The sequence below is a fragment of the Poeciliopsis prolifica genome, unplaced genomic scaffold, assembly GCF_027474105.1.
Source record: "Poeciliopsis prolifica strain line A6 unplaced genomic scaffold, Auburn_PproV2 SCAFFOLD005, whole genome shotgun sequence".
Taxonomy (NCBI): domain Eukaryota; kingdom Metazoa; phylum Chordata; class Actinopteri; order Cyprinodontiformes; family Poeciliidae; genus Poeciliopsis; species Poeciliopsis prolifica.
The window spans coordinates 13,493,853-13,637,068 of NW_026562380.1; the positions used below are offsets into that span (position 1 = coordinate 13,493,853).

Here is a 143,216-nt window from a genome sequence, read left to right on the forward strand (position 1 = left end):
ACATCATTTTGGATCAAGGATCACATTTATCACTTAGCAAATAATTAATTCATCAAATACTTAGCAGGCTCCAACACCTCTAGAGGAACTGACAACGCGAGGTAGAAAACGTTCTCGTTTTTTCAACCCTTTCCTGGGACTGAGACTATCCCAGCTTGTTTGACAGCAAGTTGCTTTTCAGTCTGGGTTAAAGTGTTCCTCCTGCTCTTCATCTGATGCACTTTTTGAAGTGAAGCGGCTTTTCTTATTTCGTTTTGTTATTTTTGTCTCTGCCGTTGTGTTCACATTCACAGTGGCAAAACTGAAAGCACTTTCATTCGATAAATGATCTCTTTTCTGGGCTGGTCAGCTGCATCAAAAATAAAACTACAGGTGGTATAAAATATAAAAAGATTCACATTCTATTTGATTTTTTTTTTCTAATTAAATGGAAAAAAAGAGAAACAAGTCAGAAACCAGATCTGAAGTCTTTGTTTAATTGCCCTGAAGAGAATTCAACCTGAATCGAAGGACATTTTTCCCCCTCAGGTGTTTAGACAGGTATGAGGATGTAAAGCGTACAGATAAATGGAAGCTTGTGTTAAAATCACATGCAGGGAAAAGATCCAAAGAGTAGTATGTGGGCATGAACAAGACTGCAAATCATTCAAATGAAATTACTCATCCTTATCACAGGCAACAAATAAATAATAATTTATCGTTTAGTTGAATGCCCCCTCATAAATTATACCCAATTTTTTTTTGCATCCTTCAACGAGCTTCTCCTGTAATTGGATTTAGATGTTAGGCCACTCTTCGTGACAGATAGCATCTAATCTGTCACGAAAAGATTTGATGCCAGATTGTTGGCATAGCCGACGATTTCTGCAACATTTCAGGCCAGGACATATGGCAGGTCGTTCAGTAAGGTTAATAAAAGCACCTTTGATGAGAAGACAAGCGCTTCTGTCCACACCGGAGCCAGTTTAATGTCAACATTAACTGTCAGAGTGCCAACCAAGTAAAAAGTTCCTGCTGTTATATCAACACCTTCAGGGATGACTGACATGTGTCGCCACCCATTTGGGCAAACCAAATTCTTTTTGGGTAAAGGGTTAAACGAAACAAAGACTGAGTAATTTAGAGACAATGACTGGATGACAGCTTGGAGGAACACAAGCGGCACTTTCAAGTCTAAGAACACGTAACTTACTCCGCAGCACGGTGGTGGTGGTATCATGCTGCAACAGTCAGTTGCACTGCTGCACTGTGCAAACAGGATGAAACGATGAAGAAAAGTTGACCTGAAATCAGCCGCTCGAGGATTGAAACTCAGGCATGGCTATAGGCCGTCCAAACTCACAAACTAAGACTTCTATTAGATTTGTTAGGCAAACACTGAGCTTCTAGAATGACCCCTGCCTCAAAACCCTTAAGCTTTTCCTTAAAAACGGGGTCTTTGTTGGGATTCAGGCACTTTGAATGAGCTATACCTTTCTTTCTAAGAAGAGTGGTCCGATATCCAGGTCGATATATACCAGTTTTTCACAGCACATAGTTTTGCTGCTGCACCATCTTACTACCAAATATACACATAGGTATGTGTATATTTAGAATATGCACATATATAAAATTGACCTTGTACAAGGGGGAGAAAATCCACCCAATTCTAGTCTCTGAACATCACTGTGGTATTTTTAGAATCGTACGCACCACCAGCACAAATCCATACACTGTAGGTGAGTGTTTTTCAACCCTGGTTCCTCAAGGCACGCTGCCCCGCATGTTTTAGGTAGTTCCCCCTGCTTCGGCACACATGATTTCAATTGATGGCTGATTAGCAGGCTTTTGCTGAATTGCGATCATCTGAATGGGGTGTGTTGAGGCAGGGAAACATCTGAAACACACAGGTCAGGTCATGCAGGCCTTGACGACCAGGCCTGGGAAACGCTGCTGTAGACCAAGCAGAAAGCATGTGTGTTCATTTTTTTTTTTTTTATTGCTCTATTTGCGTAAACTTAGATGCAAAACCTGGGTCTGTCATAAATATGACGTTTTCCTCACGTGAGAGAACGTTTAAATTGATTTAAGTGGAAAAATGATGTTGATTTGAGTTGCGAGACGCAATTGGACTCAAAATAGACACAAACATTGGAGATGACATTCTGCCTTCTGGGGATGAAATTGTAGTGCAGGATACTCAGAACTCAGTTACTGCAAAGTCTCTGTCATTTCATCACCTCCTTGCATTAATGGTCGGCATAATGAGCTTACATGCTGTGCTGCGTCTTCTCCGAACGTGTTGCCGTGCTTTATGACCTCGGAGCTCTTCTTTGGCTTCCATTCGTGTTTTGTGAAATGTTTCTACTGTACGGCTTCAGGCCTGAGGCCATGTGATTGCTGCTGGTTGTTCTTTTCCATGTTGGACCCTCTCCAAATGAGACATGACTGTTCAGTTATTTTCCAAACGTTCGGTGATAAACTTTAACATTTTACACACTAACCGGGAGCTGTAAAGTCTGATCTATGGCTCTAGAGTTTCTCTTCGGTGTTGTTTGCTCCCTGTGAAGTCGGTGGGATGTCCACGTCTTGAAAGCTGGAGGAAGTGTCTTTTTTATTGGTGGTGGTTTTTTTTTTTTTTTTAATTCAATGAGAAACTCCAGTTTATGTGAATTATCTTAATTTCAATTCATTTTCTGTTTTCATGCTGAACAAGGAGTCAGGATTTAAATATTTCCCCTCTTGCACTCTGTTCACGCAGAGGCTGATCTTTGGCAGCGTCCTTCAGAAAGTCTGAGCTGTCTGTCACAGAAATTAAATTTCCATTGATAACCGCTGAGCCGTGTCTGAAGCAGCTGCCTGTCTGGCTTTCTACGATAGACTGTGGAAAAAGCATGAGGGCTCACATTAGGAGAGACGCAGAAAAACTGCAATCACGACTTGTTTCATAACTCCTTATTCCTGCGGCGTCGGGTACACCAGTGAAGATTAGGAGAGAAAAACGGTGCACATCAACTGTGAAGATGAAATAACTACAAGAATATGTTTAAATTTGTTTTAAGGGTATAAAAAAACCCTGAAACATAAACAGAACTGAAAGGGCGGTAACCAGGCTTACAGTTGCCAACAAAGACATGATTGCTAAACTAGCAGTAAATCTATATGAAGCTCATAACTCTGGTGATTTTTTTTTTTTTTTGAAAAACCTTCTTAACACAATAAACAGTTAGTAATGCTGAATCATACATTTCTGAAGCATACTTCTCTCCACCGAGATGAAGTGGAAAGAAAATCGAGAAAGCATATGTTATGAACTTCAGTAAATTCCAACGAAATTGCAATGTAAGGTAAGCCGGCCCATGGCATATGCAATCTAAGCATCTTTTCAGCAACTTCAAAGGTCCAGGATGTACACAAAACCTCCCAGCTTCAAATTCACAAGTACATTTATCATTCCAACTAAAAAAAATGTCCAACTTCCAAACTTTTCAAAGAACTGACATTTCTTTTAAATTTTCAAAAATGTGTTTTGATTCCTTGAAAGAATCAAATTGCATTGGATTGTGCAGTGAAGACAAAATCCCATACCACGGTGTAGTTAAAGTAATTGTTCAGTCGAGCTTTTACAACTTAAAAGTTGCATTAGGTCTCCCATTGGTGGCCAGAGGTTGTGGTCTTATAGCTCCAAAATCACGTTCTCTTCTCTTCTGACTGCAAACAACGCATTTATGACATTCCATAACTGTAGCTGACTACAGCTATGGAACAAGCAAGTTTCCAGTTATGCAAAAGTATGACTAAGTAAACAATGACCACATGCTCCATCACCTCTGTCCTCTGAAACCATGAAGAATGTGAGAAAACAAGACGCAGACCTTCAGTGTTTGGGCAGGGAGTAGTTCACTACAGTCCAGCTGGTTACAGTGGACAAACTGCTGTGATTAGAGAGGCTGTAGAAACTGGAGATATGTTTTATTTGGGGTTTTTTTTTGTTTGTGTGTGTGTTTTTTTTTCTTTCCAATGAATCAGGATCAGAACCCGCAAGGATGAGTACTTTCATACCTGTGCAACAGGCATCAAAGGTTACACAGGTTCAAAGATGTCTGACTGATGTCAAAGAAACTCCGGTGGTTCTTCTGACCTGTTTTACATGCGGTGGGGAGTATCTATGACCTACGGTGACTTACTGTCAGGACTTAGGATTTGTATCTAAATAAATGAATTATTACCAGAATGTTCACTTTTAACATCCTTTACCAGGAAATTTGCTGATTCACACGCTGCTTTATGGTGCTTCGTACTTATCATTTCAACATTAGTCACTGAGTGTGTGGCTGTAACTCCCTAACAACTGATGGTATGTTTCTGTGTAGGCTTCAAACAACACCAAATAAAAAAACAAAAATGTGAGAAATATGTGAAGTTGTAACCAATTTGTGTAACTTACAAACAGATAGGTTGAGAAATTTAGATTTCAAATGGTGTCGTCACAATTAGTCTTCTTGCTAAGTTCAAAAAGGATGATAATAAGCACAGACAACCATATTGTCAAGAAAAATGAACAGACTGTTTAATACAAAATTAAATAAAAAATATTATTGTAAAGAAAAAAAAATTACAGTGTCCACCCTCACATCAGGTAGTGTGTTTCCTTCTAGTCCAGATTTCTTATTGTTCAGTTCCTTTCTTTAGTTCAGTATTTGATATTAAAGTCAGTCAGTCAAGTCTTTGTCAAATTCAATGGCCATGTGTTCCTTTGCATCCAACATCTGATCTTAATCCAGCAGTCCCAGGTCTTGGGTTGAAACCTGGAGCTCAGCACATCCAGTCCAGGTGAGCAGCTGGACTGGATGTCCAACGTGGTTCTAAAATAAACAAGCGGAGAAAATCACAGTAGAAATGGATTGAACTGCCAGGATCAGGCTACTTATCTTCTCCGTCACTGGAATTCAGCGGTCTCTGAAAACCCAAAATTAAAATAGAAACAGATTAGTTTCTATTTTAAGTTATCAAAGCTTCTTCTTTTGGACTTTGACCAACATTTCACTCATTTTGTCTGGAATCTGACCAGAACAGCGTGTTGTTCAATGTGTGCCTGAATAAGTATAGAAACCATTTGAACGGGTGAGGCCCAAAACAGAGACGTAAGAATCACGTCATCATGTAGCCAATCGGCAGGTGTGCGATATATATATATATATATATATAGATAGATAGATAGATAGATATATATATATATATATATATATATATATATATATATATATATATATATATATATATATAGCCTATGTCTTGCAGCGAACCCTTCATCTTTGCTGTTATCTTTCGCTGTGAGCTCTCATGTCAGCTGCTGCGGTATCTCTCCCATCTCCGACAACAACATGTTTCTGTTCCGAGAAAAATCGGGAAGAAGAAGAAGAAGAGTTGATCTTGGACGGAGCCGCGCGTGATGTGAGCGCGCGCCGGTGTCTGTCCGCTCCCTGGCCGCGGTCACTCGTTCTGCCGGGTCCTCCGGGTGGGTGGTCCGCTCCGAGAGAGGTGCGCTGGAAACTTTATACCAGCATGCACACTCACAAACACACTCACGAGAAGGAGCGGGAGGAGGGAGGGATGGGTGGGTGGGGGGGACGGAGGGGCGCTGGGAATCACACCAACGCAGCACAGCAGAGGGTGGAGCAGGCAGAAGCCTTCTTCCAGATGTGCGACATTAATTTTAGCTGATCCACAAACATGAACCGGTAGCTCCCACTCACTCGTCACCACCGAGCGCGCATGTGTGTGTGATTGTGTGTGTAATCACACACACAATTCACAATTCTGCTTCTTTTTTTAAAACATCAAAACCTCAAATGAATACCTGCAAGTTTTTCTTTCGTTTTTTTTTTTTTTTATGAATGAATTTGAGGATGAGGATTTGAGCAGGTTATGAGAACAGCTTCCTCTCTGACCTTTACGGAGTTACGCCCGTGGACTTTTCATGCAATACTTTCCACCAGGAAAGTACTGAGGAGGGGTATGGAGAGGAGGGGCGACGGGGGGTGAATGGAAAGACAAGGGCAAAGCAGGGGGAGAAAAATGAAATCAAATAATAAGAAGAAGAAGAGCGGAGGAGGAGATGGAGAGAAGATGTAGGAGGACGGAAGTGGTTTTGATTGGGTCCCTCCAGAGATTCTTTTGTTTGGATTGTTCCGCGTTTCACTTCGTTCCCTCTCTCTCTCCATCTTCCTCCCTCCTCGCAGACATCTGAGGTAGATTACAACAGAGACCCCGGGTCACATTTAGGACTTAAACCAGGAACATATGGCGCCGAGAGCGCGTTTTGAAACGTCCAGTTCAGTGCGGTGGGATTCCCCCCAGTCAGGTCCCCAAGTGGTGCTGGTCAGATTTATTTTCTTGTCCATTGTCTCTTGCTGGGATATCAAAGAACTATTGTTTGTTCATCAGCAAGAGTACAGCAGGTTACTTACAGGTCCTGGATAAGGGGGCCCTGCCTCTCCCCCCCCCCCACACACACACATATCCTTTATTTGTTCTGATATATAACTGGGGCCTCATCCTGATCAGTGCTTCCACACTCGAATAAAAACTCGCGTTTTAAGAGTGCGTGTGGTTTTTGTACGGCTTGTTTTATTCAAGCCTCGACAAGACCCGTTTTAATGCCCGCCGGGCACCTCGCTTTCTGGCTGCACAGCACGGCCCGGCTTTAATCCGAACCTCATGGAGAAAGCAGCCCACCGTGCGTAAAGCTCACGTCCACATGGCGGCAAATTGAGAGGATGCGGGGACGCGACGGCGTGGCAATGACTTCAGCCGGGACAACAACATCTGTAAAAGTGTCATTTGACTTTATTAGCATCGGTTTCACTCAGTTGAAGAGAGAGAAGAAAAAAAAGAAAAAAGAAATCAACTTTTGTCTTTGGAACGTTGGAAGAAATCAAACAAGCAAAAAAAAGCTATATATATATATATATATATATATATATATATATATATATATATATATATATATATATATATATATATATATATATAGATATATATAAACACACACACATAATAATAATAATGGCATCAAAATAGTTTGGACGAGAGAACAAAAATTGAGGAGTAAGGCTCAAATATTTTTGGATGCAGGGCATTTTCCTCTTTTTCTGCCCTATTGTTAACACATTAAAAAAATGGAACAAAAATGTATTTACAGTTCATTTATTTACATTAAGGCATTTTTTGCTGGGGGTAAAAACAAACAAACAAAAAAACAACACAGTGAATTTGTTATATCCCAGCTTCTACACAATTAAATAAATAGAGAGATTTCCCTTGTTAGATTACAGTGCTATATTATCTTAAAGCTACCTGCAGTGAATGAACAAGTACAGTTATAAAGGCCGAATCACACAATCAAACTCACACCTGGGTGTATATTAGAGGACAGATTCTCTTCTTAAGCTCATGTTCTGTAAATACAGTAATCCATCAAGACCATACATCTATAAACAAAAGCTACCACATTTTTATTTCATTAAAAAAGGTCCCGTTTTGTTTTTATTAGTTAGTAAAAAAAAAAAAAAGTAAAGAAAGAAGGTACAGTAGGTCTTAATGGATCACGGAGTTATGGTTAACAAGACTGTCGACTGCTGGAGTGGAACAAAAACAGAGATTCACCGAGAAATCAACTCTGAAGGCCGATTTTCTGCTTGATCGTCAGGTCAGAAACTCAAAAATATTCTCCCCCTCAGTGAACGCACAGCATGTAGGCAAAAAACAGGCTGCACTGACAGCAGCACCTTTCAGTGTGGCGACAGCAACTGTGAACAGCAACATCGAGCTGCGAGAGAGAGAGAGACTTTCTGGGCTTCGACCTCAGTCTGCCGTGCTTCGGTTCTGGTTTTGAGATGCCGGGAAAAGCAGCAGTGTTGGTGGAGCAAAGTTTTACAAAACAGATGGATAAACTCTGACCGGTGCATCGCTGAGCAAAACTGCTGTCAGGGTAATAATGGCGGCAAGAGGAAGACATTTATCTAAATGGATCTATGTGTAAAATATTCAAGTTCTTTAGCTTCAAAAATGTAGCAAATCTGTCCTCTAACAGAGCATGTGTCCAAATTTGAAGGCCTGATGGAGCCCTGTTGCTAGTTATCTGCCTACAGATTAAAAAAAAAAAAAAAGGCTAAAACCTCCTTGGAGAAAGAGACAGACTGTCACTTTAGTACCATCTTTAGTGTTCAGAGCTGAGCTGTTATATTACAATGGAGATGATCAGCTTTAGGATATTAAAGTTTCTCGTTTCCCTCTCCCTGTACTGAGTTCAGAGAATTTATTATTATTTTTTGACAGAACAGGAACCAAAAACAGCACCATGTGTGTTTAAAAGAACCGCCCACACTAATCACTCTGGCAGAACAGGAACACATTAACCACAGAAGGAGGCACTTCATAGGGTGTTGATGACGAAGATTAGACTTTGGTTAAAACGCAAAAATGAAAAATAAAAAGTTGGATGGCACAATCTGCACAGAAACAACATTTCTGAAGATGCTTAATTCAAACTTGTGCATAAATACAGCTGCTTCTGTTTTAACAGAGTCAGGTCTGCTTACATTTCTCCGGCTGGACATCCATCAAAAGCCTGTCCTAAATAATTGATCGCCTAATGGCTGCTCTTTACAATCCACCCATGTCCCCATGTTACTCAGCCATCTGCACATTTCCTCTCTATAAAATGAAAAACAATTCAGTCTTGCCATCTCTACCTTCCTCTCATGTTTTTTTTTCTTCTTCTTCTATGCTTCATCTTCTTTGTCTCAGGAGAATAAATGCTTTCAATTTTTAATATCCGGACAGCGGTGACTGGCGTGGCATGTCCAGTTGTGATAATGAACGTTTTGTTGTTGCATGAGATGCACGATAAGTTCTAGTGCAAACCGAAGGATTTGGTTAAAAAAGAATTAAATAAAATAAAACCTGGATATTCCAGCTATTTAAACAAACATACCAATGAGTAAACAAAAGTTTTTCTTGAATTAAGAAGTTCTACATTACAACAAAGACAGACAATGGGTTTTATTTTTTTCTTTCCAGTCACACAAAGTCCAAATGGACCGGAAAACGTGAAGGAGCTACCATTTTCTTTACGCTATGGAGCTTTTTTTTTTTTTTTTTTTTTTTTTTTTTGTTATTGTTCTTGTCCAAAGACATTTTTTATCATACCTTGTGACGGTACTAAACCAAAGATTTTCTTGGCCACCGTTTTCTTCCTTAGCTATCAAACAATTGTATTGATCGATGGCAGCACCGGGGTGGCGTGGGGTGGGGTATGGGGGGGCTGGGATGCCAGCAAAGCTGCTTGGCATCGCGCAGCCGCTTAACACTGTAGCTGTCGGACACGAGCCGAGTGCTTTGCGTGAGATTTCGGGACGAGGGCTCGCACGGCACGACCGTGGCACGCGTGCAAAACGTGGCTAGTTCTGGTGCCTCTTCATGTGCAGTGCGAGGTGGTCGGACCTGGAGAAGGAGCGGGAGCAGACGGTGCACTGGAAGGGCTTGGCTCCCGTGTGTTTCCGGTAGTGGCGCGTGAGCTCGTCGGAACGAGCGAAGCGCCAGTCGCAGCTGTCCCACGTGCACCTGTACGGCTTCTCACCTGCAACGAAGGAGAAGGGGGGAGTCTTGGTGAGTTCATACGACAGCAGGGTGGAGCTGAACGCCTTTACATTTTCACAAACTGTCCGAGTGACGGGACGCACATACTAATGACGGCGATACACTTTCTGTGAAAACAAGTTAAATCCTTCGAGTGATTCACAGTCTGGTGCAGAAACTGGGAAAACAGGCTTCGCTGAAAATTCCAGTTGTCTGACAGGATATACAGTCATAACACTGTCACTCAGAGGCATTTATCAAGCACTCCAACACCAGCACTGTGCAAGTTTCCCACAGATAGGCTACTCCTCTGTATTGTCTACCACTACTTCTGGCATGTCTTTGATGGGTTCAGGCTGTTTGTCACTTCTTCATTCCACGCCTCTGGCTGCAGGCGCTTTGCAGAAACCTTATGCGGCCTCAACTTTTACCCAACCGCTTGCTTCAGTCTCATTGGTCCAAACATCTTTAAGGGTTTGTTCGCCTAGCTTACAAGAAATGCACATGCTCCTTTGTAAACATTTGCACATTTGTTATTGTTTTTGTTAATCTTGACTCAGAAAGTATAAAATGACATCAATTCTAAAAATGTGCTGCAAGTTCCTTGACAGTACCTCTGAATCCATTGGGAAATAGAAAGAATTACCAGATTGACCCAATTTATGCACCACAGCATTGTTTCCTAACCAAAGATTTCAAAATAACTCAGATTTTTTTAAAAAACAAAAACGCATTGCTCGATTATTTTGTAGAGCAAATGTCTAGTTTGGAAAATTCGCTGATTGCCATCTCTGGCCAACTGATTGGTGCATTCCTAATTATTTTTTGATGAAACCAATGTTATTTAACATTTAACAACACAACTCTCTGTTTTGCCTCATGCTAACATTCTAGCATAGAAAGAAAGTGGAAAAGAATTGACCAGAAGAGTCAGGTATGACAAAGGAAACAAATATAGTGTACAGATGTCATTGATATTTCTGTAGCCAGACCAACTGAAATGCTGAAAGTGAAGCACAGAGATGGGAGTGCCATGATAAGGACCTGCATGACGGCAGATGATATTCATAGATGGTGTACTAAATGCCTGTGCACGCCGTAAAAACGTAGCCCTAAACACCTGAACTGTGTAAATCTAAAACCAAACTATAATTTTTTTTTTTTTTTTTTTTACAAAAGATTTCCATACAAATATCAGTTTCACCAAGCATGTCGCTGGGTGTGAGTTCAGTATATAGAAGAAGAAAAAAAACAAGAATGCAAATGGCTGATAGAAATGAAAAGTTTTTGTGGAAAGATTTGCATCTCTTCAGAAGTCTGCACAGCATTCTAACCTTTAGGTTAAAGGTGTGTGTACGTGTGTGTGGGTGTGAGTACGTGTGTGTGTGTGTGTGTGTGTGTGGAGGCGGGCTTAAGAAGGTTTAAATCTCATCAATATAAACTTTCCTTCCTCAACTGTTAAGTGTTTTCGGGTTGCATCAAACTCTCCGAACAAGCACAACAGGCTGCGAAGTGTTGCTCAAACCACAGCAATTAAGCTGCAACATGATGAATCACGACGCCGGCACAGTAAAGAAACGCACCATCGACGCGCACCTGAACACGGACAACGCAAGCAAGAGAGTCGATGAAAGAACAAGCTGGACACACTTTCACACACAAATACAGACCGACACACTCACAATCAGGGTAATGGATGTTGATGGAGATTAGAGTGGGAACTCCCACCGGGACCCAAACGCATTAGGAATCATCTCATACAGATTACTGACAGGTGCGTGAGGAAGTGTGTGTGTGTGTGTGTGTGTGTGTGTGTGTGTGTGTGTGTGTGTGTGTGTGTGTGTGTGTGTGTGTGTGTGTGTGTGTGTGTGTGTGTGTGTGTGCACTGAAGCATCTGAATCAGAGATGTAGAATGAGTAATAGACAAAGATAGAAATAAAGTGTTGGGGGAAGGGGATTTCACAAAGGGTTGAAGGTGGAAGGCATCCAAAACAAAAAACAAACAAAAAAACTAGACAGAAGGATGATTGGTTGAATTAAAGGAACAGAAAGAGGGAAAAAAAAGGCTGTGGAGAACAGGGAGGATATATAGCTGGAGCTGTACAACCGTTTACGTGTTGTTCTCTCATCTTGTGGCCTGTAATAACTGAAATAACCACAATCAGCCTGCAGCATGAATGATCTAATTGTCGTGTCATGTTCCTAATACTGAAATGCACTTCATGCACGCACACACACACACACACACAGCCGTTTTGCACAAATCATCCGGATTAATGAGTGGAACTGTTTCTGGGTGAAACAGAGAAAGAGAGAGAGAGAAAGAGAGAGAGAGAGAGAGAGAGAAGGAAAGAGACAGAAAGAGAGAGAGAGATTTTTGTGTGTACTTCCAGATGAGTGAGGAATGCCCAGATATCAACAGAAGCTTTGTTTTGTCAGCTGGAGCGAGGTGGGGCCCAACACCTAAGCACTTGTTTGTTGACTCTTCTCGTCCAGGAAAACCAAACGGTTTGAAACTAAACGTGCAAGGAGGAAATGGCTTGAGGAAAACACAGAGTCGGAAGGGGGATCAGAGATAATGGGAAAGTGCATGCGACGAGGATTATTTGAGGAGGGAAATTTAAAACAGGAAGGGCTAAATAGTTTTTTGCATTTGGGCGACAAAAGTTTGTGCGTAGTAAAAACTACTCTTGATCCACTGCATTTACTCTCACTAACAAATATGAACTGATACAAATAAACAAAACAAAAAAATCAAAGCCGGGTAAGAAGGTATGGATTTCCATTGAACAATTTCACAAAAAATAACAAAAAAGGCAAAACAATAATTAGATAAAACAATCCTGATAATTCTGCTCTGTTCATTTGGGCCAATGACATCAGAGGCACAAAAATTTAATAGATCTGTGTCATTCCATCTCTCATCGGTTTTGGTCTGGATAACTGTGAAGGCCGTGTGACACGCACAATGACAGATCACCAATCCCGATCAAACCAAAAATAACTAAATGACCTTCTGCTAGTAGATTTTTTTTTGCTTTTTTTTACTGGATTCATCTGATCCCAATTTTTTTTTACAATAGGACATAAATAAAAGCAAATTACTTAAATTCATTGGCAACGGGCAACTAAACATCCACCAAGTGATGGCAGAAATCTTAAGCTGTCTTCAGATTTCTAACTGGTGTTAATGTGTTTTTACTCCTGTTGCAAATCTTCCACCTGACTGGTTTACATGCAGAACCCCCACAAAGTAATAAACCTATTATACACTACTTGTAATCCATACTCTGGAAAATCCAGTATAGTCAGCATAAAATATACATTTTTGATCTCATATTGCTTTATTTTGTCATTTAATTTCTAAAAATAAATGGTTAAGATGCTAATCTAGAAGCATAAATATCAAATAAATGACTGACACAGAAGTATGAAAATCATTGATTTATAACCACCACCGACTTGGGTTGAAATAGACATTTTAATGAGACAAATCAAAAATAAAAAGTCCACCTAATTATAATTTCAAGCAAAATCTCCTTATTTTAAATAAAATTCGGAACGCAATCTTTTTAAAAATTTTAGTTTGGACATTTAAACATTTTTAGAATGTAAAAGTAGTTGTTTTCTCACATCCCTTGTGGACAGAAATGCTGTTGATGGTATTTGCTGTTCTGCAGGTGCATGAATGATGGATGGGTTTAACTAAGACTGAGTAGATAAATCTGTCTGTTGATAGTTTTTGGCAGAAAAATACTTCATACCGACCAGACCTTGTTTGCTTTTTTGTTTTAAAAATAAGGTGGCTCTATATGATCGCCGAAGATCTTTTAAACCAAAATCTGTCCATTCCAGTCAGCAGGAAACTGAAACAAATCACTTTAGTGTGTTTTATTGTTGCCAGATTTCCTGAAGTGCTCTCATATATGGCTTAAATGTTTTCCCCGCAGCCACACAAAGTGCAATGAATGGGATATTGACAACACTGGCATGAAACATTTTCAAAACAAATCTGTTTGTTTTACACCTTTGCGTGATGTCATCAGAGGCAGGCACGTTTTTATCTTGAATAAAATAACGATTTACAACAAAATACCTCTATAGGTATTTTTTGCTTTACAAATAGTTTGACAAGTAGCTTTAATAGCAGCAATAAAAGCAACACCGGCCTTGAGAAGGTGCATTTTATCTGATCTGGTGACGTGAATCTGAGAAAGATGGTACCACACGCCCAGCCCCCCAATCACATACTGCCAGAGTCATCCGCCCTGTCCCCTGGCAGAAGTGTGGCACTTCCACCTGTTTTGATGGAATAGTATATTGTGGGGGGGGGGTGAGGATGTGGAATGAGGATATGCTTACAAACACATGACGAGAAGACGGGGGTCTGCCTAGCAACACGGTGCCAGCGCAGACACTTGAAACCCGAGCGCAGCGGCCCGAAAAGCGCATCGATCAGAGGAGCGCCTTACCCGTGTGAGTCCTGAGGTGGGCTTTCAGATGGGACGACTTGGTGTAGACCTTCTTGCAGCCTGGAGCACAGAGATGGAGATAAACAAAAGCAGACAGCTTAGACCAAATAATCTGCTTGTGTCAGATATGCATTTACCCAATAAACCGAGCTGCGGTATGCAAGAAATTTGAACTAATGAAGACCAGAAGCTGTGTGGAATGAAGCACAGTAAATGCTGTGGAAATCCTCAACAGAGTATCATGGCTCTTTGTTCAAACTCAGTCTATGTGGGGATGTAGCTCGTCCCAATAAGCAAAATAATCAGTGAAAAATAATATTTAGAAACGTCCTGCCCTGCTGTGTTTGCACTGTACAAGAGTACGACTAACAGATACTTATGTGAGAGGTGGATTCGTGGAAATGATGGATGCGTGTCATCTCACTTTTAAAGAAACGTGTACGAACAAGCTACACAGAAATCCTCCATCCTCCCCCCCCTCTTCCCCTCTCTCCTTTACCTGCTGCCACAGGCTAGTTAACATTTCATGTTCTACAAGTTGCTGCACATCGTACAGCCTGAATGTGTGTGGCTGTTTGTCAGGCAGTTTAAGAAAATACTTTAACCTGAGCAAGCTATCTCAAGCACGCATGCAAATGTGTGAGTGCGTGTGTAGGGGAAAAAAAAGATCAAATGGCTGCAGGAAAACATCTGTGTAATTAAAACAACCACATAAGCGCAGGTTCATGCCACAATCATTCCAGCGATGATTTAGGCTCAACAGTCAGGGTTTCTGGGCTGTGTGGTGACACAATCGTTTAGGTTGCGATAATAAATGCAAAGTGGTTTTCTGAGCTTATGGTCAGAGAAAATGCACTGACAGCTGATTTACATGTCAGCGAAGCTGCTGCAGTTGTAAGCAGAGTGCAAGGAAGGCATGGTGAGCCCAGAGGTCTGGGACAGAAGTTTCAAAAACAACGTGTAATTTCAAAAAAATGCAGGGGAGTCTTAAAACGAATCTGGTTGTCATGATGTTGACCTTTCCGACTGGCCAGTCGTCAGCCCGGCCTGACCACAGCACCGGGAAAATACAATACAGCCGGGAAACAATCAGCGCGCGTGCACGCACACACGCGCGCACTCACACACAATGTGGAGGGCGTGCTGCTCTCCTGACCTGACCTGGGTAATCACAGTGGTGGATCCGGCGTTTCTCCAAGTCCGGGTTGTTCCTCCGGTTGTATCGGACGGTCCCGGAGTTCTGCGTCGTGGTCTGGGCTGCAGGGCCCTGGGGGAGGCCCGGAGACGGGCCTTGGACTGGAGTGGGCAGGGCGAAGGCGGCGGGTCCGGGCCCGGGTCCGAGCCCCGGCGTGGTCCCTGCCAACTTGGAAGCGATGGTGGCGGCGTACGAAGGAGGAGGGGACAGGGTGTGGAGCAGCTCCTTCTGCCTGTCGGGGCTGCCCGGCTCGGAGCTGGGCGGGGAGGGAGGCAGGTAGGGCACCTGCTGCTGCAGGTAATGGGAGTGCACCTGAGCATTACGATGCGCGTAGACCCTGCGGTAGTCCGCCTTGGTGCCCTGCTCTTGCTGGGAAGAAGCCGAAGCTACTGGTAAATCATGGAAAGGTGCATGGACACTGGAATTGTGCTGCATCTGCTGCTGTTGGGTCTCCATGCCATCCATGTGGTGATGATCCAAGCCGGCGTTCAGGAGCTGGAAGAGCGAGCCGCTGCCGTCGTGGTGGATGCCCTGCTGCTCGAACTGCGACGGCATTTCCTGTTTGATGAACACCTCTCCCCCCGACTGGGTGAAAACGCTCGTGAAGTCCGGTAACCCTGTTAGCGACATGTTTATGGCTGAGGTTTCCAAGGCCGCGTTGCCGGGCTCGTGCCCGGAAGTGCCGCAGCCGCTCGCGGGCGTACCGTGCGGGCAGTGGGGCTGCAGGTGCGGGCCGAAGCACGACGAGGCAGCTTCCGTTTTAATTTGGGCCAGGCCGGTGCGGCCCTGGGCCTGAGGGGGCCGCACCTGCTCACACGAGCCCATCCTCAGGTAGGCCACGTCGGGGAGGTAAAGGTTCATGTTGAGGGTGTAGGGAGCCCCGGCGTGGTCTCCGCTAAAGAACTGCTCCGCCGCCGACGTGTTGTCTGTGTGCGACTTCTGCTGGCCGTCAGCCTGGGGCGGAAAGGCGGGAGGGGAGAGATACCTGTCCATCTCACACTTCACCTGTTGGAGGAAACAAACCAAGCGCTTAGAAACAAATTCGAGCGCAAAGCTTCCACTCAACTATTCTGAGACAGAAGTTTGGGAGGAACAGTCACTGCTGAAGCATTTATCAAGTAGCCATCAATTTGCAGCCGCAACATTCCCTCGCTGCCTGCAAAGCTGACTCAAACACCTAGTTGTTTCCAGCAGTGAAGGATACAAGCATGTTTTGACTTTTGGTTCGTCGCGGCTGTCCATTCACAGGTCAGTCTAGTTCAGGTGAAAAGCGCCACCTGGATTCCGTGAAAGTTACTTAAACCTGACAGCAGAGGATGAAACAAGAGGGAACGAGGGGGAGGAAGGAAGGGAACCACCCATGTCTCCCTGTCCGCTGCAGCGGCAGCAGCGGTAGCAGCAGCAGCAGCCTGGGGATGGGCTGCTATTTGAGGCTCCACAACCTACCAGCTGTTCCACACACTTCTCTCCTCTGCTGCACAAGTTTCCTCCTAACTGGGGACAGAGCCGGCCGGGACATTTCTGTCCGAGTCAGTTGTCGTCACTGTGGTATGATGGTGTGAGTGGACACCAAAGGGAGACCAACAGCTGGTGACCAACTGGCTGCCTGGCATAGACAAACACGCGCTGAAGGCGACTTCAGGCGGAGCTGCCGGGTCGCTTACCGCGGCCCGACGCGGAGTAAAAATAATAAAGTGATGACTACAATCAAGACACCGGAGCCCGGCTCCATTTCCAGGCCAGGAGCGGAGAAACAAAATCTGGGTTCGCTGTTCCCCATCTGCCACGCCCATTCAAAGAAACCCATAACATGTGAAGTTGCTCTCGATTCCCTTACCTGCGTGTAGTCATTGTGCCCTGCCTTGTCCGCTTCCGAGATTTTACAGTCCAGGCCGAACAGCGCCGAGTCCTCCAGAGAGAAGGCGGCGGGCAGCGTCGCTTTCTGCAGCGGGTAGAACGGGTCCTCCTGCGCGCCGCTCATAGTCAGTGCTGCGGCCATGAAGCTCCGACGCAGGCAGCCCGGATGATCGCTCGTCCTGTTCTGCAGAGGAGGAGGAGGATGCTGCCGCCGCCGCTACAGCGCAGTGGGGAAGGAGCGCAGCCGGACGAGTCGCAGAGCGTGTGGCGGAGTAATTAATGTGTGCCTGTCGGCAACATCTCCTTCCACTTGTTCCATCCCTCCGGCCCGCAGACAGTTTTCTATCTCTGCGTAGGGCGGAGCGGCCCAGTGTAAATACGGAGCCTGCGCCGCCCATGGAAGCCTTGATTATTCATTCACCGGCCACCGCCCTTCGCTCCATCTAAATAAGCTCACAGAGGCGTCCTGGAACGTGCTGGGCCGGCCGGCCAGCCGGAACTGTGGAGAACATTTCATTTTTTTTCGCGACAGCAGAAAATACGCTCCACGTCTCTCAATTTTGTTTGCACACCCTGAACTGATCATCATTTTTAATTGTGAACGCTTTTTAAAAAAAAATGTACATTTCTCTTTCATCCTGCTTTAACAAGCTTGATATTATTTAAAAGTAGATATGTTTCAATTCCACTAACAGAAAGAAACTAATGCTCACACTAAAACTGATTGATACAATTCATACATGTTGTCCCCAGACACTAAGTCACAGCCAGTGGAAACCCAAGATTCACATGGAAGTTAACCCTAACCCTGAGTCCAAGACGTTATCTTACATAAGACCAATAGAAAATTATTATTTTTGAAAACATAAAGTTATGTCCGGCATAATCGTTGAAAACTGCTGACTTGACAGTTGTGAACTAAGCAGTAAAATGTATTTATTAAAGAAGCTGGTCATTCATAAAGTGATGCATTTGAACATATTTGTGGAAAGTTGAGTGGAAGCAAAAAAACTGCACAAGAAACACGGAAAACTGCATCCCAGGGAAAGATTATAAAGGAAAGCCAATTCAAGATTTTTCCATTTAAGATTATTTCCTGTTTCTCAAATGTAAGTAAATACTGACAGTTAAGAGTAGACCTATGTCTTTGACGTACCTTAACAGGTATTTGCATCCAGGAAATATACCACTGGGCCAACAGACAACAAATGTATACATTTACATTTGTTCAATGTGATTATGAATTGCTATACATAAATACACTATATATTTGGTTTGGTTTATAAGATATAAATAATCTGTAGAACATGTCTCAGCAATAAGGTAAATCAAAGTGTTACATGCTTACAATAAAAAAACCAAAACCTTACATTGCAATGGTATAACGAATGAATGTAAAGAGCAGATGGGACGGACTAATGACGATATTTTACTTAAAATAACGGAAACAGATGTTTTAGCCTTGATTTAAAAGAACTCGGGGTTGCAGCATTTTTGCAGTTTTCTGGTAGTTTTTCCAGACAGCCTTTGAGATACTTAATTTTTCCTTAGTAAAAATGTCAACATCAATTTTTTGGGTGGAAAAAGACCCTTCTTTGCCTTACAAAAGTAATCATTCCCTTAGTTCGTATGGTCGCACTAGATTTTATTTAAAGGTAACAAACTACAGGGGCTAGATACAAAAAAGGACACACACACACACACAAATCCTTTTACATAAAATTCCAATGAAATACATTGATGTTTGAGATAATAATGTGACAAAAAAGTGCCTAGGACAAGTGTGCTTTTACTAGGATTTTGCTTTGTTCATTGAGTCAGAAGCCATTATTCAGTCCGGTTCTTGCACAGCTTCTGATGACAAAACTCAAATGTGCTTACACAACCAAACCAGTGATTTCTTGACATCATAAAGTCATCATTAATCTGCTCAATCTCTACAGTCAAAAGAAAAACACTAAAGGTCACTTAGGAAACACCATGAGTCATGTCAACCAGGAACTGGAAGCTATATTTGCACCATTTTGTACTTAATATTTTGAAGTGTTAACAGAAAACAGTTGAAAATGTCGCAGCCCGGCTTTCACAGCAGCCGTGTGACTGAGTTTAATATGACACCAATCAGAACATGGTCTGAAATGATAAAGGCATGCCTAGTATGTCTATATTTAAAGCCAAAGGAGTTTCAGCTAGTGCAAATCAAAGGCTAAGGTTTCTGCAGTGTTGTTTGTCTGTAGCAACCAGCAAGTGTCGCCAGAAAAAGATGAGGAATGAACAGTGACAAACCAAATGCTGCCAACATAAAAGGAATTCTGGTGCAATTGGTGAGTAACAGTACAAAAAAAAAAAATAAAAAAAAAACTCCAACACAGATAGAAATTGGTTCTAGCTTTGTATTTGAAAAGTTGTTAAAAAGTAACACAATTTACAAGAAAAAACAGATTTAGAGTCCTGAAATGTAATTGTTTAAATCCTGAGTGAGTGGCGTTGTGTGAATTCTTATTTGTGTTTCTGCTTTGGCCTTTGGTACCAATCAGGAGCTTCTTTTTTGGTCTGCAAACAAAACAGAGAGAAGAAATGTATAAAAACTTCATTGATTTTCTTACGAGACACCTACCGATGAACCAATTAAGACTTTTCATGGCTGACACTAACGTCTGTTTTTCTTTGAGGTCTGACATGGCCGTTCCAATTTTTTTCTAAAGTCTACAGATGAAATAAAAGTACTATAGGTTCTCTGATAGCAAAAAGTTGTTTTGAATCTGAAAGAAATTGAAGGAATTACAAGGTAATTCCTATTTATTGATTAAGAAGTGTAAACATCCTCGTTAAAGTACGACCTTCTCTCGAGTGTCACACACATAATGCGGTGCGTATCCCTGTACAATTTAGAAGTGAAAACCACAGCTAAGAACTTACAGAAATAACAGGGAGAAGACTGGAGGAGCTGCAGGGATTCCTAATGAAATGAGTCTTCAGTTTTGTTCTACATGCGTCAACAATCTCCTGCATTCTCCAAATGTCTTGACTAGCAAGTAGGTTTAAAATAATGAATTATATCCTGGGATTATGAATTAAAAACATCTAAGATTTGCTAATATCTCCTAAAGCCTTGTGGGACAATGTGACGAAACCAAACTTAAAACCTAACCACAACAACAAACTTAGAACAAATGGTATGTCTTTCTTTCACCACAAGGGAACATGGCGGTGCTGGTTTTCCTCCGATGAAACTGGGGTTTCGTCGTCAAAGTAGGTGAAAATGTAAATAGCTAACACTGGTCATTTCTTTGCCCCAGACCTTCAGGCTTTGGACATTGTCAAATGTAGTTCTGGAATCTGGCTCAGATTCCAGAACTACATTTGACAATGTACATGGTCCGAGAAGATTAAATGGTGATTTAGCAGAATCATTTTAAGGGTGTGCACACTTACACAACTGGTTTATTTCATCTTCCAGCTTGGCTTGTTCTTGTAACAGATCGTTTGAGAACTAGTTTTCACTCCTAAACTTTAACTGGTTTTCATTAAACTCCTAAAAGTGCTTCAAAGTGCATGCTGTTGATTGACATGTTTATACAGCAAAGTTGTTAGATTTTATGCAATTATTGAATAGGGGAGAAAAAAGAATTTTACTCTTTAACCTACCGATCATCGCTCAGTCTATATTCGGACTACTAGTGGTTTGGCATCACTTCTGGGACTTGTTCCAGAGCTCTTCTCTACTCAGATGGACTTCGCTAAAGAGCTTAAATGAAATTAACCACAACCGGTCTTGGCTAGGATTTTCTTGAAAAAGAGATGTTTAATCTGAAAGGGATTTTTCTTGTGAAATAAAAAAGGTTAAGAGTAATAATAATAAAAAGAACAGGAAAGCAATTAATTATTTAATGTCAGACTCGAGTGTTCTTTTGTCTCAGCTTTTGTCCCAGCTGGTTAAATTGGTGTGACTCATTAAAGGGTGTGACCAACGCTTACAAAAACAGTAGGTTTGGGCTTGTCTGACGATTCCTCATCGTTGGTCCCGCCGACACGTTTGGACTTCTGCTGTGCTGTTCCAGAGGGCTTCGTACCGCTGATACCGGTTCCAAACAGGTCTGGGTGCACTGTCCCCCGCATGCTGATCAGGGCCTGCTTCATTATTGCCAACTCCTGGAGAGTTGAATCCGAAAAAATGATGAAAAAATAATAATCTGTGTAGATGTAGGCACTTGATCACTAAACAGAAAAGTATGAAGCTGCACAGGGGGAAACGCTCTTTTATATTATAAATTAATCTTCTCCTTTGTCATATTTACTTAAAAATCAGTAGTGAAGAATCTGGACTGTAAAACAGTCCAGCGAGCTTTGAGGGTCTGCAGAGGTGCTACCAGCAGGACCGAGGGGGGGATAATTTCACGGTTCTATTTCTCACATCTGAGGACATGAGCCTCGGCATGTCACATACATGCATAAACGCACACACACACACACACGGACACGCGCGCACAGACATGCACACACATCATGGTGGCATCCCAAACAGCCGAGCTGAGGAACAGCTGTCTATGACGGTGCACATACTTTGTAAAGCAAACGGCTGGATTGGAGACACACTCCGATGTGTACACATACACACACAGTCTGACAGGAAGGACTGCGACACACAGTGTGATAAACAGAAGAAATGAGTCAAGCTTATCAATTAGCTGATTAAATGAAACTTGATAATATCTAACTACTTGGTCAATTATTAATATCTTTTTCACACAAATTTTTGTTCAAATGTGAGACATTCTTTCTGTTTGAAACAAAAAAAAAGTTTAGTGAAGTCAATTCTCCACAGTTTGGTTAAATGTTTGATATATTTATAGAAAATAATTTTTTTTTTATTGTTTTAGATATAAGGCCAAAGGTCTGGTCAAGTTTGTTTCAACCAGACAAGAATCTAAAACATACAAGTTGGTTTTGAAAAAGATAAAAATAAGCTAACTTGAAAGATCTACAATAACCTTTGAGAAACACTACTTAAAATTTCAGAATTGTGCTTGAAAGTTGTGTACTGGTATAAAAATGACCCAGTGTGTGAATGAACTATGTCAATTCTGTTAATGAGAACAAATAACAGGATTATAACAGAAAGATCGTTAATCAAGAAGAGCATGTGGCAGACGTGTTTCAAGAAATTTAACTTTATATTGGTGGAGGCGTAAAACTTGTAACAAAAAATTATAATAAAAAAAATTGTAAAACATAGTCATCTAATACAATTAACCTGCCATTGCAGGCATACATGCAGTTACTAAATATGTCCATGAAAAGAATACTGTTTAATTACGTTGGTGGATCAATGCCCATTTCAAAAAGGGACAAGAGGAAACGTGTGCAAGATCAATCTATCTAAAAATTCCTATTCTTATAACTTGTATGTGATTATCTCCCATTTAGCTGACGACCCAGTAAATTTCTCCTGCAGTGTTGAACGTTTTCCTCAAGTAAAACAAGAAACAGTAAATTATGGAGTAGAAATGTCTCACCACGATTAACCAATGTATTGTGTATATCAGACCAAAGAATGTGATTTAAATGCTATAAAAGAGTTACTGTGCTGGCTATAATTTGATTGAATGAAGCAATTATGAACAAATTTACTGCATAACAGATATAAATCAGGGCAGTCAGGAGTACAGAACGACAGCACTGCTTCCTTCCTCTAATGCAGGAACTCACTCATTCATTTACTCCTGTTACACATTTATTCTGAGGATTAAAGGACATTTTTGTTTTTTATGTGTTCATGTATGCTCACAAGATGTTTGTCCTTGAAATTGACATCTCAAGCGGAGGGGTGTTGGATATGTAACAAATATGAATCTGTTTGTGTATATAACCACAATTCTTTACTGTTCCTATCAAACTTTTGGTGTATTTCCCACAAAACAAACTGGGAATGAAACAAACAAACAAAAAAAAACATTTTCTGTGGATGCACTGTGTTAGCAAAGCAGGCTTTGGCCTTGAATAGCATAAATTTCCACATATGGTAAGGGTGAGTTTTGTGACTATCCAACTGAAAACACAAATAAAAATGTTTTTAACTCCTCTTTCAAAACTCATTCAAAATATTATTATGTTCATTACCTCTCTGTTGTTGAGAAGTCGCTCCAGGTCGGCTGCCATGTCATTCTTCACTTGCTGCAAAGCATTTCGCTCTTTCCTCAAAGAACTGCGGGCGGAGAACATTAACAAATCAGATCACATAGAAAATGATTTCTGTAATAGCACACAGTTTTCTGAAGCACCTCTTGTAAAATAGTCATATTTGCAGCAGATATTTGCATTTTGATTCAACTACATTTCAGTTGTTTACAGTGTCAGCAAGGATTAGGCTCAACATACTCATAAAAAAAACATATTTTCTTGCTCTGTTTTAGCCTTAAGGGAAAACAAAACCAAGAACATAAACCGAGTATTAAAGACAGGTGTTTGTTTGTTTCATCACCAGCTAATTATCAGAGTAAGTCACGAATTTTGAAAAAAATTACAACCAACATTACTGCGCTGTTAGCATTTTTCCATCTAGGTCTGTAAAACAAGCTGGAACTTGTGGCGGTGCACTAAAAAGCAAATCAATCTTAAAGCAACAGTCTGATCATCGTTCAAAGGAATCTGCAGGAAGAAGAAGAAGAAGAAAAAAAGAAGGATTTAAACTCGTCCTATCAAAGAGACCCAAACATGAAATGACAATCTCCTGAGAGCTCTGTCTCTGTTTGCAACAGATAGTCCTGCACAGCCACAGGGAGACTTCAGCTTCCCTGACAGATGCGAGGAGGATCGAGAAGCTTCACAGCGTTTAAAAAAAACGACTTTTTCTTTTTTTTTTGCCCAAGTCTCCTGCTTGCCCCAGGTGAGCGCTCAGTGGTAGCAATCAGCAAGCGAAAACCTGCAGTCTGTCAGCGTGCATATTTGTCAAGCAGCAAAGAAAAAAAAAACAGTGGGCAACAGCAGGAATATAGGTCAATACCAAGCAGGTGCATGTGTATGAGACGGTAAAACGGGCTCTATCTGATAGAGAGAGACAAACGATCAGAGATGAAGATAAAGTAGAGATGCCCAGGAAACGGGGAGATACGGCAGGTGAAGAACAGCTTACAGAAGGAACGCAGCTTCCACTGAAAGACGCATGCATACGTTCACGTATACGTTCATGCATGTGTCGAAGAAGACGCACCTGACGTCGTCCTCGAGAGAGGAGACGTGCTCCCTCAGTGCGCTGATCGCCGCATCCTTTTCTCTCACCGTCTCGATCAGGAAGCTGTAAGGCTGCTGAGTCTGCTGCAGCAGCTGGTTGGCCGCAGACAGCTGGGGTTGAAAACACAAATGCCAGAGCAGTCATTTTATTTTGTACATTTCTTCGTGAAGGATTTGACTTTGACACTGCATGATAAAATCTTGTCCGCATTTTGTTGCATTGGAATTTTATGCGGTGGTGCAACAAAAGCGGAAGGGAAAGCACTTTTGTTTCTTGGTTGATTTTTGCACAGTATTTAAATTGTTTATTATTCTCAAATAAGATTCAGTTTGACCTAACTGAATAATTTTCCTTGGTAAAGTATCATTCATATTAGCAGGGATGAGGAATCGACAGAAAAGTGCCCTCCCCCGGACGTACCTCGGTTGTATTTTCAACTAAAAGCATCTGCAGTATCTCTAGGTCACTGTAGTTCTTAAAATCAACAAATAAAGTTAGGCTGTTACACATTAAGCCGTTTTTATTGCAAGTCAGTAGTGAATACTGGCTAGGTGGGGAAAGAGAACAATAGTGAGTTAGTCAGGGCATCTGTGTGGGTGGCTAAGAGGGTAACACCCTGGCTCTTTTCAGGTGAAAAGGAAATTTCATTTTTCACTCTTTTCTTTTATACTCGATGAATCATGAGGTATTTCAGACAGGTACAAGTCAATCTCGGCTGACAGCTGAAAGCCGGGCCTATTTAGTCTCCAATCTGGCCGGCCATTCCACTCTGACTTTGCACAAGCTTTCCTCAGATTAACTAAGCAGCGGCAGCGAGTGAAAAAAAAAAAAGAAAAAAGTGAGCACACCGGCAGCTTGTAGCTTCAACCCTCAACGGAAGACTTTGAGACATCGGTGCACGAGTGGCGGCCACGTGACCGCCAAGTCCGACGCGCAAATCCAAGATTGAAGCCGTATTGTTGTTGCACGCACAAGAACGCACACGAGTTGCCAAAGACAACAACGGCTCAGTGATCAGTGCGAAGAGTTTGTCTAGAGAGTGAAGAGCGATGCTGTCATGGTTTTTGACTCCATTTTCCATTCATCGTGTCAACAAGTGTGACAGGTACAGAGACTGGGCTCATACAAACTCTGATGGTGTCTATTGTCAGGTCTTGAACAACTTGTCATTTTCCTGGCTGCGTTTTAGAAGTTGGAAAAGAAAAAAACAAAAAAACAAAAATGGCTTTAAAGACTCTTACTGATAAGTGATGTGGTGAGTGATGATATCTAGTAAAAGTTGTGCATGTAGTAGGATGAATAAAATATGTTTTTGTTTGACTTAACTGTAAGACCAACAGATGATTAAATTTGTTGCTTTTGATGTTATTGCTTTGATACTGGTAAACTTCCCAGAATTCCTTTGAAGTTTCACGTTGTCTCAGGTGTTACTGTATATTTATGTAATGCTGGACTGACGCAATGTTGTTATAATTGCAGCTCAGTGGCTGTAATAACATCTGCTACAGTCTGATGGTCTCCTGTACACCCAGGATATTTTGTGTGACAGTACAACTACAAAAATGGAACTTGTTCACACTGTTCAGATTTTGCAACGTACTTGCACTCTAAAGGCTTTTCGTCGCCTGTATTTGTTTTAAAAGAGCAAAACTCTGTTTTACAGCAACTGTACTCGCACACAGTGTGACGTCACCTCTGTGTTTAATACAAATAATTAATGAGAAATAATAATAATAAAAAAAGGAAGAAAAAAAAAAGTTTCATGTTGTTCCGGTATCTTTTTATACTTTTAGTTTTAATCAGAATCCAGCTCTGATTGGTAAAGAAATGCTAAAAGATGCTACATGTTAGCATTTTATAAGGAAGCAAAGTGAAACTAAACTTCAAGATGCAAATTCTGACTTGTAAGAATCTGGTTTGACTCTTGACTTATTTGTGGTTGCAAATCAATCTGACATTGACAGCTGTGAAGCAACCAGAGTCTGCATTACTGTGGGAGAGTCCTGGTGGTGAGAAAACAAGCATGTTGGCATGCATCTGCTTGATTCTATTTGCCAAAAACATTAATAATACATTAGATTTGTTCCAATGAAGATGTTCCCCAGGCAGACACACACCTGTGGATGCAGTGTGTGTTTCTCTGTGTGAGTGTACCTCCTGAGACATCTGTCCTATCTGGTTCTGGTGTCTGTCCAGGTCCCTCCTCAGTGAGGTGTTCTGCCTCTCGAGCTGCAGCACCCGGCGAGCCAGATGAACGCTGAGTAACAGAGGAACACACACACACACACACACGCACACACACACACACACGCGCACGCACACACACACGCGCACGCACACACACGCACACACACGCACACCCACACACAGCTATAGAGCTTAAAACATTGACAAGATCACACTCGTCTTCATTTACATATTATAGGCTTATAGGCAGTCAAAGTTTCAGGATTTTCAAGAACAGACAGATAACGTGTTGAAATACACTGGAACTCTAACAATTAAGGGAAGTTTAACCTGAAAAGAAGCCAAATGTTCCTCTGAGACAGTGGCTGGGATTGAAAGTGGTGTTTTAAAGGATGCTTCAAGGTTTCAACATCATTGAACAGATTTTCGTTCAACTCCACCAGATTTAAATGAAAACACAGTTGATTGTGGCATTAATAGTGCTACTGCATAGAGGGGAGACACTGACCAGTGACAGAAATTAAGGTGAATATACCGACTCAAGTTTAAAACACTTTTTATGAAATTTTTTTTTCTTATGTTGTGCAAAGAAAACAATGAATGAGACGTGTGGTATCTTGTACTTTACCTTTGCTTCAGTCTTCTTTTGGCCGTTGTGGGAACATTTGCGCCGTATCCGTATGAAAACAGAACTCTCTCTGCCTCCTCCTCATTCTCAACTGGTAAGATGCAAATGCAGTTTATAAATATCTCCAAATACTAGCATAACATTTGTTTCTTCGCTCGGTGCAGGTAAAAGTATATCTTAGTAAACCATGAGTATATATGAGAAATTAGGTTCTTAGCGCACAACGTAGCCTGCCATAAATGTGCAGGCTAGTTAACAGCCACCGTTGACGACGTAAAAAATTGTTTTGCTGCCATCAGCACAGTTACAGCATATACACGAGCTTGATTGACAGCGCTACGACTCTCCTCTTGGCTCTGATTGGTTGTTTTTAAGCGAGAGCCACATTTCTGCACAAATAGAAGCGCTGGGAGGAGGTGGAGAAATTCAAATGTTTCACAGATTATCTGTCACATATTATGCTGTCACAACATCTTGGTCAGATTTAACTACGTAAAAAAACATGTTTCTGTCAAACTTACATAATGTAGCTTTAAATAATATAACATCTCATAGAGTTCCCCGTATTTGCCTTTAAAACCCCCTTTAGCCAACTTTAATTTCCTGAGGGAGTCTTCCCAAGGGATCAATAAAGTACAAGTCTAAGTCTCTAAGTCTATATTTATTTTGATATTTTATCATTGTTCCCCACAAATTGCCACAGTCTCTACTGCAGAACTTAGATTTATGGCTTTGAACGTTCCTGTTCGTTTTGTTTTTTTTTACTTCCTGTCTGAGCAGCGGCAGAGCTTTTAGCTTACTTTCAGCCGCCTGCATGGTGACCTGGTCCAACTCTTGCTCCAGCTTCTCGTACGTCTCCAGTCGGGACGCCTGCTCGGCATTCTGGGCTTGAAGCTCCGCCACCCGCTTCTCAGACGATGTTTGGAGCCTGTAAAACTCCTGAGTCAATAACTGAGAGAAAGAAAGATCAAGAGGAAGAACAAACTTTATTTGCACTATTTTCTGCAACTGAAATTAAAATCAATGTGATGAAGCAAATGAAACATTTACTTGGATAAAGCTCTTCTCATGGTAGATACGAAGCAATTAAAGGGACAGGCACCACGTCAAAACACCAACAACAATCATTTGCTGCATTGGAATTAAATTAAAAATGTGATCTTTTGCTTAAAACGTGAACACCACCTTTAGCATCAGTGTAGCCTGTCTACCTGTAAAACCAGCATGAGTGGCATGTCGGAACAATACAAATTTTATTCTGAAAAATATCCCAACTCCAACAAAGGCTTCATCAAGATAAACTAAAACGCCTGTGGGTGGGAGCAGTCGGATGTTGAAATACAACTGCAAGCTCAGATGCTTTTGAACGGTTCTTCAGAAAGAAAACCGGTGCCCCAGCAGGAAGTTCAGACTTCAAAATGAATACTTTGGAAAAGTTTGGTTATGTAACACAGGTGAGCATTAGACGGTCTTAATTTCTGTCACAATCAATCAATCAAGTTTATTTGTTTAGCACATTTCAGCAACAAGGCAGTTCAAAGTGCTTCACATCACAAAGACACAAAAACACAAAGTCAAAGAAGACACCACACAGTCAAACAATTTGAGAAAACCAGTAAACATTACATTTTTGCAAATGCCATAATTACACATCAAAAGGTTTCATTTACTATGGTTCAAAAGCAAATTTAAATAGGTTGGTTTTTAGTCTGGATTTCTGTTGTTTTCTGGAAGTTTGTTCCAGATATGTGGCGCATAGAAGCTGAATGCAGCTTCTCCATGTTTGGTTCTGCTTCTCGGGTCACAAGTTATTGCAAAAAAAAAAAAAACATAGGGGATCATTTCAAAATGACTCTGTTGCTATTGAATAACAGAAATTTGTGCATGTCTGAAAAGGAGGATTTTGTCCAAAAAATAGAAACTGAGCCGAACATCATCTAGTAATTTGATTTGACTGCTGTGGCCTTAGAGGAGATCACACACGTGTCTGACAAGAAAACTGAGATGTGATGCCAAATCACTCCATTTTTGCTGTTTTTTTTTTGTTTTTGGAGTCTGAGTACCTCAAGCTTCTTCTGCTGTTTCTCACACTCCACCTGGCACTGAGCTAGCGCCTTCGCCGTCTCTTCCTTGAGCAAGTGAGCGCGCTCGGCTTCGAAGGAGTGCAGCTTGGCCTGGTTGGACAGCTCCGCCACCCGGCTGTCAGTGCCCAGCTGGAGCTGACGAAACCTGCAGAATAAGAGCAGTGAGAGAACACATGTGACTACACGCCCCGATAAATAACTGCGAGCACGTGGACGCAACAGAAAAAAGAAAAGAAAAAGAAAAAAGAGATTACGGGCTTTTGTGCGGAGAGATTAAGGCGATCTGTGGAAACAAAACGCTGTAGGTGTTTTACAGGAGCATTTAACACGAAATCCAACCTCGGCTTTAAGCTGCCTGGTCGAGCAGGCATATCGAGTGACTAAAGAAATGAACATCCAGGTCACATGGCATGCTGTCTCGCCTCTCCATGTTTGGAAATTGGCAAAATAAATAAATAAAAAATAGATGGCTTGGTATGCCTTGAGCAATAAACAGTCCATGGGAAGCACTTAAGTGGCATCCACGTTTGGCAGTAAACCATATTACATGAGAGAACCTCACAGGTAAGCCAAGCAGTAAATCATTCCCCAAGACCGCTTTAAGCACATTTTAATCTTGTTTGATCTTTGGTTCTTCTGCCTGCCATCAGCACGGTGTTTGGCTCTTTAACAATTTATTGAAACGAAGAAAAGGAGACAGGATGTGGAGTGTTGTAAAAAGGGAATTGTCTCCTTAGAGATTTCCTTCTTCTTTTTTTTTTTTAAGAAAAACATAACATGAATATGCACAAAAGACAGTTTTACAACAAGAAACTCATCAGTTAAGGATTAAAAAAAAAAACCATCCAGACCAATCTGGAAGTGAACCACCCTTGTTGAGTCATGAACGCTGACCTTAGCTGAAGCATTTTAGGCATGAAGTGCCTTACACATTAGTCTGGGTTCTTTTGTGAACCCTTGATGAGTCATTAATGCTTGTGGAGTAATTCTGATTGGATGGCTACTCCATAATTTCTCCATTGCTGAGGGAAAACGTGTGGCTTTGAGGAAGCGAGAAGCCTGAAAATGACTTTGTGACCCTTTTCGGACTGATGCATGTCAATTCAATTGTTTCCTGCGTGTTCTTGAATTTCCATAAATCATCTTTTGTTTAGTTTTTTTTGGTCAATTAAGAGTCATTGGTCCGGATTAATTTGTGTCTTTCTTGATTCTACAGGTCAGGCAGTCACGAGGCCCCGGGTGTTGGCCAATGAGTTCGATCTCAGGTTAACTCTGGCACAACCGGCCAATTACGTTGAGGAGGCAAACACTTTTCTCAAAGGCGTGGCTGGGTTTGGGTAACTCTTTCACTTAAATAACGAAATAGTTATTAGAAAACTGTTTTTTAATTTTACCTGGCTTATTTCTGTCTGATATTCAAATTTGTTTCACAAACTGACAAAAAAAAGTATGTCATTTATTTATTGTTTTTTTGTTTTAGATGAGTAGACATTTCATGTTCTCGAAAGAATATATTTTCCCCCAGAATTATTATTTCATTCTCTTTAACTGAGAATATGTTGCTTTATTTATTTACACAAAATTGGGTTTTATCTTCGATATCAAATAGCTTAAAACTTTTTATTTTCTCCAGTTGGAAATGCTCCTCAAGCTGCGCTCAAGCACACCGGCACAGGCTCCATCAAGCCGTGGTGGACGGCTGGATAATATTAATAACTTTCGATTACAGCTGACCTGATGAGATTTCATCACCCACGGAGGGCAGGCTTGAGCTGTGCGCTCACACGGACAAGTACACATGGTTGAAATTTTATGCCTTCTTTTATAAATGGCAGCTGCCATCTCTGAGCAAAGAAGCTCCACTTTCCGATGGTAGAAACCACCCCCCACAAAAAAAAAAAAAAAAAAATTTTTAAGACACCATGTTGATTTTCTTTTATTTTTAAGATAAAAAAAAAAAAAAAAAAAAAAAACATAAGTGCATCGATATTGAGACTCAGGAGGATTTGGCAAAAGTAACTTTTAGCTTCCTGTGAAGGGGAAAGTGAAAACTGAACAAATGTTGGTATTTATTCGTTTAAGGGAAAGCAGGCGGTGCGTTAGCCTGTGTAAGGAGGCGCAGCACGAACGTCTGAGCTCGCACTCGGTGTCTGACGCCTTTTCAAGCCGGACCTGCTCATTCTGCGCCCCAAAAATAGTGGCATGCGTCGGGTTAGGGGTTAAGGGCTTGAGGCTAGCATCTGTCACTGCTGGCATGCGATGCGACGCAGTGAAAGAATGTGATCGCGGCAGAGAGGGAGAGCGAAGTTTATGTGTGTTTGAGTGCATGGAAACACCAGCAGCTGGTGGTTAGGATTCGGACAAATGACTGGCATGCAGTAGTAACGCAGGGCAGGGACGCTACCGCTGCTGTTGTTGCTGCTGCTCTGTGTGCCTCCATAGTGCCTTCCAAAAGCATTCACAACGTTTAACCCTTTTCTTTTTTTTCTTTTACATCTTGTCATATTACATTGACAAACACTGAGCTTTTGACTGGGAATTTATGTGACAGACCAACACAGAGCATAACTGTGTTCGATTTTTTCTTTTTACAGATAAAACAAACAAAAAAAAAAAAAACAATGACAACTTTCACTTTTTGGGTTTGAAGTTGTGTCATCGCTTTTATTTTCAGATGATATATTGGCTGGTTGGACTGTTATTTTATTTATGGGTTTCAAACTAAATGGGGTTAAAAACACATCCATGCCACACTTATCAGAATTGAAAGTGATTAATCTTTTTTTGTTTGGTTGGTTTTTGGGGCCATTTGAAATGTATGTCCTGCTACTTTATGACGAGGCCTATGACAATAACAAATTTTGCTGGACCACAAATTGTCCCAGTAATTATTATTGCGATAAGCCAATAAACTAAATTTTAGCTGAACTGAAAAAGCAATAAATGAAACAACAGACAACCAAAAGCATTAAAAAGATGAATCACAATGTTTTTGTAAACAAGATTGCTCTTCACAAATATTAATGATTGAGCTTGTTTTAATTTAGGCTTACTCAAGACAAAATAAAATCCACAGTAAAATGAATCAAAATGCACCAGATAGAATGGAAATCAGGAAGTCACATCTGCTCCCATAAAAAAAAAAAAAAAAAAAAAAAAAATCCAAGTTGAAGATATGTCAGCAAGCACGTTTGTGTGTGAAATCTCAGAATATCTTTTGCAACTCCAAGACTCGAAATTTCCAAGAAGGCCATGACCCACAGCGGGACATTCAGGGTCTAAACTGACACGGAAATTGTTGCCTGTAGCAGCGACAGACACTAATTACTGGGGGAAATAACTAAAGAGCAACATTTACTTGCCTTCTCAAACCCAGCAAGTTTCAAAAGGATCCTGCGGTCAAGCTGGCAGTTAAAATCTCCAGCTTATGAGAGTGAGATTTTTCAGCAGTGAGTCTTCCTGTTTTACCCTCCGACTTTCTTATGACCTCTTGAGTTCTAGTAAAGTTTTCATATGGTTATTTAGAAAGACCCGGAAAACCGCAGCCGCCTACGTAACGCCAGGCAAAATGCTTTCACCAGTGACAGACTGCAGCTGATAAACACAGGGATTGGAGCTGAATATTAACTAATATGATAAAGATATCTGCTCAACTATTTAAGAACACATGTTTTAGTTTGTTTCTTTCTTCTTCTTTTTATTTTTTGTGATAGCCAAACCGCCAATATATCAATGTTTTGATGACTAACAGACACGAGATGGGAAAACATTTTCAGAGATTACGAAGGGAATTCTCAAACTGCAGAAACACATAATCTTACTAATCATTTTTGGTATAGTTTGTAGTGCAAATGCCTCAGTACACTTCAATTAGGATGACACAAAACTAACAAGTAACTTTTCAGCAAGATACAGGAGGTTGTTTTAACTAACACCTCCTTTATATTGATTTTATAAAAGCAGATTATTTCACTTATAACAACATATTTTTCCCATAAGTCAAATGAACCTAGTTATTTTAAAAAATAAGTATTTACTCAAATCAAGCTCCTACATTTTCCTGAAAAGTTATTTGTAAGTTAGTTGTGTCTTATTTCAAATCTACTAGAAACTAAACAAAAGACACTTGGGAAGGTTTTGTATGTTTGCAGAGCCCTACAGGGGCAAATTCTTTACCATCTATGACAGACGTTAAATTAACGTTGCAAAGCTTTTAAAATGTAAAACGCCACAATTGTGTTTGTCTGAAAAAAAGTATTATGCATTTCCACAGAAAGGAAGCACAGAGCCTGGAAAACTGGTTCCAGTTGGGAAGAAAATTCCTACTGAAGCCAGGATCCAGAGCTTCTTGACATCTTTACCAACTGTAAAGATGGTAAAGATCTCGAGCTTATACTTCCCTCCATTATGAAAAATATAACAGATAAATTACATTTAACTTGCCTTATAGTGAAGCAAATGAAACAAAATATTAGTTAAAGTTTCACAGCTATTTTATGTGACTTCCCTGCATTTTACAACAAGGTTACCCAAATTTAAATCTCGTCATAAAGTCATCTTCAAAGCTGCGGCTACTGACATATCTCTTTCATGACAAGAATGTTTGGATTTTAATTGCGTAAACAAAGAACAGTGAGCGAGTTTTATTCTTTCCACGAGGATTAGACAGGAAAGCAAAATGCCGCTCTGTCCCAACTCTAATTCACACAGGAACACAAACAATGACTAATAAATGACAAAACAATTCCTCCATCAAAATAAAAGTGTGGAAAAACAAACCAACGTCAGAATGGTCAGTGTGGACGAATATAATTCAATGGCTGCTGGTGAAATTTCGGATGCATTTAGGGTTTTAAGAGGAAGGCAGAGATCCAGTGGAGAAAGATGAACACACCAGTTATCAGATGAGAACTTAAACTACAGAATTTTTTTCCTCTGCAAGTCTTGTGGGGCCGTTTGGAGAGTTAGCCAAAGCAAACTCCTGAAGCAAGAAAAAAAGCAGAGTTTCGCTAACCTCTCGTTCTTTTTTTTTCTCACAAGCCTAACAGATCATGTGAAAGAGTGTTTTGGATAGAGATGGATAACATAAAACTCATCACCTTATTTTGCTCATTTAAAACTCCAGGAGAGATTTGAAATAACGTTTACATAACCACGAATTTAAACACAAATTGGGGTGTTTGACGCTGAATGGGACTTGCTGAGTTTTAACCGCTGGAGTGATTACAAGCAAGAGTTTACAGGAAGACGAATTAATGTGGAAATATCAGTCGTAGGTTATGGTTTTCTCACCGATCCATCCCTGAAGGGAGACTGCTGTGAAACTGAGACATGTGGTTTTTCAACACACTTCCAGTAAAATGTTTTCCCCTCCGGACAAAAAAAACAACAGCAAAGGATTGTCCAGTTCCCGGATGTTCAGTTCTGTTTGTCCACATTTTATGATTTGTCTATTTGGGGTAAAGTTTGTCCAAAACTCAAGTAATGCCCTCCATTTCTCCACAGAATTGCAATCAATAAGTGAAAGTTAGGCTAAATTATTTCTGACTGTAATACATATATTACAATCATACACCAATGGTTCCTCAATGGAAATAAACACTTTTCATCCTCCAGAGTGAATAAGCATGGATTTAAGATAACTAAACAGAAAACTGTTTCCTGCTAATCAAGCTGACTCTGAGACAGAATACAGAACGACGATAAGGACTCACAAAAACCTGAATGAGCAGCAGAGGTAGATGCCACATTAATTTTTTTTTTTTTTTTAAAGCATGCGCTACGATACAACTTCGCTGTTTTCCGATGCATGTGCCTCATACTTTGAAGAAAAACTGAATTTATGTGTGGCGAGCGCGTGTGACTGATAAAACTCACTGCTCCAGCAGCTGGTCGTATCTCGCCTGAGCCTCCTTCTCGGCGGCGGCGGTTCGGTCTTTCTCCAGCACTGCATTGTCTCTGGCTTCGCGCAAATTCCTGCAAACAGAAACCAACAGACAGGAAGCTCTCACTTACTGGGAAAAGTATGTGCAATTTGCCGTTTCAGCAAACAGTGTTGCAATTAATGAAAGTAAATATGTAGGCATTCAAGAATGAGGAAACACGGCTTGAAAAGTAAAGCTGTCACTCAGTCAGAGGGCCAATTATGCAAATTCTGACAAGCGATTACAATAAAATCAACGAGGAATCAAAATACACATTCTCAAGATGTCGACTGTATTTAAAATGTAGTATTAAATATGTCAGATGTGTTCAAATTGAAACAGACTGGTACCTGTTCTCCCTCTCATACAGTTCTCTGGAGGTTCTCTGCAGGTTCTCGATCTCCTGACTGGTTTTCAGTCTGATGTTCTCCAACTCCTCTCTGAGCTTCTTCTCGTACTCTGACTTATAGTAGTCCCTGTGGTGGACAAAAAAGAACAATGTAAGATTAAAAGCTGTAATTTGTTTGGCCAGACGTTCTCTTCCGGATAACCAGAGTGAGAGGAAAATGTTTAAATGTTTTAAGTAAAGTTTCGCTGTTTAGCAGCAGAAATAAAGTGGAACATGAGCTTTCTGTGACTGATGTGAATCTGACCTGGATGCTACATATTTTTCATATGTGTTCTCCCTGGCTTTCTTCGCATCTTCCAGTTGTACCTGCAGAATAAAAACAGGAAGTAGGAGCATGTCATGTGACCACCTCCCGCTCCCAAATGCTTTGTGTAAAGGACGAAGCGTCTCGGACCTGCAGTCTGTCTATGCGATCTTCTTGGTGTGCACAGCGGATGCTGAGCTCCATGTTTTGCCTGTTTAGGTACTCCTTGTCCTTCTGCAGGAGATTCGCTGACTGTTGCAATGTCGCCACCTGGTGGACGACGAGGTTAAAGGAGAAGGAGTCAATGAGTAGACCAAACGTTCAGTTGTCATGTTAGTTTGGGGATTCTAACGGTGCATTTGAACTTTTCTTTTCATTTTTAGGGTTCATTGATCATTTGACAATCTTATTGAGTTTCAAAAATAAAAAAAAAATTAATTCATCAACAATTCAAATATTTTACATCTAAGGTTTCCATACGCAGTTTCAATCCTTTCTTCCTCACTGCCTGAAATCAAATTTGATCAAACATATTTTAGCTCAATTAGGATTTTTTAATTTCTTTCAAATACTTTAGCAGAGATGTTGTCACACTTTCTTCAAACTCAAACATGTACACACACGTACTAAATAGCGAATGACATTTAAACCATATAAATTGGGTGTATGCGAAGCACCTCGTTGCTCAGCGTGTCCCGTTCTCTGGTCAGTGCAGCGTGAGACAAGTCCACCGTCTCAAACTTCCTCTTCAACTCCTTCAGCTCCGCTTCAAAGTCATCGCGCTCCCTGTGTCGTTACAACGGAACGCAAAACATGCAGCTTCATGGGCGCCATGCAAATGCAGGTTTTCAACATCGTGCAAAACATTATTGACGGAAAGATATTAGTTGCAGTTGCATTTAGAAAAGCTGCATCTGAAATAAGCTTCCGGATTGATCGAGTTTTTTTTCCTAAGCCATTGCAAATGTAAAGACTTTTGTGAAAGTTTGAATATGAGAAATACTTGCACTTTAAAACCTTCTCCATTATGATAGTTTGAAATAAAAGCGAGTTTGGTATAAAATGGAGCTAATGTGCTAATAAAGATCAAGTTAAGGACAAACAGACGGAACATAAAAGAAAATAGCAAAAATAAAAAATAAAATAAATAAATGACCTGATGGTACACAGCAAAATAAAAAGCCTAATATAAAAAGAACTAATAAGTGCTTCTTAAATGAAAGCACTTAATAAACATTATTCATACTAATTCCAAATAATAAATGTGAAGAAAATAATTCAAGTGGTACTTTTATGGCTTTTTGTACAACACAACTTCTCTTGAAGATATACACATGAAGCAACAAATTTAAAGATATTTATGTTTTGTATTTTCTTGTTTAATGGCTCATAAACTTCGTTCCCCAAAAGTTTAAATCTTTAAACCAGTAAAAAATATTCTTTATGAAATATAAGAAACAATATTAGCAGCATATAGCTTTTTAAGATAGTCTTTTTTTTTGCCAATACTGAACAGCTTAAAACCTCTAATCAAATGTTTTTCAGTATTTTTGCTCTAAGAAATATAAGAAATCTAGGTGCAGAAGAATCATCCCACACACACATCCTCACCGCTTGATGTTTGGGTAGTTCTCTCTGCGATAGTCGCCCTGCTGGATGTTCTGTTTGGTGTCGGCCAGCTCTAAGGTCAGCCTCTGGCTCCTCAGCTCCAGCTCGGCGCGCAGCCGCCGCTCTTCCTCGTAGCTCTGCGGGATATTGTCGAATACGGGCCAAATGTTGCAAATGTTTCAGAGATGCTCATTTCAAATCAGTGCCACAAAATCAAAAAAGTTGGCAAAGATCTGAAGATTTTGAAAGTGGAAAAATAAATTGTTGCAGAATATTGTTCTCTGTACAAGCAACAAAAGAAATATTAAGCAGCAAATGGATGTTTTTATAGAAGCTTTCTGTTTGAATGTAGAGTTTGTTTTTTTTTTAACTAAAATCAATAAATATCATAGAATCGATATAATTATACAGCCCTAAAGTCAATGAGAAGGAAGTTGAACCACATTGTTATCTTCTCGTTGCTATTTGTTACAGCTTGCTACTTTGGCTTCTCCCAGTAATATGTCTATTATATGTGGATAATTTCAAAAGATTGAAAATGAAGAGTGATATCATCTACCTCCATCAAAAGCTTCATCTTGTTTCTGTGTACATCCAGCTCCTCGGCCAAGTAGCTCCTCTGCTCACCGAGCTGAGCCAGTTGAGAGCGGAGAGGAGTCACAGCCTCATAGAAACGCATCTGAATTCATGGGACAAAGGGAAGCGTCGCCATGTTGCACATTTTCAGCCCTTTGAAAAGAGGGGTTCAACTATAAGGGGGAAACGCTCTGCCGTGCTTACAGCTACGTATTCCTGGATGCTGATTTTGTCGTCGGGCACGCCGCGGAGCTCCTGGTAGCGGTCCTGGGGAATGTCCAGATCTCGGAGAGACCGCCGCAGCTCTCCGGCCTTCTCACACAGCTGGCGGTTCGTCTCCTCCAGCTGCTGCTGCCTCAGCAGGATGGTCTCCATCTCCTGCTTACGCAGAGCCTGCTGCTTCCTGGTGAACACGGCGTTTGTTAGCACAGCTAACTCTGGCGTTAAGGCGCTCAACACTTCCTTCCCACAACGTTTTTTTGTTTTTGTTTGTTTGTTTGTTTGATGGTAAAATACCATCAAATAAGAAAAAGTAAAGTTTTACTTATAAATGAGGTTGGGTATGAGAGAGAACAAGAAATAAGACACTGAAGCTTCGATTCTTTTTTTTTTTTCAAATACTTTTTCGTCTCTACCTGATCTTCGTCTCTACCACAAAGTAAATAAATCTGTTGTGGAAAGCCAACAGATTTTGTGTGTGACTTTTTGCTTGGGAAAGAATGTGAGGACTGTGTTTCGTTTCCACTTTAACTGTGTTGGTCCCATCAAATAGCATGTTAGCTTGAAGCTGTAATGTGCTAAAAATTCAATGTATTTCAAATCATTTTGCACTTTTTCAAAGAACCACAAATAATCGTTAGTCTATTTGATCACACACATTTTTTTTAGTTACAAATATGTTCTCTAAAAGAAAAAAGACACAGTATCAGCAAGACAAAGGTGCATCATCTATAACTTCTACTCTTTCTTACTTGTTTTCTTCTTGTGCAAGCTTCAGCTGGCTGTCCAGTTTAAGGGCCAACACTTGTTTTTGATGTATGGCGTCGTTTAGCTTCTCCTCCAGTTCCTCAACCTGCAACATAAATTTGATCGATACACACAGAAGCATTTGAGTCTACCGAAAGATTAATACAGGGAGACAAATGTAAGTGGGTACTTTGCATCCGGTGAGCTAGACCTTTCTAGTCCCTAATGGTGATGTGATGCAAAAAATAAAAACCTTCCAGAAATGTCCTGCAGACATTGAACAAACTGTCGGCAAGCATTTCTGCTGGCTGAAATGACCTCACCTCGCTTTCAGTTCCTACTTTTTCATCAGCAGAAGTGCTCTATAGATGCTCTGTTTGATGGACAATCAATTTTTTTTTATTATTGCATGGTCACAAACAGAAAGGTAATCGAATAGTAATTTAATTTTAAATCAGCCAAACTAACATGGAAGTTTATTTGTACTGTTGTCGGCTAAGCTCTCTTGTATTTCAGGCCTGTTGTAATTGTTTAACATAAATGAAGAGACTGATTGATGAATTGAAATGGGTGCACTTGCAGGAGCCCTTAGAAACTGCTTTAAGTCTTGTGCGATGCCATCAGCAGCATGCGTGTGAGAAAGCCTGGTTTTTTGTAAAAGTAGATGTTTGCAAAAAAGCTGTAAAATAAATGGGCTTTTTGTTCTTCAAGTGGCAAACTGAATCTAAAGCGCTGAGGCACGTCCACCTCAACTCTGATCAGTTTACCTTGGACATGTGGTCAGCCTTCATGTTGTCTATGATGAGGTTCTTCTGAGAAAGTTCTATTTTCAGCAGCTGGAGGGTGTGCAGCAGCTCCTTCCTCTCGATCAGCTGCCGGGTCACCTTCTGGGAGCCGTTGCGTTGCTCGTCGGACGAAGACACATCCTCGGTGGTAGGCACTGTTGTCTCCAGGCTGAGGTCCTCGGACTCCAGGTCCAACGAGCTGGAGACGTTGGCTGCCGTCGGCTTCGGCTGCTGCTTCTTAGGAGGCATAGTTGCTGTTCTTCGTTCCTTAGCTAGTTTGCGTCCGAAATACTAAGACATTAATAGACAACGATCTAAGAGTTTGGTTTCATCGCCATAATTCATTCTTAAACGTTCGTTTGAAGCAAAAATAACCCCAATACTGTATTGTTTTGGATAAGCCTCTTTTGAACTAATCACATATTTATTTCTGTCTGACTATTTGTAGCTGAAACACCCTCAAAAAGTCTAGCAAACTGTTAATAGTTTCAAGGGTCCCGCTCCGTGGCGCTTGCTAACCGCCAGCTGTTGTTTGACTGTTGGCCACAGCGCCCTCTATCGTGAGATAGAGGGCGCCATATTGTGAGTGTCAACTTCACCTTGGAAAGCGAACTTTAAAAGCTCAAAGAATTCCAAATTCCAATTCCAATGAATTTTCAAAGTGAAAGTTACTCTAATTTAGATTAGGTGCTAATCTAATCCTCCTGCGACATCTAATGATGTCGGCAAATCAATTTAAAACAGGACAATACCCTAGTGCTTAAAAATTGACATCTAAATTCCAACATTAATCAGATAGTGAAACTGGTGTAAAATTTAATATTAATTTGAACTGAAGTGTATTTATTTTTTGCTTGTTTGTTGAGGGTTTTTTTTCCCCCTGTCAAATTTAACAAGGGAATTTTCAACATTTTAATCATTTTGTTTTCAAAATGATAAATAGATAGATTAGTGTTTATTGTCCGTGCATTTGTTTATTCACCATTAAATATAATACACTGTGACTTACAGAAGTACAACAACAGACCTCACAGCCATACAGTTTGACCTAAAATCCTTGTAAAAGTGATTGTTTTGTGCGTGTTTCTATAAAATGCCCCCCACAGTATGGCGAAGTATTGTGGCGTAGTACAAACCTCCTAACGCTAGGATGTGCTATCAAATTAATTTCTTCGTCGATCAGCTTATTTTCGGTCTTCCTTCACTTTGTTTTTATCGAGAAATTAAATGAACAACCAAAACTAGTCATGAGATTTACTTTTTATTTTTAGTCTAGCTGATAAAGCTATTACATTTTTAGATAAAAATACGTTGTTCCTAGGTTACTTCAAGACAAAGATAATATATGTAAGCTTGATAGCACCCAAAGCGTTAACCTCATGGCTCCTCTAACCCTTGGACAGTTTTTTTCCGTCCCACGAGTGGCTACACATGGTTAGTTGGATAGCCTGGCAACTTCAGATGCTGGGATAAAATCATCAGAAATTAGACGTGGTGGCCTTATGTCTTCATCATGTTGAAGTCTAAGACCTTCGTTAAGAAGACCCGATCGGGTGGAGTGTTGAAGGTCGTACGTGAGCATTACCTGAGAGATGATATTTGGTGTGGAAGTGAAGTCTGCACTGAGTGCAAACAGGACTCCACGGTGCTGCAGAGAGACGCGTGTATTGAGAGCAGTCTGTGTCCCGACCCTCACTATCTGGTTCCTGACACCAACGTAGTGCTGCATCAGGTAACAGCCCAGGGTAGTTACTTTTCGAGATTTCCAAATGTGGCCACATAAACGTTCCTCTCATTCTATTTTTTTTATGTTTACGTTCCTTTTATTTATTTATTTTTTACTTCAGATTGACGTGTTGGAAGATCCTGTGATTCGCAACGTGGTAATCCTCCAGACTGTTCTTCAGGAGGTTCGTCATCGCAGTGCACCGGTTTATAAACGCCTGAAGGATATCATACACGACCAAGGAAGACACTTCTACACATTCACCAACGAACACCACAGGTACCGGGGAGGGGAAACCACAAGATCATATAAATGCACACTTGTGATATTTAGAAACGCACTGTTTAGATTCCCCCCTAATTATGGGGTTCGATCAGTGCCCCCCAAAAAATGTTTGTGACCTCGGTAAGTCTGTAAAGGTGGTGAACCTATAATATATCTCAATACTTGATTTATAGTTCTTTTATAAATGTCTGCAATATCTTTTCCCGCAGTTGTATCTCCTAAGTGTTAAGTGGATATTTCCTCAAATGTTCACTCTGAGCCAGCTCAGTGGCAGTGCACAGCAACACATAACTCAGAACTCCATCCATACAGCCAGAGAGCCTCTGGTCACTCAGGCACCTAATTGGATATGATTGGTAACTATATGACTGGTGGCTATGGTGTTGCTGAAAATTTTATCTTTACATTCTATAACTTAGTGATGGTCAACCCACGCTTCTTGGCAGTTTTATATTTGGCATGTCTTAGCTTAATGGTCAGAGGGAAACCTGTTCAGACTACATTTCTGAATGTTCTTGACCATGATAACATTGTTTTAAAGCATATTCATTTGCCCTAATCTTTTCAGACTTTTTGTATCAATTTTCCTTATGTTTTACTGAACACTTTCCGAAATCTTGTTCAGTTAGCCCTAAGGAGACAACAGCACTTGCCTGTTTTATGTAAAATGAAAGTACATAACTACTCGCCTAGTTTAAGTACCTTCTTTCAATCTTACATTTTTGCAACTTTTGACTGATTCGTGGAGTTTTCTCAAAACTTTGCAGAGCTGCATTCTCAAATTTTTCCACATTGGTTTTAAAATAATTTCTAGAATGCAATAATTCTCACAGGGAGAATTTAAAGCTCTTGCAGTGACTTGTGTTACTAAATAGCATCCATGCTAAGCTGAGCCTTGTGCTTGAATTCTGTTGACTCTCATGTTGATATTTGGTGTGGTATTTAGATGTCAACCCTCCACTGCAAAGTACTTCGGTAGTTTTTACTACCGACTCCCATGTTCTTGCAGAGAGACATTCATCGAACGTGAACCAGGGGAGAGCGCCAATGACCGTAATGATCGGGCTATCCGAGTGGCCGTCAAATGGTACAGCCAGCATCTGAAAACAGCAGAGTCGGGCTCAGATGGTCTCAAGGTGGTCCTCCTCACCAACGATCAAGGCAACAAGCTAAAGGCTGAAGAGAACGGCTTAGTGGTTTACAAATGTAAATTGTATTCATCTCCCGTCTTCACGACAGTCTCGAAGATGAAGCACGCTTGTTCATGCCACTACAATTTATTTTCTTTTTACATTCTAGTTGATGAATACATTAAGAGTCTGATTGGGAACCCCGAGTTAGTGGAGTGCTTGGCTTTGTCCAACGATGATAAGGTGGGCACAACTGTGTAGCTATACAACAGAAATAAATCTGGTTCCATACTGAAAGCATTCTTTTAATCTTTCCCCTACTTTCCTTCCTGTTCTCCGTCAGAGTGAGATCACCAGCAGTAAAGTGTTGTTTCCGGAGCATCTCCCTTTGTCGAAGGTCCAGGCGGGAATCAAGTCTGGCTCATTTCTCCAGGGAACCTTCAGGGCCAGCAGGGACAACTATCTGGAGGCCACTGTTTTTGTCCAAGGAGAGGGGGAGGACAGCACAGAGGTGGGCATGGACTTGTCTTCGGAAATGTTCTGGAGTGTTGCTAATTTTCTAACAAGACCCCAGATTTAGGATTTTGGAGGAAAGAATTAGTTTATTGGAGTCTAAAGCTGTACTTTAGAGAAAAAAAAGTTATGTTTTGCTCTTTTCCTTGCCTGCAGGTTCTTATCCAGGGTCTTCAGAACCTGAACAGAGCAGTGCACCAGGATATGGTTGCTGTCCAGCTGTTGCCAAAGAATCAGTGGGTGGCGCCGTCGTCAGTCGTACTGCAGGACGACGGTGCAGCGAAGGACGATAACGTCGATGAGGACGAGGAGGAAAAAGTGGTAAATTTCATTTGCTTTTTTTTTTTTTTTTTTACCAAGGATCTTTCCAACATCTGTTTTTTTTCTTCTTTCTTTTTTATTTGGAAAGATGGATTTCCATCACATTGATTATTACAGCATTAGTCATTCAAGGTCACAGATAAGGATGGGAGCAGAAAGTTCAAAACAATAAAAGAACTTAACAAAACATCATATAGAAACAAAAAAAGGCCCGGATGCCATAATTCACAAGTAGTCAAACGAAGTCAGGTCTAATTGGTTTAACATACTCTGTCCGTTTGATCCAGATCTTTATTTTTTATTTTTTTATTTGAAGGGAAATAGACATTTTCTCCGTAACATAAATCTGATAGACAATTTTAATCCTTTCAAAAGCCTATGGTTCTGCTTTTAGCCATTTTCTCATGACAGATCTTTTACCGTCTGTCAATAGCAAAGTCAACAGTCTTTTTGCCTTTCTTGGTCCAACAGTAAACTGCCCAAATACAAAGTTTCACATTTGAATAGAATGATTACAATCTATATTTCAGTATGTTTGTGGATCTCTTCCCAGTAGTCTCTTTAACTGGGAATCCCCCCAAAATATGGAAGTGGTCCCGTGGTCGCCTCCTTTAGACCCACAAAGTCCCCAAAACAAAAAAGTACATAATTTGCGGGAGGAATAGACATCCTGACTCTCTGGGAGCTTAAACTTAAGAAAGGGAACGGCATTCCATCAATGTATGTCTGACTTTGTTTTTGAATATAGTGGGCCATAATTGCTGTCACAGTCTGGGGAGAAGTGAGACTGTGACAGCAAATGTTTGTAAGACTCAACATTCCAATTGTACATGATCTTAATTGAAGATGGGGGCTGTTAAATGTTAATCCTTGAGTTTTGTTTATATCCATTTCGTACTGAGTTTTTTGGAGTGCCTGTGAGGGTTGTGCTATTACCAATAAATCAGATTAATAAACCGCATGTCATAATTACCCCTTTTATATCTGACCTCTGCCTAATCAAGTGACTCATGGGTTCTATAAACAAGACAAAAAGCAGCGGCGAGGCTGCTCTTGTGTGAATGAATTGGTTAAGTTCCCATTGATTTAATTCTAGCCGTTGGTTTATTGGATAGGGCTGCAAATGTTTCGTTTCCTCTCCTCTGCCTTCTCAATTAGCCCTTCCACGTCGTCAATTCCGGTATTCACTTTCACAATCTCCTCTTTCATTGCTTCTAGTTGTTACTTAATTTCTTGGCGAAACCCTCATAATTCTCGCAGAATCACTTCCGAGTCTGTCGTTCATCGACCCCGCGCCTCCTTGTTTGTTAGCTTGAGCCAGTTAGCTGCTAATTGTTACGCTAGATTTTGTGATCGCCGTATATTGTGACCGCAGGGGGCGCTGTTGCAACTTTATACCGTATTTTGCCATACCTCGGCCTAACGCAAAAGGAAAAATAACAAAAAACCGCTGATATGGTGACTATTATGGAAGCATAGACGGTGACAGAATACAATAGCTCTTATCAGATGCCGTCTATATTTGGATAATAGTCACAATAGTAGTGCTAAGATGTTGCTTTATATTCTTTTGTACGGCAAAGTACGGTTAAAACTGCAACAGCGCCTCCTGCGGTCAAATATATGATGGTCACCGAATATGGTATAACACCGAAAGTCCCCAACGACATTATTTTTAACAAATCCTCTTGTTTCTGTCTCTGTCCAGTTGACGGGACCATTAACTGAGACGGCCAGGAGGGCAACAGGAAAAGTGGTGGGAATCATCAAAAGGAACTGGAGGCCATTCTGTGGCATGCTGAATGTCTCCCAAATCAAAGAAGTATGTTTGCCATCTTGCACTTTGAAATGTCTTGCTGCTGACATATGCTATACAAATAAAATTTGATTTGATTTTGATTGAAATATTTCAACGGTTTGGATATAGAGCAAAATATAAATATGTGAAAAAAATGTTAGATTTCCAAATGTTAGTTTGAAAGAGTTTAACATTTAAAAATGTGAACTTTGTATGAAACTTGATTATGCACCCTTCACCCAAAGATGCTTATTTTTTCCTGTCCAACCTTCAAGCGCTTTGTGTCTTACCATTCTTTAATTTGCTTCTCCCCCAGTCCACCCGCCACCTTTTCACCCCAGCAGATCGCCGTATCCCACGCATTCGCATCGAAACACGACAAGCCTCCACTCTTGCAGGACAAAGGATTATGGTGGCCATTGATGGCTGGCCCAAAGACTCTAGATACCCAAATGTAAGTCCCATCATATTAATTTACCACAACCCACAAAGAGCTGTAATTGACCCCTGTTAATTATTTGTGTTTTAGGGTCATTTCGTCCGCAGTCTGGGAGGCGCCGGGGAGAAGGACACCGAGGAGGAAGTCCTGCTTCTGGAGCATGATGTTCCACATCAGGCCTTCTCTCAGGCCGTTCTCAGTTTCCTTCCTAAAATGCCGTGGAGCATCACACCAGAGGTAACATCTCCTGCAGCTGCACACAGTATTGCACATTTATGAATGCGTGTGCAGCGTTAACATGTATTTGTTGTATAGGACATGGCACAGAGGCAGGACCTGAGGCATTTAACAGTGTGCAGTGTGGATCCTCCAGGATGTACAGATATAGATGATGCTCTGCACTGCAGGGAGCTGGAAAACGGGAAGCTTGAGGTGCATTACTGACGGTACTAAGCTATTTGTGTTATTGGTGCGTGTATTTTAATCGGCTTGCAATGCGTTTTGCTGCAGGTAGGAGTTCACATCGCTGATGTCAGTCACTTTATCAGACCTGGGAATGCTCTGGACAAAGAGGCGGCCAACCGAGGGACCACCGTGTACCTGTGTGGCAAAGTGAGACAATCAAAACTCGTATAGCTCCGTTTTAACCTCAGAAAACTGTGCAAGATGGAGTTCAGTGTGTTTTTTAAAAACGGGGAGAAAGAAGCTGAACATGAACATCTTTAGTCCCATGCAAGATTTACGAATAATGCCTAGGATTACGTTATGACACTATTTCTGGTTGAAAGCTGTGAGCAGTTTTTAATGTTGTTCCCCCACAGAGAATAGACATGGTGCCTGAGCTGCTCAGCTCTAACCTTTGCTCTCTACGGTCCAATGTGGAGAGGTGAGAATGAAACACACACACACGCGTAGAGCAACCTCCAAAGTTGCCTCAACACAACATTGTTGTTGTCATTCACCCATCAATGCCAATAAGACAGCATTTTGTCTCAGTTGGTGAAATCAGATTGAATTCCTCCCCAGTCAAAGTGAAAAGACGGAGGAAAATTCTTTGAAATTATTTCAAATTCTGGTTTCTTGTTTTTCCATCTATGCGCAGGTTTGCTTTTTCATGTATTTGGGAGATGAACCACAAAGCAGAAATTTTGAAGACTCGGTTTACAAAAAGCGTAATTCACTCCAAGGTAAAAATACTGACTAGAAAATGCATAGTTTAAGTATAGTTTTTATGGTTTGTGTGTCTAATTTCAAAGATTAGTGCAATTATTCAGTTATCCTTTTTGCTGCTGGATGTTTCTCAGGCGTCTCTCACTTACGCCGAGGCCCAGTTGAGGATAGATGATGCCAACAAGAACGACGACATCACTAAAAGCTTGAGGAGCCTCAACAAACTCGCAAAGATTCTGAAAAGGAAGAGGATAGAAAATGGGTAAGAAAATGATAATTAGTTAACAGAAAACCAATTTACAGATTGCTGAATGATTTGAGTGCTTCGATAAGATATGGTAGAAATACTATGACTTTAAATGACTGAGTTCAAGTCGATTTCTATCCTCAGGGCCCTGACGCTGTCTTCCTTAGAGGTTCGGTTCCATGTGGACAGCGAAACTCATGACCCAATTGATTTGCAGACTAAGGAACTCATGTAAGTGACTTTCAAAATTCAGCCGAAGCCCTTACAGATGTTCGTTTTCTGTTTCTATCAGTATTCTTATCACTACTACTCGTCTTTCAGGGAGACAAACTCCATGGTGGAGGAGTTCATGTTGCTCGCCAATATTTCAGTTGCTCAGAAGATTTATGATGAATTTCCAGAGAGCGCTCTCCTGAGGAAGCATCCAGCTCCCCCTCCGTCCAACTACGACATCCTGATCAAAGCCGCAAAGTCCAAGGTCGGTTGAATCCACTCATCATTAAATACCCAAATTGATTCGAGCATCAATTCTGCTAATGAGCGGACATAAAATAATCTTTTTGTTTCCATGTTTAATCAGAATGTGAGGATCCACACAGATTCGGCTAAAGCGCTGGCCGATTCCCTGGATGTGGCCAAAGTGGACGGCTTCCAGTATTTTAACACGCTCCTGCGTATTTTAGCCACTCGCTGCATGATGCAAGCCGTTTATTTTTGTTCTGGCATGGACAGCGACTTCCACCATTACGGCCTTGCTTCGCCCATCTACACTCACTTCACCTCCCCGATCAGGAGGTACAAAAATTTCGACACACTTTGCAGAAATACTTTATAACAAGCCCTGTACAGCTGACTTTGATTTATTTGTTTGACCTCTCTGCAGGTACGCTGACATCATTGTGCACCGCCTGCTGGCAGTGGCCATCGGAGCAGACAGCACCTACCCCGACTTGATGGACAAACACAAACAGTCGGCCCTCTGCAACAACCTCAACTACAGACACAAAATGTCTCAGTACGCACAGAGAGCGTCTGTCGCCTTCCACACTCAGGTATTCCACACTGTTGTTTTCTGCAGACATTCGTAACAGAAAACATTCGTCTGGTGTGTGCTGTGGTGGCACAGGGGTTAGCACGCCCCATGTTTGGAGGCTTCAGTCCTCGACGCGGACGTCGCGGGTTCGACTCCCCGTCCCGGTGACCTTTGCCGGATGTCTTCCCCCTTCTCCTCGCCCTCTTTCCTGTCTGCCTACTGTCAAAAATACGAGCCACTAGCGCCGCAAAAACTCTTTGAAGAAAAAAATGTTAAAAAAAAAAAACATTAGTCTTCACTTGATACTTGGAAAGTTGTATTTGAATTTGATCAAAGCATCCTTTCCCTTCCCTCCCAGTTGTTCTTCAAGACCAGAGGAATTCTGAACGAGGAGGGATTCGTTCTGTTCGTGCGGAAGAACGCGATCATCGTTCTGATCCCGAAGTTCGGTCTGGAAGGAACCGTTTTCTTTGACTCCAAAGACAAAGCTTCTCCCAACCTCGTTTTTGACGAAGAGGTCCAGACACTTCAGTTCTTGTTTTGCTTCAGTTTTTTTTTTTTTTCCTCGTCAGAGAATAACTGTTAAAAATGTTTCTTGTGCAATCGTGTAAAGGGTCCCACTCTGAAGGTGGAGCAGCACACTTTCCACATATTTGACCAGGTGAAGGTCACCATCAGCCTGGACGACTCCAACATTCAGCACCAGAAGATCCGCATGGCTCTAACAAAACCTGTGGTAAGGACAAGTTTAAACACTGGTCCAAAGTATTTATCTTCTCTTTGTTTATTTATTATATGTATAACAATTAAATGTCTGTTTTTGTCATTTTCAGAGTATGCATAAAGCACATTTGTAGATTTTAGTAGCATGTTTCCTTTAAAAAAGAAAACTAACAAAACTGCTCAGTGTTTTGTTTGGAATATGAGATCCACTTTAGGAACTATTGGTCCAGCTGAACATGAATTGGAAGTTTGCTGTAAATTAAATGGGTAGTAAATTGCTCTTTATGGATTTTTAATGAGTATATTCAGTCAATAAGTGAAAAATCAAAAGAACAGATCTGTAAAATATCAAACTCAATGAGATGTGGCAAGTCATAAAATGAAGCATGTATATTCAATATAAATCAGGGAGAAAAATCACTGCTTTAATTAGGCAGTGAAATCTTTTTGTCTTCTAATAACAGAACAAATGAAAGAGAAAATTGAGTTTTTCTAACTCAATTTTCTCTTTCATTTCCAATATTGACTTGGAAAATGATAAAATCAAGACTTTTAAAGATGAAGTAGGAACTCTGGAAAACAAATGCAACTCTGATACTTAGGGTTCTACGTTGACGTCTCTAAAGTCGGTCTTTTGTAATAGTTACTAACAACTCAACTTGATTCTTGTGGCTCTTGTGATGTTGACCAAAAAAAACAAACTTTTATTTATTTATTTTTTTTTTAAGATTTCTTTTTAAAACCTGGTTTAAAATAAAATAAATTCTGCAGTGGGAATCCGTCCACTTTGCAATTCGCCACTAAATGGCACCTTCAGCGACAGCTTTGTGCCAACCCTGATAAAACGATGTTTACATTTCACGAAGCGGTTTCTTTTATTTTTCCCTATAGATTCCGGGTGTTAGTGTTCCTGCACCTGAAGCGGAACCACAAGCCAAGAAGCAAAAACTGGACTGCTGAGACGAGCGTTGTAATTCACCCAGAAGATCCCGACTTTATTTTTAGTAGTTATTGAAAGAGATTTGTTCTTGTGTTTACAGTCTAAATACGAGCAAATCTCTTCCCAGCAAATATGTCACTCATTATAGTAAGTTCAATCCAGTGAAGTGGACACTGGAGTATTTTTACTCTTTTTGCTTAAAACATTTGCTGGTGCAAATGAAACAGTGTGTATGATAAATGTCACGTTAGTTTAACCTGAAACAAAAATGAATTGGTGACATTTGCAGTGTGACATTGTTTTTAAGCTCCTCACAGAACTGCTGTTGTGTTCTGCAAATAAACAGAACTCAAATGACATGATGAGCTTCAGACATTTTAATGTAAAAACCCTCACGTCAAAAGGTTTCAAAATAAAAGGGCTCCATTTTTTCCAACTCAGTTAATTTGTGGCATTATTTGTTTTGCACTTGTTGTGTTTATTGCAAAATTACAGTTGTGAACTACAGATCCTGATTTAAACAAGCACTGGTTATACTGATGAGTTTTGAAAAATAGAAAACAAAGTTTTATAAAAATATAAATACAGTAAAAGACTGGCACAGATTATAATTGAAATTCTGCCCGTGGGCATCAATACAGCATTAAAAAAAAAAGATCATTCATGTGCAACAGTAAGACATTTTTTCACAAAATTTCCCCAATTTTATCAAACCACAACATCTTAATTTAAAAACTATTACAAAGAATGAAATTTCAGTGGTTTACAAAATGACTGGAAAAAAAAAACCCTGCAGCTCAACATTCCCTGTGATTATTCATAACAGGCAGAGCATTTTCTTTCAGTCAGGTATTTGTTGCCCTGCAGTTTCATTCACAGCAAAACATTCAGGTAAATCTCAACATTTCTAAACATAGTGTAAGTTTATTTGAATTTTATTGCAAAGTAATCATAGGCCTTCGTTGGAAGAGCGTCCCTCTAAACGTAGAAAATCAGGTGAGGCAGCGAGGAGGATGAAATCCCTAAAAAACACACAAAGAAAACGATTATTAAAAGATGAAGAACAAGCTCAAACAAAGGCGTCCGTGTGAATATTCAGGCAGTTAAGTTGTTGGTTGAAGTTTCAATGAAGCCTTCACTGAGTATTTAAGCACAAAAACTTTTTCACAATACTAAAAAAATAAATAAATAAAATCAAGTTTATTTAAAAATAAAGTTTCCATCTATCTATCTGCCTACCACCCCGAACTGCAGCTTATTTTCTTGGGATTTTACACAATACATCAACACAAAGTAGTGATAATTGTGGAATGGAAATATGTGGAATTCAAAGTCTTTTAAGGGATCTAAAAAGTGTGTCTTGCAGCTATATTCAGCCCACTTTCTCTTGACATCTCAAGATAAAATTATTTGCAACTGTCTTCTGAAGCTACCCAGTCAGTTACGTCCACTTGTGAGTAGTTTGATCTCAAAAAACGTACAGGAAAGATTAGGGGAAAGTTTTCTATAGTCAGGATGCCTTAAAAATAGGTTTAGATGTATCTAAATAGAAAAGGTCTAGCTTGATCAAAGATACAACCAACGATTAACCTCACCTTAACTTTACTGAGTCGGTTGACGGGAAAAGCTTCTTCTACTGGATTGGAACTGATGGACTCTTTGCTCTGGAAGTCCGAGCTGATGCCGTCGATGAGGCTAGCGGTGCCGGCTGAGATGGTGTTATAGCCACTGTCCACCTGCACAACAGTCAACATTTATGAATGTAAGAAGAAGTCAGTGTTACACGAAGTCTCACTGGAATATGAATGAAAATAAGGTTTTGTCAAGTTTCTCTCACTGACCTGCATGCTGGAGTCGTAGCGAAGGCTGCTTCCTTCTGCCAGGAGCGAGAGAAATATCTGAGAGCTTTCTGTCGCCGACGCATTTCCCATGCGAGAGCTAGTCAGGTGTTCTGAAGGGAATCCAGCCTCCTCCTCATCCTCCTCCAGCCTTTTTTTAAGCTCTACATTTGCTCCTTCTTCCATCTTCACAACCTCCATGGTATCCAGGTTAATCCTCTCAGGGGCAGCAGAGTGGCTGTCTGTCGCCGGCGGCGGCGACGTTGGGTCTAGTTCCATGGCTGGGAGAGAAGATGAGGAAGAGGTGGAAGAGTGTTCTTCAGCATCCCGGTCTTCTTGGAGCTTCGGGTTGAGGATTGGCGAGATCAGCGGAGGGGACGCCCAGTTGCGGACTCTGGGTCTAGCCTTGGGCCTGGAAGTGTTTTGGGTCTGGTGTTGGTAGTGGAGTTGGTGAGGGGAGCAGCTACGAATTGGGGAGCATCCTTCCACAAATGGACTCTCATTAGTGAAGGCAACGTCCGCATCCAGCGGACCTCCATGTGGGGTGAAATTGCTGTGTGGTTTCTCACCTGAAAAGATCCAGATCAGGGAGATTAAATCAACCTGGACCCCACAAAAATCTTAAAAGTTCGATTTTTTTGTTGTTTTTTTTAAACAATTTTTCAGCAATAGTGGCTTTTATTTTGACAGTGATCCAAAATGGAGGGGGCAGACGGAAGGGGGAAAGACGTGCAGCAAAGCAAAGCTCCACAGCTGAAAGTACATTGTCTACCTGAGTCTACGGGAGTCCGCACCATGTCAACATAGATAGGAGAAACAGTCGGCGAGGCGTGGCCAGCAGGAGATGACCTATCAGGAAACAGAGGGCTGCTGATGCTGCCGAGGCTACAGTCTCTGAAGCAGCCCTGCTTGATGGGACTCGACGAGAACTGGCCCTGCAGTTCAGACATTTAAAATTAGCATTTGTTTAATTGTGTACGGCTTTTACCCTACAAATGTCTCCTCCTCTTTAAATATCAAAACAACAATTGTCTAAAGGACTCACTACGTACCGTAGAGGGAGTCTGGGCCGACCGGCTGCCGGCCAGAGGTGACAGACAGACAGATGTTAATGCTTCCCCTTCAACACCATCACCTGCGGCTCCAGGTCCACCTCCGTAGGGAGACGGCCCGTCGAGTCGGCCGTTGGCTCTGTCAGGGCTTGGCGGCGTGGAGCTGTCGGAGCTGCTGTAGCTGAACTGGCCGTCGAGGAAGAGCTTTCGCCTCAACGAGGAGGAACTGAGGCTCTCCTGCACGGCGTCACAGGCCTCCTCGTAGCGGTAGTATTCTCCTGAGGTGAACAAACGTCACATGGAAATACGACAAAAGCTATAGGAGATACTAACCACTTAGATTTGAGTCAGTAGAAGCTTACCGAGTAATTTCTCCAAATCAAACGCCAAAGGTAGTGAAAGAGTCGTCTGGCAAGCAACTGTCAATAAATCAAAGTCATGTCAAGCAAAGTAAGCAGAAGTTACTTCAGAAATAAACGTTACAATGTAAAAGTCATTGGGTGTTTGCGGTTTTAGATTATGAAATGCAAAAAACAGAAGCATTTCTGCTTTGTAGAAAACTTGTATCCAACTTTTTTTTATTATTATTATTCTTTTTTTTAATGCCACACTAAAACCTCCCTAAGTGTCACATATTCCCAACTGGCTGCATTATTCCACTTGAGTTAGAAAAATTATTATATTGGAAAAAACAATGGTCAGCATTGTGTATAATGCATTATTTTAAAGATCCACAATTATTTGTACGGAAGTATTGAAGAGGAACAGGAGTACACTAATAAAATCAAATTCCTCCTGGAAAAATAAGAGATTAGCTGCAGTATATTTTAAACATTATAATTAATGTAAACTAACCAGAGATTTTTTCAGACTCCTCTGATATCGCTTCAGAAAAAGGACCTAAAAAACCCCCAAAAAACCCCCAAAAGTTGCATTAAAATAAATAGAAAGACAACTCACAACACACAAATTTTCTATAATGTTATTTACTTTTTTTGTACAGGTGAGTGGCTCTACGGGTTTCTGGTGCTGCCCACGGGGAAGGCACAATGGCTCCTTTGGTGAAAAACTTCACTCGAAAATACAAAATATAGAATTACATTACCAGGGACTCATAAGCTTGAAAGCATATATTATAAGCACAGATACATCATTTACCTGTTCAATAGCATTCTGACATTTTTCCTCAATGTCTGAATCCATCCTGAAATAAAATAGAGACATATAGGACAGATTTACATTTATCTGAATTTTATCCATTTTTTTCCCAGTTCCAGACAACTTATCGGATTTATTGCTTAACAACATGTACCTCGTCTGGCTGAGGTAGAATGATTGCCGCTGAATTTCCTCTGGATCGATATGCACTGGTAGAAGACTGGCCATTTCATCAATAGACCAGTTAAACTTAGGTGGAGTCTGGAAAAGAGACAGATAAAAAAGGCCATGTACTATACACTACTCAGCAAAGAAAAATGTGTGAATACACACTATTTGGCAGTGTTCTTATCTCTTGAACATTTTCACCACAAACTGCAAAATGTTTTATTAAGAGTTCATGTGACAGATCAATGTAAAACAGAGCATAACTATGAATAGAAAAGAATGCATGGCTTTAATTAAATGTTTGTTGTTTTTTTTTACAAATCTAAAAATAAATAAATAAATAGTCCCCAGATTAGTACATAGGTTCCATCTGGAGCTGCACACTATACTGCATCTCATGCACTGCTTTGCAATGATTGGCTGGATACTTTGTTTTCCAGGTTACATTTGTGTGAATGTGAATGACACAAATGTCATGCACTGGAAAGAGACCAGTGCATGACACTTTTTGGGAATAATATACATGTGTATATTATTGTGATGTAATCCAAATCTAGACCTTATCCAATCTTTGGAAACTGTGCCAAGACCTTAAAATGGCTTTTTACAGGTCCTCTACACCCAGTCACACTGATCGTAAGCTTGTGGACATGCAAAGATGGTAGGGACGTTCTCCAAAAAGACCTGAAGTTGTACCTGCAGTGAAAGGTACAGCTGCATTTTTCGAAGTTTTTTAAAATGGAGAAACACAAATATTATTTTTGCACCACTTTAGTGTTGTGGCGATGTATCACAAAGACTCCTAATACATCACACGGATGTTTTGTCCTTATAGCATGACAAAATGTCACAAAGTTACAAATCTATGAATAATTTGGCAAACGATTACAGCAACAATGGTGCTTCTGATTTCAAATATTAAAAAAAACATGTATCCTGTCCAGTAGGTTTAACATCAGTAATAGGATCAATTTAAATCTTACAGCCTTGCAGGGCTTGGATCTGAAGACAGACGGACTGGGCACCAGAGGCTCCCTGAGGTGGTGGTAGTCATTGGGACTCTCAAAGGGATTTCTAATGGAAGGCCTGCCTGGAGTCTCTGGGGTGATCTGTACCTCGATATGATCCCCCATTACACCTGGAAACAGCAAACATTTTTTGTTAGCAGAAAAGAAAACTAACGCTTCACACACTATGCGTTTCAAAGAGAGAAAGTGCAGTAAATCCAGTTCTTAATTTGTTATGAGGTTAGCTCGGTACCTTGGCTACGTTATAAGGCACTTTGAGTACATACGTTTAAAGGCATCACTTACAAAACCCAGATATACAAAACATTTTATTTTTCCTTTTCAGTTGGTACTTACAATCGTTAAAAAGAACCGTCCTCGACGAGTAAATCGACTGTTTTTATGAGAAGACTCGGTAGCACAACTCTTGTAAGGAAACAGTTCAAACGTTTATTTCAATTTCCTCCACAAAACCTACCAGCCAATAGAAATCGTACAGGATGTTTTCAGCAGCCAATGAAGAATTTAGTGTCGTCACTTCCTCCTCCTGGTTTCGATGCGGGAATCTTTGCAAGCTAGCTAGCTGTCCAGCTGCTAACGCGCCCCATCAGTTATTTTGGTAGTTTTCATTGTACACTGTAAATTAAAAACTGATTAGAGCAAACAAACTCTGACCGGATTGTTGAAATAACCTTGTTTTATACACTGTTAATAATTTGCCGTGCAGGACGTTGTGCGTTGGTTAGCTACCTGCTAGCAGCTTTTTCAGTAACTATGGCAAATGCAGCAAATACAAACCTGAACGCAGTCCGGGAAACGATGGATGGTACGTATACAACCTTAACAGGCCGTGCGGCTAATTGGTTCAACAGAATATATTGGGTCACATAGAAAGGAGATGGGGAGTATACATTATATTTCTCTTAGTGTGAAAATGCTTCCCCTTTTTTTCAAAATTAGAGTGTTATATTGAGTATAAAGTTAGTTTTTTTTAATGTTGTGAGATGTGTTGCCACGCATCAGTTTTAAGTAGGTGTAGCAACAAAACCTGTTTTTTTTGTTTTTTCCATGAGCTGTAATGCAGTTGGTTTCATACACATAAGCATGTTCAAGCATATAAAGTAAATAGTTGAAGATTTGTAAAACTTATTAGAAGTACAAAGAAACTACCTAAAAACTACATAAAACATATTCATGTCTGAGTCTATAAACCAAGGCTTGCTTAGTTTAAAAATTATGTTTCAGCTTTCATCTTTTGATAACAATAATATCATAATATCTACTTCATGAAGTGTATATCCTTAAACTGTTTATCGCCAAAATATTGATTTATTCTCAACATATTAACATTGCTCTTGACACTTTTTCCTTTACTGTCAACATCAATCCTAATTCTCAAAAACTACGACAGAAAAACAAAACATTCACCAATATAATGTTTTGTTTTGGGGTTTTTTAGTTACCTTTTAATATTTTACCTTTTAATATCAAATTTATCTCACTGCCTTCTTTCTCCAACAGTACTGCTCGAAATCTCCAGGTTGCTGAACACCGGTTTGGACATGGAGTCTCTGTCGATCTGTGTGCGACTATGTGAGCAAGGCATTAACCCAGAGGCTCTGTCCGCAGTCATCAAAGAGCTGCGTAAGGCTTCGGAGACCCTCAAGGTGTAAAATCAGTTGTTTTTTTTTTAAAGAATAATTTCAAGGAAAATTTGTGAATTACTAACATTTAAGTGAAAGTCTGGCATTCCCTTTTTGTTTTCCTTTACCCCAGCGTTTCTTTCCTATTATTTTCATTTATGTAACCTTGCATGCCTCTAAATAATCTGAATCCCATCCTTTTAACCTTTTGAAGTGGTTACAAAGTATTCACTCATTTTATAAAGACTAGTGACAGCCGAAGCTTCTCTCCTTCTGTTTGAAGCAGCCTGTTGTGGAGATTCCTGCCTATAACACACCAACATGTAGATTAACGTCAGAAGAATCCAGAATGCTGTTGATTCTTGGGCATCATGGTGCCTCTTTAGGGTTGCAGCTGCCTTATTTCAAGCATTCAATTGTGCAATTTGTTTCTTATTTCCTCTTAGGTTTCTGAGAACTGCACAAACTGAGGATGAAAATAAAGATCTCATCACCCAACGTTGGAATTCTGGACTGTTCCTGAATCTGAGGTTTATTTGTTTTGGCACATTGTCATTTCCTCCGATTCTGCACTTTGATGTTTAGAGGGTTTTTTTTGTTTCTTTGTTTTTTGTATAAAGAGGCACCAGCCTCAGTCTGCTGTGTTACTGGGCCTCTGCTGACATGAGATCATCCATCTCTCAAACAATCTGTGGTGTATCATAGTAGGTAGGAACAGCCATCAAGAAAAAAAAAAAATTACCATCAACTTAATTTTTTCACATGTATGTGAATATTCATGTATTGTTAGATGTTATATATTTCTTTCACTGAAACAATATTCTTTCAACATTTTCAATACTTCTTGTGATGAATAAAATATATATAAGAAAAATGTCACATTTGTGACCACAAGGTGGAGATGTATGCTTCTTTTTTGCCCCATCAAGGTTTTGATGTGGCTTAACAAAATTTTTGGCTACAATTTCAGTTTTTCTAAATCACGGGTGCTGAACTTAGGCTAAATATAATTTAAAATCTGATTTTAACTCCTTCTTCCAAGACTTCTTGTTTCAGTTGAACCATTTGAAGCAAGAAGTTTGAGTAAGTAGGTGGGTTTTTGGTTCTTGGTGTATTAAATATTTTTTTTACAAAGGAAATGATCTTTCCTGTCAGACTCGGTGGAAGGGTACAACTGACTGATAATGTTGCACAATGCCGTTTACAAACAATAGAGGGGTGATCATATATAGGGAGGTCGTTTCTCAAAAGAAGGATATCCTGTTGATCTGAAATCTCTGCTCTAAACCGTATCCACAGAAATCATTCGAATTGGACTGCAAGCGTTGACAAAAGCACATCTTTGATCCCCTCCCAGAATGAAATCTCTGGGATCACGCATCTAACCAGACAGCATTGTTTTGTTTGCCCGCGGTGTGTAAAATAACTCTATTCATCTTCTAGACAAGGGAAAATGCTGAGAGCACAGAACATTTACAGGGCAATATATGTGCTCCCCTATCAGCCCTGACTTGTGTCTGGCACGAGGGTGTGTGTGCGTGTGGGTGGGTGTGTGCATGTGCCCCACTCACTGTGAGAGCTTAAGCTAAGAAGTGGGTCCATCTGACAGCTATGCCTCACCCCTCTCAGGCACACTGCACAGAAAGCCAGCAAGTGCACAGGAGTGTTTGTGTAAGCACTTCTGTCTTCTTCTGCGTTGTCTCACCGTGTTGACTGGCAGATTGCGAGTCTAAATCTCTCCACTTGCTGCTTTGATCTTTCAACACAGGAAGTGTCTGTTCCTGAACACCAGCATCATGTTATACAGGGGTGAGAGGCATGAGATCTGGTGCAGCAGTGGCTCTCCTCGATAGTTCGCAATCCAAAGGAGACACTTCGTCTCTGAGTGAGTGTGTGTGGGGGTAGGAGGGTTTGAGCTTCATAAGATTTTGATAAAGGTGGAATCTTTCTACTTTTTTTAAAAAGAAAATATGAGTTGTGCAGGGCTTGATTGGGCTACTAAAGGGCGTGGGATTCAAGATGCATTGCTGTCTTTTTGATCTGTGCAGAGGGTTTTTTTTTTTTTTTTTTGCTTTATCCAAGTTAGCGCCTACTTTGATCTCTGTTAACCAAAAATATTCCCAAATCCCATAGTCCTAGCAGAGATTAGCGTCCGCATATGCATAAACATCTAAGAGGTGTTCAACTAGGGCACCGGTCAGGTCACATGACTGCTACCAGCCCGGCAGGCGAGCAGCTCCTCGCGTCCAAACTTCTGAAGGTGTTTATATTCGTACGTCTGATAATTATCCGGTGCCGAGGATTATTTTTCTGATAAATGAGGGCAGTCTCGTTTTGGAGTGAGAGACGTGCGGAGCAATTACAGTCCAGGTGTATGTTGTTATTATCAAAAAAACAACAACAAAAAAAACAATTAGACTGGACTGATTAACGGTCTCTCATGCATGAGAAATAGTGGTTTGTTTATGTTTTTCCAAAGCCAAGCGATAATCACAAAAAAAACCCCTAAAAAAACAGTTCATTTGCTCCGTTTTGACGCAAAGTCGAACAAAAGTTCAAAGATCTTCCGCGTGGGGTTTTTGTTTATGGGTCAATCATTACTTTTAATGATGAACCAGCGTGTTTATTGGTCATCCTCACGAGACAGGTCTTTGTCTGAGGCTTTATTGGTCCTTCATGACCATTTTCTTTCATGTCAGATGACACGGACATGCAAATGAGACGTTTTGTTTGTCGTTGAAGCCACGTCTGTACAAGAGCGGGCGATATCAGAATGAGATGTTGCTGCACACCAGAGGAGGCTGATGCAAACACTTGTACGTCAGTTGAAAACTAACATCTGAACAAAGAGAAAAGATCGTCTAAACCATCCATCCCTCCACAGGCTTTAGCAAGGCTTAGTAGAGATAATAGCCTGGGGGTCAAGTTTCATGGGATGCTCCAAAATTTGTGTATGGTTTTTTGTTTTGAAAGCCATTTTGAAATGGCTTTCAAAACATCCAAATTGTGTGAACCAGGTCATACAAGTTGTTGTTTTTCCACAGAAAATAAAAAATACCAAAAGATTTTCTGGTTTTCCAGCAGCAAGCTCTTACCTAAGAGCTCAGTGTTTCCTTTGCTTCTTGTGGTTGTTCGGGGACTTGTTACGCGCCACACTGGCACGTCTGGCATAGTTTCTGTGACATCCTTTGGTAGGTATTGGCTGGGGATTTATAAGCATTGAAATATGTATGAAGATGCAGGTAATGAACTTTTTTGGAAAACAAGTGCAAATACTTGGAGATACGCTGCACAAGCCCTAGAAACTTTAGATCTGATGTGTATTTTTAGGTCTTTGCAGCTTCGTCATGTCACAAAGGTCAACGTGATATTCACCTCCTATCAACAAGATTGTATTTATCTGATTTTGCATGGGATGGTCTGAACAAAATTTGATTTTTATTTTTGGAAATTACTATCTTTTCTTATGCAATGTAAAAAGTAAAAAGACAACAACAAAAAAAAAACTTTAGAAAAAGCAGGTTTTGCCTTTTAATCATAGAATAAATCAGAGAGGATGACATTAGGTATAGAAGTCGAGGCCAGTAATGTCCAAAGTCCTCTGGGGTCATCTTTGACCCTCGGAATGATTTTGTGTGACCTTTGAAGAATGCCTTTGAAGAACAGCTGAAGTTTTGTTTCAGCCCACATAGTTGATCCTGATATAGTTTCAAAGAAGCAGTCAGTCAGAGGCAATGCAAAACAAAGACCTTATTAAAATAGAAAAAAAAAGCGGTACATCATTATCAAGCAAAAGTCTTTCAATGAGGAGGCAATGTTGTTGTTTCTGAGAATTAACAGAAGACATCAAAACAAAGATCACCCAGGATGGCTGTATGAACTCCCAAATAGGGAAATGTATTGAACTGATACTAGGACCAAGATTAGGCCCGGTTCTAGAAATCGTCTCCAGAAACCTTTTCAGTGACTCAGAAAGGCTCTACAGTTGTGAAAGGAAGAGGATCCCTGTAATAAAATGAAGGTAAAGAAAAAATGGCTTTCCAAACATTTGATCACATATCAATGGATTTTGCATCAAGTCTCCATATTAAAATATGTAATAACACCAACAACAACAGATAATGGGATAATGGGATAATGGGATGAGTATACCGGTGCAGAAACATTTGCACTGACAGTTGCTTGAGGAAGAAATCAGTGCTGGGCACACTAAATGTGTGTTGTTGTTTTTTTACATGTAGATTTGTACTTTTACTTTGTAATGTTTGAAATAAAATCTACAGTGAGCAGATAACGCAGACAGACACTCACTGATGTTTTTGCTGAAACTGGCAGCCAGGTCGTTACATTTTCTGAAACGTAGCAAACCTTAGGTTGAAATTGAACAATAAAGTGCTTTACATTCAGTGGTTTAAGCGGCATTAGCTGGAGAATAATCTAATTTATTTTTTAGCAGTAATTTTCTAATGTTTATATGCATTTTGCATGTTTTAGGTATTGATCTATGTCTGGTTCACAGTTAAACAGATCTGGGTTTACTTTGATTACTGAGTTTTACCTACACGTGTTATCGGACTGCTAAAGCCTCGTGTTGGAAGGAGGCTGAGCTTCTTAAAGAGACATTGTCCAATCTCAAGGCGCCAAACTGCAAAGTCAAATTTCATTAATACCGCATTCTTCTAACAACTGAAGGTAACATGGTGATTGTTCTCCAAAATGGCACTATGTGCCTGGAAAATACCTAAACAAACAAACATCTTTGTAGAAAGGAAATCAACCAAACCTAATACTGGCAGAGGTATGAATGAATTTGAACTGACCGTAATTCTGACTAAAGCAACAAAATAATCGTACAACTATTCTAGTCTAAGCAAGAAAAGCAGAGAATCCAATAGATCTGTCTACATCCGGAAAGGTCTGTGTTTCCTGCACGGAAGGTGATTGATCTATTGGTTTTCTGCAACCGATCAAGCCTCTCTGACCCTCATCCTTCTGCAGGCATTAAGCTTCAGGGCCTGTCGCTGCCCGGCGAGGAGTTCTGTGACCTTGTTAGTGCCTTCCCCGATACATCACTGTTGATTAAAAAACTGGGCAGACTTCGACACCGTAAGACACTATTTAGGTCCCAATTAAATTCATTGCAAGGAAATTGGATCATAAACTCTTCAAAGGATCGTTAACAATCATTAGACAGGATAATGGGATGGCAATCAAAATATGTTAAAAAGAAACTTTCAAAGTCTTTTAGTGACTTTGTTGTTTTTGGACATTTTCCAAACTGATTAATGTGGGATTGATTGATTTACAGATGTAATTAGCTGCACTCTGCACTGACGCATAATAATCATATATCTTCCTCCTTGTTTCAATGTATTAATTGGTTTCATTAACAAAAGCAGTTAATTGAATAACAATTAACAAAGTTGATGGTAATATTAAAATGGTGCATGCCATCTCCCTTGAGTTTTCTCTATGATAATAATGAAAACACCTTTTTTTTTCTTGTCAGATTGAAATTTTGTGTTTTGGACTATGTAATGACTAACATGATATTGGGTTTATTAGTTTATTCCCAGGACTCACTGAGGCGTCGAGCTCCTGAACACATTGGGTTTAACAGGTAGGCACCATATGCTGGCTTAATCAAACAGTGGAATCACATTTGGTTGTTAAATTGTCTCCTAATAAAAGCAGGTAGTAAAACAACCTGAGTTAATTCAATTTCAGGCGAGTTTGGGTGAAAAGCGGGCAGCTGTTCAGATTTGTGTAAATGCTTTAAAAGCCAGCCTCCCCTCATTCCTTTCTTTCTTTCTTTCTTTTTTTTTTTGCCTCTCCTATTTTCTTTTTTAGGTTCAACTTCATCAGCCTGTTCAACTTTTTCTGAGGGAAAATAGAGATGGAGGGTGGACGAGCTGTCCACTCTCCTTAAAAGAAGACAATACCGCGGATATTGTAGTGACAGCTCACATTGTGCGCGACTGTGTGTCAAAGAGAAGATTTGTGTATGTTTGGAAAACAGAAAAAGAATATAGAGGATGTATGAGAGCTGTGTGTGTGTGTGTGTGTGCGTGAGTTACACTGACAGCTTGTATTCTCCGTGATTAATGATGTGCTGTGTGACTTGATAAGTGCTTCGGAGGACCAACGCTTGTTTCAATTAGACCTTGTGAAGGTCGCGACGCCGCGCCGGCCTCTCATTATCATATCCATAATCAATCCACATTATCATAGGGGAATGTGGATTGGATGTGTGATGTCTTGGTCACACGCTTACAGGGGCTGTAAGGGACGAGCACACACAGAAACCTAATCACATACCAAAACACAATGACATACTCTCTCACTCACACACGCGCACACACACACACACACACACACCCTTCACTCCAAGTTGATTTGAATCATAACAGAAGCTGTCGGAACGGATTGTCTGTTCAGATTAAGAGTTTGTTTCTGAGAATTAAGCAGCATTGATGGTGGTGGCATTTCAGATCCTCACTGCAGACACAAATGCCAAAACATCATTCTGTCACCCCCCCCTCCACCCCCCCATCACCACCACCACCACCACCTCCCCTCTGTTTCACACAATCACATGTATGAGCGTACATCCACGCACGCACACACACACACACACACACACACACACACACACACACACACACACACACACACACACACGTGCTCTCAATCTGGGACCCAGGGGCATTTTTAATAGAGGCGAAGTGATTCGTATGTTTTTGTTCCTCTAATGAGAACAGATTGAGTGGTATTTACACTTCATCGGCTGATCTAACCACCTACACATTTCCCTCATGCTGCCGCTCCTCGCTGGCCAAAACAGACATGTGGAGAGGACCGGAGCTCTGGTTTCAAACAGAGACGCAACATGCGCATCGTCTCTGTCTCTTTGGCTCACGATGGCTCCATGGCAACATAAATCTGAACTGTTAAATTTGGACGTCTGGAACATGAATTAGGTTCTCCGAAAGAGTGGGGGGGGGTTCCAATATTTTTTTTTTTTTGCTTTGGTCGATAGAGCAATAATGTGCTTTGGAAAAAAAATAAAAAATACAAATAGTTGGATATTTTTAAGATATCCAGCGCAAACCAGAGGACAAAACTGAAGAACAGAAAAATACACATGGACATTCATCTGATTTGTTTTAAACCACTGAAGTTTGCTCAAGTTCTAGGTGTAAATTGTTCTTTGCTCGATCCAGCTTTGCTTCAGCTCTGACCAGCTTTAAAGCATCACCACAGCATGATGCTGCCATCACCACCAGTGTTCAGTGCAGTGGGAGCTGCAGTGTTGGTTTGCGAACACATTTTGAAAGGAAGTTACATTTTTGAATCATCTGATCAGAGGACCTCCTTCCACACATTTTCTGTGTCGCCTACATACCTTGTGGTAAACTGTAAATCAGGCCTCTTACTGCTTTCTACCTTACAACAGTTTCTTCCTTCTCACCACTTTTCTATATGGAGCGCACGGCTAATGTACGGTAACAGTTATGTAACTGGTAGTTCCTCATACTTGAGCTGTTGACCTCATTGATGCACTCAGATTGTGACTTCCCTGTTTCAAACGTCTCCTTCTTACGGCTTATTGCATAAAATCACAATGAAATGTGAAAAACAAAAAAAAGATCCCTTTCAATTCTTTTTTTTTTTTTTTGCCTCGTGAGCAAAACAGAAGAAATCCCAACAGATTACTTGTTCCATGGAAAAACTTTACAGTAACGCAATCTATATTAGTGGAGATGATCATATTTAATGCTGTAAAATAACATGAGGCAGATTTTGGAGGGTGAAACCTCATCATACAGAGGATTTGATAGAGATATAGAACATTAATTAACTCCACGAAGGGGGAGCATTGCACGGCGCTGAAGATAGAAAGGCTTCTACTGTCTCAAGGAACTTTAAACACTTCAAAGACAGAATACCCCACTGAGTTAGCGCTGAACTCCAGGAGTAATATTAGATGTTGAAGACAGATAAATAATGCCGGAAAGCTGTTCACCTACAAAATCCTTAACGCTGTCATGATAACTTTGCTCATACTTTCGAAGATCCGGGAAAGGAAACCAAACCGGGCTGTTTTAGCAAGTTGTCCAAAGTAGGAATTTAAATGAGTTCTCATCATGTATTAAATGGACGCTCTATAAATTAAACCCGTGACCTTCTGTTTTGAGACAAAGTCGCTTCACATCACTGCACAATACAACCTACACTGTGGCTGCTTACAAGATTGTGGATGGATGAGCTAAAACGCACAATGTAATTAAATTAGGACCTTGCACTCAAGGTTAAAGGCAGATTTCCTAAAGGTGGGACATTACTCACGAGCCTCATGTTTATGATACTGTGGTTACCTGTGTTCATCATAGAGCATTAATATACACCTTACATATCAATCACAAAAGACTGCTGGGTTACTTCTTAAAGCTAAATGCTGGCTTTATGCTATTGGAACAGAAGTAAATGTTATTCAAACATATTTTTTAAAAAACTTATAACCTAGTATATTGCCATACAAACCAAATAACCTCACTATCACTATTTTTAACAGTGGGCCGATCAGGGTCATGCAAAGAACAAAACAAAAATTACACAGGAAAATGACGCTGTTCATTCAATAATGTTGGTGGGATTCGGTTGTGTGGATAAAGTTACAATGAGGATTGAGTTGAAGATTAAGATTAGCCTTTTACATGCTAAAGTAAGCTACTTACTTGCTTTGACCTAAGTCAAAGACATACATACTAAGCAACTGTGGTAGCTAACTATGTGTGTAGTAAGGAAAGTAGCTATTGGCTGCCCCCAAAAGACTCCACAAGTGAATGAAGGATGTCACCAGATTGTTTGCGTGATCGTCTTTTTCCAAGCTTGGGATTTGCAAAGGTGACCTGGAAGAGAGCCTCCTGCTATTTACTTACGTGTCTTTGTTTGGCTTTTTAAATTCAGTGGCAGCTTCGTGCATACACAATTCACTGGCAGTCTGGAAACAGAGGTTTGGAGGCTACTCTAATTTCAGATGCGAGGGACTACATGAAGTCTGGGTTACCTGTGAGTGTTTTGGAACAATTAAAGGGTGCAGTGTGGTACCTATGTTCATTAAGAACAGCAAGAGCAAAATGTACCTTAATCCCAGATCCCCTGAAAATCTCTAACAACCAAAAAAAAAAAAAATTATATTTGCTGCTTTATTGAAGAAGTGTTTATAAAAGGGTTTGACTGCCCACTAAATATAGAAATTGCAAAGTTAGCAACAAGGGACGAAGGACTTGAGGAAGCAATGATCTCGACATAACTGGCCTTGACTCCATGTCTGATACTACGATCATTTTTACGCTTTGTTCTGTTTATCATGCAACTATTCTGAGAAATTTAGCTGAAAGATTGTTGATCAACTTGTGGCTCCAATTAAAGGGGTACGTTTAGATAAAGTCGACAGTTTTGAGCTTTGCATCATGTTATAAAATTATTCCCTCATCAAAAACATACCTGGAGTGTTGGAATTTAACTATTTTGTTGCTGTTTTTAAAACAATAAGTGTGCAGTTGTTGTAAATGAAATGCACAAAAAGACCATTTACTTTCTTTAAGGTGAAATATTTCTGGCTTTAAGAATAATTTTTTTTTTTATTGCTGAAAACCTAACCCAGTATGCTGGGTCAAACCCATTGTTGCATTACGCTGTGTTAAATTAACTCAGGCTGGATCGGTCCACATTTAAATCAGGATAGGATTCACAACGTATCCCACGTTGCGTTATTTTTAACCCAGAGTGTTACAAAGAACAAGCCTAAGAGGTTGGATCAGAACATTTTAACACCTATTAAATGCTCTGCAGTGGGAACTTACGACATGAATCGGCTCTGCTTTACACAGATGGCTTTATCTGCGTGTTTTCCGCAGATGGAGAAAGAGAGTCGTGACATTTCTTTTTGGCGAGGGAAAGGCCATACTCAGCAGGAGTTATCAAAGGCAAAAAAGTAAAAAGTTCGAGTTAGCTATCTCTCTCTCCGTCTCCCCCCCACACCCCTTCTCTCTCTCTCTCTTCCCCTGGAGATACTCATGTTAAGCATAATTAAGCAGATTTGATTAGCATCAAGCCTGGCTTCCTCTCTTGACTTTTAATGAATGTAAATCTACCATCTACATCCTAAAGATTAATTTCTGCCAATTAAAAAACACAAGAGGGCTTATTCGAGAGAGAGAGAAAGAGGGAGAGAGAGGAGAGACAGAAGAGGGGGGAAAAGAGTGTTCGAGGCCTTTGAGTTGGAGAACAGCCGGAGTTTTATCCTCTTCCCTCTTGTCTTATGGTGAGATGGTCTCTGGAGATCTGTGACTCTCTCTCTCTCTCCCTGAAGATCATTATCAACACAATGTTCCGTGAAAGCCACTTTGAAAGGACTGCAAGCTCTATGTAAATGATGGCAGCGTGTGGATGTGTTAGTGCCTGTACAGAGAGCAGGTAAGGAGCTCAGATGATAAAGAAAAAAGATTAAAAAAAACGTATTGCCCCCGCCACAATGTGCTTGATCTTGTAAAGTCTCATCCGAATACCAGGCTGAACAAACAGCAGGTGCGACAAACTTAAAAAGAGCGATCTCTTTCACAGGAAAAGAGATCCGACTTAATTTTTTCTGGGCTCACGCATCTGTCATGACATGATGAAATCAGGTATAATTGCTACATGATTTCTCCCACGTTTCATTACGAGTGTTCTTGCTTTCGGATTAAAAGAACAGCTGTAATTTAAAATGATGCATACTCCTCCCCCCCGCACCCCGTCCGTTCATTTTGCAAGCTTTTATTAATAACACTCAAATCACATAAAGGTCAAGCACTAATTGGAAACCTATAGGCATTTCTTCACAGTCAGGGCCTGTTTTATGAGTTGGGGGGAGTGGAGAAGGAGGGCACGAAACCTTTGATGAAAATGTTTTCCTCCTCTCGGTACAGTCAGAGAGTTGGGAGGCCGATCCGGGAGAGGCGGGCTGTGACAGCGCACGGACCCACGAAAGTATTCTGGTCAAATCCGTCTTTGATCAACTTCTCGTGATCTTTTCAAAACACTTTCACAAGCTAAGACTTCAACCCTGATGCCTACTCAATCAGATTGGTCAGATTTTCTAAAGACACAAAGTCCATGTAGTACATTTGAATATCATCAAAAAATAAACGTATCACAGCAATTCAAATAAGAAAAATAAAACATTTATGTAGTCATTTATGTGCATTCATTGCACACGAAGTGGTATGAAGCAGGGATTTGTGGTGTTCATTTTGATGGAATGAAAGCCCAACTTAACATTCTGCATTAAACCAAATAAAAAGAAAACAAAGCATTTTTTTAAAACAAAATTCTCAATGGGTCAAATAATATGTGCTTGTACTTATGTGCTCCAATGTAGAGGTAGGATTAGGATGAAAACAACAACAACACTACAGTTCTTTTTCTCCTGAGCTGAGCTAAAATGGTTCTTCCTTTGGTTCAATTTCACACCTTGTTAATCTTTTCTGCCTTTCTTCAAAATCCTCTCAAGTTTAATGTTTCTCCTCTCTTCACGTGAACAAAATGTTTTTCTTTCGCTAAACTTTCCAGTGGGTGCGGCATTCCTATCAGCCAGCAATTTTAGCGATGACCTTTTGTGGCTTTACACACAGCTCTGTCGGACAACAGTCAAGTCAGTCTTCCCCTTGATTGTCTAAGCAACAATATGGCAATAATTACGATTCTGTGTTTGAAAATAATGATGGCCTTATGTGAAATGTGTAAATATAATTCACATACATTCACATACGTGTGAATATACATATGTGTTTCTGACTATGAAAAAAAAAATTACCAGAGGAAACACAAAAAGCAGTTTTTAAGTAGTGCTTTTATGCAAAAATATACCTGCCCTTACAACCTCACAACTGCTTATGTCACGCTTATCAGCAGGAAATGCATTTGAAGTATATCTTCATCCCAGTCACATTGGTAATGAATAATTAACATTAAAAACATGTTACTGTGGCAAAAAGTGAGAGAAAGAACAGGGTGTTTGTCGGTTCTCATTGGTGATCAGTAGGTCAAACACTGAAAAACTTAATATTTGTTTGTTCCTATTTATTACTTGGACCCAAATTGCAAATAACACCACATTTGGCTATGTTTAGATCCTGTAATTAATTTGGAGATTAGTAATTATTAGATAAAAGACATAGACAAATGCTTTCATACGTAAACGGCTAGATTTTAAAGATCTTTCATTTTCAGTAAAACTGTTCCTCAGCTACTTTTTAAGATTTGTAGTCACTGAAAAAACTTATTAAGTATACTGAGTCGGGCATAAAAAATACAAATTGGCATATGGCAGACACAAAAACAACAACTGATTATTAGATTCTTGTTTCGAATTGCAACAAACCCAAGCCGTTTTTCCATTTTTGTTGTGTTTTTATTTTTTTGAATCAAAGTTCTTGAGGGCCATGTTGTCTTTCCATCATGAACATGGCTGTGAGTTGTCACAATGTAATCCATTTGACTTCCAATCACGACGCATTAATTAATCTTAAAGATTTAAGAGGATCTCTAGAAATGACATAAACACCCCGGATTGTATGCCAGAAGCATGTCAAGTCTCATCAGAGGCTTTAATGTGAAGGTGTGTTTTCAGCACTCATAAATAAGCTTATCAAAAGTTTAAGTAGGCTAATCTTTGCTCTCTCTCTCTCTCTCCTGTCTAAGAATCACCCAGGCTCCTCCTCCTTATGATAATTTGACAGTAGCATCTCCACTGAGTCAAGCCTCCGCTCATTCTGATTCAATAATGTGATCTCCTTTCCACACACGGACCGTGTCTCCTCTCCTCTCTTCTCTTTTGATCCCCCTCTCTTCCCAATGCGCACTCCACGCTCCCAAACTTACTTCCCCTAACAGTTGACTTGAACTTTTTTTTTTTTCTTTTTTTGTTTTTGTTTCACTTGCGTTCTTTTTCCACCGACAATGACTACCATGGCAACTCCTGCCACTCCGACTCTGCTCCCCGCTGCTCCGCTCGGTCACCACCCGGTGCCGAGCTCCGTCTCCCCGGCCACCAACTCTCCGCCGCCCGCCGCCACCTCCGCCGCGTCCTCCCCGGCTCCGCCGGTGGCGCACCCGGCGCTGCTCCACCAGTTCCGCGCGGACCTCCTGCTGCCCAACGGGACCCCGCTGAAGGGCGGCGGAACCCCGCTGTCCGCCGGGGCCAAGCCCGTGTACGCCACCGCGTCGCCCGTGGAGAGCACGCCGCAGAACAACGAGTGCAAGCTGGTGGAGGTGAAAGGCGCCAAGCTGGCCTCGTTCACGGTCAAAGGCACGGAGCTCATCTGCCTGCCGCAGGCTTTCGACGTGTTCCTCAAGCACCTGGTCGGCGGGCTCCACACCGTCTACACCAAGTTGAAGCGGCTGGACATTAGTCCGGTGGTGTGCAACGTGGAGCAGGTCCGGGTGCTGCGGGGGCTGGGAGCCATCCAGCCCGGGGTGAACCGGTGCAAACTCATCTCCAGGCAGGACTTCGAGACGCTCTTCAACGACTGCACCAATGCAAGGTGAGCCGGGGCAGGTGGAGGTGACGGAGGGGCACATGGAGGGTTCATCCCTTAAAGTGCGACTGGTGCAGCAGTGTTTTTTTTTATTTTTTATTTTTATTTTATTTTAAACTCGCCTCACTTTTAAACAGCTGAACGATAATGAGTTGAATTACTGTTCTTATTTGTGCTCATTTTCAAGCTTTATTACATGTCACTGTCCTCCCAGTTTGCCTGACTGATCCCATTAGTTTGAATGTAGATGAGGCTCGTTGAAGTTTATCATGTTATCACTTACTGTTAATGGAGATGAAAGATGAGGATGCCAACAAATGTGTGTTGATGTACTTTGGAAATTGAATTAGTAGATAAAAGACTCCAGGTTCAGTTACATGACTTCCTGCCAGTTTTGTTAAATGCTTTGGAAATAAGCATGGGCCGGTATTAGAGCCTCACAGTATCATCACATTGGTTGAAATTCACTGTCTATGTAAAAACAATACAACTCATGAAATTGCAACAATTACCCCTGCTCTTGTAAACTCCATTTTTAATATTGATTGTGAAAGTTGTAAATATAATTTCTTCCATAGTTATAGTTGGTTTTAATGTATTCCGGGATACTAGTTTTCAAACGCTATATTATGTTTTTATTATTTTGCTACTATTATTAGTTTCAAACGTTACATTCAAAGCAGTTGACCCCATATACTCACGGGATTAGGGGTCACAGCCGGGGTCAAAACTATCATCTGTGAATACTTAAGAGCCCCTTCAAAAATTAACAGTGGAAACACCAAATATGTTGTCATAAACTTTAATGTGGACAGTGAAAACCCCTCTTACCAGAACTGCAGGAGTTAAAATTCTCTCGTCTCAGTTCTTGTATGAGCATCCAATCAGCAGCAAGACAAGTGAATGGCGCTCCTCCATTGGCTGCTTTGCAAGCACATCCAAAAGCTTGCCAAGTAGCATTACCCCCCAGGAATTTCAGCTTCAGCCTCATTTTCTTTGGAACACTTTTGGCAAACTTTACAAAAAAATTTTAAATAAATCCCTGACAAATCTTGTCAGATGGACATAGATGAAAAATACCTGAAATTGAATTTGGATATTTAGTGGTTTTTATTGTGATGATAGTGTGTGGTACAAAGTGAAAAACGTGTTCTGCACGAGTTCACAGCCGAACCTTAAACAATCATGACATTGTGTTTGCAGACATAATCAGACTTGAAAAGTTTATTCAAGCTATCTAGTTCTTGTCGTGAGAATCTATTTGCTGATTTTCATGACAGATTGTAATTTCAAGTCAGATTTAACTTAAGTCGGAAAGATGAGTCCACAAATGTCCTCACCACGACTTTTTATTGCAAGGAGAAATTGAACCAAAGAAACCTCTTTCTCGGAGACTGAAAGGAAAGTAATAGTAGTCGTCTGACAGCCAGCTGGCCGGCAGTGCACAGCAACACATAGAGGAGAGACGGTCTTGCTTCATTCTCCAACACCAGCTTCTTTCATGTCGTTTTCATGAGAAGGACTTTAAACTCCTTGGAACATCTTTGGCGTTTTGAGAGCGTCACTTTTTAAAACATTAGCATACCTTGATGCTGGTAACTGGTCCATGCCTACTTGCCTTATTTCTTCTCCTTCCAGGCCTGTGACTAATTACCATTTTATTGGATGATAAACTTCTTGATGGCTGTGGTGATGTTGGCGATAATGAATTTTTGTAATCCTAATAAGAAAAAAAAAAAAAAAAAGACCTACTCAAAAGTTTGTCATGTTATCACTTACTGTTATCTCTGTCTCACTCTGACACACTCTCTCTTTTACACACTCTCACTTGCACACATTGAATCTGACACTGTCATTCTGAGAAATTGATTCTTCACAGAAATTAATTAATTTTCATTTGGCCCCAGGCGGCAGCTTAAATCAGGACAAGCTCACTCACTCACTCGCTGATCCCCTTCGCTTTCTTTCCTTCTCCCATCTTCCTTGCCTCCCTCTCTCCCTCCTTAATAACTTGCTGTCTTATCATATCAACACTCTTTAGCCCTGAGCATCAGAACAGAGGAGATGATTAAATGAATTCTCTGTATTTATGATGCGATTATGTAAATGAGGTGTTTTGCAGAACTCCGGTGGTGACCAACTGCACGGGTCATCAAGTCCAGCGTGGCACAGAGATGCTTGGATAAAGGGGACTAAATTGGCTGGGATTTGCGGCTTCCCGGCCCCTCGGCCTGCTGTTGTGTAGACCACATGCTCGTGACAGCGTGAGCTTGAATCCAGAGGAGTGTGGATTATCTCTGGTTTAGAGAACTCATATTGTTTGATGGCTAATCCTTGCTACTTGGAGCATGGATGATCCAATTTACACCTGCCATTAACTTTGGACGGAGGCTGCGTCAAGATGTGCGCAGATGAACGCACATGTCTATTTCCGTAAACGCTCTCCTCTTTTTTTTTTTTCAAAACCGAAGCAAGAAGTTTGGAGACAAGCCTTAACTTGTGGATTAACCACCTGTTCTTAAGCCTTTGCAGCCCTCCAACCAAGACAAAAATCCAGATGCGTCTTCTTCTTCTGGTTGCTGCGGGACGTCTCCTGTGTCTGGTGTTAATGGGAGCGTTGTTATACAACCCCCCGAAAATACACAGCCGCTGCCGTCTCTAATTATCCACACAACACTCAAACAGCCTTTAGTTAATGAGATCCGAAAACATCACTCGTCTGAAATCTTCAAACAACTCGCCTGATTCTTTGTCTGAGGGCTTCAAATGTGCTGTGGTAGCCATTAGCATCAGTTTATCTCTCCCCCCTCCGCTGCCACCATCCCACCGAGTGCATTAGAAGTTTTTAAGTGATCCCTTGTGTGGATGGAGAGACGTTCAGTAGCAGGTACAAAATAAATAAATAAATAAATAAATAGTGGAAGTCAAGACGATTCGGGTCAAAGACGGAAGGAAAGCCTAAAAGTTTCAAGACGAGTCCCCGAGAATATGATGATGTTGACAGACTCACTCAGATTTCTGTTACTGATTACGACAGACATCACTTATTATTTTACAGTTCAGCATAAAGGTTGGAAAGAGACACAGCCGAGATGCCTGATGGTTTTGCTGGGTGTTTTTGGGTGCTTGTTCAGTCGTTGTTTTAATCACTCAATGAACGTCAGAGCGCAGTGTGAAGCGCTCTGCAGTCCTTTGGACCAGATAAACACTACACAACTACAGGCCTTTTTCTATTTCTTCACTTTTTCAATATTCAAGCAAAGTCTCTGTTCATGATTGTTTTACCTTCTTTTCTTTGTTCTGCCATGTTCAAACGCACGCGCACAAACACGGCCTGACCACTGACTCATCACACAATGAAGAAGGGCCAACTTCACCCTCACTCCAGCTGTAATTCATGCATAGGTGGCGCAGAAACACACCCTCTTTCCTCGCTGTCCGCCGGCGCGCACCAACTCGCACGGTCACGCCTGCGTGTTTTGCTGGCTTTGCCGCTAAATGACATTAGTTCCACCGAGGGAACACAGCATGTAGGAGGCAACCCGATCCGTCGTCCTTTGCTCGTCTCCCCCTCACAAAAGGAATAGTTTCATTCTCCATTTGGAGCGAGAGCAAACAAAGTCGTGACATGTATGTGTAGACAATATGTATGCTGTGTTAAAAATTGTTTTTCCCTTCGTGTGTTACATTACAATGTTCTGATGTACGGAAGAACAAAATCTCACTTTTTTTTTCACAGAAGGATATTTCAATAGCAACACATGGGTTCCCTATTTGTGCTCCACAATCTTTTGCACATGACATGCTTAAGTTAAAGTTTCATTAGAAAAATGCTGTAAGATTTGCACAAGATCAAGATTGATACATTTCTTTCATTTCTAGCTCATTTTCTTAAATTTATTAGTTCTTTGGAATGTGATATTGGTAGTCCATGACTTTCTGTGAGTGATGGCTGACACGGACCGGAAACTTTATCATAATATTTTGCTGAATTTTTCGCAAAATTTTTTTGACAAATATTCAAAAATCATAACCATTTTATTCTAATCATCTTTTTAGCAGTACATTAATCTGAATACAGTCACTTACATGCAGAAGAATGTGCGCCAAAAAAGGACCTAGCTCCTTATTGAATATGTCTCCTCAGCAATGTTATCAAATGAAGCAGTTCAATTGCGTTTTAATTATATTTTGTCACATTTCCAAATACACTGATGGTAATAAATGCTCATATAGAATCAACAGTGGCAGGAAGTAGTTCAGACACCCACGGTAACAATTCAAACTGTATTGTAGCTTTTCAAGCTTTACAAACATCATAATTCAATTCAGAAATGCTTTATGAACTTTGTAACTCATCCAAGTTTCTTCAAAGAGTTGTTGTAGATGCCAATGGCCGTGGAAAAGAAGGATCTCGTATGTAAAGGCTGCAAAATCCTAATGTGGTGTGAAACATATTCATCGTCGCCACCTATGTAAAAGCACTTCATCCCTTCTGTATGGTGGAGGATCTATGAGGCTGTGGGACCTTATTTTAGAATGCATGGCATCATGAGAGATTTGAAATAGCAGGCCTTTGGGGAAAAAATATCTGTGACCTCTGCCAGGAAACTGTAAATGGGTTGTCATTAGCAGGATTGTGATCCAAAGCATATGGCCAAATAAACACAGAAAAACAATTCCCCAGATTCAAATTTAATCTTCTTTGTGGCCATCTCGGTCCCCACACCTAAATCTTGCATAAAACTTATGGGATCAGCTGAAGAGACGATGCAGGACTCTGGCTGATCTAAGAAATTGGGCAAAATTCACAAAGTTCATCTACTCTACATCTACTCCGTATGCGCCAACCTTTTTGTCCTGATTTCAAAAGAGACTTATACAAAGTTTTAGCAGCAGGAGTGTCGATAAATGTGCTACTGTTATTTTTTTTTTCTCTCTGATAAAAATGTTTACTCTGATGAAATTGTGGATTTGACACAATTTTATTTGTTCATGTCTGTGAAAATCTAGTAGCTTTGTACCGTTTCTTTGTTTTTTAGTGACAAAGTTTAGCCTTGCAACTTTTTGAGGTCGATGTTCTCTGTGTGCGTGTGTGTGTGTGTGTGTGCGTACGTGCGTGTGTGTGTGTGTGCGTGGGTGTGTGTGGCAGGTCACATTCAGCAGTGTTGGGACAGAATCCAAGTTCAGATGCATTCAAGTCTGTCTCAACTTTAACCTCACTGCTCTTTTGATGTTTTATAGAGACGAGTGTGATGAGCTAAAGAGGGCCTCTTCGTCTCTTCTCTTGTGTCGGGTTTTAATGGAAAGCGCACGCATGCTTTCACACACACACACACACACACACACACACACACACACACACACACACACACACACGTACACGCATACACACACACACACACACACACAGTCCTGACATCGTCCTGACCCTGGAATGCAGCGAAGGAATTCCCGACAGTATCGTTTTAGGAGATCTGAATCTTTTTTGCTGCGATCAAACGTCCTGTGTTAGCTTCTTTCAAGACATCAACACACAGACTAATAAGAGTGAAGCGTCAAGTTTTTTTCTTTTTTTCTTCAATTTATTTATCACAACATCAATCTCTCCCTCTCTTTTCTCCAACCTGGAACATAAGTCTTCCTGCGAGCGGCGTCAACGTTATGATTTATCAAACCGGACCGTGACTGCGAATACAAGCCTGTGTGATAAACACAGATTGAAAGGATGGGAGCTGTAAACCGCTGCTAATGTATTCCAAACAAAATCCTGTTTGAGCAAGTTTTCCCTTTTCTCTCCCCCTGCTCTCTCACATAAACACACAGCTGCTACCTATCACCACCTCAGTCCCTCCAAGCCAGTAGCTGTTCCATGTTTTGACTGTAACACTTCCTCTTCTTTCATTACTTTTCTTGACTCTTTCTGTGTGTGTGCTGTGTGTATGTGTGTGTGTGTGTGTGCAAAGAGCAGAGAGATCTGTCATCTTGGTTGTGTTTTTGTTTCTATTCCACCTGTGCTAAGCTCCAGCTGCCATGTTTGGCGTTTCATGTTTCAGGTAACACACTCCGGAGAAGCTCTGAGGGCAGAACTCGATGTGCAGGTTACCTTCCTATCCCTAAAAAAATAAAAAAAATGTAAAAAAAAAAAAATGTGTGTGTGGTGTGTGTGCGTGCATGTGTGGCCACAGTGTTGGCATGAAGGAGGATGTCTGGGTGAGATTTTAATTAAAGTTTGAGACAAAGAGGTCATAAGCCATACACCCCCTCCTCTACACACACACACACACACACACACACACACAATGAACTGTTTTCTCTCTTCAGCCCCCCCACTCCGCTCCCTCCTCTCCCTCATTCCATCCCCTCAGCTTGATGACTTTTCCATGAAAGGCTTTTTCATTAATCCTACCTCAGGGAACCGGTGCTCTCCAACCTCTCACACACACACAAACACGCATGCATGCACAACACACACATAAGACCTCCCTCTGTGGGTCACTTTGATGTATCAACGTACTTGCAGACTAAACACAAAATTAGGTTCCAGTTCTTTATGCCCCTTAAAAATGCAACATATACAAAGGCACAGACAACGCACCCACCCACCACCAACACACACACACACACACGCACGCCGGCACACACACACACTTAGAGAGGCCATTAATTAGTGAGTGCAAATAAACAGTAGTAAGGGAAAGGGAAGGGGCTGCAGTAAAAAAACAAGGCAGGCTCTGGTCTGTGTGCATTTTATTTCCCCCTGCTGATCTTCACTTCTGCATCTGTGCGCGTTTGTGTGAATTTGACGTTTCAACATCAGTTCCTGTCCAACTGTGTTGCTTTACCTCCAAACATGAAACCCAAAAATACATTTCCTGCTTTTGTTGAGCTCAGTGTGATGCTGAAAACAAATATTTGAAATTCTAAGCAACACAAACACACACACACACACACACACACACACACACACACACACACACACACACACACACACACACACACACACACACACACACACACACACACACACACACATTCACACAGATAGTCACAACTCTTTCTTTTGAAAATGTTTTGAGACTCCCCCGAAAATTTGGACATAATAATGTCATTATGATGTTGTTCTAACCACTACAGGCTTTGATGGAAAAGTTATTATGGAAAACTTTTCAGTCGTACTAAGATGTTTAAATTAGTCTTTTTCCATGTTTACTAGGAAAAGCAAGGCAAGACATCTTAAGTTGTTAAACAACTTTTATACATAGTATCATTCATTTTCTGTATAAATCAGGTTTTAAGAAAAATCTTACTTTAATTTAGCAGTTTATCTTAATCTGCATCTGATTTCTTTGGGTGCAGAAAGAAGCCGGCTGCTAAGGGATATTTGTATGTTTGGAGATGTTTCATCAAAGGAACGAACTGGCTCAGAAACCGACTTCGTTTGTATCACAGTAAATCTGCTCCGTTTTGTTCTATCGTGGTTTCAAACTTTTTCCATCATCACCTCTAATATCCAGGGATTAGGACAGTTAGCAGCCATCTTAAAATTTCCGAGTGAATATCTGCTCTCCTTAAGGAATGAGATGCACTCATCAAAATGTCAGATTTTATTAGTTTTGATTTCTGATAGAAATCAATTAAAGGTATCCTTTATATACATGGATGCGAATCATCTTATATTTTGCTGCACATTTTTTTCCTCTTTTGTCTTTTCACCTTAAAATAATAAATAAAAAACTGAATTTGTGAAGTTTGGGATTAGCAGATCAGACCTAAAAATAATAAAAATAAAAATCTGTATCGGCCTGGAGAAGCCTGATTGGTGCCAGTTATTTCTACCATTGGTGCATTTTACAGTTATCACGCTAATTGTGCTAAAAGTAGCAAAACTTTTCATGTTAAATATTGACCATTCATAACAGGGAAGCTGTAAAGAAATATGTTGAATGTTCTTGTAGTTTTCCAGAGATGAATTGGAATCCACTAAAACTGCGAGGGGGAGGTCTAAGCTTTGCAGAAACCAGCCACAAATCTCTCGTTGCTCACTCTTTAGCTTCTTTTTTTTTCCTCACTATATTTCCATGCATCTGTGTGCGTGTCACTCCCTGTGCTCCTGTTAGTGTGAGTGTGGGTGTGTGTTTCTGTGAGATATCTGATGTCAGCTGTCACATCCCAGTCGGTCTGGGCCTATAATAAGAGACAATAATAACAACTCATTAAAACCGAGGGCAGGAACTGTGGAGCTCATCGGCTCATCAAATTAACCTTTGAACACTTCATACACACGCATGCACACACGCCAACACACACACACACACATGCACACACACATTTTCCAGCTACCTGTTTTTTCTCCCAGAGTTTGTGGCTACACATTCTTTCTCCCTGTCTTTTTGTGTCTCTTCATCTACCCCCTCTCAGCCAGTGGGTGTGTCAACAGGGGATTGGTCCTTTCTGGTGGGTAATTGATGAATTATATGCAACATGCAAATGAGGCGCCATTAATCTCCTGACTGACAGCTTCGTTTATGGGGCCTTAATGACGGCTGGATTAGATCCTAATTAAAATCTGCTCAAAGACACCCCACGCTAGGAAGCTGCTGCTTCTAGTCTATCTCTGCTTATTCCCCCTCCTCACCCGATTCTCTTCTGCACCTTTTTTTTTTTTTTTTTACTTTTCTGCACTTTCTCTTTTTATGTCCTTCTTCATCTTTCTGTCTCACTTTACTCCTCTTTAACTTCACTCAGGTTTCACCCCTTTCTCTGTCGTTTTCCTCCTCCTCTTCCACCTTCTTCTTTGGATCACTGTCTTTTAATATCACGCAGCCTCAGACAGACGCACAGATTGCTGTTGTGTCAAACTGAAACGGAGATGAGGTACCCTGGTTGTCATTAGGCCTGATGTGGCCCGTGTCATTTCCACTGTCAGGACATTCACACCGTTTAGTCAGAGCCCGAGTGATGTCTGACAGCTTTGCACGTACTTCCTCCAAGGATGGAACGAGCGCGGCCCGGCTCCGTCGAGCCTCGCACGCAAACGCACAAGAACCCGCGTGCGTCTCGCCTTGTACTTACAGCTGCTGTCGAGCAAACTCGTGACAGGGGGGGGGGACAAAAAGGGGAAACGAACGGCTAAACGAGGAGAGGACTGAAGGGGAAGGAGGCGGGCGAGCGCATTTAATAAGCAAACAAATGAATGAGTAAGCTCAACAGTAATGAGGTGCTTTATGGAGGCCATAGGGAAACTCCTTTTCTGCTTGCTCGTATCCACAGGGAGGTCAGATTTGCTGTACAGCAGCCTTCCTGGAGGCGCTCATGTTTCAGTGTTTTTGCTTGTTGACACTTCAGCAGGATCAGAGGTTTACAGACTTGAAGGACACTTTAGTCGAACCGGGCCACCCATCTCAGTCCCAGCATGGAGAGCGGCCTAATGACTAACGCTAGCGCTGTGTTTTTCTGCCTGCAGCTCGAGGCCCGGACGACCGCCCAAGAGGCTGCAGAGTGCGACAGAGGGCGGGACGCACCACATGCTGTCTCACGGCGGTCTGATGCACGCTGGGATCATGCCTCCTGCAGGTGACCACCCATGCCTCAGCATGCTCACGCTTTACAAGAATAGCTTGACTGATCACTCTGTTTTTAATATAAAAATACCAAAGTTTGGAAAGTATTAGTGAAAAGTATTAGTACTCAGTTATTTATGTCTGGTCTGACTGGGGTAATGAATCTGTCAGTGACACAAAAAAGTTTTTGCATGGGAAGAGTGCTTGTTTTATTCAGAGTATTTATAAGTTGAGAAAAATTAGGTAATTAAAAAGTACATAACAATAATATAGGCATGTTGTCGTTGGCGACCCGAGCTTCCTTCTGAAGCCACTGCTGTGCACTGCAGATCAGCTGGCTTAAAGAAAGCGGCGAAACATCAAGTTACAATCTGCATTTCAGTGAAGGAGCAGACAGCCTGACTAATCAATCAGCTCTTATCAGCTTGGTATACTTATTTACACTGCAATGATGACAGTCTGACATTTCTGACATGATCTGTGATTGAAATTCAAAATAACTACAGTTAAATAGGCAATAGAATGTAATAAATGTTGTTTTAGAGGCAGCACAGATAATCGGTGAAGATAATCAGTGCTTGTCGGTTTAAAAAAAAAAACCCGAATTAAATCATTTTAAGTAGAGCTATATAATATTGGTAGAAACTGAAATTGCAATTTTTTTCTAATCCTATGATATCTATATTGTGAAATACAGGAATTTTCCTACATTGGTAAATATTGCAATGGCAATATCAGTTGCCAAATATGCCTGTTTTCTTATTTTTCACATCTTTGCTTCCATTTCTCGTGACCTTTCGCATTTGGACGGCGTCATTAGCGCCTTTTACCATATTTTGTGATGTGCCTTTAACAGATTACAGAAGACCAAGTTAAATTCGCAGATGACTTTAACCTCAAAAAAATTTAGTGAACATTTTAGATATCTTCAAATTTCGCATCAATTTTTCTAATTCATCAGAAAGTCAGCCTCTGTTAGCTTTACTACCTCATCCAATAAACTCTGTATCATGTTTGGGGATCAAGGGCAACGAAAGTTCAACTATCAGGCCAGGTATTTTATTATTAATGCATGGCACTTGAAATTTAATAGTCTGCCACATATTGCATCCAAGCAGTCTGTTGGAGTTACAGTTCTGCACACATGGACATTGCAATTGTGACTGCAGTTTAAAATTCTGTCTAAAATTTGCCACTTAAATATACTGAAAAAAAGCAACAAAAAAAAAATATATTGCACAGGTTTTGTAAATCTAGAAATTTCTTTCAGTAGAAATGAGACATGGTCATATTAGGAAATCCAGATACCAATGCACGTCATTTGAAATATGACAGCCTGCAAATCTTCAAATACTTAACAGAAAGTTTCAAAATATTTCTTAAGTTAAATCAGTTTTCAAATGAGTTTTTTTTTTTTTTTTAACAATCTCTCATATCAGCAGCAAGCTACGGCACAAGTTATTCTTCTGAAAGAGTTCAAATTCTGCTCTAATCTTAGCTGTGACAGAAAACATGTTGCTCGACGTCCCTGCTTCACAGACTGAGGAGGTTTTCACTCCTTATTTTTATAATGACACATTTTTACCCATCATCAATCGCACGAAGGGGTGGGGATCCGGGGAGGCGACCGGTGAGTTGATGAATACAATTAGCATACAGACTGCTGACAAATCAGAAACAACTTGCAAACTTGGTGGGCTTTGTTTCCTCGACTTAAAAAATGAGCAAAGTTGAATAAGTATCTTCATCTATAGAACTTTAGATATATGATTTTGTACAGTTATATTTGAACCTTGTTGCTATTGTAAGCTAATGTATGACTTTTCATCCTTTTGAACAATAGATTCTTTAAATGTAAGTATTTTGTTGCCATGGTCTACCACAGTGCAGCTTGTGTTTTTGTTTATTATAACTTCTGTGTGTCTGTGTGTGTGGGTGTGTGTGTTGGAAAAGAACATAGAAAAGGGAGAGAAAAGTAATTGTTGGCACCTCACCGCTCTCAAAGTTGCCCTTGGCTTTGTGCTCTTCACTGAAACCTGATCTTTTCATTCCCCGCCTCAAAAGAAGCCATTTTCTATTAGCCTTCGCTTCCTCTCACTGTTCAAAGGTGCTCCAGTGTGTGTGCGTGTGTGTGTGTGTGTGTGCGACTGGTGTGTGTGTTTTTGCGTGAACGCTCGAGAGCATCTTTCTCAGTGGGGAAAAAAAAAGAGCCTTTTTTTTTCCACCAAAGAAGAGGGCACGGCGGCAATGTCAGCACCACTGATTAGAACTGGCCACATGAGAGGGGAGAAGGAGACGGGGAGAGCGAGGACATTTGAGCGTAAAAGGCAGGAAAGATCTTTGATGTCACCCTCCTTAGTCGCCGTTTCTCGCCTTCATGTGCTCACAAGTGCGCACGCACACAGCAATGCAGTGGCTTACGCCCCGCTGTGATGCTGACATTTGAAAAGGTAAAGTAAGGAGAAGGGATGGGGACCAGAGGGCAGGGAAGAGAGGGAAGAAGGAGATGAGAGAGGAAGAGCAAACTGTCCGCTGCAGACATCTATTATCTGAGAGGACGGGGCGGGATCAAGAACACGATGGTTGCAAATGTTTAGATGTATCCACGATCAGGAAATTAAGACTTACGGCTTGTTTGTGTTTCCACCGTTCGTGTTTGCACAGTTGTGTGCTTTGTCCTGACTTTAATAATTCACCATGTTTGTCTGCATTAGTGCAACAGATATTTAATTTTCTATTTTCAAGGCAGCTCTGAAGGGGAGAGGTTGGGGGTTGGTGGTCAAGCTTCGCTCCGAGGTTCAAGCCATAAATTAAAATGTGCCTGGGCCCCCACTTCGCCGCATTTTGTCGCTCTCTATTACAGATGATTCGAAAGTGCACCACCTCTATTAAGAGGCATCTTCACCTCCTGTCTCCTGCTTCGGATTCTTTTATTCTGACAAAGAAGGCCTCTGTGGTTTAAAGGTGGAGCTCCTGCTGCTGTTTGGTGTCGCCCTGCACTCTCTGCTGTGGGATGCGATAGCGTTGTGTGGGTGAGATGAATGTCTTGGCCTGTTTCTATCTCTGCTGATTCCCTGGCAGGCTAAATGGCCGGTGCAGCGGTGCAGTCAGAATGAATGGCTGGCCTCTGTCTTCCCCTGACAACCTCCAGCCTACCAACTGCTCTAATCCTCCACCGGGGGCCATTGATCTGGCTCTTATTGATTCTTTTGTGCTTTCTTTCTTTGCCCTCCCCTCTCCTCTGTCCTCCTCTCGTTATATATCTGTTTCTCTCTCTCAGATCTTTCTGCGCTGGCCAAAAAGATCAAGCTGGAGGCGATGGCGGGCTACCATAGTAGTCAGCAACATAGTGGGCCAAACGGAGAGAACGGTGACCACAACCCTGGTCTGGGTAAGCTGTAACTTTCTTTTCTTTCCTTTTTTTTCTTATCTGGCCACAAACACAGACACACACACACACACGCACATGTCCAAATGTGTAATTACAGCTGTATAACACGTTTCTCCGTTGTTGTCAATTCACACCTGTGATACCCCCGTCAATACAAATTGAGCAGCTGTGGCGCTGCTGAACTGAGCTGATTAAGGCCAGGATATGACATCACCTCTCCTCTTTGTTTCCTTTGACGAAACAGTAGAAACCAAAATAGTTCAGCCAGTCCTGCTGCTAAAAATGAGGTGTGTCCAAACAGCTAGAAATTACAAAGCAGACTCTGCTTGCATGTGTTTCTTATTTACCTTGTGGAGTTCAGCATGAGTCAGTTGTGTTTTGTGAAAGTATAGATTCTTCAGTCGACAGGCTCAAGTTTTTCTGGCAACAAATCATTCCTATCTATTAATCATCACATCAAAAGCATGTAGACTTTTGATGAACGAGAGGCAGAGGACTGTGTGAGAGTCACACAGTAAGATGAACCTGAGTGAAAGTACCACCAAATGAACCCGGGGTCATGTTAACCGAACATTGTTCGTCTCTGAACGTTTTTTTTTTTCACATTGGTGACGGAAAAACCTGATTGCCATCAGCCGTTTTGACGGATCACTATTCTCATAGCTGACCACTTGGTACAGACTCGCAGACATTTTTAACTTTACACACAGAGTACATCATAAAAGTAACTAAATCACTCAATCAATTAAAAAACATTGCCAACTTGGACTGTATAGAATCCATCTTGTTTTCTGGGAGCTCAGCACGTCGAAGAGTTATTGACAGGAGCGCCTCAGGTGCAGCTGAATCACTGCTATGGGATTTCCTTCCACTAAAACATGGGCTTGTGGGATCATAAAATCCCACATTCAGAGAGTCTTGCCAACTTCTGATCACTTCAATTGAAGAAATATTCTCTGTTTTGAAAAATTTGGCTGAAGCGGCACTTATAAGTGTGGCAGCAAGCTGAAGGTTGCAAACACCAACAACAATGTTGGTGTTTGCAAAGCAGCCAATCCAGGAGCTTCATTTATATTCTTTGGCATCGATTGGCCAAAGATCAAGCAACGAAAATGTAAGTGTTTCTTTACTGTCTGCTTTGCGGACAGTAAAGGAAAACAGTAGAGGGTATCAAGTGTTCAGTTGAATGACTCAATGTAAACTGATCTGTTTTTAGTATCTTGAAGATGTGAAATCTAAAAATAGTTTAATTAAAATCGGGAGCTTAGTGAGTCTTTATCAGTGTGACAAAAGCAAACAGAGTGCTAAAATATGCTTTCTAAACTTTTTTTTTCTTATTTCTTAAAATACAAAAACCTAATAGGCTACTGAGAAAAACAAATGGATTTTACATTGGAACGTATTTACATTTTATACTTTCCTAGAGGAAGATGAGCGACACCAGAACCCACAACCGAGGCATGATAAAGGTCACGACTGAAAAAACTGGAGCTTCCTTGGGAAGTCAACAGAGCCATAGACTGATCACTTTTATGCTGCATTTACACAGTAATTCATACTAGAAGAAGCCCATTCCAAGTACTGAGTGCATGCTTATAAACTTTTGTTTGAAAAATCCATTTTTGATCTAATATGTATAATCTAAAATTTTTTGGGATGCACGATATATCAGCACTGACATCGGTATCGCCCAACATTAGTCATTTTTAAACATATCGGAAATGTCCAATAAGTAAAACTCAGTTTTATCTTGTTGCCCTCTGTTTCTAGGCTCTTTTTTTCTCAACGGTGTCAAAACAATAGCGAAATATGTCAATTATCAGCCATATCAGCAATATTAATATCAGACAACAATATCGGCCCAGATTTTCATAATGGTGCATCCCCACTATTTTTCCATGAGCTCTACGTCATTCAAGCCATAACATTTGCTGCATATAAACATGCTGTCAGTGTTAAACGTTCTCGCTGTAGGAAACAATTGATATTGCATTGATTTATCCTGGCATCTGAAGTGAAATAAAACAGCATTTACCTTTACTTTAGAGCTTAATAAATAGTAATGTTGGGCTGAAAAGATTAATATGGGATTAGTCTCGATGAATCGATTACAGAAATAATTGTCAACTGATTTACTAATCAATAAATTGCTAACTGGACAATATAGATCCGAAAGAAAGTTGTTTGCTGAAAAAAAAAAAAAACTTATTTAAAGTAGAAGTTAAGCCAAAACTGAACAACAAAATGCATACATTTTGTATTTGAGATTAAAACACCTTTGTGTGTAAAGAAGTTATACCCAAAACTATCATAGTTTTAGCTTCACCCGATTCAAATTCACTAGAGGAATGCTTTGTTATCACATGTTAGACAATAGCTATTTGTTTATTTGCATTTATATATTTTAATTCATTTCTAATATTGTGCAGACAAAAAAAGAAAAAGAAAAATCTGTAAAAAAAAAATTTCTATCCAATTAATTGTCAGAATAAACGATTACTGAAATCATTATTAGTTACAATCCTATGCTAATCTAAATTTATGCAATGCACATAATGGGAATCACTCAGTTACAGATCTCCTCCCTTTGGCTGCTGATGACGTCTCACTCAGATGTTAGTAGAGCATTTCCCTTAACTGCTCTCAGGCCTCGCTTTGACACGAAAGGTCGCAGCAGCAAAAGTGGACAGAAGCGAGTCTGGTTGATATTGAGATGAATAAGATGAGAGGCCAAAGCCAAATCAATAGTCTTCTCTCTAATTCAGCATCCTGAATGCAAACGACAAACGCTGGACAATCGATGGCGTGACGGGCACGTGCACACACTCAGGTCCACCGCGCCCCCGCTGCTATCGACAGGTTAAAGCGACATCAGTGTGTTTAGACAGATGACGGGGCTTAAGGAGGTCTGTGCGGAATATGCTATCAACCTGGGACATGCACACCTAGCATGTGAAGCTTCAGGAAAAACGCGCAGACAAAAAAAAAAATAAATTCCCCCATTTTTCAAAAATTACATTAGCATTAAAGTCTCTCTCTTCATCTGAAGCGCTTTCCTCCACGCTCCATGATGGTGAACACCGCCGGCATTAAGCTTTGTTTACCACTGTATACACTCGGTTACGACTGCCAGCATCTGTGTGCAGTTTGGTGGCTTGGTTACCACCAGCCATTATAAACCTGTAAAGCTTAATCACCGTTAATGATAGAGTCAAGTGGAAACACACACAAACATGCATGCACGCAGACTAAAAACGGTGTGTGTTTTTTTTCCATACCGCCACCCACAGCCTTATGGGAAGGATGGGCCCCTACCAGCGCTCCAACCACTACAAAGGCCATCTCAGATTACACACACACACACTTGCACAACTGCTGAGTGGGACACCTTATGGGCTGCAGAAGAGCAGAGAGAAGCCGTTTCTGCGTTTAACAAGATCTTCTGGGAAATTTACAGTAACTGTTTGTTTACAGTAATGGTTTGTTTGGATAAACATAAGAGAAGCAGTTTGACTTTTGATGTTTTCTAATGAAACATGGGGAGAGAAAGCGAAGGGGGCAGAATGAGAATGAATTTTAGTTGGTTGTGTGTTTGGACGGAGGGGCTGAAGCTCTGGGCTCCAAACCCAGGCTTAATATTTGGCTGCGAGTTGATTGTCAGAGCATCTGGTTATTCAGCTCCATTCAGACAGATCTTTTGTTTGGATTAGTTTATGGACTGGGCAAGTGACAGACTAATCTGCCAAAATGCACAAAGCACTACACATATGTCTAGCGAGGCTAACTCAAAAAGTCAACACCTTATGCTTTAAAGCCCACTTTGCTTGCTCTTTTTTTTTGTGTGTCGTTTTGCTTTTTAGTGTCTGTCTTTCTGTAACTTTTTCTTTTTTCTTTTTTTTTTTGCTTCCTCCAGTTCTATTATTTGTGACAATTGTGCGGAATAGAGTCCAAGATTTTTTCTTTTGTGTTTATAATTACCCAGCGTGCATTGCTGGCCCAGCACCAAGACTGCCATCAGCTTCTTTTGTTCCACTTCCTCCCCGTGTTTCTTTTGTTTTTGTTTTTCTCCTTTTATTAAATGATAAATATTTATGTCATTTTCTCTCTCCCGCTCCCCCCCACTCAACAGGATTGTTTGTTTCATGAATAGAGGGACTGAAACAACCCACTGGGGTGCTGTTGAGAGGAAGGATTTTGTTTTCAGATAGTGGAGGCTTGTCCTAAAGAGAGGATTGTGAGCAGCAGATTGGGAGAGACAACAAGAGCTGCGTTTCAACTACTAAAAATGTATTGAATCATTTAAGAGTGAGCGATATGGAAAAATGAAAAATAGCATTGTAATTTTTTTTTTTTTAGTTGTAAAGTCCAGATGTTTTGCAATTCCCTGATATAAAATGTTCAAAGAGCATTTAAAGCATTTGAAGCCCTGATAGATCAGAACTAGCACTCAGGAAAAGTCTGCTCTTGCTGCAAATAAGAAAATCTTTTACTATAAACACTGATTATAAATTCATCAAAGTTCCTATTCTAATTTCAGCGTTGGCATTACTGTTATTAGTAATAGTAGATCAGTATGTCAAGTTTTTCATCATTTTATCAATTAGCACCCAATTAAACCCATCAAAGGCAAATTATATCCTGCAGCCTGACCACATGTTGCACCCAGGATTGTGTCTATTGTGTTTTTATGAGCCGATAGGTTATTGTAAAGTGTTTAATTTAAATCTAAAGAACACTTTTTGAAGTTCAGAAAGCTTTACAGACAGGAGGGAGGCCAAAGTATCCATCCGGCTCTCTACAAACATGGCCTGTATGAAAGAATAGTAAAGAAAAAGCCACTGTTAATTGGCTTAACGATCGTTGCAATCCATTAATCTATTAATACTGCTCATGTTCCTGAAGGCAGCATTCTTCTGTTAAAACAATGTGGTGGAAGAGTCATGCTGTGGGGAAGCTTTTCCTCTCTCGGGACTGGGAAGCAAAAAACACTTGTTGAGGTAGCAAAAGACTTGTGACTGAGTCAAAAGTTAATGTTTAGGACAACGAGCTGAAACGTACTGCAAGTTCTCTAATGACTTAGATCGAAGCACATTCATGTATCAGAATGTATCTGAACACAAGTTAGAATCTGAGGCATGACTGGAAAGCTCTGCTCTATATCCAGTCTGATTTAGTTTGAGCAACAGCAGCAGTTTCACAACAAGCAAAACATGCGATCATATATGTGCAACACGGTTAAAATGTTGGAAGAGACATGACCAAAGAATCTTGTGGTTATAATTGTTCTGAATGGCGATTCACCAGTTTTGACTCCCAAAGACTGAAAACAAATGCTCACATTTTTTCAATCTTTTTTGCAAAAAGTTTTTTGCAAAGTTTTGTTGTTATTGTTATTATTATTATTATTATTATTATCCTTTCAGATTATGGCCCTGTGGTACTTTGAGTTGGTCTCATCTGACATCCCAAAAAGAAAAATGAAGTTTGTTCTTTGTTACCAAAAGAGAAAGTGAATACTTTCGCGGGCCACTGTAACTTATCCTTTCATACGCCCTCTAGTCTGCCTTGTACAAATATTTTCAGCTCCTTGTTCAATATTGTTAGGAATACATGACCTGAAATAACTTTATATCATGATCCTACTAAAGATTTCAAGTTAAAACGAAGCGTTTTCACGTTGATGGCATGGAGGTTGTGGCCTTGATGGCTTTTAAAAATGACAATGAGGAAGGACAGAGATACAGAGTTGTTTCACTGCAGTCTTCTTCCTTTTCTTTCTTCTTCAGTTTTGGACCAGTTGCCCTTCATGATGATGTCACATCCTCTGATTCCTGGCAGCCTGGCGCCAGCCTCTGTTTCCATGGCAATGGGCCAGATGAACCGACTGAGCACGCTGGCCAGCATCGCCAACGTGGCGCAACTCCACGCCAACCCACCTGCCAGGGCCCCCACCTCCGTCATTAAGGTGAGACCAGATGCCCATCAACCTCTCAGACTTCGATGGTTAATGGCTTGTGGACTGATCTGAGGAACCGACAGAAATTGTTGCACTTTGAGATAATTCAGGTACTCGAATAAACTTCTTAACCCTCCATTTCATGTTTCACTTTAAAGATTAGAGTTTTTTTGTAGAAGTCTCCAAGGGCCAAGTTCTTAGGGCGTTATTACAGCATCAGTTACAGGAACATGCCTATGATTTCACAGTTTTAACAATGCAGACTATTATTTTTACGACGGGGGTCCCAAGGAGAGTTAGAGCAAGCTTTTCCTGTAAACATCACAGTGAGTTTTAAAGCCTTTCTGCTGTGCAAAAATAAATTTCTTTAGTGGTTTGCGGTATACTTTGACCCTGTTATATTGTGAAATAAAACAAAGTGAATTTAAGCTATAGATCAGTTGGCAGAAACGCTAGTCTTCCTGGAAACCAATTCTGACTGATAATCAACAAATGAAAACTCTTTCGCCTTTGGCATTTTTTTCAGTTCAGAGGAAAGCTGAAAGCTTGTCTTTGAAGAAAAATAATTATCGTTGAAGCATTGTATTTTTTAGATGCTGACACAATCTCTGCTACTTTGAGAAATGGACATGAAAAGAAGCATGTAGCTTGCTGTAGGTTTAAACTGGCTTTCCCCCCACAACCTCTCGATAACAACAAATAAAATTATGTTTGCTTATGTAAGATCATGTATGGGGTTTTTCTTTCATAATCATTTGTAGTCGACTGGGTGAAGCTAGAGTCAGTCAGATGACAAGGTTGTGTTATTTTGTAGAAGAAACAATGTTATGTGGTTACATGTGTTTTTGTGTTTTTCTTACTTTCCTAAGACATGGCAGTTTTATGTTGTAGTGTTGTTATGCCTTACATAAAAAAAAATTTCCAGGTTAACAATATTTCAGGAAGGCCAAATTTCTCTCCTTCCTTTTGTCGTCCCAGCGTCTGAATTTCCAGCTTGAGTCACGCTTCGTTCACTTGCAAGCTTTTCATGTTTTGTTGTTTGCTAGGAGCGAGTACAGGACACTCCTTCCCCTTCTCCTTCACTGGAAGAAGCTCAGATGTCATCCAATCACAGCAGCAGCGTGTCCAGTTCACCGCTACATAACGAGCGCACCGAAGAAACAACACGTACGTACCTCCTGCTTTTGTATATGCTCACATGTACTTATTGGGGTGTTTGTTTTTCTGTTTTGGAGGGACAGCACTCTTTAGTTTTAGCATGAATTATTTGAATGTCTTAATTTATCTAAAACAACAACAGTCGCAAGTCATTTTACCGCCGATATCTCTTCTTTTTCCTCATTCTCATAATATCCCTTCAGATCAACTTCATGACGGCCTGTCGTCGGGTCACACCGTTCTGGGTCACTCTCCTGGCATGGTGCAGGGCGCCAGAGAGACAGATGGGACGCCAATGGATTACAACAAGGAGAACAAGAGAAATCACACCGACAGGGGTAATACTCACAAAAAATAATAATGCATTTATGCAACCAGACTTGTGGTGCAGCAATTTTGGATCTGAATATTTCATCTACTTTTAAATCTATGATTTTTAAACATCTTGCTCTGCTGGTAATGTATTCCCTCACACTTTAACCTTGATTCGCACAGCAGCTCTCTTCTGATTTCTAAGAATTTCTTCTTGGAGTCAATGATTTAGCAACCATAATGAGCAATGATTAGGTTTAGGAAGAATCCATCGACTTTTTCCAATCGTTGCCAATACCAAGCATCAAACCTTTGACTTCTTAGCCGACATGATGTTCTCATTGAATTCAAACAGCTGTGCCCGGCGCACACGCTTTTTTTTGTCGTTACTTATTTCAGGGGAAAGGGTTTTGTCATTTACCAAGTAAGAGGTTGATAAGGATTCACGGCCTCACCCTTTCTCCCCACTCCCGCCCTCTCCTCCTCTTCTTCTCTGTCAAGGCCCCCCCTTGGAGCTCAAAGACAAATAATTCTGCAAAACAGGACTCCATTAGACCAGGAAGCGGCGCTACATTAGCGAGCCATTTGCTAGGGCTGTGGCCTAACGAGTCGGGCGGCCTCCCATGTTCTCAGCTGGACCTCATCTGCATAACGACCGCCTCTCTGTCGTTAGGGGCCCGGGCTGCAACGTCAGTTGTTTGGTTCTCTCTGTCAGGGAGGTTTGCATTAGCTTAATGAGGACTGCTCAAGGACAAACAGTCAGCACAAATTTACAGCGAGAGAACAAGCGGAGGCAGCCGGAGACTTGTTTGCACGTGGATGTTTTTTTTTTTCTTTTCTTTTTTAAATTTTTTTACGGGTGCAGATACTTCCTAATGCCGAATCACATTATTCACTAATTTAATCCAAAAAGAAAAAAAAAAAAAGAAAATCACAATGGCTTCATAGGTAGGGATTCAGATGCTGTCATGTAGCTGCAAACCTATCGACAAAAGCAGCGACGCGGACGCCGCGCACGGCACAACGCATTTGTGCGATTGATTTTCAATTGATTTTTTCTTTCTTTTTTTCTCCCTGCCATGCAAATGAAACGCGTGTACATTTGGCGGATTGCGAGCTTTTGTGTTTGACCTACAACATCACAGGATGGGTTCGGCGTGGATTGAACCGCGTTTCAAAGGGCTCCTCGGCGCTGTCATTCTGTCAATCCGTTGTTTAATAATCTGCGCGTGTGAGAGAGACAGTTTTGGCTGTGTGTGCTGTTTTCAGTGGTCTTTGAACAACGCATCCATCCAGCAAAGATCAGAGGCCACCCCTGACACCTCACTCCCATTAACCAAACATCAGCAGAATTTCAGTCTCTCTCTCTCTCTCTTTCTGTCTCTGCCCCCTCCTTGCCTTTCTGTTCTCTTCCGCTGACTGGCAGTCTTCACGTTGTGAAGTTCACTAGCCCTGGGGACAGGTGGGGAGGAATGGGAGGGAGGGCAGGAGAAGAGAGACGAACTTGGGAGAAAAGAGAAAAACAGACAGTGACCTTGGTTAGGGAGATAGGTAAATGATCAAACAAGCTGGCAGATGTGTGTGTGTGAGTGTGAGTGGGGTAAAGTAGGCGTAAAACAGTAACTCAATAAAGGATCAGTCACATCCAAGGAGCCGAGGGAGCCCACGCTGCTGACTGTGCACTTCAGCGGCTACAAATGTGTGCGTGTCTGAATGTGAGCCACAGGAGTGTAGTTGGATGCCCTCCGCTGAGCTCGCCAGCACCTGCTAATTACCTTTCTCTACAGAGCAATGCTTTTAGCGAGAAGCAGAGAGAAAGCGGAGAAGCGGGCGGAGGGGACGGGCGGGGAGAAGAGCGCCTTGCTGCTCGTATGCGAAACACCTTGAACGTGACAGTTGCCAAGACGCGAGGCCGCGGCAGAGAGGGAAGAGGTGGGCGGGTTTGGAGCCGAAGATGCTGTGGTCAGCTAAGTGGAGAAAACACCCTCATTTGTCACAGACGGAGAAAAGTGCCAGATATCGCATCGCACGTCCGTGGCCCCCCGTCCCCGCGCCGATAACTGCCCGCCCCGGCTCCCGGGACGTCTCTGTCCTCGGTGGCTCGAATGACAGTAAAGTGAGCAACCGGCTGATTCATAGGGAACAAAAAAAGAAAAAAATGCAGAAAATAGCTAATCTTCATATCGCCCTCCCCCCCCCACCTCTCTGTCACCAATAGGGATCGCACAGTTCTCAGGTTTACAAACAGATGGTCATCCATAATGCAGGTTCTTAGCTGCTTTTATGGGACGTGTCAAGCTGTGATGCATTATCAGCAGGCAGGATGCCATCTAATAAAGGGCAGACGGGTTTTTAAAACCCTAAAACAGAACTTCTGTGCATGCGCGGCTGAAGTTGCATGCAGTAATTAGAGTAAACACCCTTTGTTCAGGGGGCTTGACATGTTGGCAGAAAATTAAGTCACAGAGTGCTTCGAGTTCGTGTTTCTCTTTAATTGCACATTCGTGCGGGATTTATCGATCCCTCTGCAGATAGTACGCAAATGTAACTGCCAGAATGCTTGTGGGCAGAATGTCACACTAATTACTAAAATTTGTACTTGCATTAAGGAAAATGTGAAGATTCATACAAAGGACAGAGAGATCGTTTAAGAAAAGCTGATGCCTGGGATTTCGGGAACAGTAACCTGTTGGGGTCAATGTCATTTATATTGTTTGTTATTTGTTTATCTTGCTATTACCTTATTCTCCTGAATGTAATCCTCTCATCAATTATTGTCACCCATGGTAAAAGTGAGTGAAAAAACTGAAGACTTTTGAAAAAATGAACAATTCAGTTAAAATGTATGTTGTTTATGTACAAATTACATTTGCCACAGCTATTTGCAGCCCTAAGAATCTTTGTGACGCAAACTAAATCATTTGTTTGTTTTGCTTTATTTAGAAAATAGTCATTAATGACTTCATAGAAAACAGGTCCTACATTCACAGCCACTCATAAAAATGATTCTTCCTCTTCTAAAAAACGACGTCTTTAATCGCGATTTTCAGATCCACTCCAAATAACCAAGCTTTTCTGCTTGGCTTTAGCGCCCGAGTGAATTGTCATATTATTAATCTCATGAGAGTACTGTGATACTTTCATAGGGATTTGATTCTGGGGTTTTTTGTGGCGCTTTTTGTTTCTTTTTGGTTCAAAGTTGCCTCGCCTTGGCTTGTCGCAACAGAAAAATGTACGATTTGATAAATATTAGTGGATTTTAAATAGAACAATATGCTGTGACCAAGCAAGGGAAAGGTTTTCTGTGACAAAAACTGTATACACAAGCAGACTGAAGATGTGGAGAAGCACCTCATGCCCACTGTTTGGTGTGATGGAGGAGGTGTGATGCTGTGGGCCTCGTTTAATAGAAAACCCTGCTAGAGTGCATTGCTCCTTCTTGAAATCCATTAACATTTTGAACAACAAAAATCAGACAGAAACTGAAATTTCCAAAACTTGACAAATCAACACAGAAATAATGACTGTGTGAAATAAGTTGACTTATTTCTTATTGTTTTAATAAGAAATTTGATGGAGCGTTTTCATTATGTTTTTGTGTGAGATTGTGGCATCGAGGGAAAACACAAATCAATTTATTTCCCAATCTCGCACACAGACAGGATATGTCTTCAAACATAAGAAAGTCAGGCAACGATGTCTTTACAAGAGGATCAAATCAGCTCGCCGTGTTAGTCAGGAGTGAATCAGCCTCGCCGACTAGACATCAAACTGTTTCCCTGCCCTCCAGACAACAGCTTCTCGGCTGCGCAGACGACCAGGGAGAGCGGTGATAGACAAGTCTACCAGAAAGCCCTGTCGGCCAGGGAGGGCTGCGAGAGGCTTTCTTACCCCGCAGGACAGAAGCTCCCAGAAGGTCTCCACCACACGCCCTTCATCTTCCCGGAAGGCCTGTCCTCCATAGAGACCCTGCTCACGAACATCCAGGTGAGCCTCTGCTGGGGCTTTGTTATTATGGCACCTCTGAGATGAATAGGAAGAGAGATGAGCCACTCTCTGGGATTTCCTGAAATCGTAAATAGCAGACGAGGCAGACGTTCAGGATACGCTGTAATTGGGTTTGGGCGTGTGCTGACCTGCTTCTCAGATTGTACATGTCTTTGTTATCCAGGAGTTACAATGAACAGAAAGCCATTCTTTTGTTTGGTTTTCTCTGTAGGTGTGTGTGTTGGCAGTTTCGCTATAACAAAGATAAAGTCTTGACTTTTTTTTATGTTAGAAAAATTTCTTTTTCTACTTTTTGCTTATTCGGAGATTCAAAACTTGACTAAAACTGAATCCATGTAATAAAGTTTGAACACCTGAAGAGTTTGTTCTCCTAGATTTTGCTCAGTAGGTTAACCTGTTGGTCCCCGCCTGTGTTGTCTCCAAGCAGGGTCTGCTGAGGGTTGCCATAGAGAACGCCCGAGCGCAGGAGAAGCAGGACCAGCTGGAGAGGACGGAGCTGAAAATGGAGCTTGTCCGAGAGAGGGAGCTGAGGGAGACCTTGGAGAGACAGCTGAGCATGGAGCAGAAGAACAGAGGTAGCAGGCTGGTAGAAAACAAACGTTAGTTTAATGTGTACTTTGACATTCTGGCTGGAAAGTGCTGATTGAAGCGGCACATTTCCCCCCATCGACATCTTTCCCTGTAAACAAAGGCGATTCTGCCGCGCGGCTAAACGAGGTTTGGTTTAATCCACTTCGTGGCTGACAGGGTGTCCATTAAGTTGAAAATCAGATAAGGAAGTGAGGACACCGACAGTATATTACCCCTGAAAGCAGCTGCAGAGGTGAATTAGAGTGATGCTGGCAGAATACTACAAACTAAATCAAGTTTGGCAAGTTCACAGAAGCTGTCATCTGTAGCGCAGGCTGAGCAAATTCCAATCAAGGACATTTTGGGTATTGGGGTCACACAGGGTGTAGGAGACGTGATGATAAAGTGGTGAAAGGTGGACACCAAGCAGGCCACTGGCTCTCAGGCAAACACAGAGTGAATTTAGACCAAATATTAACTTTTCAACCTCCCCACAACACCACCCCATGGTAAAACATGGTGGTGGGAGCATCATTTTTCTTTTTCTAACATCTTCTATCTGAATTGGGAAGCTGAGATTTGAAAAATCAATATTCATACATGTTCTCCATCCGTCTCACTGAGCTGAAGCTATTTCGTAAAGAAGCATGGGGAACAAAATTAATGCAGATGTACAAAAATGGTGGAAACATTTTCCAGCTGTGCACATTTCCATTGCACACTTTTCAGATTTTTATGCAAATAAGACACTTTATTTACAAAAACAAATCTGCACAGGTTGTGTAAAAAAAAAAAAAAAAGCAAAATGTGTATTTATCTAACTGCTTTTCTCATCTGTCTTCAGTTCTGATTCAGAAACGTCTAAAGAAAGAAAAGCGCAGCAAGCGGAAATTACAGGAGGCCTTGGAAGAGGAGGTCAAGCTGCGTGATCAGGCAGAGCACACACTGCTGCACACTGCCAACACACACATAGGTACAAAAACTGAACAAAAATATCAGTCTCTTTCCATTTCCGTTTTGACTCAGAGCCTTAAAGTTGCAGCGCTAATTCTCATTTTCATATTAAATGTCACCAAGCTTTTCGGTGTAACTTAGCCCTGAGTGTTCATTAGCCTCTAATTAAGCGTCCTTATTAATTAATGACCAAACAACAGGCCATCAATCACTGGCGGCGCCTGCTCACGCAGAATCTGTGACCCAGGACGCCGACGGGAGCGGCCACGACGACAGCAGGCTGGACAGCAAGGCGACACAAGGTACAGCTGTCCAGATAACAAACTCTGCTGCTGCAGGGCACAGCTGTGAAAACAGACTTTGATCAGGAAAAAAAATATTCTGCTACTGAATTTATTTGTAGAAAAGCTGAAGTAATTTGTCACCAGAAGACAGGCTTGAGGAAAACTTGTTAAAGACTGATGTTTGCTCATTAAAACAAAGCATGACAGTTAAAACTTTGTGTTATTAGAGAGAGAGAAAAAATTAATTTCATTGTGAGAAAAGGGGTATTCCTGCTGGTTGGGATTTATTTAGCTCCTGTTGACTGAGCTAGAACAACAGATTTTATTTTTTCACCTACTGGTTGCTTTTGATGCTTAACAGACCGATCTACTGGAAAGGTTTTGAAAGATTTCACAGCGAGGCCGCTCCTGAGAAATTGAGCAAAATGAAATGAAGCGTGAAGCAGTTCACCAGGGCTGCCAGTTTAATGAAAACAGACATTTAATTTATTTATTTCACTGAGATCATTGTCTTCACAGAGACAGGTAAAGAAAAAAAAAAAGAAAAAAGTACATTTAAGATCTTAAAGTGACAGATCGGATCTCCAGTTCGGCTTCGTCAAAAGAGAGAGTCGGTTCAGCCCACCAAGGCTCCGCGCTGTGCCAAGGACCACCAAACCAGACAGTGCGCTTGTTCAAAAGCAATTTTTAATTGAATGTCAGTGAAGCAAGAAGAGAACTGGCCACTAATTAATGGCTGTCTTAATTGTCCTCATGACGAGTTTGTTTGGACATCATTTGCATAATTAACACCCAGTAATAAATCATTTAAAGGGGAATTATCTGTCAGACAGCGGGGCAGGATCTGCTCTCTTTGTGCCAGGAAGTTTTATCACCAAAAAAAAAAAAAAAAAAGAAAATGGAGAAACACAGAGCAGAATAAAAAAAATGCTTTGAACTCAATAATACTTCTTTGTTAGGGATCAGTGGGCATGACTGCGTAGGAGCTTCGGTATTTATTATGAACTGATTATTTCTTCTCTAAAGAATTCTGCTATCGGGTTTTGTTGCAGGTTAAATTATTAGATTAATCCTCCAGCTATATGAAGCCGCGTACATTATTCTATTGCCTAACAAATAAATAAAATCCCTTCATAAATCAGCTGGAAGAGTTAAATAAGAATCAGGAGGTTTTTGTATATTTTTTCAGGATTCTATTTAAAAGTATCAACAATTAACCATTGAATATTTGTGTCAGTATCTTCTTAACCCAAGCAGAAACAAACCCAGAATGAAAACTGGCGCACATTCTCTATCCCAATACTTAAACTGCACAGTAAAAGAGGGAAGTTTAATGGCTAAGAAATACATGTTCATAATACTGTTTCCTGAGGTTTCACAAGTCTCTCAGAAACCCAAAGAAACTATTTTTATGGCCTAGTTCAAAGTATTACTATGCAGCCATAACTAAAGAGAGAGAATTAAAGGGAGAGGGGAAACCAAGATTTAGAAGTATCCCGAGGCTTCGAGGACGAACCAGGTCATGGGAAAAAAATCTGGTTTGCAGGGAGCAGGGAGGCTGGGCTCAGACTGGCAGGTGGAACTGGTTTTCTCTGAAACTGGAATGTTTGAAAGTTGTTTTTTTTTACATATATGTCGTTTTCAACAATACTGCTAAGAGTAAAGAGAACATTTCTCCAGGATGGATTCATTATGATACTGCTGCGTCTGAAGGAAAAGCATAAATTTTCACTGGCACTTCACAGAAAAAGAGATAAATGAAAAGGTCAGGACAGTACATTTCTATTCGAGTTGCTGAGCTCAGCTCAAAGCAACACTTCCGGGATAGGAGACGTCATGAGAGACCGATCAGCCAATCAGAATTGACCTTCAGATGACGTAAAAAACTACTGTACGACAATTAATGGATCCAGATCGATGCCATACTCCAAACTCAAAAAAACGTCAACAATCTGTCACTTTGAACATAACTATCTCGTGGGACAATTTTCTCATTCAACTGTTTTATTAAACATTTAGTCACTCCACTAAATAAAATACATAGATTTTTAAAGTCTGACACAAGAACAGTCAGTTTAAAAATGTATGCTTAATTTTTGTTCATTTAAAATCTTTCTGGATTTCTAAATTAAAGAAAGTCAAACTATGAACCTTAATTCAAATCTTTGATTTGTTTAATCATAGGAGGAAGTTTCCACATCTGTTGGCAGCTTTCATAAAAACAGGCAGGACTATAATAAGCAAAGTTATGAAAAAAAAAATCATAGTTTTGAAAAAATATCTGACTTTTTAAATGCTTGGAACGATTAAACATAAAGCCATTTTGAAGTATGAAAGATCAAAATCAAGGGGTGTGTGCACACAACATTTCTTTCTCTTGGATTTCAGAGGCCAGAGTTTTCATGCAAACCACAGGGAGGTACTGAGGTTCAGGAACGAACAGATGGACGAATGGATGGACGGATGTATGCAGGAAACGGCAACAGAGATTCCTCATTTTTTGACACATACAATCAACAGGCATGCTCAGTCCAGCAGTGGCATCCGGGACACAAATCTCTGCTTCCCCTACGTGTCGATGGCGACGTATGTGTGGTTTAATTTATTGCCTCTATCATCAATTCCCAGCCGTGGTGGGCAGAGCATTTTATTCTGATGTTGTGTTAAAGTGTGTTTCTTTTAATCAAAGGTTTTAAATCGTAGATTAAAATGACCATAGTTTGTTTTTTTTTTGTTGTTTTTTTCTGTCAGTGCTGTTTGTTTAAAGCAAGTGATGAATATAACTTGTAACAGAGGTGTGTACATATATATAGTCATCATTTTTATTATTATTGTTATTATTATTATTAATATGAAAAACATGGCATGTTCTACAGTCAGTAAATGACTCGTATTGTGTATGTTATGCAGTAGTGCAGTTTGACAATACAAACAATACAGATCCTTTTTATTAAACTGTGTCATTGCTTGCTTTCAGATCGACTTGTTGCTTTGATGACTTTTTAAAACCAAAAAGACGGTGTGTGGATTTGCAAGAGGAACACAGGTGTTGAACTTTCCCCTGTCTTGTCCTTGTTTTAGAGAAGTGTGGCGGGTCCGGCCGCATTGCGGTGTGAGCTAACGTTGGCGCTACCGAGGGGGAAAAAAGTGGGACCTTCCTCCTGTTGTGTAATTCGTTTTATTTATTGCCAGAATCTTTCCAATTCAAGCGGCAAAGTGGACAACCTGTAGCACTTTTAAAGAGACAACGATGACAGGTAGAGCTGGGGGACAAAACTAAGCAGAACTATGAGGTGACAAAGCAGGACAAAGAGCTTCAAGAACAAAAGGAAAAATAAGATGTTAAAGCTAAAGTTAAAAAAAAAGGGAAATAAAATTGATGCTTTCATTTATTTTTTTTTGACCAGTGTTCCCTTCAGCATAAGAATACTGAATGGCTTCACAGAATAAACATGGACCAATATAATTACTGGTTATAATTACAGGTGCAAGGTAATATAATAAAAAGTTAACTTGTTTCAGTAATTCTGTTGAAAACATGCGACTTGCATAACTTAATTACAGTCAGAGTGATGCATCACTCTGACTGTAATTAAGCTTCCTTGGTAGATGGCTACTCTGACTTTGGACTTAATAAACTCAGTGGACCAACGTCAGCAGATGACATGACACCCCAAATCATTATCATTCCAAATTTACTTTCAACTAAAAAATTTTAAGACCACTGCGCAACACTCCAGTATTTTTTCCCCTTATCCCAGGTTAGACACTTCTTTCATGAATGTGGCTGCTGTGGCCCGAGTTTTGGACTCGTATGTTAATGGTGAATCTCGAAGCGCCGACTTTACCTCTAATTCCGGGCTTGTGACTCTTCCCCAATCTGCTGAATGGAGTTCGACAATCCTCTCAAATAATGCAGTTATCATTATATCCCTTTGTACCTCATCTGTCCTTCCACTAAACTTTCCATGCATATGCTTGTTTACAGCCCTCTATGAACTGCCAGCTTCTTGAGCAATAATGCTTTGTGGCCAGACTCTTGGGAAGGATAACAGTGACTCTCTGCTTGACAACTTTTCAGCCCGCAGTCTTCCCCATGATTATGCAGGCCATTCAAAAGTATTTCTGTCTTAAAACTGCTTTTGTTGTTGGTCTAATGAAATGTTCTCATTTTTTTAAGAAACTGAACAGTAAGATTTTCAGAAACTATAAGAAATAGTTATTCAAAAGAATGGTAATAAACCAGGGATACACAATATATCAGTATTGGCAGATAGTCCTTTTTTTAACATATTGGCATATATATATATATATATATATATATGTATATATATATATATATATATATATATATATATATATATATATATATATATATATATATATATATATATACACACACACACACACACACACACACATATATATATATGTGTGTATATCCACAAAACGACTCCTAAAAGTGATATTTTTAAATCATATCAACATTTTAAATATATCACTCTGCTTCTAATATACATGCTTCACTTTTTTACCCAAATTCCAGAGGTAACTAATAAATTAAAACTACAAAAAGATAATCTTGATTTTTTTTTTTTTTTTTTTTTTTTAGATAAAGAGGCAGGATTGTGTTAAAGAAATTCTACATCAAATCCTGTTTTCAACCCATACTGTGTGCCAAGGCTTTCTTTGGTGTTGGTGTGTGTGTGTTGTTGTGTGTGTGTGTGTGTGTGTGTGTGTGTGTGTGTGTGTGTGTGTGTGTGTGTGTGTGTGTGTGTGGTGTGTGTGTGGTGTGTGTGTGTGTGTGTGTGTGTGTGTGTGTGTGTGTGGGGAGTGGGGTCTTTTAGGTTTTACTCATGCAGTCTTGTCTACATTTGCAATGTGCCATTTCCTGGACACAGACAGATAAGCTGGGAAGCAGCACTAAAACAATACCTCAGCTGCAGGCCGTCGCTCCTGACTACACAGAGGCTGACTGGTGAAAAGCAATGATTCACAGAAACGAACATGTGAATGAGTCATCAGCTTTTCAGATGACCACCTCGGAGGCTGTTTGGCTGAAAAAGATTTGACTTCATTCAGCGCCGCTCGGCTCTTTCACCGTCCTCTTGTATCTCTCTCTGTCTGTCTCACACACAGACGCACACAAACACCAGCGCGCACATAAATCTCTCACAATTCACCGAGCAGATTTGTCCTGCTGAGAGATGTGTAATGGAAAAGATAAATGGAGGATAAAGCTAAGGTGACAGGCCTGAGTTCATGCGCGCTTGTGTATTTGCATGTGTGTTTGTGCGAGCCCTGTGTGCGCCACACACAACAGACCAGCAAACCATCTGCTCATCTCCCCTTAATGAACAAAGCAAACAGCAGGAGTCAAGGCTGTCTCCAAATCTGGAGTCTCTTTATTGGTAAGCACACACACACACACACACACACACACACACACATCTCCGCATTGTTTAATCTGATTATCTTTGATTGAGAACAGGGGCGAAGCAACCTTTTTAAACCTCACTCCCACATCAGTGACAGAGAAGGTCTGAAACACAATTAGCAAGCTGTTACTGAGCTCTGCTTTGCAGTCACATCTGACCACAGGCAGCCAAATAGACCTAATGGGTGGGAACTAACCAATGGGAACTAATTTAACTGCATCTGCAGGATGATGGGGAAAGGCAACACTGTTAGACAGCTGTTCACCACATTTTTTCAAATGTACTTGGAGAAAACATACGCGCTGGATCAAATGGCTGAGGGAGCGAGCGCAGCCTGGCAAAGGGGAACACACACTGATGTGAATAAAACCGGCAGCCAGTGAACTTAAAGACAAAGCAGGCTCTCTGCAGAGGAAGTCTGGCCCTTGACGAGATACGACACTGTGCACATTAGGCCAGAGGACCAGAAGAAAAAGTAATTAATCTGGACTTTTTGTTGCCACATCCTGCTTAAGACCCTAAGGACAATTAACACTGTTACCCCCTCTGTCACACAGTGAATCACATGACTTCAAGACATAAAACATTTCCTGCGCTGCTGGCCAAACAGTTATAAATACAATACGCAAATGGCCGTCAACGACAACGTGGCTAAAGATGAAACATGATTACATCTGGGCTTCAGGGCATTGGAATACCCTGATATGGGTTAAATGATAATAGCAGGGTGGCATCATGGGTAAAATGAGCTTTCAACAGGAGAACGATCTGGACACATGATCTGCCCTGATAAAATGCTTATGAACCTTACACTAAATTCTATCTAAGAGAAGGGAGCGCATCGCTAGACGAGTGGAGCTTTCAGCCAGGGGGTTGGAGGACTGATAATAGAGACTGAAAGAAAAAAAAATGCTACATGTATGAAGGTTTCCTTTATAACCTCTGTGTGAGTTTAACAAAATATAATTGGCAGGACATTACTACATAAAAAATAAGAAACATAAAACATTGTATTGATCATATTTAAAAAAAGAAAAAACTGGATTTGTTCCATTCGCTTTTGGTATGTTGTGTTGATATCTTTGTTTTTGAAACAAATAGGGTCGTATTTTGATTGTTTCATATTTCCATGTGTATGATTTTGATAATAAAAAGAAATTTAGAAAAAGTTATACAATATCTAGCTGCTTAATATAAATAAAAAAGCAGCAATTACTGTTACGGCTGTTTGACTAACCACACAGATAATCAAGAGTCATCGATTTTTTTGTTGTTGTTGTTCTTACGGTTACACTTAACACACTTGTTTAAGGTGTCATAAAAGAAACACACTATGAAACACAAACTTAATTGCAGGCAGACCTCAGCTGTTTTAATGTGGAACATGATGTTGGATGAATGGGAAGCATCAAATGATGTTAAGTGTACTCATCTGCGAGGGAGGTAGTTTGCATGTGTGCGCATTATGACAATCAGGCTAATGGGTGTCTGTAAAAAATGTAATGACTCAGATTTTAATGCAAAACTTCAGAAACAGAACGGCATAAAAACCTAGTAGATGTAGTTGTCATTTTTAGTGCTTATTGCGCAGAATATTACACCGTGTTTGTGGTTCTGCTCCTTCTAAAGCAAATTGATCTTAGATGGCTTTTGTTCAACTTTCTTCTTTTTTTTTTGCAGTCTGCTGCTTAACAGGTATGGCGCTCGTTGCTTGACAATTTTAAAAAGGAATTACCTTAGCAGGAGCAAATGGTGGATTTTATACAACTACTGTTCTTGTTTTTCTCAACTGGAATAAAGTTGGTACGAGCTTTCTCATAAGCAGTTGAACTGAAATGAGTGAATTGAAATGTGTGGTAACTTGCTTTTGATCAGCACTGCACAGCAATGTGTGGAGGAGGGGAACCCGTGCATAACCCTAATGTCACTCTGTCACGTTCTTCAGCATCTATAAAAAGAAACAACTTTAAATGACTTGTGAACACATATTTTTGCAATCAAATAGAAAAAAATAGCCCAATTGAAACATATAAATATGTCTAGAAAGACACTGTCTAGAAAGACACATTTTTTTCATTGTCACTGTGCCAGTTGCTGTTTTGTGTCATAATTTTATATTGCTAAGTGCCAGAAAAATAACAGAGTCAGATAGAGAGAGATTGAGAATAGTCATCTGTTAGGATAATTATGTAAAAAAGTATGGGTATATATGCCCCCATCATATTGTCACACTTTGGGAACTTTTGTGGGATTCTATATATCCTGATGCTGCTGTTACACCTGAATTTCTCCACCGTAGGACAATAAAAGTTGTTTTTATTATTATTTTTATTATTATTATATTCTATTTATTGCCGTTTTATACATGAAAGGGTTCAGTGGATATGAAGACATTTACAATACATGGTAGCTCAATGATAAACAAATGATTTGTCCAAGGTCTAGCCTGCCTCTTGCCTATCTACTGTTGGATATAACAGCTACAACAGTCCTAGACGAGATCTGGCAGGCATTAAAAACTGGTAAATTATTGGATTAGAAAAATGATCTGCTTCTTTACTTGTGAAAAACCTTTTTAAAAACAATAAATAAACCAGTAAGTAAAAGTAAGGTTATAATAAAAACATGCTTTAATTAGATTTGATGGCTTATTATTATTCAACGTAACGTGCCGACTGAAGAAAGTTGAAAGGTCAAGTTTGTAAAAAGTTGAATCACAACATGGTACAGCAGCGCCCTCTGCCGCTCAACGACCGTCATTCAATCGAACTTTCCGAAGAATGCCATTTTTTCCCTTCTACGGCTTCCGTAGTAAATTCCTTCCTCCTCTCTCCTTTTCCTTATTTTGGCAACATGGATCCACGTAACAACTTTATTGCGCTGTTTAGGAGTTAATTCCGCTTTGTCTGGGAGTTATCGACCTTTCTCCGGGTTCCTTCCCTCCTCTGGACACCATGTTTACCAGCACCGGCTCTCGGGGTCTGTGTAAGTGTCGCCCCTCCTGAGCCCTGTCACCGCCTCATAGTTTAAAGCTAACTGGTGTTAGCATGCCGTTGTCATTCATTTGCTCCATGCTGTTATCTGTCAGCTGACAGATTTGTGTTTTTATCAAACGTCACACGTCTCGCTTATTCAAACAGCCCGTCTATTTAGAGGAAGTGTTTTTGTTTAAATGAGTGTTTAGGTAAACTAGTGGGCGGATTTGATCGTAAACTCTTGTTTTGTTTGTTTGTGTGTGTGTTTTTCTCCAGACAAGGCTCCTCTGTGTAAAGGCCTCCTGCTGGTTCTCAATGGACTGACTGTGATGCTCATCCTGCTGCCACAGTACCAGGACATGTTCGTGTACAGCCTGCAGGCTGTTGCACATCAGCACCAGGCATGTCTGACATCCAGAGGCCAGATGTTCAATTTTCACCCATTATTTACATCCCTTCCTCTGTCTTTTGTCTTCTTTCAACAGCTGAGAAAACATTAGCTAGTTGAATCACCAGGCTTTCCAGCAGGTGGCTATCGCTGCCTACCTGTGAGGGTTATATTCTAATCTTGAGTTGTTATAGATGTATAGTTTTCAGCATGTACATTTAAGAATACCCCTTTTTAAAAAAAAAAAAAAAAATACAATAAAATAAAAGTAGCTAGATCATGTTTTAAAGTTTTGTGCAAATAAAGTTTGTCCTAACGCAAAAATCGCACACTTGGTAACTTGAAAATAAGAGCATCGCCAAAAAGGTTTGAGTAAACACAGGAAGGGTGTGATACTTTTTAGATCTTTGGAAGTATCCAGTGTAGGCCACATAATGACCTCTGAGCATGAAATGCACTTGAATGATGTAAATATGCTTTTTATTTGATATCAAATGTTCATTGGGCGTTGAAGAAAAAAGTTGGTGATGTGTACGTGGATGTGAGGACACAGCTCTGCTCCTCTGTGTGCTGCAGGTGTGGAGGCTGCTGTGCGGCAGATTGATCTGTCTGGACGTGAAGGACTCCTTCTGCAGCAGCCTGCTGATTTACAACTTTCGAATCTTTGAGAGGAGGTTTGGCACCAGGAAGTTTGCTGTAAGTATTAATAGTAGGCCTGAATATTGCCTGTAGTGGCAGCTGTGGACCGTTCACAGGGTGCCAACTTGAAGAGAGATTTTATCATCCCATGTAAATTCAGAATTTGAGTTGGCAACTTCATAGACTTTCTGTTGTTGTAAGACATTCGGAGAATATACTCTAGGTCATTGTGTTGCTGCATAACCCACGTGTACTCAGGCTTAAGGTCACCAACTAGGTCCTAAGGCAAAGTAGCTACAGACCATCACTCTATCACCAGCATGTCTTTTGCTGATATTATGTTTTTTCTGAAATTCTGTGTTAGTTTTAGGCTCGCTCTCCAAACAGTTTCTGTTTTGTGCAGTCAGTCCAAAAAGGATTTTCCGACCCCGCTCCCCAAAAAGCTTTGGGGATTATTAAGACGTTTTTGTTGCAAATGAGAGACAGGCCTGTTTGTTCAGTCTTTGGGCAGCAGTTGGGTTTGGGTTAGGAACTTTTCCATTGATGTGATTTCTGCCCATTCTCTCTCTTGAAATGGAATCATGAACACTGATACGACGTGTTGCTATTTCAGTTCTTGTCGCCTACTTTGTTGTCTGACTGGTCATATTTGGAGGATTTCTTGATTTGGGAGTATTCAGGCTTATGTTTGGTTAGTCAGAGTTAATTATATTCTGCATGTTGCCAGATTACATGGCTTCTTTCATTAAACAACAAAAAAAAAATCCTCATATGAAAATAGTTTTTTGTATTTGCTCAGATTATCTTAGTTTGATATTAAAATGTATTTAATGGTCTGAAACATTCAAATATGACAGAACAGAAAACCTGTGGATATTCACAGCACTTTTCCATTTTTATTTATTTATTATAATGACAGAATTAACTGAAAAAGCAGAACATTTACATTCTAATCATGAAGGAAGCGTATCTGATTACCATCCAGTCTGTCATTAACGACTTTCAAAGGAAGAGAACATTTTCACTTCCACATAGTGTCGCCTATTTTAGCATACCTCTTTGTGCAGCGTTGTTATTCTGATTATCATAAATGTTTTTTATTGTACCTCCAGTCCTTCCTGCTGGGCACTTGGGTTCTCTCTGCCCTAGTGGACTTCCTTCTGGCCCATGCCTTCCAGTTCCTGTTCGAATATGAAGTGGAGGAACTACCAGCCGGACTGTGAGTAGAGGGCTGGTCAACTAAATATTTCAGTTTGTTCATTTTGTTGTTAGGAGTTTTGGAGGTCTGCTTAAACATGTTCATATTTAGAAGCTGTATGTTTTAGGAATATTTAATAAATGTCTTTATATTCTGTTAAACATAAGATGAGAATTCTTTCTTTGTAACAAGTAATAATTAAACCAAATCTATGTCAACACCAAATTTAGGGTTCTTTGACAGACTTTTGAATGATTAAGCATTATTTGGTAAAATTATTACATTAGGTTCAGTCCTTCTTGAATCGTCTTAAGTCTTTGTTGTTTCCATCCACAGGCTCGCTCCAGTCTTCTCTCTGTTTGTGCCTTTCTACCAGTCGATCCCCAGAATGCCAGTCACTCAGGTCCTGGGACACATCCACATCACCAACAAGACTCTTGTTTACATTGTCGGCCTGCAGGTGAGCCTTTACATGAATAATTTACTTGTCCTGTGGTGAAATTCTTGAAAACTACACGTTTCCAGTCAGCAGAACTTTTTAAATTTCTTTGTAATATTTCTCTTTGAAATGTTCTCTGTTGCAGCTGCTGACTTCCAGCCCCTTCATGTGGCTCCTTGCACTCAGTGGACTGGTTAGTGATGGTTCTGTTCTTTACTATGGCTTTAAGATGAGATGAAAGGGATTGCGAGGCAGTATTCTCAGAAGTGTTTTAGGTCTTAACGCCTCTCTTTCAGATGAAAGAAGCCAGAAGGTCTCAAAATTTCTTCATGTTTTTGTCATGTTTAAGTAGAAAAAAAAAGGAAGCTTTTCCATCAGAGGGTTGCATTAAGCCAAGTAATCTTTCTTATTGCAACAGTTTTCAGTCTGTGTGCATCGTTTCATTGCAAAACTGATATTGTCCCATTTTGCAACATACTTTTTGTTTTTTCATGACCTCTTAGCCCATGTAAGGATGATAAAATTCCTGAGACAGTTGCATTGACTTTTTTTTCAGATCTCAGGAGGATTGTACCACTCCAATGCTCTCTGGTTGCAGAAGGTCGTCTTTGTCCCTGTTTGGGTATCTTCGGTTGGAAAGTATATTCTGGAGCCGCTCTTCTCCAGTGAGTCCAATCACTAATGATTAGGATATTAAACCATTCCTTACGAGTTTGTTACAAGAAGTGTTCTAAAACCAAAAAATCATAGAGAAATGGTAGCAACATTATTAGGTAACAACCTCTTTTTTTTTTTTTTGTTTCACCATAATTTATGCAGGTATGTTTCACAGGACTTCAATTTCAAGAGAGACCTATTTCAAAACTAGAACAGAAAGTAACAATGTTGTCAAAACAGGAAATAATCAGTGTTATGCCAATACAATGTGTGGACCATAGTACACAACCTTGTGGGACACCTTTTGAGCCCCCTGCTTATGTTTGGAAAGATAATTTGATAAATTGCAGATGGTTCAGTGTAAAAAGTTTGTATCCAAAGATCGTGGTACATGCTATAATGTCAAGAAATTGGCTGACATTGTTGGAGTCCAACATGAGAAAACAGCTAAAAAATATGGGGATCCTTTTCAACACCATCATAAAATCTGCTGATGACCATTGTGGATCTTATTTGGGTCTATTGTAATGCATCTCAGATTAGTTGCTACTTGATCACTTGAGTTCTGGCTATATATAAAGTAAAATGGTCCCAAAATGTTTAGCTTTAGTTATTACTCCATTGTAATTTTATAATATATATTTTTTGTTGCACTTGAAAGATATAATGTCATTTGTTTCTTGAGGTTCTGTTTTTCTGATCATTTGTCATATTTACGATTCAGCATGACGGTCCATTTAGAAACAACAAGAAAGCTTTTGCAAATTATTAAAGTTATAGTAAAGTGTTGTTTCAAAATATAAACAACAAAGCAGCTCTGCGTTTCACTCTCATAACTTTCCCGCTTTGCTCTCAGCAAAATGTGTTGTTCACGTTTGTGCTTCTCTAGGTTCCCAGCCCAACGATGAGACGCCTCTGGGGATGGGAGCCACTCTGGACATCCAGAGGCAGCAGAGAATGGATCTGCTCGACCAGCAGCTGCTACTGGCCCAGTACAACGAGGCCCGGAGGAATGTCAGGCGTCAGCCACAGGTAGACTCACTCACACATACACACACACACACACCGGAGGTCCTCAGATCCACACACAAGGCTTTGTCTTTATGTTTATCATTTATATTCTGGTGCCATAAATCTCTATAGCTGTTTCTGTTGCTTGAATCTTGAAAATCCCTTTGTATACGTTTTAATAAAAAGGTTATAAAAACACGTAAATTTATAAGTTTCTTAGCTTTGCACAGAGTTGAGTAGTAACTAATTATATTTAGTCAATTACATTTACTAGGGTAACATTTTTGAAAAAAATGACTTATGAGTATTTTCACTATGCTGTACTTTTTACTTTTACTTGAATAACTTTATTATGAAGTATATTCACTCTTACATGAGTAAAATTTGTGTATTCTTTACCCACTGCGAGTAGCTTCACTGAAGAAAGAACAAACATGTTTTAATCAAAAATTCACCAGACAGACACACACCTGCATTTTGTGTTAAAATTTCAATTTATTTTTTTTTTTTTTACTGAAAGAAGCTGATTTAGAAAATAAAATGTTTGCCTTCTTTTTCTATTTATTTTACTACTTTTATGAATTTTTTGTCAATTTTTTCTCCCCTTAAAATACCAAAATTTCCACCTAACATTAGATTTTGGTCCATCTGATTATGTCAGGGTGGATTGCTGCAGTGGACTAGGTTATTTCCCTCTCTGAGACACAGAGGACAGAACAGACCTCCAGTCCAACCCCATCCTGAGGCCCAGACACACCAGTCCACACAGCCTCCATTACTGGAAAACTCTCCTGTTGCAGAGGAACAGGTAGCACAGGAGAAACCCCATGTCCTGCCTGATCTGTGTCAAAATGACTGCCGCTCTAACTGTGCAACTTTCCACAGGTTGCCCGGTTAGTGGAAATGGGCTTTTCCAGAATCGACGCCCTCGAGGCCCTCAGAGCTTCAAATAACGACATTAACATGGCGACCAACTTCCTCCTGCAGCACTGAGGAGAAAGAACCGGGGGCAACAAAAGAAAGTAAAAAAAAAAAGAGAAGAGGAATAAAGACAGCACATGAAGCAAAAGTAAATGGGAAAGAGAGAAAAGCTGCTGCTCCGAACCAAAGACTGGCAATGCTGGAGAATTGGAGAGAAGTCAAAAGAATATTTTAAGAGATGAATTGCAGGCAGCGCCTGTGCTCCCTGAAGCAGGGTTGAGCAGAGGTTACCCGAACTGAGGCCGACCGCAAATTGGTTCATAGAGAAGTGTGAAGCACAAGGTGAAAAGTGGCATTGCTCTCTTACGGTCGCTATAGAGTAAAACTGAAGGCTCTTAACATAATCTGAGCTCTAACTGCAACAAATAGGCTGTCAACAACGTAAGACATGAAGAAGATTTTAGCTCTCTACAGACATTTACCTAGAAAATATCAGCTCTATGACAGCCTGGAGACTGACCCTTCATATGGACACCATGTTAAAGCTGCATATAAACAATTTTATTTATCCTGATGCCACACAGTGCCGCTTTTCAAAATGGCTACATTGTGACTTAAAATTTAAATTTGTTCCTTACGCAAGTTCAAAATGATAGGGGGACCCACTTCGCCAGGATTTCACCACACTGGTATTTGTTGGCAGAGACGTAGCAGAGCTGAGCTTTTTCCTGATTTAGAAGCAGTTAGCTTGACTCGCACTTAACTTACTGAGCCACACTTCTTCAAGCTGACTGGTTTGGCTCAGTTTTGTTGTCATGACGCTGGTTAGACGGGCTTTGTCCGGGTCGGCGAGGCCGCTTCTTCAATCCAACAACATCGTAGTGGGCGGCGCAGATGCAGAGCAGCCCGTTTCGGCTTTATTTATTTCGTCTTAAAGTGAGTTGTTTCCCCCCCACCTCTGTTGGCACTCTGGTTTTGAGTCATCAGTCTTAAGGGTCTGTTGGTATTTATTATGCAATTCCATAACGAGAAATGTATGGAAACTTTGCACTGCATAGTACCTGCTCTGTGTATTTGAACATGGATGCAAAAAGATGTAATATTGCAGCCACTGTGTATTGATGTCAAAGACAGATGCTGATTTTATATTTTGTGCATAATGTTGATTATACATACATAAATATATATGACCAGTGAACCGAATCTTTGGTGTTTGTGCCCTTTTTGAGAGCGATACTGTAATAAATGGCAGCGATGGACAACGTTATGTTGTGCTGTAATGATTCACATTTGATCTGTGAAATTTAAAAACAAACTGTTATGAATTTCTGTTCATCTCGTCTTTGATATTCACATACTTTTATGTTGCTTATAAATAATTTAGCCATTTCTAATCATAAAGTTAGAACTGCACCGCCATGATCTAAAAAAATTAGATGTACTCTTAAACAAATAATTTTTTTGCTATTTGAAGCTGAACTTCCAAGCCTCAATTTAAAAGAAAAACACTGGGGTAATATTTAATGTTTTGAATTCTGTTTCTTTCTTGTAGGAATCACTAATGTTGAGTTGTCAAATAAATGAGCGTTTTGTTACGCATGGGCTTTCTAAACTAATTTCTTTCAACTCTGAAACCTGGCCACCACTCCCTCCTGCTGGTTATTTTTAGGTGTTGCAGTACTACTTTTAAACACACGGTGGCACTCGTTTAATCAAATAAAAAAAAGACTGACTCCTGTTAAACCTTTAACCTGAGGATACACAACTGTACATTTTGCCACCTATCTGAATGATGTGATTGTTGTCTTCTGCTGCTAGAATTTTATTTGGTTTCTAATAATAATAATAATAGTAGTTATTATTATGATTTAAAAAGTTGTGAAAAAGCGCCCATTTTCTTTGATAAGAAAGTCGAGCATCAAATTTGGGTTTTCACTTTGAAGAAATCATCTCAAGAACACAAATCAAACAGCAGCAATTAAACACTGAGGTACACTTTGATGAATTTGGGAAATTGTGACTATGAATTAAGAAAAAACAAAACAAAACAAAAAAAGTACCCAGGAAATGCGAGGCTGTGCTTTGTCGCTAGATGGCGACAGGGAGGCGGATCTGAGGCGGCCTTGTTGGGTCACAGTGCCCTGCCACACCCACAGACAGCTCCAGCAGACAGACACGCTTCAGGGTGGATACATTTCAGCTCAGGAGATTTATGCACATCATCACATCAGAGTTTTTAAATCTTACGACACCCCTGATATTTTCCGAAAGCGCACGGGGAAAGTCTTTTACATTATGTATGTATTGTTTGCTCTTTGGAAAATATTTTCCAAAGAGCAAACAGAGCTCAGGATCTCAGATTTTAACGGCTGCTGGGCTGGAAAACAGCTTAATCATCTAGTAATCATGCAGCTCTGAGTGCTGCTGCTTTTCTATGTTTTTACAACCATCCTCTGTTTTTTTTCAGAATGTTTCTTTATAATCTTACACTCTTTATCAATTATAATATAAATGAGTCCAAGGACAAGTTTTTACACAAGTCACGTATATTCCTAAGCAGAAGAAAGCAAAAATATTTTCCAAATTTGAATCTTTTATTATTTTTTTTTATGTAATCCCAAATCTTTCTGGAATTTATTGTATTTCATAGAGAATCTGAGGAGCAAACGATGTGGTGATGATATGTGGTGTTCAGCAGCGTTTTCCCTCTTTGTCTGACAGAAAAGCCATTATCATTTATTGTACACCCAGCCAAAGCCTGGGAAAACATCAGCACTTTTTGAGAGTTATTTGTCACTCCAGGTTATTCGCCTGTGACTCTATTAGCCAAGGCCTACTGTACTACATTATGATTCGCTGCTCTGAAGAAAAAGCGCCTCAGTCGATGTCACATGAAGAGAGGGGGTTTTGCTGCTTATGTGGATTTAATTTGCTCTATAGTCATACAGTTGAAACCAGATATGTATATGCGCCAAATATTTTCATTTTCTCTTGTTTTTGGTCAGTTAGAATTATATAAATTATTTCTATTTGCTTAATGCCAGTGAACTGAGAGGGATTTTTTATTATTTCTTTTTTCTTGTTTTTTTTTTTTCTTTTGTAACTTTCTTCAAATTCAGAAGCTCACATAGATTTGGTCAGTATCTGGGATAGTTTGCTGGAGTTCTGGCTCATTCCTCCTGACAGAACAAGTGGAACCGGGTCAGATTTGTAGGCCGCCTGCTCCGCACACGCCTTCTCACAAATTCTCCACAGGATTGAAATTGGGGATCAGTGACAGCCATGCCTAACTGAAGCCACTTCGAAACCGCTTTGACTGTATTTGTAGGGTTATGACCGTTACGCAGGAAAGCTTTTACTAGCTTCAATGTTCTTTTCTCATGATGCCACCGATTCAATGAACTGCACCGGCTGTTTTTCCTCCAAATGTAATTATAGCCAAACAGTTCTACTTCAGTTTCATCCAAAATCTCCTAAATCAATCGTCTTTGTTGCTGTGTGCATCTGCCCACTGAAATCCGGCTTTTCGTGTTTCTTTTGACACAAAGTCTTCTTCCTCTATGACTGGCCCTTCAGCCCATGTCGACACAAGACGTGTTCCACTGTGGATAATGAGACCGTCTCAACGGCTTGAGCCAACATCTTGACATGGTGTTTGGATTCTGTTCTGGGGTCTATCGGCACATTTCAGAACCAAAGGACGTTCGTCGTTGGGACACAGAACCCGTCTCCTCCTTCAGGATTGTGATGGTCGGACAGTCCCATCATGTCTATGCTTGCACATAATTGTTGGAGTAGATTAAGGCGGCACCTACAAGCGTCAGTAAATTGTTACCAAGGAGGAACCAGGCGTGTGCAGCTACACAATTCTCTTCCTGTCATCTTGGCTGATTTCTTTTGACCTTCCAAACATGAGAGGCACACCTGCGGGTAAACTGAAACATACCCGCAGGTGTGCCTCCAATTAACTCAAATGCATCATTTTCATGTGACCGATTCGTTGTTCGAACTGATAGAAGCACCAGTATAACAGTTGTATTTTTTTTGTTTTAGTTTTACTTTTTATACATTGCTGGATTTTCCATGTAGGTTTAGTTAGGCTTAGCCAGAAACCTGAACCTGATCTGAGTCTACAGGGGATGCAGGAGCTCAAAAGCTGGAGAAAAAAAAAATCAACATTAGGAGGTGGAATCTGATCTGGCTCAATGTGGAGCAGAAAAGCCAAACAGTGAGGTATACCAAAGATGTCTTCCTTGAGTTAATGCAGTGAACCAGGTTTCTCGTGTGAAAAACGGTGCCATTACCTGTACCTACGTCTCATAACCCACTGAGGGTTAGTGAGTGTTGCCACTGTCTGTCACGCTCGCGAGACTAAACCTTCAAAAACAAACCCGCATTCAAAATCTTCCATCACATAAAAGTTTATGAGCTGGAAAAAAAGAAAAAAGTAGATCAAGGTTCACACTTCCTCTTGGGAGGCTTGATTAGAAAAGCGTGTTGTTGAAAAATCTGGCTGTTTATGTAAGAACAGCAAATGAAAGTCCAGTTTGCGCTTTGCAACAAGCCAAGCAGGAGATTCAGTAAGCGCGTGGAGGAAGGTGCTGTGATCCATTGCGAGGCTGACTGGACCTTTTGACCTGATCTCCGCCATGAAAACTGATAGTGGCAGAGTCATGCTGAGGGGATGCGTTTGTTCAGAGGGTTGATAAACGAAAGAAAACCTGTGGATATTGCTGCACGGTGCTCCATCTCGTCGCGTGGCAAACGGCCTGTTTGGCGTCTCATCGCAGATTCAATGTCTCCTGCACAGAGGACATGTGGATCCAGATTTCAGCAGCTGCTCCTGGAGTCCCCGGCCTCTGACGGCTTCACCTCTCCCTCTGTCTCTCCTGTCTCGCTCGCTTGTCTTCATTTTGAAGACGAGTGAAAAATTAGATGAACACTAAGAACCCAAGGCTGTTTTCCTCGCCGTCATTAGAACAGCATTGCCCTCGCTTAAATAATCAGCCTTCACTGAGAAAATGAGTTTTCCTGTTTACATGGCCGCGGCTGGTGGTGAGCACGTCTCACCCCGCAGTCATCATCAGCTCCAGCGCCATGTCATCCCCCCCCCACCCCCCCACTTCACCGGCTCTGTTGCCATGGTGAGCGCATGTGGTTTTTGTGTGGTTGCCATGGGGACCTTGTATCACAGCCTGCCTCCTGCTCTCATCGTGTTTCTGCACGATCATTTGTATGCCTGCTGTACGCATGCAGATGCTTAAGAAACATCAGAGATCCGCCCTGCGGGGCCGCCTTTCTCTGGAAACACGCTTCGTTTATTCCTGTCGCTTTTTTCTTTCTTTTTTTTTTTTTTTTTTTCCAGCGCGTGGAAAAATACCAAAACAGCTGAACGGCGTCTCTCTCTTTCTCACTGTGACTTTGCACGATTTATTTTTATTTCTTTTGCATTTAGTGGGGGAAAGAGAGGGGGGTGGAGGGGAAGATGACATCAAATGAATGTGTGTCGTTTGCAACAATAATGTTCTTATTTCTGCGCACAGAGTTCACAGCCTGGAAGGCAGGAGCGCCAGATGCCTCCCACTGACACTCAGAAAAATATGCGAGCTTGTGCACTTTGAGATAATGGCGCCATGTGTTTGCCTGGTTCGCTCTCACAATTGCTTCCAAACAGCTGCAGACAGAAATCTTTCCCACTATGCGTTGCGCGCTCCAAGATTTGCCAATGCGTTTGCACGCTGTGGGAGGAGGTCGAGGTTACTGGATCAGAACTTCCGAGGCCGTGCAGCTGCCATGTGTTTTCTTTCACTCGTTTTATTTATTCGTTCATTCATTTGTTTCGTGAAACTTCTCAGTTACTGGAGCGCAGCGCTGCGTATGCATGGCCTGCATGGCCTGCAGGCCAGCCAGAGGTCTGGCGTTTCATTTCCGTTGTGCGCCGCTCGTGACCTGTTTAGTCTGAGCTCGCGCGTGTCACATCCAAAGGGAAGCGATTTTCTCCAATCATCAGGGTCTGGCTGAGTTCACCGCTATATGACATGTAGGCTTGCAAAAGCTGCAAATCACGGATGTCTCCCAAAATCCGCACGCACGCATGCGTAGTGTTTGATCACAGGAAACGTTTGGATTTTACTGATTGAATAGTTTTGTTTTTATGATATGGTCAGTATTTTTGATATTAGGACTCCAATATATATGGGAGTAAGTAGGTGCCATCAGGATTTGAATTAAATATGTCTCTGAAATTCGACTCTTGTATGTTTAATGGTTTTCAGTGTTACAATATGAAAAAGTAAGTACAAATATACAACATTGAAATTTCAGAGGCATTTGCAACTCAAATCCTGACGGCACATATTTACTTCCATAAAAAAGTAAATATGTGAAAAAATAAATAATAATTATTTTTTCTGTGAATCTAACAAAAACAAGAAGATTTTGTATATTGCATAACACCGGAGGGAAAAAAAAAAAAAAAGATTCTTAGAATAGTAATATTAGCTTTGTGAGAAGTATTTTCAGTTTATGCATGCAATGCTTGGCTGGTGATCATTTTGTTGCTGAGGTGAGGAAGCCTGAGTTGTTCTTTGATGGAGGATCGTTGGGTCTGTTGTCTCTCATCTTGACTACTCCATACACTCCTCAGAGCGGACCACATGTCGGTGTTTTTGGCAGCGTGGACAGGTGCCAAAATCCTGCTGAAAAATCAAATGAGCTTCTCCACAAAGCTTGTCAGGAGAGGAAATGATGAACCACACAAATCGACCAACACAGTTCTTTTTCTTCTTCTGACATTGTCTCTGGTTCAGGACTAACGGTGCAGTGGCAGCTCATTTCCTGCATAAGTCTGTGTCTGTTGATCTTTTGTGGATTGCTCTCCCTGTGGAAAGTAACAGTGATTCTGTTATTGGCTGTAGATCATATTTAAAATGTCTAATAAACTCCCAGAATTTATGGTCTTCATTTGCTACATACCTCGTAGCAAAATTAACACAGAAAACCTTGAAATATATCAGTGTGTAATAAATCTGGATTGTTTGTTTTGCTTTATTTTCTGACACATTCATCTGTTTTTGTGATTTGGTTGGAAAAGAAAGTATTTTTCCAGATTTACATGCACTTAGGTGTGATGGTGTCACTTTTTGATAACAGATCAAATGTTGTAGGATCTTTTGCTTTGTTGAGACGCAACAGCAAAAAACCGCTCTACAAAACCTATTCAGAACGGTTTTACAAGGTCTGTCTCTCTGACCCTCAATGCCGTCAGGAATCCCTCCTCTGCATCCTCTGACCTTTAATAAGGCTGCCTTCTCCTGTAATTGCACACACACAAGGTATGGCATGAGCGGCTGCTTGGTGGGCGGTGGGGGGAGGAGGTTACGTTTATTTATAAGTATCTGTACACCAGCTTGTCTCTATAATCGTCATGAACACAGAGTTCACATCAAGACCCTCTAGTTAAGGTGAAGGTGTTAAGCTGATGAAAGTTTTCTCCTCTCACCTCTCCTCTATCACACCCACAAACGCTCCGACAGATCCATTACATTCAACCTGAAACCAGCTTCCCCGAACACTTCCGACGTTGTCCTGACTGTGGAAGCCTCCAGCTGCCGGTGCATTCATCATGGAGGCTTTGAGCTGATTCCGCCTGTCTTTCTGCACCACTGACAAACAGCAAGCAGACTTTTCCTTGACTCGACAGCTATCAGGGAGGCGTTTCAGCAGACCGCTGTTTTTTTCCCCCCCACTCTGCCCCGTGCTTTCTGCCCGCTTGCTCTCAGACTCCGTCTGCTTTTCAGCTCTTGTCAGTATTTCTAAGTGGTGAACACTGACACGATCTGTTCAAGAAAGCCCATTCGTTCATTTTGCTTAATTAAATGCCAGGGGTGAAAAAGTGGATCCAAAGTTAAGGAAACACATTTGAACTGGGAATTAAGAAAAAAAAAAAAGTTACAATCCAATTAATCCAGGAATGAATTTATCAAAAATGCTGGTGCAAAACAAAATTACTAAAAAGTAACTAACAGTTTACTGAGGCTAAAAATGATAAAGAAAATCACAAGTAAGTTGAAAACATCCAGACTCACAAAATACATTTTTTAAAAAATTTCTGCTCACTACTATGATTTTCTGCTTACAGCTTGTGAAAACACGACATTTGAGATGAGAATGTCACAACATACCAATAAAAAAAAGGCATTCTTAATAAAGAAGAAGTACGTTTCATACCTGTATAAATGTTTCTATTTTCAAAAAAATACTTAGTCTTTTAGAGAATATGGATTATATGTATCATACTCCATGTTCTAATACTTTCAATATGTGCAAGAAAAAAAATAAATAAACAAAGCTAGACAAGGTAATATTTTTACAAGTTTACAATCAAATGTCCCAGAAAGAAACAGTCAACCTCATATTCAATAAGTAAAAATCCTCTTTTTTGATTTTATTATAGGGTTGAATTTCCCTCTGTAGGCAGGTGGACACCAAACTAAAAAGAGTTTGAACACATTGCTCACATCGCGTACGTTCGATGTGATGTGCACGTGTGATTTCACTCGTTTTATTTATATTGCTTGAATTTCTCAGCGATGGAAAAGGTGCAAGTAAATTTGTACGTATGCAAATAAAAATGCACATACTTTTAGGGGAGTTCAACTGTCATAAAAATGACCACAGTGCTCTGATTTCAAATAGAAACGATATTTTTCCAACTGATCATAAGTCCTTTGAGTTAAAGCTAAAGTTAATGCGTAGTTATTGATTCAGGTAGTCAAAAGCCAAAGCCTTGGTGTTTCACTGGATAGAGCTTGGATGTTTTTGAATAATATTGATCCCGTTTTATGAAATACAGATTTTATGACACTATTTGTATAAATAGCAAACATCTCTCCCCCCCCACCCCACCCCATTCTCTGCTATTCAGTCTTGTCTGCATGTAGGAGCAGGACTTTGATCACCACAGTGCTGGAAATATGATGACACACGGCTCACAGTAGGTTTTTTTGTATTTTTATTTTTTTGGTCATGTTTAAATACAAAAAGACTCCTCCTCCCCAACATCCTTCTCTGAGCTGATTCACAACGGTCTGGAGCCAGCCGGCTCTGGAAGCTTGTCTCCATGGAGACGAGGGTGGGAAGGAGAGTGGTGATGTTGCTGGCAGAGCAGCGGTACCGGACCCACCATGTGTTTCGCTCTGCGTTTGGGTAGAGGCGTGGGCTCACCAAGCGACAAACTCGGAGGGAGATTCCTCGGCAGAAACAGCCGTCGTGTCGTCTAGCAGCAGCTGGGACCCGTCAAATCCAGCAGTCAGCTCGTATCAATAAGCGTTTGGCGCTTTGGTCCACACTGATCGATGGTGCCCGCTGCCTGAAGCAGAGAGTGTGACTGATTTTGCACGTCAGCCATGTTCTCAGATATTTGCATCTGAGGGAGCAACACGGAGAAAAGGCACATTTGTCAAACAGCAGCCAGGGTGTCAAAATAAAGGTTCGAGTCACATCTTTCATCCTTTAACGTGGCCGGGGTCAGCCTGTGGGTGAGAAAAATGTCCAATCACAAATCCTTAGTGGGGTCTGAGTGGAATGTAAGAAGAAGGAGCAAAAATGCATAAAAACACTTCAAAGTATTTATGCCCTGTGATTCCAACCCCCTTCGCATTTTGTCTCGTTGCCACCACTGACTTCCTTGTGTTTGAATGGGATTTTACACCAACAAAAATACAGCACAGCTGTGAACGTTAAGGATCAGGATGCATGGTTTTCAAGCTTTTTTACAAATGAAAAATGGAAATGTGTGGCACGCTTTTGTATTAATCCACATTTACTCTGATGTCCCTGATTTAAAACAAGCAACCAAAGGCCCTCAGATGTACTAAATAGCATCATGAAGACTGAGGAACACCAGAAGATGTAGAGACGTTCAACACAGGATTAGCTGAGAAACAAGATCCCAAAAATCTCACAGAGCAACATAAAACCCATCATCCCATCACCGAAAACAACCAGGAGAGCAACTGTGTTAAAAGCTGTTGTTTTCAGACGTTCTTCTTTAAATCTGAACGAGCGTGAACAGTTCAGCAGAGAAAATGAAGTGGAAAAAGTTCTAAATGTTTGAAACTGTTGGAGACAAACAGCTTAAGACTTGTGACTGCAATTGCAGCAAAGTTTTGCTTCACAAAGTATTAAATCAGGATTCTGACTATAAATGCAGGACACAGTTTTTGTAATATTATTATTACAAAAAGAAATACCCAATACATCTTATCACTGTTATTCTTAGTAGGGACAGAGAAGGTGTTCAAGAGTTTTAATCAGACCAATTATTTTCGACATTTTTTACAACTTGCCTCTTTAAATGCCACTATTTGTCATTTTGCTATTCACGTTTTTTATTTTATTTATTTATTTTCAGAAAGAAACAGAGCTAAAGTGAAATGGGGGTGATATTGATGCAGCGGCACGAAGCTTTCACACAGAAAATGCCTCTTTTGTTGACCTGCCGCTCACCCGCCTCACTAGAAGAAGTCTGAAAGCTCTGACGCCAAAGCAACAGAGAGGTGTAAATGCCAATTTAGCAGGAGGTGGAAAGTGTAAAGTGTGGGGAAAACAGTTAGTCATTGTTTAGGAAGGGCTGAGAGTATTTATGCAAAGTGTGATGTCTCAAGGGCTTGATTTTCCCAAATTTTATGTTACATGACACTGAAGAGTGCTTCTAATTTACAGTCGAACCTGAAGAGTTTAAACACGAGAGACAAACGATTATAATCACCGCTTTGGAAAGTTTAAGGTCCTGTCTAAGACTTTTAACTTCTTTGATTTGTTAATGTTAAAGAAAATTAGACTCTAAAGCAATATAAGCAATATCCCAAGTGTTAAAGGGGATTGAGGAAAATATTGTAAAGCTTTTTGCACACATTAATTTGTATTAGCCCAGATTTCCAATCGGGGTTAATGAAATGCTAATATTATTTTAATAACCCTTTAAAATCAAACGCTAGGGACATAGTTTTTCTTTAGTAATTACTGATAACGTATGTATCAATTTGTTTATGACAAGTAAATAGTAGTTGCTGGAGAGAAAAAAGAAAACGTCAAAACAACCTTTTTCTCACCTTTAGTACTGCAAAAAAAAAAAATTACGTTTTTTTCTTCTTTAGCTCATCAAGATTTTGTCAGAGGTATTTAGTTGAAAAAAAGGTTTGCTGCCAGTAAAACTGAAAAAGCTGCAGGCTAGTTAGATTCCACAAATTTCTTCTGGAAACAATCAAATCCTTTCAGGGAATCAGTAGCTGCATGTCAGACTCAATTAGTTAGATTTGTAAAATAAAGATTTGACACTCAGGCTTTAGAGATACAAACATCAACATTCATGACCACCCGACGGCACTGAGTTTATTTGGTGTTCAGTATGTTGATAATTACTCTAAACTGGAAAGTCTTGAAGGCGACTAACAATTTTATTATTTTTTTTTTTATCACATTAGGACGTTCTTTTCCCCTTAAACAAACATGTAGACTTGAGAAAACATGAAACCCCTGAGGCTCAGTGCTAATAATTCATGTTCCTTTCTTGCTTTGACAGGTCAGACTGCTGTGAACTTGATTAATTATCTCATAAATCGACACGCGAGTAGAGCTGAGAGCTTTTGAAGATATGAAACAAAATAATTGGACGATCTTTGTAAGACTGTGGAAGAAAACGTTCCACCATCGTCCCATAGGTGGTACAGCACATGGTAAGTGATTATCGGTTTTGATGCGAAACAAAGGCAACAAACTTCACACACGTTCTACAGATTTCAGCACACTTTGCTGCTGTCAATTTGCTTTTGCTTGATTTGTAATTCTGGTTATTTCTTGATTTAATCCTTTGTTACTTATTAATTTATTAGTTTTACCCTGTATTATGCCGCAGGCTTATTTGTTTTCATGGCAAATCAAATGATCTAATTTCCATTGCCAACCAATTAGCTAATTTGTAGAAAGTTTGAAAATAAATTGGGACTGGGGTTTTGACTGCATAAAGATATCATTTTTTAATTTTCATGGTTAGATTATTTATTATTTATTTTCACGGTAAAATAGCAACCAGTCATTTGCAGCCAGATTGGCTCATTTGTCCAACAGGAAATTAAAATAAAATGGGGCCTGGGTTTTGACTGCATAAAGAGATAGTTTCTTTTTTTTTCTGATTTTCTCAAATCAAATCAGACGTACATTTTCTTCATCCTTGCAGAAGGAGTGTTCTGCAGGCACCCGCTTAAATCAACGCTTTAAGAGTTCTTTCTTGATCTTTGGAGGATGTTGAAATCAACAATGCTGGGTTTTATATGACGGAGTGTTTGTTTTACACCCTCGTTTAACTTTTATTATTAGCAGATGACGCAGCAGAGGCTTGCAGAGGAAGCTGTCACAGCATTGTTGGATCATTCTGTCAAACCACCACACAGGTAAGTAGGACAGCAGGAGTTAACAAAACTCAGATCGAGTACCTCAGTCGCTTTAATCAAGGCTACTTCAACGATCAGTATCTGACACATTGTCCATTTTAGAGGCTCCCACATACTTGAGTGCACTTCACTCTGCAGAGGTCCACAAGTGCTCGAGACAGACTTAATGCAAAATAAAGACTTGCAAAGGCCAATTTTTACAACCAAGTATGCAAACTCCTTGTTGCACCGTAAACTGTTCAGCAGTGAACAGTTTTCACATCAAACTGTTTTGGATGCGGCTCTGACGGCTATGGCGCCAGCAATTCAGGGGGCCTCAAAAAGCAGGCAATACAAATAAAGTAACCTCAACTATTTTTAAAAACTTTCATCTCTAAACAGGCCGATCCTTACAATGTTCCAAAGGGGGACTGATGACGACCTCCCGTAAGCAAATATGGATTATAAATGTTTCTAAGTCTCCATTTTAGCAAGATATAATGCCATGTTCTGTCTGCATGACATCTCTAATATCATATTGTTCCTCTCATCACCTCATCCATTGGTTTCTCCCTCTGCCTGCTGTACACAAAAACAGCTCTTTTAATGCGGTTCTCCATCTTCTGGGAATACTGTCAGGAGCATAATGGCCCATTAAGGCAAGGAAATATAACTCTCTGCCGTTTCAACATGTCGAGGTACGCAGTAATGGTGCTGCGTCCTGAGTCGTGGGGATGATTACAATTCCCAGCATGGATGGGTTGGATCCATATTCCGTCTTATTCAATATTTCCATTACTCAGCTGCTATAGGAGTGGAGAGCAAACAAGCTGCAAAGCATCATTGATTGTCAGGATTGTTTACAAACACAACTGTGATTATTCTGCACAGCCTTCATCAGGATGTTTTGGTTTTATAAAGTTGTCAAAATAGAATGGATTTTTTTGTTTTGTTTTGTAGTCACACTAATGAAGAAATCCCAAACAAAGACTAACAGTCTGTGAGTTATAGTCATCTGATGCTCCCTGATTTTGTGCCTGTGTAGTGTTGTTTTTGTGTTGTGTGATTTGAATCCAGTATTTCAGTCATTTATTAGGTTTTATTAGAAGCTTATTGCATCTGTTCCTCATTTTCAACAATTCCACATGTTCTGTGTTTAATTTAGCCATCAGCTTTTCAGTTCTGACAGTCAGTTCTTGCCCAGCACCTGAGCATATTAGCAACTCAGACAACACAAAACTCTCACAAAATGACCACTGCAAAATAGTACGGTATTCTCTTCAACATAACATGTTTTTTTTATCTTTCTTTTTTTTTTTTACCTGCCAGTTGCTGAAGAACATTTTGTCTAAAAGAGTTTGGATCTTTGCTCAAATGTAATAGGGAACAACTGAACAACTAAAACTGGAAAACATCAACTGAACTTTTGGCAATATCTCCATAACTGAAAGTTCCTTAAAATGATAATAATAATAATAATAATAATAATAATAATAATAATAATAATAATAATAATAATAATAATAATAATAATAATAATAATAATAATAATAAATAAATATGTGCATATTTTTTCATATCTTTGTTCTTTTTTTTATTATCAGCTACAGGTATCTGAACTTTTCTGACACTTTTAATTTGTTTTAACACGATGGTTCATTTCTATTTTATATTGCACTACACCTGCACTGTTATTACCTTATTTTGGGAGTATCCCCAATATTATAATAGCACCTATCGTGCAAAAATAAGAGTAATTAGAGATGTTTCTGTTGTCCCCTCATGTCTGAAGATGTTTGTCTGTTCATGTTGCGTATTTCTCCTCTCCTGCTCCACCCTGACAGCGTCAACATGCTGAGACTCGACTGAGTGGAGAGGCGCCCTCTGGACATCGCAAAGTCAGCACCAAGCACTGCAAGTGCAAGACTCCCTTTGCACTTTGCAGACCACATGCGGCCCAGTACCGAGACGAACACACATCTTTGCCAAACAGCCATTGTCTTTTTTTTTTTTTTTTTTAGGGGAAGAAAAATAGAGACAAATACAGATGTCTCCCAGAGCATGCACTCCTCACCCAGAGGAAAGGGAAAAGCCTGAGCCACAGCCCCGATAGAACTGTCTCATGGGTAAAATCAAAATGCAGAAATCAATTGTTGGCTTTTTGTCACGTTTGCGCTGCATGTTGCATCCACTTCCAGTGGGATGACATGCGGCTGCGATGAAAGTGGTTGCCAAGAGGAACAATACACCAAATAACGCAATATATGAGTCATTTTAGATCTATAAAATGTTTGGATATGTGGCATGCATGTCCAGTTTGTAAAAACAAACAACAAACAAAAACACCCGTTAGATCAGACCGACAGGTTGCATATTCCCAGAATAATGCAATGGGAGGATTTGTGTTTTTCTTAGCAGGGACAGATGAAGCCGGTCAGAGATGATGAGAAGGACGGATTTAGATACAGAATAATTCCTTAAAAAATCAACAGCATTGAGATGCAGGTTCATTTTCTTAAACCTTAAACATACAGCTACATCTTTCCCTGTAAAACAAATAAAAACCAAAGCATCCTTCACCTTTCACCATACATTTAAACTCTGCTTTGTACAATGGGTATGAATAATTGTGCATTGTTACACTGTGATGATGTCTTTCCCCTCTAATCCAAATGTATCCATGTGAGTTGAAGCTGACTTTATATATTCATCTGTCTGGATCAGCCATGAAGACAGCCTGCTTGCTTGTTGCTCTCATTTGTTCTCCGAAGCCACCGAGTTACCCGAAAATATTTTGTTCCAAATGGTAAAATCATGAATAAAACCGGCGTCCTCTATCACCACAGCGCTTTATCAGTCAGGAAGTACCTGTCTGGACCTGACCTGATTACAGTGAAAGTAGGTCTGATTTAACCCTCGCTGCAGCTGAATTACCCCAATATGTGAGAACAGTCTCGGTTCATGTATTTTTTGGAAAGAACTGAAACACTTAATAAAAAATCTTTTTTTAAATAGAGGAAAATCAATAGGAATATAGAAATTGCATGTGATTATGGTATATGAATTTGATTAAAAAAATCAGATGGGTGAAGCTGACATTTACTCATCCAAAGCTGAAGTATTTTTTTGCTCAATGCAAGCCAATTGGACTCTGAGTAAATAACTACTAAAACGTTTGTTTGACGTTTTATTACATTGACCCAGATGATATCGTTTTGTGCATAATTGCTTTAAATATTAAAATTAATCTATTCCAGGAGTCTTGGATGAGTCATTTCTGATTGAATTTTTAGGTTGCTGCCCATTTTAGACGGGGCATTTTTTTTATTTATTTAAATTCCTCTTTGATGCTTAAAATGCTACAGGGTCACATGTTTTGTCACTACTATCAGTTTGATCACTTGCTGTGTCACAAAAGCATGTTAATTGGATTATCTTTATTTGAGAAATCCTTTTCAGTAATTGGTCTGCGAGGTCTTAAAATCAGATTTGTTTTTCTTGCAGATTGTGACCCAGCGTATAATCTGTGGATTACAGCAGATCTGCCTGCTTCTGCTGGGAGGTGGATGGGTTTATAGTGATTCAAATTGCATTTTTGATTCCTATTTAAACACAAGTCATTTCGCATGCATAACCTGAAAGTTGCAGTCTCTCGTATTTTGTGACTCTGAGCCATTACTGAACTGGAGCTCTGCGAATTTAAGAGGGTGCCGTTATTCTTATTATACTTTTTTGAATTTCTTTTAGGCAAACTAGAGCCTGATTTGTACGGTGCATCTCACATTGTGATTAGACGACAGAAACTCCGGGCAGAGCTGTCTATCAGCCTCTATCTGGCCTCTGCTCAGAGCACTTTGATTAGAAATGTTCGATCGTGAGCATGATGGATGTGAGAAGACGCTGTAGAGGCTTGTGGGGTGGCTTGAGCTGCAGACTGAGTAGCTGACACTGCTGAGTTACAGCTTTCATCAAGATTTCTCCCAACAGTTTTACGTACATTAACAAAGCCACCACAGTGGGAAATGTCTGGTGCCAAAAGCTACTAAAACGACTGCAATCAGAGCTAATATAGCTCAAAAAATAACACTAAAATACATTTGTTGAGTGTTACTCATTTCATCAGCTACTTTTTTTTCATTCTTTTTTTTTTATAATTACTGTACACTCCTTTCGGATTTTTGAAAAGCATTTTAAAAATTTTTTTTACAGGAAAAGATCAACCATAACTCAGTAAGTCAGGCTCCTAAGCCTTTTTTGTACAAGTCACAAGTATTGTGACAATTACAGTAAGTGCAAATTTGAGCCACTGCTGGAGAATTCAAATGTTACATCCAATTATAACATTTAATCTCATTCTGCATTATTCAGACGCTCTGTCTGCGTTGATGAAAACTAACTCTCCTTGGCTATTTTTAATTAATTCAACTCATGATGAGTTGAGAACTCAAACACTGTTATAGGGAGGTTGTGGAACATTTCACTTTCACCCGACATGGTCAGAGGTGGGAGGAAGAACAGAAAAAGTAGCTAACTCTGTCTGCATTAGTGGACTATGACAGGTGAATCTTTCATCCCAACACACATGCATTATACAAAGTCTGGAAACTTCACGAGCGGCACGCTTTACTTCACAGGTGTGACAGGACTTAAGTTTCTTAAAATGACAGTTAAATGTGTTTTAGATGTAAAAACATGTTTCCAGTGTTTTGTGAGACGACATTACGCAACACAATGAGAAAAACTTCTATAGTTTCTTCAGTAACATACAAACATATTTTCTGCCTAATGTTTTTTTGTTTTGTTTTGGGTTTTTTTTTTTTTACAGCATTTACAGTTAAATTTAAATGAAATCATTTCCAAATTATTACATTGCTTTCAAAAGGCAACATTTTTATTTAATGTCTTTTCTCCACTTTTTACAGCTCTGTAAAGAAGGTGTTGAGTGTCTCACTGTATTTTCGATTAAAGTGACATTGATATAAAATATATGACGACAGTCAAAAGGTCACCGTCTCGTCTCGTGTCATTGTCTGGTCTGCACTGCAAGGACAGGACTCCAATACTGACGGATAATGGAAACACTATTTTCATTTAATCATCTCTAGTAATTTAGAAATCAGGCTGACGGTTGACATGAGCGGCTTCTGATCAACTTTCAATGAACGCCAGGCTGCGCTTTGCGTAGCATTTTGTTAACTTTCTCACATTTGTGTGAAGTTGTCACAAAGGTGGGACTACCCAACAATACTAAAAGAAAACCATGAATCTGTGTTTATGATCTTTATTGTATTATTAAAGTGGTGTCCTGTTTTGCATATTTATGAATCTCCCCTGCCTCACATATTGCTGCAGTCACGTCCGCTCTACGTAATTAAAGATGACAAGGGAACTGTAAGCCAGTTAATATTGATCAGCAATTGTAGGTGACCAGAATGACTAATGACCATGCAAATACGATGCTTACTGTAGTAAAGATAAGCTGTTTAGTGCACTCTGTGCTGCTCCATTGGTTTTAGTCCTCATGAAGCTGCCTATGTACAGACAAGGGAAATCCCCTGTAGCTCAGCATCTGAATTATGTTGGATTTTGTGTCTGTTAAAACATCCGTCAAACTGATTGAAATGCCAGTTATGCAAAATCGAATTTAAAAACTAGCTGAAAAGAAAATGATGCTTAAATTTGAAAAAAAAAAAAAAAGCATTACCTTTTTCTTACCTTTATCATCTCATAAAAGTGATTCATACAAGTGATGTTTTCTGTCTCGTCCTCATTTACTCACAGTTTTGTAAGAAAATGAATGAAAGAGAAATGCTCTCATCAATTAAAACATCTGGCCAGCGACAAATCTTTGCAATATTAAATGGCATTACATTCATCTAGTATCGCACAGGAGGAAACATAACTGAGTGTATGTTATTCAGCTGGTGTATACTGTTCCTGCATTAGCAATTTCCTTCTGCTTAAATTGAGTTGGTTTCACACGGTTCACACGAATTAAAAAAAAAATGTGAATGGCTTTAAATTTTGTATGAAAGTGAGGTTTTCCTTGTGTGAGTTGTGGTGCTTATAAATCCTAATAAACGTCCGACTGATGGGACTGCCTCCCAGCAATGGATAATAAACACTGTTGTCGCGGGCGGAGAACGACACAAACCAACGGAACAATGTTCACAGCGGCGGTAATATCCATCATAATCGCCAGCAGAATCAAACGTGCACATATCAACTTCGGTTAGCACTCAAACCGGAGTGAAAGGAGGATCTCTGCAGGTTTAGATTAATGTGCAGTGTTGTATAATCCTACGTGGGAGTGGCACGGCGAGGACAAGACGACGACAGTAAGATAGATGGGGGTTGTCACTGGACGACATGAAATGTTGCTGGGTCGTAGCTTTTGATTTCTCCCTCAACAGTGAAATGCACGATACCTGTGATAAAAGCAAATCCTGGATTCGAACTCTTTCTGTTTTGCTAAAGTCAAGTTTACAGTTTTCCTTCTGGGACAAGATGTGTTTTTATTTGATGTGGTAAACGCATGTTTTCTGCTAGGACTCCAGCTTCAACCACAGTTTACTTACTAGGTTTTAAAAAAAATTCTATGCTCTTTGTATTGTTTGTGATACTCATTTTTATACCCTCAGTGTTACGGTCACTGACCTATAGGGGCTCTCTTCATAAGAGAGTCCTCTCTCTGTGTTTCAGATGCACAGGTGAAATGTGTTGGAGCTCATCAGCCACTCCATAAAGAGCTTCATACAACCAGTGTTGGACCCCTTCTTGTTTGGGCCTTGACCTGATCTGACACTTTGACTGTTGACTGAGTGATTTTGGCTGTGAGCCTTTTGAAGTGTGTGTCTAACCAAAACCCTGTTGTTGTTTTTTTTTTCACAGTGGAAGCTGGTAGGGGTTCTCTGCCATTTGTGTTAAACCATTTTTCTCCTGTTTTGATGGCTAGCCAGGGAGTTCAGGTTTTGTACTTTCTTTTCTTCTATTTACCATTAGAAAGTTCTTTTAATTTCTTAGCTAGACAGGGGGGGGGGGGGGGTGTTTTGTTTGTTATTTTGGCCTTGGAGACCCTGAAGAAATACTTCCCTGTGTTCTGTTCTTTGTTTTAGTTGACTTACCTGCACTGTAAATACATTATCCACATTTTGCTACAGACAACTGTTTGTTTTTTGTGTTACAACCAGCGCCGGATTTGACCCTTATTGGTCTTGGGGGGGGGGGGGGGGTTGTAACACTCAGTGACCTTTTGACCTCTCTAGGCTTCACCACTTGCACTTGTTTGACAACTGGAAAAAGACTGAGCAGCCTGTGACGCTGAACTAGGTAAAGAATCTCATTGCATCTGGCGTACAACATCAGTAGAGTTCACGTTAAACAGCTTTAGATTTCGCTGCTCTAATTTTACTTTATTTTCTTTTTTTGGATTTTGAACTAGAGGTGCACAACTGTAGTCTGTATATCTTAGAAAAAAATTAACTGCTGATCGATCGCATTCGTGGCTAGATTGGTCTTACTTGGCTAAGCGAACAAACCAAAGACAAAAACACAAAAAAACAAAGCGTATTCAACATGTTTTAATATCATTCTGTTTCCATGCTGGTGTACCCAGGCCAAACAGATGCTTGGCAGAGATGGCAGCTCATGAGGAGGAGGGAGGGCGAGACGGGGTTAAAGGCACCGTGGTCCCCTGGAATAAAGAAGATGTTGTTCGCAAGACAATCACAACAAATCTCTGGTTCTTCTCCTTGCCTCCGCCTGCTCCCCGTTTGTTTTGTGTGTTTTTTTTTTTCAATCCCTTTGCTTCACCAGCCTCTCCTCAGCTCCTTGCTTTGACTATTTCACTAATATCCCATTCTGCCTCTCCCTCCCCTCCCTCCTTCTTCTCTCATCCTCATTTCCCACCATAAATTCTCTCCTCCCATTTTCCACACTCAACACACCCCAGCCTTCGCTCTTCTCTCCTGTCTCGTTCCATTTCATCCGGTTGCTTTTTGTTCTTTCTTTTTTCTCTCCATTCTTCCTCCTCCTCTCTGATTCCTACTGCCTCATTAGAAAGAGCTTCCTCCATTTTCTGACCTGGAGCTCAGAAAATTACGTTTTTTTTGTTTTTTGTTAGTTTGTTCAGTTGCCATTGATTGGATTATTGTTTGGCTAGTAACAATATTAAGTGCATGTTGCATGCCAGCTTCGTTTCCCTTTCCAACAAAATGACTTTTACACACTTTGGCCCAGTGATTGACTGTTCCAGATTTCGGTAAGCTGATCCCGCTGGCAGAGGCTACCAGAGGCGCTTCCTTTTCTGGAAGGACCTGATGCATCGTGTCAGTGATCCACTGCCTCTTAACCTCGCTCCCCCTCAGCCCACCCCACTCCCCTTTCTTTCGCTCTATCGCTCTGCCAGGCTGTCTGTGGAGAGACTCGTTCCATTTCCCAGCGTCTGTGGAGAAAGGAACAGCAGAAGTCAGCCGGTCGGCAGAGTGAGGAAATTGCGTGGATAACGCCTCTTTCTTCTCTATTAAAGGAGAGGAGCTGGTGTTTCTGCCACTAACACCAGTAGCTTTCCCTCTTCTCGTCCACCGTCTCTTTCAATCTAATCTCCATCTCAGTTATTTTATCTTTTTTTTGAGAGAGAGAGAGTGTCTCCAGTTTCCAGGCTCAGGTAGGCAGCCGCACATTCCTCCGGCAACACACTCCTTCATTCTACTTTCTTCTATTTTCTCCTACTTTCCTTCGAATATGCCAATGTCCTCCTCCACCTTCTCATTCTCTTCCTCCATCTCTATTTCTCTCCTCTCCCTCTGCCTCCACACCCTCGCCTGAGAGGGTGCTGGTGAGATTCGCCAATTGTGCTCACCAAAGGCAGCAAGTGGGAGTGGACCTCAACCAAACCAGCAAAGCTTGCTCGCAAAAAGTGTGCGCTTTTGCAAACGTGGAGAGGAAGAAGAAGAGAGGAAGAGGAGGAGGAGGAGGAAGGGGAGTAGGTGGAGTGGAGGGAGTGAGAGAAAGAAAAGCATCAGCTCAGTCTTCCCAGTCTCTCCTCTTTTCTCACACTCTACCCCCAGTCTGCATGGGAGCGAATCTGCCTCCTCTGCTCCTAAATGGACATTTCTGTGGCAACGTTGAGTCGCTGACGGCAGCTCCGCTCCACAAGCTCCTACATGCTGGATTTTAACACAAGTGGGGAGCGGAGAGGAACTGGGGGAGATCTCTGAATATGAGTGAGGAGGCTAAGGAGAAAGCAGGCGGCGGGAAAGGAGCCCATCGCAAGAAGAAAGGCAAAAAGGTAAGAGAGCGGAAAAGCTTCCATGTATCTCTCCATGGCTGGGTTTGTTGTGAGGTTTCTGCTTGAGGTGCGCCTCTCTCGTAAGGTGGGCAAGGCAAAAGTGGCTGAAGACTTGTTTTGATTGATTTTATTTTCATTTGCTGTCTCTGATCACCAGGTTTTATAACAGGTGCAGGTTTCTTGCCAGTATATTTGGAAGCACGGTGTGTGCGTCTGTTTGTTTTCCATCTTCTATCGCTGCCCGTCTTCTGCGCGCGCGCTCTCAGACGAAGAGCAAAATATGCGCTCAGCCTCACCTGGAATGCTACCAAACCAAGCTGAGCAACCGCACATCAATCACCGCTTATTATTTTCCTGACGCTGCAACTGGTTGTTCTGGTTGTTTTGTTGTTGCTGAAAATGAGTGACTAAGAGAGCTGCTGTATGTGAAGAGGGGAGAGAGGGGGAAAGAGCGAGAGAGAGCAGAGCATGGGGATGTCCTCAGGGGTTAGGGTGGGGGCAGCAAGACGCACGTAACGCACAGGCATCTGTCGGGCTGTCAAACTCTCTCACAGCTGTGCGTGTGTGTAAACGTGTTTGAGCCACATGCACTGTCTGGTAAACACTGTCCCGTTTTGCTCTCCCGGACCTGTTTTTAATGGTTTTATAATTGAAGGTGTTTGCTGCATGAACATGTTTTGACTTCTGACGTGGAATGTCTCGTTCTGTGATGATCTTTTTCTGGACGCGTTTCAACACCCTGATTGCTTGGGGGTTTTTTTTCTCTCTCTCTCTTTCAAAATTATAAAAGATTACAACTCTGGCTTGGTCCTGCTCCTCCAGTGGTCTTGGGTCAATTTGGTGACCCAAAAGACAAATTAATCCAATTTATATGCAGTGATTGTTAATGATCCTTATTGGTCCAAATCTGCTCCAATCAATCCACAGCATTGCAGTATAATATTTGATTATATTCAGAGCAAGACAGGACATATGGCTCTTTACCAGGGCGTCATTGTGTCAGGGGATGGTATGAATGCTCAAATATAGATAAACAAGTGATCAAATTCATAGATCATGTTGAAATCTGAACATTTGCTTATTGGTGAATATAATCTAGTCTTCCAAAATCATGGGAGTGGAATCCCCCTGTGTTGTGCACAATGTAAACATTGTCAAAAAAACAAAAAAAAAACGGGTAGTGATCCTGAAACAAACATCAAGTTTTTATTTTCTAATCAGCCCTTTCATAGAGAGCTATTTAAAAGTTTGTTTGGAGTTTATTTGTTCAACTACCGTTCAAACTATGTTGCTGAAAACTGATTTCTTAAAAACACTATGTAAACTGTATGAAATAAAAAAGTCATTTTCTGATCTTTTGTCAAAGATACGGATTTATGTGAGTTCCTTTCCACTCATCTTGGGTTGCCTTGGGTTTATGGAGAAAGAAACGTCATGACTTCTTAAAATAATAAAAAAACAAGCAAACAAATAAATCATCCTTGTTCCATCTCCAAGTGTAAGTCGTATAGAAAAAAACATTTAGGTTCACTAGAGATAATCCAGGATTTGCTCCATCTAAACTCATCTTAACTGTTTGTAAAGGAGATCTTTAACATCAGGAAATTGTAGAATAGAGAGAAAATCCAAAGCATAAAGACAAAGAGAGCAGAACTGACACCAACACATTTAGTGTGTCCCATTAAATAATTTATAGCAGTGCTCAGTGGATTAAAAAAAAAAAGAAAAGCTGTCAATCAGATTCCTCTAACTACATTTTTGTAAAGAAAATGCCTTACCACTGCTGTAAGAACCAGCAAACAAATACTTACTTAAAAACACCTACTTATATGTAGATAAATATTTGATTTTCTTCAAAGTACTTCATACAAATTTAAGCACCATTATTCATTCAGCTGGTAAATATTTTTTCATCTTTGGATCACACCCTCTCATGACAGCTTTTGCTAATCCTGGTCCTCAAGGCACAAGTTTTCTGGATATTTAAAATGTTTTTCTGATTCAAAGGAATGAATTGCCTCAGCAGTTCACCATCAAGTTCTGCAACACAAATCGGGTGTTTTGAACCAGGAAACAATTTAAAACCTGCAGGGCAGTGAATCCAATGACCCTGGACTCAAAAAAAAAAGTAAAAAGAAAATGCCTTTATGGGTTTTATGGATGCAAGAAAGTATTAATAGCAATGTAGTCTCCTGCAGTAAAAAAAAAAAGTAATTATTCTAAATATTTCTTTTAACGTTATAAATTTAGAATGTGTTAGCCACAGCCACAAGAAAAATGTTCATGTTTAAAGTATATTTAAATTACATACTATTATATTGCTAAAAACTTGAAACCATGAAATATTGAATGCTGCACAGAGCCGTCGAGAAAAGCAAGAGACAGCAAGAGCCAAAGAGGACAAAAAGACCTGCCCTGATTCAACTCTTACTTTTCACTCAAAAAAAAAAAAAACTCCAACAATAATGAGATCCATAATCAATAATAAAAAAAATAAAATAAAATCTCAGTATAGGGATACTGGCTCAGAGAAAACAGATAGTGTGGATGTTGAATAGGACATAATTTCAGTATCATGAGGATTCTCCAGCTGCATCTCTTCCCTGTCGTATGTAGATAAAGAAGGCTAAATTCAGCCATGGGATTAAGTCGGAGGCCCAAAAGTTGTCACTGTTCTCCCCAACAAACCCCGACCCGTTATCTCCCGCTCACACACGACCTCGGCCCTGAAACCCAGCAGCACAGAAAAAAGTCACCCATAATCATGTTTCCTTCCCCCCTCCTCCCCCCGCCCCCCGTCTTCCGCACGTAATGCATGTCGTTTATCGTGCACGCGCACATACCCATGTGCGTCTGTGTTTTGCTGCGCGTGAGCGCGCGCGCCAGATATGAATGCCAGATGTGTTAATGACTGTAGCCATGGCAACTAGTTTCTGCTCTGTGTGAATGATGTCGACGGTGAGAGCAGGCAGGCAGGCAGGCAGGCAGGCAGGCAGGGGGAAGGAGGAGGCGAATACAGTGACCAGAAGATGGATATATTTTTCATGAGGCGTCTCCAGTGACAGGCGCAAAGCTCAAGGATACGATCAAGCATCTTTTCGACTCAGAGGTCCCGGACTGTTTGTGATCACGGCGGACGTCGTGAATCAACATCTCAAGTCGTTTTTGACGCCATCCGTTGCTTTCGAGGAACGTGCCGTGTGTGTTCAAGAACAACATGGCCGCCGCGTGTTTTGCTAGTGTTTTGTGAAACACTTCGATGTTCCTGCGAGTGCCGGCTGATCTCCGAGAGGCTTGACCATAAGAATGTGATGTAGTTACAGAGATAATGAGGTTTGCGTCACACAAACGTTCGCACAAGCACAGAAACAGAAAATCCATTTGCTTGCATTCCTCGTCGCCGCACAGAAGCTGCGGTCGGTTTCAAGTTGAATCTTTTCATGAAGCATTTCAATGTGCGGTTTGGCATCTGTTGCGATAAGACTCGAGTTGGTTTGTGTAGCAGCTCACATTACACTTTTCTTTACCCACGTGAAACAGAAAAAAGGAAGAAGAAAGAAAGACGTGCTCGAAAAAAAAAAGAAACCATTGGATGTATAAAGAGGAATGTCTGTTTCAGAATCTAAAATCAGGTTGACTATTTAGAGAGAGAAGACTGTAAAATAAATGTACCTCCTTCGTCCAACAAGCTGACTAGTACCAGGCATAATTCCACAATTTATTTCACAAATTTTGAGAGAGCGCCAACTATGATTCAGCACCTTCTGATCAACCAACAAAAGTGGTTTATATGATGATACAGATTGATACACACATTTTTTAGCTTGTTTTTTTTTTTTTTTATTTTTTTTTTTATGTGCCTAATACCAAAGCATGATGTGCTCCAATAACAATGGCATTCTGGGATATGTAAAAGTCTTGCACTGAAATTCAAATTTATGCTTCAACTACACTTTAGAGACTGACGCCTGTAATTTCAAGACGACCAAACAATATTTAAATGCTTGCTTTTTGTATTTTTAGTGGGGATTTTGAAGGAAGTCGACCACTAGCTACATGCTAATGCTAATGTAAGTGAAAGAGTTTTTGTTTCTCAGGTAAGTTAAAGTGAACACAACCCTGTGACACAATTACATCTCGTATGTTTTATCACTGTGCCATTTCTTATTTCCTTGTGAAAGAGGCTACGTAAAACTGTGATCAAGTTGTTGTTTACTTAAAAATTGAACCCTGAAGAAGAATGATTTGGGCTCCTTCTCTAACCGAACAAACTGGGTCAAGTTTGTTTTTTTTTTTTTATATTTGAGCACAACAACCCAAGCTCTCTCTCAATAACACAAATCCATCATTTAGGGAAAAATAGCTCTTAATTTTTGTGACTATTTTAAAAATGCACATGGATGGAGTTCATATGTTGTATTAGATACCTGCAAAACTTCATTAAGTCCAAATTTAGCATCATTTAGCCAAAGTAATCTGTAAACAGATTTATTTATAGGATTTGCTCAGTGAAACAACGATGTTTGTGTCAAAAAGAAAAAAAAAATCTCAGTTGAACCTTCTGACTGACTGTGTGCCTGTCAGGCATGCTGACAAGCTGGGACAGCTAAGAAATGCTTTATCACTGCAACGCTGGAATTCTGTCACAAACAAGTTGCTGCTGCTGCTGTTGAGCAACCTGTGACACGAAAACTAGATTTGTTTGAGGAAAAAGGGAAAAGCCTATGCTCGCCCCCCGAACTCACCAGGTAAAACCAGTTAAACAAAATGTGACGACTTCGTCTCCGCTTCTCCATCAGTCCATCTTTCACTGGACTAAATACATCCCCTCTCTTTTGTGTTGACTGTGTGCTTTCTTGCTCCTAATGAGACAGTCAGCCGGCCAGGCTCCCAAGCTCGGCTGGCCCCGTTGTTCTTTGTCTTGAATGGAAAAACGCAGCCAGAGATGGAGAGGCCTGCGTCTGGAGGACAGGCGAAATAAAGCCGTTCTGTGACAGTGCCTTCAAAGAGAAATGGCTCATCACATTCCCCAGATAACAGGAGGGGGAGCGTTGGTAAATGTGCTGATGGAGGATGTGAAGTGTGCGGATGCGTGTGTGTGAGTGTAGGTGTGTGTGTGAGTGAGAGAGAGAGAGAGAGAGAGAGAGAGCAAACGAGGTGCAGCTTTTGTTTTGGAGATTACGCTAATGGACTTGGCACAGAACAAACCCTTAAAGAGGTTATGCCTCATGGACCACTGGAGACAAAATGTGGAAAAAGAAAAGAGGAAAACACTGAAGTGGTCTGAGACCAGCAGATGAACTGTGCAGGTGAGTGAATCAAAGTCTTGTTCCAGAAAAGACTTTTTAAATATCTATTAAAGTGTGAATCATAATGAAACACATAGAGGCTCACAAAAGAGACTTGCTTGTCTTTTTGGTGTTGTTTTTTACTCGCTACTAAACAAGGAATATTTTTCAATTTCTGGAATGAACTCGATTTTATTATGTTCTAAAACTTAAAACGGTGAAAAATATAGAACTGACTTGAGATTTGGTTGGAGCAGAGCAAACAACAACAAATAAAAACATATTTCATATCACTTCGCAGTTACAGCTGGCACCCTGAAGCAGCACGCGCAGCTGTTGGGGAAATCCCCTGCCGTCCTACGGGGTTTCCTCCCACTGGCATCTGCAACTACAGGGGTTTGCGCGAGCTGGATGCTACAGGTAGCCAATACAGTAATTCGGTTGAGAGCAAAGATAGGTTGCTGTTGAAAGATGCGTACACTGACAAAGTTCTGTTGCTGTGTACCTCTCCACTGTCACTGCATAAAAAACCTGAATGTTTCCAAAAACGTAGAGTTTTATGATACCTGAGAGTCCTTTCTGTTCTGTTTTTGTTGTATTTTTTATCTTTTTATTGCAGGACATAACGGTGCTTTTCTCACTAAACTTTATGCGTTGAGGTAGAAAACTTTGCCGTACAGTGGAGATAGCAACATGAAAAATTATGGATCTTTTTTAGTTCCCACACACTATTACTGTTCCTATTTAAAAAAAAAAAAAGTATATAGGCTATATATATATATATATATATATATATATATATATATATATATATATATAAAATGAACATTCCTTCATTAGGCGGAGGAAGAGCAGCATCAGATTCTTATGCTCTGAGTGAAATGATCAGAGACTCTGCTACTTTGTCATCTTTAAAACGACGTTTTGCCAGCAGTAATGGAAAAAAACAACTCTACTTAGAACTTTGAAGTTGAACCTGATTGATGTTAGTTTTATGCTTTAAAAGCCTGAGATTCTTAGCCCTATCTTCAACATGTTACACATGCAACACCGAAATGTGATTACTTATATAAAGCAGTCCACACACTTCCACAAGTCGGTGTGTGGAGGTGTGTGTGTGATTCCACATGTGCCGTCCCTCCGGAGCTCTATAAATGCAGGCATGCGTGCCCATGTGGGCGGCTGCGTTCCTGCCGTTTCTCTGTGGATGTGAGTTCTGGGTAGGTAGGCGTCTGGGAGCTTGGGCACAGCTGCAAGCCCTCAGGAGAGGGCAGAGGGGTCAGCCTGTCAGAGCTCCATCAATCTCAGATGAACCGTCCCTGCTCTCATGCTTCCATCAAGTCGGGGAAGGAGGAGGAGGTGAAAATGAAGATGAGGAGCCAGAAGGTGAAATAGAGAGGGCTGAAAAGGGCGACAGAGACGTGAGGGTGAGGTGAGATTTGGGCAGTGACAGAGGAGAAGGGAAAAGGATGTGATGGGAGTGACTCAGAGTCACTTTGCTCCGCTTAGATTGAGATGTCATCAGATCGGTTCTGGCATCAGAATATCCTGCATGATTGGGTTTTTATTTGTTACATTACTTCTTTAAGTGCTAAAGTTAATCTTAAACTCTTTTTCTGAGTGTTTAGCAGCTGACAGTTAGCCATTTTGGTATTTATACATCTCTTGACAACTTTTTTTTTCTTGTGGCCGTTGGATGGCTCATTTTAGAGAACGCAGACAATGTGCAGAGGCTGTTTTCCTCCACGGTTGCCCTGGATGTCGTTTCCACTGTCAGAAACTGAATCAAGTTTCTGAATCCAGTTTCCTGTTGTTAAGACTTAAAAAGAGGAATAACTTGATTTGGCTCGTTAATTCCCCTCTGATCCCGGATTCTTGAGTCTCAATATGCGCAGGGAGAAAGAGCAATCATACGACATCAGACTTCAGATATCTAGAGTTTATCCAGAGAATTCAAATGCAAACAGAATGTTACAATAAGCATCTCACCTAGATTATCAAAAGTCCAAGACATGACAAAACAGAAATAATAACACGAGTTGAAAGTAAAGGCAGAAAATGCATTTTCTGGAAATTGCGAACTCGGGCAGAAAGCAATTCGCGCCTTTCTCTAAATTTAAATATATGCATTAGTAGGTGTGTTCTTTCCTCCGTGGGCTTTCCCATTGATTTTATTACCTCTGGGGCCTGTTTAAACCACCCAGATCTTCTCGTACCAGGCTCTTGCCCAGGCCTTGATTTATACCGTGCAGCTGGAGCGTTCTCTGCCTCAAATGATTCTACAAGAAAGTAGTTTGTATTTTTAAACCAGCTTGCACAAAATATAATGCTAAATAATGACTATAAGTTTGGATCTAAGAAGTAACTAATTCAAAACATGCTTAAAGAAATATATTTAATTCTAGTATGGATAAAATTATTTATAAAAAGTTTTAAGATCCTAGTGAACTTTTGAACCACACTAAGGAATTTGTTAACTGCCTGGCAGACAGACTCCATGTCTATAGATCAGTTAAGGAGTCTAGGCCTGTCTTTTCTGTAGAATACTCCCTATATAATTTATATAAGTTCAGAGAGTAAGCAGTTGTTTTAGTTTGGATCTTTATCTAAGTTTGTCTTAACGCAAAGGTTAGCCTGTGTACTATTGTGCTAATTTAAAATTCTATTTCAACACTGTCCATATACTGTTCAATAAAGACCACTTTATTGAGGCGAAAAAGACTTAAAGAAAGTGGATGAGGCTGTTTTAAGTATTTCAGTAAACAATAAAAAAAAACACAATAGAAAACCCCAAGAAGTACTTCCTTTTATCCTTCAAAATAAAAGAATGGCATCAGCTGGACAGGACTTTGTGAGACAGCCCTCACTTTGATGAGATCTACTGCAGAGTTGAAATACTGCCAGATGTTGCTATACACCTTGTGTTTTATGCAATCGAACATGTCTGGTCTGATTTTCTTGACCAGCTTTAAAGAAGTTAAACGTTTGAAATGACTTGGCACTGATTAACGGTGTTATTTCTGCTGTCTGCATGTTGAGCTGACACTTCAAGTCCAGTCGCAGCAAGGCAACGTGAGAGACAGACAGAACACAGTCAGCTAGCAAGCTCCTGAACTAGAGCTAATCAACCAATATACTCAGCAGTAGCAACCCACTCTTCAGTCTGTCTCAGTTCATTCTTCATATTCTGCTCCACATACACGATGAAAAAGCAAGCAATCTTAAAGGCCTTGGTTAGTTTTTTTTTTTCCTGTCTCGTTTTCTTTCATGTCTTGTCTGCAAGAATGAATCAATAACACCGAGGCCAGAGAGTAATTTAAAAGAGTGTTTTTCACCATTTAAACAAAAAGGGGCACCGAGCTGCAACGTAGTGTCTAATTAAAAATTTGTGAAGACTTTTGTGTAATTAAAAATAGATTTGTTGAATTACAGGATAAGCCTGGGTGTGAACTAGCTGAAGATTTTCAGCTGGGGCTGCTCGGTGACCCAGAATGCAGCTGCTTGGAGACATCTAGTGTAATGATGTGCGCTCGGATATCCACTTGACTGGTACTTTCCTCTGCTGGCAGTGACTCTCGCCTGAACCAGAGACCGTTTTCCGTTCCCAGCAGCTCTGAGCGTGAGGGCCTTTTGTTTTTTTGTTTTTTTCCTTCCTCCTTCTGTTCGGCTCTTTCTGTTCCACTCTTTTCCTGAAATTTTTCTCTCCTCTTCGTACAGGGCATTATGACACAAGAAATTCTAAAAAGTAACAAAGATTTTTTCCCCGTCAGATTCGCACCTCTCGTTATCCAATTTGGGATTGATTCTTCCTGCACTGTTGCTATGGCAACTGTCAAGAGGAGCTAAGCAGGATGACAAAATTTGTTGAAAGTGGAGATGCATCAGTCAGACTTGGTGTACAGTTTGTAATCTCTTTTGTAAAGCCTACAAATATTTTTTCTGTCAGAACTGCAATTAACAGAATAAATATTTCTTCAAGCTTTCCTGTTCAAGGAGAGGCAACATCTCACCGTGTTTGCGAGAGAGCGGTCAAAGTAAAACTAGTTATGGGTTATTATTTTTTTGTCTGGATTCGTCCTTGGACATAGGGTGCAAAGTTATGTCCCTCAAAGGAAGCTTGCAGTAAGTAGTCTGTGTGGCAATACATAGATGACATATGGACATATATAAATGACATTTTTTTGACATAGCCTACCATCTCATGCCTGAAGTTTAACATTTTAGTCATTCTTTTGCATAACTGGTGTCGATTAATTCATAAGTTTTGACTTATAAGCAGCTTTATTTCAGGATTTCAAATTAAATAATCGATTCTTCAGTAGGTCTGCAAATAATAAAATAGAACACATAAAAAATGTTGCTAAAAATGTGTGCTTTAAGAACCTAGCTAGTGTTGGGTGACCTAATTTTAAGATGCATTTTTGATACCCTACTGTCTAGAAAATTATGAAACTTATAGAAAGAAGAAATCCATTAATCTAAATCGGTCATGCACTGAATTTTGAAACGCAATCGGTGTGGAAACTTGTGCATTTATTTTTTGTTGTTGTTTCTCAGTCAACCAGCCAAAAATGGCTCTGGTTTATTGTTCTCCTTTTGAAAGAACTGGCTAACAATAATTTACCAGTTCTGTGAACCGGTTCCATGAAAATAATTGGACAGAAAGTGACGAGATCAATATGAAGACATGAACAATGATCCCATTATTCCCACCCCAGTTTCCACAGTGAAGACATCGTTGTCAAGTGATGTGAATTCCTATCTTGTCATATTTGAAGTGCAAATTGATTGTACTCACAATAAATATTCATGGAAAGCACTGTGGGTGCGAACACAACAGATGACAGATTCAAAAGTTATAGCAGTGACCATTCTATGACCTCCATCAGGCCGGTGACATTTACAATGCTGTTCATACCTGAGAAAAGATAATTCACTGTGAAGGACAAGCTGCATCCCCGGTAGCCAGTTTTTGTTCTCAGGTGTTGTTTATTGAAGTAGTGGATGTATTTTAGGATCGGGAAAACTTCCAGTGGAGCCGTTCCAGATGGCTCACTGGTGCTTCCTCCATTGGAGGAAGAATAAGAGCTTCTTGGAGAGTCAGATGAATAAATAAAAGAATATGAAATGTGGGGAGATGGCTGTCTCACAGCGAATCTGCAGTTTGTTAAGACCCTGCTGTTGAACTTCCCGCTTGAAGATGCGTTTAATGGCAGGATCCGGGATTTTCTGGATAGGAAATTGAAAATATTTAAGGGAGAACACCAAAGAATCAAAATGTGTGCTTTGTAATAGAAAGCAGATTGCCAGTTTGGCACAACCCAGGATGAGGCGGTGCCAGAGAACCAGGTGAGGGAAATATCCCGGAAACATGCCGTGGAGTGTTTATTAAGAATCACCCTGAAACTCTATGTTTCAGTTTGTTTCTGCTTTTCCAAAGGCTATCGATTTCATTCTGTTCTGATGGTTGTTTTTCAGGTTGGGTTTGACTTATTTAAATAGCTTATCAGGATAAAAAGTGTTTTTATGTTGTATAAAAGATGCCTGCTTGATGGTGGTCCCAGAGACGATTGCCTTTGCTCTGGATACTGTGAATTTACATCCTACATCCTGTCTGTGTTCAGACAATAAATGTCACTTGAGGTTAGAACAATGTTCACTTTCTTTCATTCAGTGACTCAAATGTTTCTGCGCCCAAGAGACTGCTGCAGAGACAACTTTTACTTAAAGAAGTTGCAAATCTCTAAATTTACATTATACTTCACATCTCCAGAGAAGTTACCCA

The 143,216-nt window shown here is 40.5% G+C and overlaps 7 protein-coding genes across 10 annotated transcripts; 4 read left to right on the forward strand and 3 right to left on the reverse strand.

The window, feature by feature from the left end:
* Positions 1-7,032: 7,032 nt before the first annotated feature.
* On the reverse strand, positions 7,033-17,906 carry LOC129359865 (Krueppel-like factor 5). Its single transcript, XM_055029797.1, is given in 5 exon segments — positions 7,033-9,622; positions 14,094-14,153; positions 15,255-16,293; positions 17,126-17,336; positions 17,338-17,906. Coding segments are annotated over 5 exon segments (1,695 nt in total). The 5' UTR covers positions 17,544-17,906; the 3' UTR covers positions 7,033-9,443.
* Positions 17,907-18,783: 877 nt separating this feature from the next.
* Positions 18,784-40,299, reverse strand: pibf1 (progesterone immunomodulatory binding factor 1). 2 transcript variants are annotated; one of them, XR_008605960.1, is made up of 18 exons: positions 39,770-40,299; positions 39,008-39,108; positions 38,241-38,439; positions 38,020-38,139; positions 37,464-37,597; positions 36,530-36,638; positions 36,003-36,122; positions 35,853-35,914; positions 35,550-35,675; positions 35,153-35,251; positions 29,255-29,420; positions 27,992-28,142; positions 27,192-27,282; positions 26,531-26,633; positions 24,356-24,486; positions 23,266-23,350; positions 20,794-21,297; positions 18,784-19,698 (listed from the first exon to the last, which is right to left on the reverse strand). XR_008605960.1 is itself a non-coding variant. In XM_055029795.1 (18 exons), exons 1-18 carry the CDS (start codon positions 40,034-40,036, stop codon positions 19,645-19,647), a joined length of 2,292 nt encoding a protein of 763 aa, XP_054885770.1. In that variant the 3' UTR covers positions 18,784-19,644. The 2 variants fall into 2 exon arrangements, 1 of the variants encoding a protein (XP_054885770.1); XM_055029795.1 differs by having other exon boundaries at positions 21,124-21,297; positions 39,770-40,036.
* A 2-nt stretch (positions 40,300-40,301) lies between these two features.
* On the forward strand, positions 40,302-50,469 carry dis3 (DIS3 exosome endoribonuclease and 3'-5' exoribonuclease). Its single transcript, XM_055029794.1, has 21 exons — positions 40,302-41,519; positions 41,635-41,792; positions 42,808-43,004; positions 43,098-43,171; positions 43,272-43,439; positions 43,598-43,762; positions 45,471-45,584; positions 45,877-46,014; positions 46,090-46,236; positions 46,315-46,431; positions 46,510-46,611; positions 46,821-46,885; positions 47,102-47,186; positions 47,304-47,431; positions 47,561-47,647; positions 47,738-47,894; positions 47,997-48,211; positions 48,300-48,468; positions 48,808-48,966; positions 49,063-49,185; positions 50,064-50,469. The coding sequence occupies exons 1-21, from the start codon at positions 41,301-41,303 to the stop codon at positions 50,130-50,132; spliced, it is 2,856 nt and encodes a 951-aa protein (XP_054885769.1). The 5' UTR covers positions 40,302-41,300; the 3' UTR covers positions 50,133-50,469.
* A 159-nt stretch (positions 50,470-50,628) lies between these two features.
* On the reverse strand, positions 50,629-55,803 carry bora (bora aurora kinase A activator). 2 transcript variants are annotated; one of them, XM_055029799.1, is made up of 12 exons: positions 55,693-55,803; positions 55,312-55,466; positions 54,315-54,421; positions 54,161-54,206; positions 53,993-54,071; positions 53,858-53,902; positions 53,365-53,421; positions 53,003-53,280; positions 52,723-52,885; positions 51,954-52,432; positions 51,708-51,848; positions 50,629-51,134 (listed from the first exon to the last, which is right to left on the reverse strand). In XM_055029799.1, the coding sequence occupies exons 2-12, from the start codon at positions 55,459-55,461 to the stop codon at positions 51,105-51,107; spliced, it is 1,575 nt and encodes a 524-aa protein (XP_054885774.1). In that variant the 5' UTR covers positions 55,462-55,466; positions 55,693-55,803; the 3' UTR covers positions 50,629-51,104. The 2 variants fall into 2 exon arrangements, with proteins under 2 accessions (XP_054885774.1, XP_054885773.1); XM_055029798.1 differs by having other exon boundaries at positions 50,632-51,134; positions 51,954-52,519.
* Positions 55,804-55,872: 69 nt separating this feature from the next.
* On the forward strand, positions 55,873-57,476 carry mzt1 (mitotic spindle organizing protein 1). The gene is made up of 4 exons (XM_055029805.1): positions 55,873-55,954; positions 56,063-56,161; positions 56,857-57,002; positions 57,425-57,476. The coding sequence occupies exons 2-4, from the start codon at positions 56,110-56,112 to the stop codon at positions 57,446-57,448; spliced, it is 222 nt and encodes a 73-aa protein (XP_054885780.1). The 5' UTR covers positions 55,873-55,954; positions 56,063-56,109; the 3' UTR covers positions 57,449-57,476.
* A 12,107-nt stretch (positions 57,477-69,583) lies between these two features.
* On the forward strand, positions 69,584-99,733 carry dachc (dachshund c). 2 transcript variants are annotated; one of them, XM_055030057.1, is made up of 11 exons: positions 69,584-70,567; positions 80,028-80,137; positions 83,405-83,515; positions 89,302-89,480; positions 90,518-90,638; positions 90,833-90,967; positions 94,732-94,928; positions 95,374-95,524; positions 96,364-96,492; positions 96,674-96,775; positions 99,146-99,733. In XM_055030057.1, exons 1-11 carry the CDS (start codon positions 69,984-69,986, stop codon positions 99,181-99,183), a joined length of 1,857 nt encoding a protein of 618 aa, XP_054886032.1. In that variant the 5' UTR covers positions 69,584-69,983; the 3' UTR covers positions 99,184-99,733. The 2 variants fall into 2 exon arrangements, with proteins under 2 accessions (XP_054886032.1, XP_054886033.1); XM_055030058.1 differs by having other exon boundaries at positions 69,585-70,567; positions 95,377-95,524.
* A 5,268-nt stretch (positions 99,734-105,001) lies between these two features.
* Positions 105,002-112,018, forward strand: ubac2 (UBA domain containing 2). Its single transcript, XM_055030296.1, has 10 exons — positions 105,002-105,180; positions 105,447-105,571; positions 106,135-106,254; positions 107,310-107,416; positions 107,732-107,855; positions 107,980-108,027; positions 108,391-108,499; positions 109,381-109,523; positions 110,164-110,310; positions 110,388-112,018. Exons 1-10 carry the CDS (start codon positions 105,150-105,152, stop codon positions 110,493-110,495), a joined length of 1,062 nt encoding a protein of 353 aa, XP_054886271.1. The 5' UTR covers positions 105,002-105,149; the 3' UTR covers positions 110,496-112,018.
* Positions 112,019-143,216: the final 31,198 nt, after the last annotated feature.

Coding starts and splice junctions, on each gene's coding strand:
- dachc (XM_055030057.1), top strand. CDS start 69,984: ATGACTACCATGGCAACTCCTGCCACTCCGACTCTGCTCCCCGCTGCT. Junction 90,968..94,731: donor GAGAAATCACACCGACAGGG/GTAATACTCACA, acceptor CCTGCCCTCCAG/ACAACAGCTTCTCGGCTGCG. Junction 96,776..99,145: donor GGACAGCAAGGCGACACAAG/GTACAGCTGTCC, acceptor CTTGGATTTCAG/AGGCCAGAGTTTTCATGCAA.
- dis3 (XM_055029794.1), top strand. CDS start 41,301: ATGTTGAAGTCTAAGACCTTCGTTAAGAAGACCCGATCGGGTGGAGTG. Junction 46,237..46,314: donor CGTGGAGCATCACACCAGAG/GTAACATCTCCT, acceptor TTTGTTGTATAG/GACATGGCACAGAGGCAGGA. Junction 46,612..46,820: donor CCGTGTACCTGTGTGGCAAA/GTGAGACAATCA, acceptor GTTCCCCCACAG/AGAATAGACATGGTGCCTGA.
- bora (XM_055029798.1), bottom strand. CDS start 55,461: ATGGGGGATCATATCGAGGTACAGATCACCCCAGAGACTCCAGGCAGG. Junction 54,422..55,311: donor GATCCAAGCCCTGCAAGGCT/GTAAGATTTAAA, acceptor TCTCTTTTCCAG/ACTCCACCTAAGTTTAACTG. Junction 51,849..51,953: donor GCTACGACTCCAGCATGCAG/GTCAGTGAGAGA, acceptor ACTGTTGTGCAG/GTGGACAGTGGCTATAACAC.
- pibf1 (XM_055029795.1), bottom strand. CDS start 40,036: ATGCCTCCTAAGAAGCAGCAGCCGAAGCCGACGGCAGCCAACGTCTCC. Junction 38,140..38,240: donor GCATCCAGGAATACGTAGCT/GTAAGCACGGCA, acceptor CCATGAATTCAG/ATGCGTTTCTATGAGGCTGT. Junction 36,639..37,463: donor AACTACCCAAACATCAAGCG/GTGAGGATGTGT, acceptor GTAACGACACAG/GGAGCGCGATGACTTTGAAG.
- ubac2 (XM_055030296.1), top strand. CDS start 105,150: ATGTTTACCAGCACCGGCTCTCGGGGTCTGT. Junction 105,181..105,446: donor CACCGGCTCTCGGGGTCTGT/GTAAGTGTCGCC, acceptor GTTTTTCTCCAG/ACAAGGCTCCTCTGTGTAAA. Junction 109,524..110,163: donor ATGTCAGGCGTCAGCCACAG/GTAGACTCACTC, acceptor TGATTATGTCAG/GGTGGATTGCTGCAGTGGAC.
- mzt1 (XM_055029805.1), top strand. CDS start 56,110: ATGGCAAATGCAGCAAATACAAACCTGAACGCAGTCCGGGAAACGATG. Junction 56,162..56,856: donor AGTCCGGGAAACGATGGATG/GTACGTATACAA, acceptor TTTCTCCAACAG/TACTGCTCGAAATCTCCAGG. Junction 57,003..57,424: donor AGGCTTCGGAGACCCTCAAG/GTGTAAAATCAG, acceptor ATTTCCTCTTAG/GTTTCTGAGAACTGCACAAA.